Raw genomic sequence first — 119869 nt, forward strand, 5'->3', positions numbered from 1 at the left:
AGGAGTGTAGGAGCATTTTTAAACCCAAAAAAAAAAAAAAAAAAAAAAAAACGAGGATCCCAAACAAGAAAAGCCCCTTAAATAGTAATATATAAAATCAAAATTTTCTAAAGGCATAGTATTTTTTTTTTCATTAAGTAATCTATAATATAATAAATGATTTTAACCACTTGAATGATTTAAATTGCAATGAAAATTCACCAAATTTTTATACAAAAAAGAATCCAAGTTCAAATGTTCAAATTCTCTTATACTTCACTGGTATGAAATATAGTCTTATTAGCTTTAGTTTTGCATGAGATTTTTTGGGGGGCTTATTTGACATATTTACTTATGTACAATTTTTCAAAGACTCCTTTTTTTTTTTTCAGGGTACAAATTTTTTTTTTCTAACTTTATCAAATAAAATAAAATACAAAAAACATTTTACACCAAGCGGTCTTAATGCCAAACCTATTAACCTAACTAATGAGAAACTTTTCGCATGATAATATCCTCGAAATGACAAATTTGGTTACTCGATCAATTAAAGGCTCTAGGGATGAACGTGGATGACTTTTTTTTTTTTATTTAGTTTAATTTCCACTTGTTCATCAAAGAAGGAGTCACGCTAGGAAACCAATTTTCTAATTGATCAACCAATCAAATAAGATACTAAATGATATATATAAATTCATATCCCCATTAAACCTCTAACTTATCACATGTGACTCATCATGTGAGCTACCAAAGTAAGTAATAATTTAATTTAAGTCTCGACTACGAAACACCTATTTCAGACTCTCATTTCCCCAAATCGCAAGTGTTTGTAAAGTCGTGTCCTTGTGCAAGCTAAAGAGACTATAAGAAAGATTTGGTTGACATAAATGATTGTTCATATATTGATTTGTTCCGTTTTCCTTGAGTTTCATGCCACGCATAGAGAAATTAAATTTGCATTTCGCTACATCGATTTGTGGTCTCTAATTTTTTTTCATTTTTTAAAGCTTCATCTCATTTTAAAAATAATTTGTCATCAAGTTTTGTAGAACTCCTAACCTACTCACTATGTCAAATACCATGTAATGCATAATTAAATGACAAGTGGATATATTCCAAGAGCTTTGTATTTAAAGGGTTTTATTTTTATTTTTATTTTTAATGTGTTTAAAAGTGACGTTCAGGGTTAAAATCTCACAATCCTTCAACTATTGAATTATTTAAAAAAAAAAAAAAATCATATTCAATAGAACGGTTGTAACTTGTAACACTAACTTTGTTGTTGTTGTTGTTTTTTTTTTTTTTTTTTTTTAATTTATTTTTTCAAAGTTGTTTGGGTTTCAAACTACCAAATTGGTCCTATTATTAGTTGATATAATTCTGAAATGATTTGGATTATCCAAATCGTTTCAGACCCAACTACTTTGGGTAAGTCCTAACCCAACACATTTAGTTTAAATGAGTAAAGGTCTATTGGGTAATATAATTAAATGAGTCTAATGGGTAAACCAATTGAGTAACCAATGAGTTACCCACTTACATTTAAAACAAAATACAAAAACTAAACAAAATCAAAACCCTAACAGTTAGAAACTAGGAACTCATAGCTGCCTGACCTCCTCTCTCCCTAGCTCTCTCTTTTTTTCTTTTTCTTGTTGATTTTCTTAGGTTTTCTCTCATTTTCCCACCTCCAAATGAGTTACCCTCTCTCCTTGATCCACCAGTCACTTGGAAACTCATTAAATTATTATATAATTTTTTTATAGGATTAAATTATTATCTTTGAAGATTGAATATGTTCATTACAACATGAATTCCCACAGAACCATGCATGATGCATGTGCTTTACGCCGAAGGTTTAGGTCTCAAACAGTCACCATATGTACGTGTCTTATCGCTCATGTGCGTTGCATGCACACCGAAATTTGAGTTTTGAAGTACTCCAAATTTTAAGACATGTTCCTACACGCATGGAAGTACCTCTACCGCATGCTTATCTCTTGGTTGCCTTATAATAACCCGTCCCTTTCGTCGTATTTTATTTACCATATTGGGAAAACCATTTTTGAAAAATATTCTTTACGTGTCTAATTCTTAATACCATGGTCCATGGTAATCCCAAAAAGTGTCATCGTCTTATAGGCTGGGATTAACTACACCAGTCTTCTTCCTATACCATATATTGTTTTGGGGACAGTTAGATAAGGTTGTCTGAAAAAAAATATATATATATATCTCAATTTTTTTCCAAAACTTTCACCATCTAAAAGATTGAGTATAGTGGCATTTTCAATTTTCTTCCCCATTATAAGACAAGTAAAAACAGTAGGAGTTCAAACCAGCCAAAACATATTTGGATATTCTGGTCTTGGATTGAAACCTCCCCCCCCCCCCCCCCCCCCCCCAACTTGCTAATTTTTATCGACCAAAACTATTTAAAAGTTATTTTGCTATTACTTTTAAAGTGGGCTTAGGATTAATAAGCATCATCCACTTTTACCATTCTTTACAAATTACTTTTATTTTTTTAGCAAGGTTTTTTATGCAATTTGAATCATAGGAATTTCTATGCAACCCACTATATGGAGGTTAAAACAACATCTGCATGTATTATTTAAGTAAATTATATGACTCATCAAAAATATCATGTGCCTATAAGTACACGTGGATGATTTTTTTTAATTGCCACGTAGTGAGTTGCATAAAAATTCTTACAACTTAAGTTGCATAAAAACCTTTTTCTATTTTTTTTAAGAAAAAAATTTCATCTCTAATCCACTACATGGTAGTCATATATGACTCTTTAAATGAGTCATGTAATTTTTTTAAAATAAGACACATGGATATTGTATGGGCATCCGGTATAGGCCCAACCCTTTAGCCTCTGTATGCCCAAGAACTATGGGTTTAGCTAGTCAGTTAGTTGTTGAATACAGCTGTCAGGTTGTTAAGTTGGTTACAACTTTTCCCGCCCAATTTTGTGTATATAAAAGGGGCTAAACTATAATATTGTATATACATTCTCATTCAATATAGATTTCATTCATTCAATCTCTCTCTCACTCTAAACTACAATTTCACTCCACCATTGTTGAAGCTGTGTTCTAACATGGTATTAGAGCAGTGCTAATTCAGAGAATCTTCAATTTGGCATTCTCTAAGATTCTTAGTTCAATTACTCTGTTTTTCTTGCTTAGTGCTTTCTCGTGAATCAAGTAGAAATTCTCGATTGTATTTCTCTTGTTTATGCACTGAGTTTTCAATTCTAAATCTTGATTTCTTTCTGCATACAATAGCAATTGAATTCTTGATTTAGGGTTTTCATTCAGTTTCTAGTTTGAAGATTGCGTAATTGTTTCATCAATTGCCAAGATCTTTAATTGGTTCTTGTTTCTCTGTTTGATCAACAAGTTCCTAAGTTGATTCTTTGTAATCAAGTAGTTTCGTTTATGAAAGCGATTCTTGATTGTTTTCTCATTGATTTGTGGTTGGGTTTGTGTATCTTGTTCTCAATTGTCTCTGTTCTTGATTGAATCTTGGTTGCAATTGCATCTGTACTTGTTTGATTACAATAAGAGATGGCAAAGAGTCCTTTTAGTGCCTCTGTTCCAACCCTTCAACCATTGGAGAATACTTCTAGTCCTTATTATCTGTCAAGTAGTGATAACCCTAGGATGTCACTTGTGGTTCAACACCTTACTGAAGAAAGTTACAGTAATAGGAGTAGAGCAATTCTTATTTCTTTGGATGCTAAAACCAAGATAGGCTTTATTAATGGTTCCATCCCAAAACCACAATTTGTTGATCATTCATGCTATACAACTTGGTGCAAATGCAATAGTACAGTTTTGACTTGATTGTTCATTTCAATCTCTAAAGATTTACAACCTAGTGTTGTATATTTCAAGACAACTAGAGAAGTCTAGCTAGATTTGCAATATAGGTATTCTCAGGGTAATGGTCCTCGGATTTTTGAGTTGAGACAGGAGGTTTGTTCTCTTACTCAAGATGCATTGTCCATTAATGCCTATTACACCAAGTTTATGGGGATGTGGGATGAGCTTTCCAACTATAGGACCTATTCTTGTGGTCATCATGTAGAAGATTGCACCATGTCCTTCTTGATGGGTCTTAATGATACCTATGCAGCTGTGAGGGGTCAGATCTTACTCATAAATCCAATTCCCACATTAAGCAAAGTCTTTTCTCTTTTGCTTCAAGATGAGAAGCAAAGAAAGTTGGGAAGAAGTTTATTGTTGAATCTTCAGCTTTGGCAGTTAAGAATGGTGGATCTTCTACTAAAGGTTTCACCAAAGGCAAGTTTGGTAGACCCCAATGCACCCATTGTGGACTTTTGGGACATGTAGTTGACAAATGTTATAAGCTACATGGCTAACCACCTGGATACAAGTTCAAGAATAAAGGTCAACAAGGTGGAAATCTTCCCTATGCCAATAATGCTGTTGTTACTGATACTTGTTCAGAGGAAGCAGTTAGTCTCACTAGAGTAGAATACCAGCAACTTCTTGGTTTGCTCAATTCCCAAAGTCATTTTGGCACTCAAGCACCACATGATTCTGCTACTGATGCTCATCAAGTTGCTATTATCATCACTCAACCTTCTATGGATTTTCAAGGGCATGAGATGTCAGGTATCAGTTCTTCAACTAATTTTCAAAAACTACCCTTTCATTATTTATAGAATATTCTGTTTTCTCTTCACAAATTGATACTTCACAACTTAGTTCCACTGATTGGATTCTTGACGGTGGAGTTATTGATTATATGGTGCATTCAATCCATTATTTTACTTCCATTACTTCAGTTGTCCAAATTTCTGTTAGGCTTCCTAATGGAGATATGGCTAAGGTTACTCATATAGGCAGTGTCAAATTGACTTCCACTTTGATATTGGAGAACGTTCTTTGTATCAATTCTTTTTCTTTCAACCTTGTGTCTATTAGCAAACCAACCCAATCTCCATCTTGTTGTTGCATTTTTCTTTCACATTACTGTTTTATTTAGGACTTACTACCTTGGAAGATGATTGGGTTGGGTAAGAAGCAAGGAGGTCTCTATACACTGCAGTTTGCATCTATAAGTTTGCCTAGATCTATCTCGGATGTTCTCTCCAAGCTTTCTTCCCTTAGTTTTGTGAATTCTGTTGATTCTTGTAATCCTAATTCTGTTATGAATAATATTAGTCTTTGGCATAGTAGGTTAGGACATCCTTCTATTCAAAGAATGTCTCTATTACAGTCTATTACCCCCGGTATTGTTTCATGCAATAATAATAAGACTTTTGATTGTACTGTCTATCCTTTTGCTAAACAAAAGAGATTGCCTTTTGATTGTTCTACTCATATCTCAACTTCTAGATTTGATTTAATCCATGTTGACATTTGGGGACCTTACTCCACTCCTTCCTTAAATGGTTCAAGATATTTTCTATCAATTGTGGATGACTTTAGTATATGTACCTGGGTTTTCTTGATGTCTCATAAATCTGATGCTTCTAGTTTACTTCAGTCCTTTTACAATTGTGAGATACCGCGCCCTCGGCCCGTTTTTAGGATGTTGGGCCAAACCCACGTGAATGGGTGGAGTCGTGTTATTACCTCTCAAAATGGAGATTCGACTAGTTATATTTTCCTCTTTAGATTAAGGGTTTTATAATGGAGTCGCTACTTATTTAATAATTGGGATAAATAAGAAAACCAAAATTGAAAAATTCCTCATTTTATTAATTTTCAATTGAATTTACATTGATCATAGGAAAGTTACATGACTTTGTTCTTAGATACAATCTAAGATAAAATACATAACTTTGTTTCCTAGTTCCAATCTAAAAATTGAAAATTACAAGGATAAACATTGGTTTATCAACCCTTGATCTAAGTTCGGAGACTATGTTACAAGGTGGGAAGGGATTAGGCACCCACCTTACCCAGTGAAACCAGTCTTCTAGATTATAGTGGCCAACATTCATATCATATCATCCAATATATCAATCAATTTGCATGTTGAATTTAATATGCGTGTGATAAACCCTAATTCAATTTATTAAGCATTTCATTTGGATTGAAAAATAAATTCTAGTGAATGTGTATGGATGGTGATATCCTAAATTCAAGGATTTGAAAGAATTATTAAACAAACATGTTTTTCAAATTTTTGATGTGGATTTAAGATTAAAATTAGTGTTATGCATGAACATGTGATGAACAATCAAGAACATGTGATGAACATATAAGAACAATTAAGAACATTCAAACATATTCAAGGGAATTTAAATGATTACTATCATTCTTTAATTTTAAACTCTCATCATGGTAACACAAAAACAATTAGGGAAAGGGATTATACCTTCATGCAAGATCCATATGGTGGAGAAGAAGACTCTTGAGGGATGTCCTAAGGGTGGAGGAAAAGAAGAGTTAGGAGAGGAAAAGTAGAGTTAGGAGATGAAAAGTGAGTCTTACTCAGTACCTTGAGTCTCCAGAAGATCAAGATATGACAAGACTACTCAATTTCCTAGAACTCAAGAAAGGGGAAGAGAGGGGGTTTTTGTGTCTTTTGGAATGAAGGAGAGGGGGAGTTTATATAGTAGTGGTTGAAGAAATATGAATGGAAGACCATTTAATGAGGGTTGACAAAGAATCATAAACCTAGACCTCATTTTAGCCTTTGGGGAAATCTGATACATTAAATGTAGAGATTGGTGGGAGTGAAAAGCAAGCAAAATTCGGTTTTCCTGTAGCTACTGTAACAGTTTGTAGAGCCAACTTAAAAAAAATCATATCTTACTCAATTATGATTGGAATTGTCTTATTCTTGTGCTCAAATTGAAGCCCTAGATGTTTAGTTTCTGGGAAAATTAACCTCATTCACAGATTCAAAATATTCTGAGAGATATCAACGAAATGGTGAGCAGAGGTCGTTTGTTAGAAAACAATTTAAGCACAATTAGCATTAATAGGTCCCAAATTAGTTTCCAATTAATATTAATAGGCTCCAATCACTCCCATTTTAGACCTAATTAGTTCCAAATTTACACTAATTAAGAGATAATTGCACAAATTACTCATTGAATAATTACTATTTAACTATCTAGTTAATTAGGCATGTACGACCCTATCATAAAATGTAGTCCTAACCAATCAAATTATGACACACCATTGATCTCAAATTTATTATACTTATAACCAATTGAAATTAATTTTTCATAATCACATATAGTCGGACTCAATTTGTGATATTGCATCTCAGCCGTTAAAACTTTATTTGATGATAACTTTCAATTTGGTGGTGGTTTGATTAGGGCTTATGACCAGTCAATTTAATCATCACAACATCAAGATTATTTTGGTGAAATGAGATTAAGGATCTAATGACCATAATCAAGATGCATATTTCCAAGGCAAAATTACAATTTTACCCTCCAGATGAGGTTAAATGCGGGTTGCAAAATGAAGTGTCAACAACAATATGGTTGTTACTCAATTTCATACTAGCATCAAGGTAATTAGGACTGACAATGGGCCAGAATTTGCTTTACCTACCTTTTATGCATCTAAAGGCATTCTTCACCAGTTATCTTGTGTTGAAACTCCTCAACAAAACTTCATTGTTGAAAGGAAACATCAACATCTTTTAAGTGTGGCCAGGGCTATAAGATCCAAGCTAATCTACCTCTTAAGTTTTGGGGGGATTGTATCTTACTGCAACTTATCTAATCAACAGAATCCCTAGTCATTTGTTAAAGGATCTTACACCTTATGAAAAATTATTTGGTCATTCTCTTGTCTATTCACACTAGTGTCTGGTTTCCTATGCTATGCTTCTACATTGACTAGGAACAGAACTAAATTTGATCCTAGAGCTAAGGCTTGTATTTTCCTTGGTTACCCACATGATACTAAAGGGTATAAACTGTTTGATTTGAGCTCTAAGACCTGTTTTCTGTCTAAGGATGTTGTTTTCAAGGAAAACATTTTTCCTTTCAAGTCTTGGGTTTTCAAGTCTGTTACCTCCACTCCTGTTACTCATTCCATGTTTCCACCTTAGTCATGTGTTCCTCTCGAGTGCACAAGCCACCAACTTATCTTAGAGACTATCATTGCCATCTTGTTATTGCACCAGTGTTTACCTCAGCTTTACTCTCTCCATCAAATGATTCCTCTGCATCTAGTCCAGGTATTTTATATCCTCTTTCCTCTAGTCTTTCCTATGCCAAACTTTTTAATCAACATAGAGCTTTTTCCATTGCTCTTACTATTCAAAAAGAACCTGATACCTATGCTTAAGCTCTTTTAGATCCTAGATGTAAAGATGCTATGCAGGTTGAAATTAATGCATTGCAAGCAAATCACACTTGGGTTATGACACCTCTTCCTCATGGCAAAGTCCCAATTGGCTGCAAGTGGGTTTTCAAAGTCAAACTGAAGTCAAATAAGTCTGTTGAGAGATATAAGGCCAGATTAGTGGCTAAAGGATACACCCAAATTGAGGGTATTGATTTCTATGAAACTCTCTCACCTATTGTGAAGTTCACTACTATTAGAACCCTTCTTGCATTGGCTGCTGTTCAAGGCTGGCATCTCACTCAGTTGGATGTGAATAATGCATTCCTACATGGGGACTTGCATGAGGAGGTCTACATGGTTCCACCTCCTGGTTTTGTCAGCAAGAGGGAGGTGTGCAAGCTTACAAAGTCCTTATATGGACTTAAGCCGGCTAGTAGGCAATGGTTTGCCAAACTTTCATCCACTATCATTGAGCATGGGTTTATTCAGTCCAAATCAGACTACTCTGTGTTCATTAGAGTCATGAAAGGTTCTATCATCATTCTTTTAGTCTATGTTGATAACATTTTGATTACTAGTAATAATGTGGATGCTATGAATGAGTTCAAACTATTCCTAGATAACAAGTTTAAGTTGAAGGACCTTGGCACTTTAAAATACTTCTTAGGATTGGAAGTAGCTAGAACCATTGAAGGCTTGTCTTTGTGTCAAAGAAAGTTCATCTAAGAGTTGCTCTCAGATACTAGTATGCTAGCCTGCAAACCCTCAAATGTTCCCATGGACCAATCTGTCAAATTGAGTGGTGCAAATGGTGATGATGTTCCAGATGCTGCTATGTTGGTAGGGAAACTCTTATTTTTGACATTGATAAGGCCTAATATTAGCTATGTTGTCCACAAGCTAAGTCAATTTGTGAAAGCACTTAAGATGCCTCATCTTCAAGCAATCTATAAGGTTCTCAAATACCTAAAGAAAACACTTGGCCAAGGGTTATTCTTGTCTACACATTCTGAGTTACAACTGAAGAGCTATTGTGCTGCAGATTGGGCTGCATGTGTGGATACTAGAAGATCTATTTATGGATTCTGTGTGTTCTTAGGAGAATCCCTACTTTCTTGGAAGTGCAAGAAGCAGCAGGTGGTTTCAAGGTCTTTTGCAAAATTTGAATATAGGGCTATGGCTACTGTGACCAGTGAGATAATATGGTCAATTGCTCTACTTAAAACTTTTGGTTACACACAGAAACATCCAATTTCCTTATATTGTGATAGTAAAGTTGCATTGTACATTGCTGCCAACCCTATGTTTCATGAAAGGACCAAACATATCAAAAGTGATTGTCACTTTATAAGGGAAAAGATAGAAGATAGAATAATCAAGACTTTTCATGTTCCCACAAGGCATCAATTAGCAGATTTATTCACAAAGGCTCTCAGCCAAAAACAATTTCTATACCTCTTGTCCAAGATGAACTTGATTAACATCTATAGTTCATCTTGAGGGAGAGTGTTAGAGTCTGTATAGAGTTTGTATATGTGGCTATGCTACAAGTCGTTTATGTACATATTAGGATAAATTACAAGTAATTTAGCTAGTTAGTTAGTTGTTGAATACAACTGTTAGATTGTTAGAATTAGTTACAACTTTTCCCGCCCAACTCTGTGTATATAAAAGGGGCTGAACTATATTATTATATATACATTCTCATTCAATACATATTTCATTCCTTCAACCTCTCACACTCTAAACTACAATTTCACTCCACCATTGTTGAAGCGTGTTCTAACATAGAGCGGAATTGTCGGTGGGCGAGATCCAAAAGATGTCTTTAAGAGCCGGCCGGAGCTCCTTACTGCAGAACTGGTAGTATTCCAAGGTATCGCCATTGTTTTTCTTCACCTCCACCACTAGAAACGACGGCGTCATGGCAAAAATCTCCGCCTCAATAGCCAGTTTCCCTTTACGTCCACACTCGTTTCCTTGAAGTCTCACCCTCGACTCGCTCTTCTTCACACTGAAATTCCCACTCTTCGCTGCCATCTCCTCCAGCGTCGATATCACACTGCTTGTCGGGCTCGTCGTCGCGAACCTCAGCTCCTCCTTCTCCTCCACTTTCTTCTCTTCGAACAGCGGCGACAAATCTAACCCTTCGGACAACAATATTATGTGGAACGCATTCAGAGTCTCGGAATCTTTGAATGGTGACTTCTCGTACTCCTGAAACTTTTGCTCCTCTTTAGTTAGGATTGACTTGGGTAATGACTTTTTGAACCAAAAAGAATCCCTGATTTTCGCGATTGTGATTCTTGTCATCGGATTCGGATCGAGAAGCTTCGTGACTAGCCTTCGAGCTTCTAAAGAAAACCATGGTGGACACTTGAAGTCACCTCTGTAAATCTTATTATACATGGCCACAAGATTATTGTCCTGAAATGGCAAAAACCCAGCTAGAAGAACAAACAGGATAACTCCACAGGACCAAAGATCAGCTGTAGCACCATCGTAGCCTTTCTTTCCAATCACCTCCGGCGCCACATAAGCCGGTGTGCCACACGTTGTGTGTAGCAACCCATCTTGCTTCAAATGATCAGTGAAAGCGCTGAGACCAAAATCAGTGACTTTCAAATTACCTTCTTCGTCTAAGAGCAAGTTCTCAGGCTTGAGGTCTCGGTGGTAGACACCGCGGCTGTGACAGAAATCGATGGCGGAGATGAGTTGTTGGAAATAGACTCTCGCCACGTCTTCTCTAAGCCGACCCTTAGCGATTTTCGAGAAAAGCTCGCCTCCACGGACGAGTTCCATGGCGAAGTAGATCTTGGATTTGCCCGCCAAAACTTCGTGGAGCTCGACTATGTTTGGATGCCGTACCATCTTCATCACCGAGATTTCTCTCTTGATCTGCTCCATCATACCCACTTGGATCACTTTCTCTTTGCTCACAACCTTCAACGCCACGCTCTTCCCGGACTGTAAGTTTCTGGCACGGTACACCTTGGCGAAAGTACCATGACCCAGAAGCCGACCCAGCTCGTATTTCCCATGTAGCAACGTTGAATTACCATCTTTACACTTGTTGTCACCCATTTCTCTCTTAAAATTTCACCCTCTGCTACAAAATTAAGATTTTGATAAGGAAAAAACCAAACAACTTTAGTAAAAAACTAATACACCAACAACTTTGGTCACCCGTCTTCGACGTATTTGCTCTTGGCTCGCGAACTGAGCTCAGGCCTTGTCAGCGAAGCTCCAACCATATCTCTGCATTTCAATACTCTAAAAATCTTTAGATATTTAAGAAGACTAGAACACTAATAAGCTTCAAAGATTTTATCAGCGTAGTGTCAGGGCTTTTTTATCTCACTCGCTACCTTTGCTTACCCATATATAGTGGTTATTCTATAACAAAATTACCTTTCTACCCTTCAGGATTGGGTTCCCAAGAAGGGTCTGATCTCATCAAACGGTTACGGTTACAGGGCCTCATAATATCTGTTATGCAACGTGTCATAATCGAAATAAAGTACAGGACTACCGACGTGAGACCAAGCCACGCGTCGTCGCCAGCTATGGTCCACATTCATTCTTAGAGCATTCAGACCGTTGTGTGGTAAAGAGGTAAGCCAGCTTTGAAAGGCGGGACCATTTTCATTTGAGGAAAAAAAAAGTCATTATCCCAAAAATACATATTAAACTCATACAATAAGCGTAGATATTTTCAAATTATAAAAAAAAAGTTTAAAAATGGATAAAATTTAGCAATAAAATTAGTTGTAATTTAAGGCAACAAACTCACTCAATAAAATAAATATTATAACATATTTTGAAAATCTAACCGTTGAATTACATGTTCTTTATACTCTTAATACATATTTTAAATTTTGTGTCAATTAGATATTATTTACTATATAATCTATAAGTTTATATTTTGTGCATTATTTTAAATTACAAAAATTTGCAATTTAAAAAATTTATTGACGATATAGCTATTGATCTTTAATTTTCTTGAAATTTTGCAAGCATGGAGGATATAAAAAGAAAATGTAATTCAATGGTGAATTTGTCAAAATTTACCTCCAATAAAAAGATATTAAGTAAGTTTGTAGCCTAAGGCTGCAACTAATGTTGTAGCTAAACTTTGTCCTCTCGGAAACCCTTTACCAAATAAATTGCAATCAAAGTAAATTCAATATTATTTAATTCCTTAAAAGGTATTTATGTCCAAAATGTATGTGTAGAAAATTTAAATGTCATTTACAAGCATTTGGTTGCTTTTAGTTGTATTTTTTGAATGACTTCCATCTTTGTTGGAGTTTGCTGTTGATTATTCCAAATAACAAAATTTGTAAAAATCAAGGACCAACATTTACCAATTACCACCCAAAAAGTACAATATATCTAATATCTTTATCCTTTTAACCTTAAAAGAAAGCATAGAATTTCTCGTGTTCAGGGTATATATCCCCTTTTAGTTAAAGAGAGAATGATTAAAAACCTAAAATATGAATTACAGTATGAGCTTTTAGATACGCTTAACTAATGTAGGTTTTACGTTATAGAGTATAGAAATAAAACACATGCAAAGTCAGACTGTTGCACTTATGATAAGAACGTGGATATGATCAGCACAGACGCACAGACAATGGGTCTTGTAATTCAAGTCATCCAAAGTAGATTCCATCAAAAATAAATAAATAAATAAATAATAAAAAAGTAATTTTTTCCTTGTTACCAATTAAGTAATTTTTTTTTTTTTAGAATACTAAATATTTTTAACACACGAGTAGAAGAGAGAAGGTTTTAAAGAAACAAAAGTTCATCAAGTAGATAAGAAAAGATAGGGAAAATGCCAAAAATAAATGTTAATGCAGCAATGGAATTCTAACTAGGAGTTGATTTTTTATCGCAGTGTTTAAAAAGATTGAATAACTTATCGAAAATAGAGATTGTATTGAATTAAAAAATAATACATTGCTTCATAGTGCCACTAATTTGTTCAACAATATTAATTAACATAATTGATAATTATCATTAAGACAGCGGCAGTATAAAGCTACATCTGCTAAGATAAATTAATAACAATAATTACTACTTAAGTGGATGGCCAAAAAAGGGACCAACCAATAGGTCTAGACCTCCTCACACTGTTGTTTTTGTCTTAGATGAATGTGGTACAATGACTTCTATATAATATATAATTTTTTTGGGGTAGAAACGGAGGTATTATTTAATTATAAACAAAGTTCATACATCAACAGCAATACTCGGCCTTTGGGCACACAATTTATTACTCCCTAAGCCAATCATATCCCTTACTTAACTTGAATATACAAAATTAGGGCAGGTTTGATATATAGTCAAAACTTGCTGTTGGTGTTTCCCCTGTTTTGCGAGAGCATCAACGCACTCGTTTGTTTCACAGTATGTGTAGTGCACTTGAACCTCCCATGCCTGCGCCAGAAAGCTCTTGCAATCACATAATAAAGGAAACATATGAGGAGGGAAATTAGAGTTCTCATTAGTTAACTAGGCTAAGACTATCATAGAATCAATTTCAAGGTGGATAAATTCAAATCCCAAGTCCCAAGCCAACTTAAGCCCTTGACGAACTGCACCTAGTTCTGCCACGTTATTGAATGTAATGCCCATATTCAAAGAAAAACCCGATATATAGCTCCCAGAGCTATCTCTCAAAAGGCTTCCTGCCCCTACCATCCCTGGATTGCCTATAGAACTACCGTCCGTGTTGAGCTTTATAAATGGTTCTGCTGGAATAGTCCATTTAACAGTTTGAGACACCTTACGTTGGACTGGTTTATCAGGACCTACTAAGTAAAAAAATTCAATTGTTGCTTGGACCGTTTTATAAATAAGTCTATTCTGGGAACTCAATTGATTGTGAAATATACGCTCATTTCGAACTAACCATAGAGGCCAACATAGGAATGAGAAGTATATTTTCCAAGGTAGTTGTAGGTTCAAGATAACAGCATCCCCAGTCGCATTGGTCTGCAACCATGATTGTAAAGGTAGTTGAAAAAATGTTAGTGGCAGGACACCCAGTGAATGACACCAGACCTCCTTGGCCGGCCCACAGGCAATCTCTTAAAATGTGGACTGTTGTTTCAAGATTATCGCATCGAGGACAGCGGTCACTTATGTGTGGTCTAGAAAAAGCTAAATACTGCCTTGTAGGAACCCGATTGCTCATGACTTTCCAAATGAAGAATTGAATTTTTTTTGGGGCAGTATATAATATTTTTAGTTGGGCAGCATTAATTCAACATTAATTTGATTTTTTTTTCACTCCATTATATAAAATATTATAAAATTTATTTAAATCATATCTTGGTTGTTGATGCCTGGGCCGCGAACGGTTGCAAAATCACCGCCAAGCCTTCATTCGACCACCTGCCGTGGCGACGCTCCCGTGCACGCGAGGCCCATTAGAGGCCCCTCTCGATAATTGATGTGGTCTGCTTGTAGCTTCAAGTGCTCTCTCTCTCAGGGGAGGAAGGTAGGTCTACCTTTGGAGGTGTGGTAGGAATCTTGGCCGAATTTTAGGTGATTACCAAAGGTAAGTAAAGTCGCTACCAATCATTGGGTTTTTCTAAGGTGTGATTGGTCACTTGTTTCTAGTTGATTTTCTTACCAATCCTAGGCTAAGAAAAAGGGCATTTTTTTTCCTAATCTAATATGGATGGCAAAAAATCTTGATTCTTGAGTCCAAAATTTTGGTTACATGTGGGGATGGTGTTAGGCACCCACTACGCCTATCCAATGACAGTCCTTTGTTTTGATAAAACCTTAATTTTCAGAGATTGGCAGTAAAACACGTGATTTTGGCATTGGCTTTCGGGACTTTGCATGCATGAGGGGCTTTAAGGTTTGGCTTTTGAATGGGTGTGGTCCTAATCTATGCTTTCCTAAGGAATTCGGGCAAAGTACCAGATTTTCACGGTGAAAATCCGGTGACAAGTCACCTTACTTTCGCGGCGGAAATTAGGCATTGCTTTGTCATAGGTGACATGGACTGTGAAAATCACACCGAAAGGGGCGAGCAGTTATATACATACATACATCATGCATAATGCAAGCACATGGAACAGGAAAGTAAATGCCTATATCCTTAGAGCATGGCCTAAAATATAGGTGCAAGAAAGTAAATAGGGGTCACCATACTCTAGAGATGAGGACGAATGGTACATGGCATGATATACCTAATATAACCCATCTAAAAGAGAAATGAGGGAGGAAGGAAAGGGGTTTAAAAGAGTACATAACCAAATGGGAGAGACTAGACCCCTAAATCTACTGAACATAGTTGCTTGGGTTATATCCACATACTCGCATCCTCGCCCTTTTTGCTTGCGTCTAGGAGACCGTGCCCTAGCTCTATGCGTCCTCACTCCATGTGTGTACATGCAAAGGTAAAGACAAGAAACCAGCAGATAAATAATGGAAGGAAAGGATGAAAAGAGCATATGAAAGAAGCATAAAGCAGATAAGCATGATAGACATAGCAAGCAAAGAAACAAGAAAGCAAGCAAACAAGCGAGAAAGCAAACAAGCAAGACAGCAAACAAAAGGTGGTGTATATGAGGGACAAATGTAAGTTTGGATCGAATGTCCATAACTTTATTGTGTTGAAGTATGGACGGCACACTAGTAAGCAAGACTCATGCATGAACATGTAAGCAAGCGTGTAAAAATGCATAGAAAGCTAACGGGTGGCTCAAACAAACATGGTAAGCATAGCATCGCACAAGGCAAGGGTATGTACGAAGCAACCCGGCATTCGTAGATGCTTCCCAAATGGTCACACCCAAACAAGGCCTCATGGGTGTCGAATGTAACCAAACATGATCAAGCTCGCAGAGGGCGTCAAGCATGGCAAAGCCTAGAACAAGAGAGGCTAGCACAAGCATAAAGCATAGAAGCAAGCAAGTATAGACACGCAAATAGGATGATCCAAACCGTTTGATGTGGGCCTTGGTGTATAGACGATGACAAAGACCATAGGGTCTAGGTCGGGTTCGAACCAATAGGCCAAAACACAAGAAAATGCGATAAAAGGAACAAAAGGGCTACAATAGCACATGGCATGACAAACAAGGTCTAGGCCTAAGCACATAAACATAACGTGAAGCATGCAAGCACATAGATGATGGCATAAAGCATGTAGAGAACGTATCAATCTAAGCATGTAAATACACCAATCTACGCATATAAGCATGGAAATGCGCATGTAAGCATGTGGATATACATCTAAGCATGTAGATATAAACATAAAGGCATGGGAGAACGCAAACCCAAGCATACAAGCATGTGACTGACATGGACATAAGCATAGGAGCATAGAACATGCATACAAACATGTAGATCTAAGCAAGGTATAGTCGGAGACATAATATCAAGCATGTGAGCATGTAGACCCAAACATCAACACATGGGAAAGAAAAGATCTAAGCATCTAATGCATGGCATAAAGCATAAAACATGTAGAAGAGGCAACTAACACATGAAAAAACATGGAAGCATATGGAAATAAGCTAAAAACCATGCTAAAAGCAAGATAAAGCAAGAATCATGCTAGATAAAGCAATAAATTATGTTATTAAGGCATAAAGAGCAAGATAAAGGTTAGAAAAAGATTTAGAAAGTTAGGGGTGTGGATATTAGCTAAAAAGCTACACCCACACCCCTAAACCCCAAATCTAAGGTATAGAACCAAGGAAAAGAAGATTGAGTATATGGACAATACCTTGTATTTTTGGTGAAGAGAAGAATTAAGAGGCTTTGATTTGTTTTGTGAGTGTTTTTTTTTTGTGTAAAAATGTGTTTGGAAGAGAGGGAAAATGTGTAGAAAACGTCCAGGCAGAGAGCAAGACCCAGGAAAGTCTCATTTTTTTTGGTCTAGAGGTGCTTAGGGTCTTTTATAGCCCCAGCACACTTTACGAGGCAGCAACCCTACAAGGGCCGCCGCCTTCAAATGGTAACATATTGGATTGATCTTGACACACTTAGAAATATCTTGATTTCCTATTTCTAAAAAGGTATGGAACTTGAAAATCCAATGGTTAGATCAAAAGTTATGGCTCCCGAAAGTTAGTGGTGCATTAATCGGTGTGTTAGCCCGATTTTCATGATATCTCGGCTGTTCTAACTCCGATTTTAACCCATGAATAGTCGTTGGACTGAGAATTTGATAATCTTCGTGATGGCATTGGTTTCAACCTGTTCTGATGGCCGAATTAAAATTAGGGTTTTTAGGGCCCGTCGAGAGTCAACACTAGGTCAAACTTGATCAAACTTTGTCAAAGTTGCCAAAAATCTCCGAAAAGCTCGGGTTTGATGTAAAACTATGAAAGATGCTGTTTTGAGGGGATTTTGACTTTGTTTGACTTTCGGTTAACCTAGGGTTGACTAGGGGCATTTTGGTCATTTTAGCTAAAAAAAGCACTTTTGGTGCTCCGGTGTCCAAACGGGTTGCGCTACATCATTCTGGATGTTCTCGCGGCCCCATGGAGAGAAAATAATATTTTTGGATTTTTCGGAGTCCAACACATAAATTGAAGGTGGACAAAATACGATATCAACATTGGTATAACTTATACACTATAAAGGTGCGGGAGAATACAAAACTAATGTGAAAATCATTTCCCTTTCTAGTTTCTAGCTCTCCATAATATCGTTGTGGTATTACTACTTACTACACCAATATTTTTACATGCATAAATTAATAGTATTTTTCTGTTATTAATTCAATTAGGAATATTCCTAATTGAAACTGAAATTTCTGAAACTCTCACAATTTTCCACGTTAGCACAATATTTAAAAAATTAAAATTAAAATAAAAAACTCTATTTCACTCAAAACAAAATCGGATAAAAGCCAAGCATTCTAGGTTTTCTCTAACGCAACCCACTACAACCTTCCCTCTCTTAAACGTTTTTTTTTTTTTTTTTTTTACAATATTTTAAAAATTGAAATTAAAATTAAAAACTCTATTTACTCAAAAACAAAACCGGATAAAAGCCAAGCATTCTAGGTTTTCTCTAACGCAACCCATTACAACCTTCCCTCTTAAACGTTTTTTTTTTTTTTTTTTCTCCTCTCTCTTCCTTTTCTCTACTCATCTCAGCCAAACCCTACAATTCAACTCATACAAATCTAATTCTCACTGCCTGGATAAGTAGTGCTCAACAAGAAAGAGCCAAATTTTAACCTTTGAAGACAGAAAAATATTGAAGAGGTAAGTGTAAGGAAACTTATTTGGTTTTTAGTTTATTAATTAATAATTAATTGTGTTGGTTTTTAGACCCCTTAAAAATACAATTGGATTAACCTAGGTAATTAGCCAAGTTGTTATTTAGTCCAAATTAATAAATCTAAGTTATCACAATCAAAACAATCATATCATGCAAAGTAGTGGAAAGATAAATAACACAAAGATATGATCACCCAGGAAACCAAACCAGTAAAAATCTGGGGAGGATTTGACCTAGCTATCCTCAAGGTAAACTTGAATCCGCTATCTTGAAAGAATCGAAGTTCATACAATAAGACTTACAAGCCCCCACGCTCGACTTCTTATTGCTACCCACCAGTAGAACTTACTGACACGACCACGTGCAAGTTCCGAATCCACGAACTCCTTCTTTCTTGGATTCACCACCAGATACAAGCACACCGCTTATGTTTCTTTAAACTCCAATGGCAGCAACTGAGTTGATCATCAAGGTGTAGATAAAATCTCTTTCTTGAAAACCCTAAGTTTGTGTAAATGAAAGCTCCTCTAGATCTTATAAGAGATTTATACAAACAGCAATATGAGCAACACTAAAACGTGGCTAGGGTTTGCCTTTTATACTTAGGACAAATTAGAAAACCCTAAATGTTTTAAACAACTAGGGTTGAGTTGGAAATTTGCAGAAAAACGCATTCTGCCCGAGATTCGATCGATCGAGCCTAAACTTCGATCGATCGAGCCAAGCCAAAATGCATAGTAACTTCTACATTAGCTCGATTCTAACTTTACATAAAAGATACAACTTTGAGCAAGACTAAACACATTGTTTTGATCATGATTTGCCAACAATACACATTAGAGTTCTAAATACATAAAAACCTAAGTCTTTAGAACCTAACAAACTCCCCCTTTGGCAATCCGTCACAAAACTCAACTAGAAACTCAAAGTTTACAAAGAAAAACCCTTTACACAAATAATGCTCATAAAACAAACTCGATCCTAACTACTATCCATCAGTTGCAAGTGTAGACAGCAGCTTAATTGAATCAACCTGTATATTTCCTGAAACACTAAACAAAATGCATAACCGCATGTGTGGAAAAATACAAGTAAACAAAATAAATTCTTGATTTCAAACAACACACAATAAAGACATATATCAACGAAAAACTCATAAATATAAATCAATAAACAGTTGAAAACAAGAATCATATAAAGCAACAAAAGTAACTCCCCCTAACATGAATATCCTAACAAAAATATGGCAAGAGCTAAAAAGATAAAATACAATATGAAACACCTAGATACAATCTAAACTCCACAAGCTCCAACCAACAAAAATACTCTCCCCCTGAAGACAAAACTCTAAAAGCTCAAATACTACTCAAATATGTACTCTCCCTTTTTGTGACGGAATGCCAAAGGGCAAACAAAATCCATCATCAAAAGGGAGGTGGCGGTGAAGATTGTCTAAACTGTGCCAACTCCGTACGTAAAGCACGAATCTCATCAAGCACGTCCACCAAAATCTGTCCATGAGCCGCCTGAATGGTCAAGACATGATCCAACGTACGTCGAATGTCTGAATCATCTGAAGTAGTCAGTGGAGGAAAATCAGCATCAGCAGCAGTAGCACCAGACGTCTCAATAGCATCAGCACTTGTAGAAGAGGGAGGAGGGGGAACAACATCAGATGACACACCTCTAGGACGCGAAGGAACAACTCTCAAGTGAGCAGCCCTCTGCCTAAGAAAGTGGCACCTATAGGAGCAACAACATGAACAGGCTCACCAGAAGGAAAACCATCTAGATCGAGAAATAGCAAAATCCTATGAATGAAAATAGGATGGATAAGCGCATGCCCTACAGCAGAACTCCTATGAACCTCGATTAAAGAATGAAGGAACAAATGAGGGAAACTGATAGACGCACCAGAAACAAACGCATACAAAAACACACATCGCTCTAGAGGGATGGTGTGGAGATGAGAAATAGGCCACAACGAATGACACGCTATCCTAAAGAAAAGATAGGCAGTCTCAGTAAACTCAGCGGACATGATCCGAGGATCAGAATCCCACTGGATAGAAGACCCAGTGATGTATGACATGACAGCATCTAAGGGAGGAGACTCATCATAGGGATAGTCAGGTTCCCGAACAACCGGAACCCCAAGAGTTTCAGCCACTACCCGAGGGGTAATGGTGAACTCAAGACCTCGTATCCAACTCCTAACAAGGGTGTTGGAATCATAGACGTGGCAAGAAAGATTCGAGAAGAACTCTCTAATCAGGGCTGTTGAGGGTGGATGATCTATCCCTAAGAGAGACAATCAACCTCTAGACTCAAAATTAGCCCTAATGGCAGGATCAATCTCATCTAAAATCATAGCACGCTCAGCCCAAATCTTAGCACGCTCAGCCCAAATCTTACGCTTATAGTTCAAAGTCTCAAAGGCCTCTCTACTTTTATCATTCCTAAACACCTCACTCCTAGAAGGAGACTCAAAGGAAGTGGAAGGGGTCCTATGGGCTCTAGTTTTCCTAGGCATGGTGCTAGGATAAGGACCAAGACACAAAGTAAAGGAACAAAATAAAAAAAAATAAAACACTAAGGGCAGACTGCAAGTTAGCACAAAAAAAATATAGAACAAAAATCTATATGATGCATGAATAAATTAAATGACATGATACATGTCCTAATGCAGTGCAATTAAGTTCAAATAAGTTCAAATTCACAAAATTGGCTTGAACATAGAGTTTCTAACACAAAAACCCCAAAATTTTGAAAAACCACTTGATCAATTTGAAAGATATTGACTAATTGATCATCATACAAGATAGATTTCAAAAAATAATGACCAATTACATCAAATCAACAAGCCAATTTCATCAATTTAGCCAAATTTGAACAAAATCCCCAATTTGGGTTAATTACAAGCCCTAGAATTTTCAATTCCTCAAAAACCACAAAATTGATCAAATTAAACCACAAGGATCATGATTATAACATCCTAGAACAAAAACCCAATAATCAATTTCACAAAATACGGTTTGAATCATCAAAAACCCCAAAATATGCTAAGTCCAAAAATAACCCTTCAATGCATGAAAAAATGCATGTAAAACAGAAAATAAATGAAAAAGAGAGGGTACAATGGACATACCAGCTCAGGGAGAGAGATTCCTTGCAAGAAAAATGGAGGAAAACAACAAAAAATCTCAGTGGAGCCTTGCCTAGTCGGAGAGAGAGAAAAAAGTTTTGAAAAAGTGATTTGAACAAGTCAAATCTGAGTTTTTAAAAAACCTGATTCACGAGTTTCGATTGATTGAAAAATAGTTTCGGTCGATCGAAACAGACAGAGGCTCGTTAAAACATTTTTTAAAAATTTCGATTGATCGAAAAATAGAATGGATCAATCGAAACTGGCAGAGGCTCATTAAATTTGAGGAAAAACACAGTTTTTGAAAAAACATTTAAGAACAACTCAAAGTATTGAAATTGAGGAACAAAATGCATGAGTATGTGATGATATGATTTTCAAAAATAAGAATTTAAGCCCAAAATTCCCAAAATTAAAATTTCTTGCATTCTCCATAAATTTTCAAGCAACAAATCAATTTTGTACAAAATTCAAAGTATTTGCAAAACTTGGTTGGTCAGACCATAAACATACACAATAACATGTATAATGTTTAGCAAAGAGTAACTTGTGTAGTATGTGCAACTAGCAAAAACTTGAGATACATGTGAGGTGATATGTGAATAGCAATCAATCATAAAGTCTACAAAATTCATCACATAGAATTTAAAAGAGACTATCATCTAAAGAGTTACATCATATAACTCTCACATCTCCTAGATCATAAGCTTGCAATCATATAAGTTTCTTGAATTATGTCTCATAATATACATACCAATTTTAATTTATTCAAAAACTTATTAAAAAGTCAGGATAATGTACACACCAATTTTAATTATGTGATTTGGCATCAAGCCTAATAGTACACACCAATTTTAAGCATTAAGCAATTAAACCGAAGCTATACTTTATGTTCTTTTTGTGCATGTGCTACACTTTCTCGAGCACAAAATCTTACGATATGCACTAAGGTGTTTCTGATTGGCTAGTGAACAGTGGTGAGATGGTTATTTATGTCTTTCTCTAAAAGTTCAAGTCCATCAGTCAAAGACAAGTGACTTCAAGATTAAGACAAAGTGATCAAAAACCATAAACATCTTTCTCACACAACATGCACTACAAAGTTTCAACTAGTAAAGTGCAATAAATAAGCTTATCAAAGTTAAACAAGATACAAAATACATGTTATGTGAATATAAATTGACCAACCTTGTTTTCAAAAACCAAGAAAATAGTACAAAACACACTTTGCTTCCTTTTTCTTCCCTTTCCCCCCCCCCCTTTTTTTATTATTAAAAAAAAACACCTAGAATGAAATGCATGAATGTTATGCAATGCAAATCCTAGAAAAAAAAAAAAAAAAAAAAAAAAAAAACAAACAAAACCAAGGAACAATGGTCACAAAGGGTAGAGCAATGAAGCACAAGGACCATGTCAAAAAGACTCAATTAGTTCGAGTCTTTTGCATCCAAAACCTTTTAGATGCACCATGAGCATTGGAGTTCTTATTCACATGGGAATAATTACCAACTCCAAGATTGGAATAAAGGTTTAAAGCCTTTACCAATTCACCAATGAGTACCATAGGATCGCTTGAGGCACAAGTATTTTTGGTTTGTTTGCTCTCTTTACAGCTTGTAACTTGTAACAGTTTGGACGTATGTGTCCATACTTTCCACAAAAGTGACAAACCCATGCAGGTTTATCCTTAGATAGGATAGGCTTCTTAGGTTTAAACTCTTTCAGATCAACCCTAATCTTCCTAGATGATGAAACTTCTATGGGTTTAACAACCTCACTCACAGGGGGTTTGATAGTTTCACTCACAATCTCACTCACAGAAGGTTCAGAAGAAGATGAAGGGACAAAGTTTGTGGAATGGAGAGCAGACACAGAGATGCTTTCAACATAACCTAATCCAGATTTGTCAGAAGAAGACTTTTGAACACTCAACATTTGATCAAATTTAGAACTAGCAGATCTAGCAACAGATAAATCAAGTTCCAAAGATTTAACTTTATCAAGCAAAAGCATATTTTCAGTTTTCACATTGTTCAAAAGTTCATTAGCATTAAACAGTTTTACAAGCAAATTCTTCTTATCAAGCTCAAGAGATTCAATTTTCTTCAGGCCAAGTTCAACATTCATAGCATCCTTCTGCAGCAACTTTGCAAAGTTTATTATAGGCCTCTTGAAGATCTGCATCCTCAGAGAGTTCCCTATCAGAAGAGTTCTCTTCAACAGATATGCTCTCATTGACTACAGCAGTAGTAGTGAAAGTAATGAAGTTTTCATTATCGTCACAATCAGACTCATTATCAGAAACTTCACCATCACTAAGGGTTACAGCCATCGATTTACCCTTAGACTTCAAATAGGTAGGACATTCAGATTTCATGTGACCATACCCTTGATATCCAAAACACTAAGGACCCATAGAATTATTAGAAGATTGACCTACTTTTTCTCTAGGTTTATCATTATTGTTAACCTTAGTGGGATCATGCTTCCTAAAGTTTCTAGGTTCAGCAGTGTTCGTGCCTCTTGCCTTTCTGTTACTATTCTTGAGAAAGTTTCTAAAGTTCTTGGTAAGGTAAGCAATCTCTGTAGCAGAGAGCTTATCATCAAATCCACCAACCTCAACATCATCAACTGACTTAAGAGCCATTGATTTGGATTTTATAGTTTTGGGTAGGTCCAACTCATAAAATTGAAGAGATCGTACAAGTTCATCAATAGAGATGGAGTCCACATCCTTGCTTTCAGTAATGACAGTCACCTTGGATCTAAAGTCTTCAGTTAAAGATCTAAGAATCTTCCTAACTATTTTAGGTTGATTATAGATTTCACCCAACTTAAAAGCAGAATTAACAATATCATTCAATTTAGTATAAAATTCATCAAAAGATTCATCATCAGACATCCTAATGCTTTCAAATTTTGAAGTCAATTGCTGCAATTTTTTGATTTTGACAATCTTTGTGCCTTCATGCACAGTTTGGAGGATATTCCAAGCAGTATAAGCAACCTCAACATTAGAGATTCTCTTAAATTCCTCCATAGAAACAGCGTTAAAGATAGCATTCATAGCCTTGCTATTGAACGCAGCTGCTTCTTTTTGAGAAGTTTCCCATTCACTAACAGGAGTAGTGGGCTTCTCCCATCCGTATGCAACGGAGTTCCAGATTCTCTCATCAATCGATTTCAGGAATGTTTTCATCCTTACTTTCCAATAAGCATAATTAAGTGAAGAGGAATAACTAGAGAGTGTCCGTGTTCCATGACAACAGGGGTCAAGGATCAGCTCAGTGATCAAAAGATCAACAACAAGAGAGCAACTCGCTCTGATACCACTTGTTGGTTTTTAGACCCCTTTAAAACACAATTAGATTAACCTAGGTAATTAGCTAAGTTGTTACTTAGTCCAAATTAATAAATCTAGGTTATCACAATCAAAACAATCATATCATGCAAAGCAGCGGAAAGATAAATAACACAAAGATATGATCACCTAGGAAACCAAACCGGTAAAAACCTGGGGAGGATTTGATCTAGTTATCCTCAAAGTAAACTTGAATCCGCTATCTTGAAAGAATCGAAATTCATACAATAAGACTTACAAGCCCCCACGCTCGACTTCTTATTGCTACCCACCAGTGGAACTTACTGACACGACCAGGTGCAAGTTCCGAATCCATGGACTCCTTCTTTCTTGGATTCACCACCAGATACAAGTACACCCGCTTGTGTTTCTTTAAGCTCCAATGGCAGCAACCAAGTTGATTATTAAGGTGTAGATAAAATCTTTTTCTTGAAAACCCTAAGTTTGTGTAAAAGGAAAGATCCTCTAGATCTCACAAGAGATTTACACAAACAGCAATATGAGCAACACTAAAATGTGGTTAGGGTTTGCCTTTTATACTTAGGACAAATTAGAAAACCCTAAACGTTTTAAAAAATTAGGGCTGAGTTGGAAATCTGTAGAAAAACGCATTCTGCCCAAGATTCGATCAATCGAGCCTAAACTTCGATCGATTGAGCCAGGCCGAAATGCATAGTAACTTCTGCATTAACTCGATTCCAACTTTACATAAAAAATACAACTTTGAGCAAGACTAAACACTACTAAACACATTATTTTGATCATGGTTTGTCAACAATACACATTAGAGTTCTAAATACATAAAAACCTAAGTCTTTAGAATCTAACAAATTGGTTTTTAAGTATTGTCCCTCCTCAAACCCTAGACGTAAGACTTCCCTTCTCTTCCTTGCTCTTCTCTAATGCAACCCACTACAACCTTCCCTCTCTCAAACATTTTTTTTTTTTTTTTTTTTTTTTGCTCCTCTCTCTTCCTTTTCTCTACTCATCTTAGGCATACCCTACAATTCAACTCATACAAATCTGATTCTCAAACCCTAGATGTAAGACTTCTCTTCTCTTCCTTGCTCCATGATAGTCCCTACATTCCAACCAACACTCCCAAATCAATGCTTCTTGATTGCCCATCAGACTTGACAGGAGGCCTAGGACAAGTATCATGGTGCTAAAGGTGGTGTTTTTACAAATCTAAATCTACAACTAATAAACCCTAATCTTGGTATGTCCCTTTTTTCATCTAAGTTTTTCTAATACTTCTGTTTTTGCTTAATGGTTTTTCTTTGGTATTTTTTTTTTTTTGTTATTATTATTATTATTTTATATTTGTACCCGATACAATTTTACAATCTCATATCAGATGACTTCCCAAGTCCTAGACTAACATCGAAATCCCACGACAGATAAAACACTTAGATAATGTTGATGTTCGTCTTCTCTATGTGAGGTTACAATCTGGCCGTGATATAGGAACAAGGGTAATCATAAAACTATTGAAGTTAGGGCAAATAGGTAGTATATCTCCAATCTTCTTTTACAAAATAGGATAATAATAGAGCATGAGATACATTGAAGAATTGAGAACAAATAGTATAAATTGATTGAACACATCTCCATACGAAAAGAACACTTGATGGCTTTCATTAATTTATTTTAGGTTTCAGAAAACATACGTTTTGGTAGTCCCACAATGTTAAACATCATTTTTTTTTATTAATTTATTTATTAAATCGATTACTACTCTTCACACTAAAGAGTTTTAAATCAACTATTACTCAACGACATAGAGTTTCAAACTAACTACTACTTAGTAACATGGAAAGTTTTAAACCAACTATTACTCAACAACATAGAGAATTTTAAACCAAACTAAAGAAGTTTGACTATTTTGGTTGTCCCACAATTTTACTCATTATTTTTTTATTAATTTATTAATTAATTATGTCAAAATGAGAGTTTTAAATTGACCACTACTCAGCAAACTGAAGAGTTTTAAATCAACTACTACTCAATAACGTGCAGAGTTTTAAACCAAACTAACCTACTACCATATATACAATACTACACTAAAACCTTCTATGCGGTTTACTCTCTCTACCATATCTATCCTTTTGTTTTTACAAGACGCTAGAGTTTTTACAGATGGAGTAAATGCTAAAAAGAAGCTAAGAGGTAATGGATGTCACTAAAATATCTTGATTTTTTTATTCTCATGTACATCTTTGTTTTTTTGGATGAATACTTTGTGTTATAAAATGTTATTTTTATATTACTTTATTTGCGTTTTTTTCCCTAAAAGCCTCGGTGAAACTTAGAAATTTCTTTTTGTCAATATTGTTGTTTTATTTTGTTGTTCCATATTTTATAAAACTTCAAATATGATAGAAATATAAATAGTGCACCTTTGTTTCATCTTTATATATATATATATATATATATACACACACACACATACAATTTGGTTTTTTTTTTTTTCCAAAATATGTGTATCTTTATTTCATATAATAAATATTGATTTTTATTCATTTTTAACTAATATATGTATAAACTATACTTTCATAAGATTTTATCCCGTGCACTGCACGGGTTAGCGACTAGTTAATTCAATTATTATTATTATTATTATTATTATTATTTTGGCCTTGTTAACAATTGGCCAAGCATACAACTTAAGTCCCGGAAGGTTATTCATTCACCACATTATCAATTCCTAGAGTTTTCCAAGTGATTCATAGGTAAGAAGTAAAATAATCTAATTAAATGCTAAGATATTATGGTTACGGTTAGATGGAAGACATCAATTCAAATTGCCCTTCTATCCATTTTTCATTTTGTATTAAAAAAAAAATCAAACTCTAAGATACAACTTCTTTATATCAAAATAATAATAATAATAATTTTAAATATTCAATTATAAGTGATAAAAAAAATTACATTTGCCAATAATAAATTTTTAGGAAGGATGTTAGTACTAAAAAGAATATTTATTATTATTCCCTCAAAAAAATTTATTATTAGTAATATCGAAGACCCAATATTTCTCATAATTTTATTTATAATTATTGACATGATAGAATAATATCAATTCCATCCCACTTCATTAACAAATCATGTCCATAATTCCTAAAATTAATCATAATAATATAAATAAAAAATCTCCATAATTATGAAAAAAAATTATATAATCTCTATATAATTTTTTTTTTAAACTATAGAAAATATTTTTTTAGAGAAATAGAATATGTTGTTTCCCTGTCGACGTGCTACATGGACACTGAAATTCATGTTTAACTTATTGTACTATTTGTATACATGCATATATAGACTTACTCATTACTCAACCATCTTTGTCGCATGTGATTAGAAAAGAAGCATAGAATAAAAAGTAGCTGAGATATTTTGTTTTTGCTAGCTTCTTTGCTTGGTCAGACAGCTCTCAGCAAAGAAATTGCTTCGAGCTGCAAAAAAAAGGGCGGTTGGAGTTGATCCAATTGAAAGCAAGTCAGCTGAAGATTGTTGAAGAAGCGGAAAGTGGGTGGAACATGGTGTCACCCATATTGCTTGTTTTGACAAAACAAGCCGACGTCGTTTTGAAATCCATTTACCATGCTATCAATTTATAGACCTAGAGTATTTTATGGGTAGAAAATAAAATAATATGATTAAAGTCTAAGACATCAGTTTTGTACATTAAACAAAAGTTAATTAGTTTTAGATATTCAATTTTCAAAACAAGCCGACCTCGTTTTAAGATCTATCTACCACACTATCAATTCATAGAACTAGAGTATTTCATGGGTAGGAAGTTAAATAATATGATCAAAGACTGAGACATCAGTTCTTTAAAAAAAAGTTAATTAATTTTAGATATTCAGTTTTTTTTAAAGATATTTTCAACTTATTGATTGTTCTTTATTATCAAACTAAGACATCAATTAATTTTTTGGTGTAGGTAGAAATCAAATCTCAAATCTTTTATTTAACGACAAAACATTTTACCAATTAAACTAATTAGAACCTATAATATATATTCAATTATAAGTGGTAAAAAAAAAAAAAAAACATTTTTAGTCAAATGGTTGTACTAAAAAGTCTATTTATTATTAGTAATAATGAAGACCCAATATTTCTCATATTTCCAATAAAAATAAAATATTTATCATATTTTTGTTTATAACTATTGTCATGATATTCCTCTCAAAAAAAAAATTTGTCATGATAGATTAAACATCGATTTCGTCCCACTAAATATTATCTTTATGACAATATGGGTTTGCTTAACAACTGTTTTTAAGATATTTATTAATAATTTATTTTATTTAAAATTTGATACCGTACCACTTTTATAAAAGGTATAAAAATTGTTAAATTTTTTTTTTTTTTAATAAATTTTCTTAAAATGATTTGCTAACACTGATATTATTGTAACACTGATATTCATTTATACCACCTTATTTTGTATAACCCACCGCTTATGGTGGAAGACCTCCTAGCTAGCTATAAAGCTAGTCATTTTTGTAACAGACTTGTGGTGCCTTAGTTCTATAATACTTGTGTGGTTAACCAAAAAAGAAGAAGAAGATATTATTGTAACTTATTCAATATTTTCACCCTTTTTTTATTACATGAGAAAAAATAGGGTTTCTAGTGTGAACTCATTAACCCCATATCACATGATGGCAATGGTTCCTCAAACTACTCACTAAATGAAACAATTCGAAAAGTTCTACCATCAAGCCACACACCGACACGATACTTTAACAGTTTTCCTGGCAATTAGCTCCATGTACACTGAAATACATGTTTTAACTTATTGTATACATGCATAGACTTACTCAATCATCTTTGTCGCATGTGAAAAAAAAAAAAAAAAAAAAAGTAGATGAGATGTTCACCAAAAAAAGTAGATGAGATTTTTTTTTTTTTTTTTGGTTGGGAGAAATAGAAACTGTTTTTTTTTTTTTTTTTTTTGATGAGAGAAATAGAAACTGTTGTTTCCCTCGCAATGTGCTACATGGGCGCTCAAATTCATGTGATTAAAAAAAAAAAAAAGTAGATGAGATATTTTTTTATCTTCTTTGCTTGGTCAGACTCAGAGAGCTCAGCTAACAAATTGCTTGGAACTGCAAAAAATGGGCGGCTGGTAGTTGGAGACTTAAAGCAGTCAGCTCAGTTGCTGACTGTTGAAGAAGCGTCAAGTGGAGGGGGACATGATGTCACTCAAATTGCTTGTTTTAACAAGCCGACCTCGTTTTCGCCCTTGTCCATACAAATTTTCCACCCATTGTTTTACTAGTTTATTTATTCTATATATGTAGCCCTCATTCATAAAATCGAAGTTTATACGATAGACTTAATTAAAATATTATATATATTTTAATAGATATGTTACTTTGAGAATTGTTTAGGTTAAATCTTCCTTAAATTTTTTACTTTGAAATCCTAGTTTCAAAAGTTTTTCCGGATTATCATTCTTGGAGTTCATATGATTTGTGCTTGTTTAATATTTAATTGATTCAGATCTATTGCATAATTAATCTAATTAATTATTTGGCTAAAACTTGATTAAATCTAAGACAAATGGGGTCTAAAACCCTAACACTATACATCCAAGGGGACCATTTCAGAGGAATAAACATTAAACAAACTAACAGAAGCAATTGCACGCACTTTCAGTTGCCCCCTCCCATCCACCATTATTGCTTCCTACAAAATAGATAATATTTAGAAAATGATAAAATTACTACTTACTTCACCGTAAAAGACTTGTAAACCGATGTGATTAGTGTTAGATTGGTAATAATTTCTATTACTTTTTGTTGAAAGTTAATTAAAGTAAAGTTAAAACATTAAAAAAAAAGTGAGAATTTAAATTATATAATATATATACATAAACAAATAAGCTAAAAACAAAAATTTGAAAAGGCTAATAGCAAATTAGCTTTCGAATGTGATTGGTATTAAGGCGTATTTGGCATCTGGTTTTTGCTGAAACTTATTTATTGTTTGTGGAATTGTGGGCCTTACGCAAATCCACAAAAATTCAAGCTTATTTTACTACGCATTCTTTTTTAATACCGTCTATTACTGAAAACTAAAAATATTATAGTAAAATAATTTTTAAATTGGTCATACTAACGAGTGCATTTATGACACTTATTAATAATCTATTTTAAGAAAGTTTTGATATCACTTTTATTAAAAATGAAAAAAGTTGTCAAAATATTAATTACTTTTTTTTTCATTTCCCATAAAAACTTTCTTTAAATGGATTATTAACCAGTATCCTAAGGACACTCGTTAGCATTTTCTAATATATAAATAATGCTATAAGATCCATTTTTAATAAAAAATTTATTTATAAAAAAAAAAATTGTGATCCTGTAAATAGCCTACAGAACCCACTAAAAGACACATACGCGCAACACAAGTTTGAAAACACTATCTAAACACTACCTTAGCGTTTCACTTAATCCGCTGCAAAGTTTTAGTCAAAAAGTCCCCTTTAATTTATTGTTTATGGGTCCCCTTCTATGAATGTTACTCAAAATATCAAATCTTTTTAACTTACTACAGGTCCCACTTTACTTTTTGGCTAAGGAACTTACAGCAACGAAAAAAAAAATCAATTAACATATTTTATTTAGTTTTTATCTACAATACCTTTAATAAAAATATTTCAATAAAAAGTTAGTTAAGTTATTCTCAAAACAATACTTAAACATCAATAGTATAATGAATAATATTTTTAATTATCTTTAACGGTGTATGAAAAGAGGACACATGAGTATGTAAGAATTGGTATACTCATCAGATGTACATATTCTACCATCAATACTGGGGGGGGGTTACAGTAGGTGCTCCATGTGTCTTGTTTATCAATCAAATCCAGATTTTGCGCATGACTGATGACTATAGTAATGTCTTGCCATAATGTCGCAAACACATTTTTTTGTCTATCCAATTTGATGACATATTCATCACTAATACGTGTTTTTGGTTGCTTCTTTGATTTGGCCAATGGCTTGAAATATTTCTTGTTTGGTGAATGAGACATTTCTTTGGCCACTGACTTGCAATATTTTTTTGTTCATTGAATGATTCATTTCTTTATCAGCGATTTTGCTCCACTATACCAGATTGTTATTGGATTTACACTATAGAAATTAAAATAATGAAGCCCTTTTATTACTCATCTAATTAATCTCAAGCTCAATTGGTACATCTGTACCTAAAGTAGTTTAAAAGTGTCTCAAAGTCTAGATTTATAAGATTTGTCATCATTTGATAATTAACTGTACATAAGCCTTCAATAATACGATTAAAATTTCTATCCAACAGTCAACCTAGAAATTCATAAACCCCTTGGTTGACTTTCATATTCTCTGCCTATTTTGATGGAAAATGTTGTGTAATGATAGTATTTTTTAGTGTTTGATAGTAATAGAAAAAATGAGTTAAAGGAAAATTATATTTGGTTAACATAAAAAGTATGACTAATTTTTAAAGATTATTTTCCACTATTTTTTTTTTTTTTTTTTTTTTTTTTTTTGGGAAAACATCTATCTCTCATAGAAAACTAACAGTTCGTTTGATAGGAGGGGTGGAAAAGTTGATGGATAAAAAATAGGAAAATGATAGAAAAATTGGAGGATAGAAGAAATTTAGTTTTCTCTTATTTGTATTTGGTTAGGAGAATGGAAAAGTTAAAAGATGAAAAACTCATTTGTTTAGTTGAAAAGAAAAATGAGAGAATGAAAAATAAAATTGGTATAAATTTACAATTATATCCCTATTAATAAATTTACAATTATATCCCAATTATATAAGAAAGTTTTATGAAAAATACTTTTTGAAAATTTTAATAATTTATTTTCTAGAAAATATATAATTGCCAAAACAAAGAAGTTTGATTGAGAGTGGAAAATTTTCTCCTTCTTACTTTCCTGGAAATTATTACTGCTTTTCCTTCTAAATGAATGCTTTTGATATTATATATATTTTTATTTTTTATATTATATTTCTGTGGTTAAGGACTACTCAATACTCATAGACTCATGGTACCTCGAGTTGGTTAAATTATGAGGACGTGGGCCAATAAAACAAGAGTGTCATTATGTGATTTTGATCATTAAATTGACATTATTATAGGAAAACTTGGAATGGTTCTGAAAATGATTTGGTCAATATTGTCCAAGTGACTGGTGGATCAAAGGAAAAAACTATCTTATAATATATACCTCATCTTCTTGTTGGGCATAAGCTATCACAATAGCCACTGAAATTCAACACTATCAACTAAATAATGACCGGTATCAAAAAATAGAATCATTAAAAGAAAAAAAAAGTAACAAAAAGTGGAAAGTTCAAGATGATAAATACGTCCACTTACCAGCTACCGGCTTAATCGATGTTGAAGATGCAGACCCTGAATTAATTAACAAGCCCTAGGCCTTATTGAATAGAGTAATATATTATGATCTCCATAAGACTCTAATAAACATTATTGAATAGAGTAATTATGATCTCCAGAAGACTCTAAACATTACTTAATTTCTAGAATTACATATGCCACATACTTGACAATTGGGTTTTGACATGTAAGGGTTGCTTGTACGCATTCTGCTGCAAGACATTCTGATCTTAGTTTTCAACAACCATGATACGAGGCTTTGGTATCAGAATTTATTCATGGTTATAAAATTGAATTGTTTAAGGTTTCAGTAATTGAGTGGCACATTGGGAAATAATATTGGGCGAGTTGGTACCTCCCCAAGTCATAAGTATTTGGAGGAGCAAGAAGAGTGGGTTCGAGCTATCAAAGTCGCAGCATATACATTATATAAGTATTTCTAACCATTTTTTTAAAAAAAAAGTAACGTAAATTATAAAATTTCAAAGATTGATAAAGTTTGATGTTCACATTCTGAATTAGTGCAGAGTTCAACTTGTATATCCAAAAGTTGATCGCAAAGGTCAAAGGTGGAGGAGGGGTGATATCAGTGCTAGCTATGTGGTTTAAAACAAATTTGAAAAAGGGGTAGAAATTAAAATGTCAATTTTTTCCACTCACTCACTTTTCTCCCCTAATTTGAGGAGCAATTTTTGTGGGTTTCGATGGAAAACAACAAGCAGTCACTTTCTTTCCTCTCCATGCGAACCGAACAGAAGAAAATTCTATCTATTCACACGCATTTTTTCATCATTATTTTTCAGCCAAATCAAATAAACCCTTATGCTAGTTGTTCTGAGAGAAAATATGATAGATAGTGTCTTGTTAAAGTTGATTCGACAACACATAAACCAAAAGATATGCAATTTTCAATTTTAAATTGAATTAATGAAGTCTCTATAGTTATTTGTATGGTGAAGAGTATTGCATAAATCAGTAAAAATAAAATAAAATAAATATTTTCTAGTAAAATTAAGGGTTGATTTTTTATTTTTTTTCATTTTCATTTAGTTATCTATAATATAATATATGTTTTAACCATTTGAATAATTTAAATTGCAATAAAAATCCACGAATTTTTATACAAAAGAGAATCTAGGTTCAAATTCTCTTATCCATCATTACTATGAAATATAGTCTTATTAGCTTAAGTTTGGTTTTGCATAATTTTTTTTTTTTTTGGGGGGGGGGGGGGGGGGGGGTGGGGTTTATTTGACATATTTACTTATGTACAATTTTTCAAAGGCTCTTTTTTTTTTCTTTTTCTTTTTTAAGGTATGAATTTACTTTTTTCTAACTTATTTATCAAATAAAATAAACTACAGAAAATATTTTACACCAAACAGTCCAAACCAACATGGCAAATTACAAAATTATGGGGCTGGCTGTATTAACACTATCCATATATGTCCTATTAAGCAGAAACCCTTTAGTCTTATCCTGCCTTCATCTACTATGCCAAACCTGTTAACGTAACTGATGAGAAACTTTTCGCAAAGATTTGTATGATCATATCCTTGAAATGACAAATTTAGCCATTCAACTAAAGACTTTAGGGATGAATGTGGATGACTTTTTTCTTATTTAGTTTAATCTCCACTTGCTCATCGAAGGAGTCATGTTAGGAAACCATTAGGTAACATTTCGTACATCTCATTTAGGCTTACAACTGCGAGACACCTATTTCGTACATCTCATTTCCCAATTCCCAAGTGTATGTAAAGTCGTGTCCAAGTGGTATAAGGTTAACATTTTAAAACATCTTGAGAATAGGTATCCCTTTTTCTAATGTTTTCATAGGAAAAGAATGTGGTGATTTGTACTCCTTTAAGAAAGATATTTGTGGTCTCTAATTTCTTCATTTTTTAAAGCTTCATCTCATTTTAAAAATAATTTTCAAGACTAAATCTTGCAAACAAGTTGGTTTGTTACGATTGTATCAAACTTCCAAATTGTTACTATATTAGTTCACTGATATAATACCGAAATGAGTTGGATAAGATAGTACTCATTAAATTATTATCTTTGAAGATTGAATTTGTTCATTAATTATTAAAGGTTTAGGTCTCATCAAACAGTCGATGCATGTGCGTGTCTAACAATCTTATAGTGTTGCATGCACACCGAAAATAGAGTTTTGAAGTACTCAAAAATTTAAGACATGTTCATACACGCATGGAAGTACCTCTACCACATGCTTATCTCTTGGTTGCCTTATAGTAACCAGTCCCTTTCGTTGTATTATATTGACCAAATTGGAAAAACCATTTTTGAAATTATTCTTTACGTGTCCAATTCTTAATACCATGGCCCATGGAAATCCCAAAAAGTGTCATCTTCTTATATTCTGGGATTAACTACCAGTCTTCTTCCTATATCATATATTGCTTTGGGTACACTAGATAAGGTTGTCTGAAAAAAAAAATCTCAAATTTTTCCAAAACTTTTCACTATCTAAAAGATTGATTGATTAGTGGCATTTTCGATTTTCTTCTCCATTATAAACCAAGTAAAAACAGTGGGAGTTCAAACCAGCCAAAACATATTCAGATATTCTGGTCTTGGATTGAAAACCGATTAACCAGTTTTATTAATTTGGGCAAATTAATTACATTTTAAATCTTGTTCTTTAGGAGTTCTTTCAAATTAAACTATATAGTTTACTAACCTGAACTATTTAAAAGTTATTTAATTATTACTTTTAAAGTGGGTTAGGATTAATAAGCATCATATATCCACTTTGTACCATTCTTTACAAATTACTTTTATTTTTTTAGCAAGGTTTTTATGCGATTTGAATTACAGGAATTTTTATGCAACTCACCATGTGACAGTAAAACAACATCCACATATATTATTTAAGTAAATCATGACTCATATGTCATGTAATTATAAGAACACATGAATGACTTTTTTTACTGCCACATAGTAGGTTGCATAAAAACCCTTTTCAATTATTATTTTTTGGAAAAATTTTTATCTCTAATCCACTACATGACAGTCATATATATATGACTTTTTAAATGAGTCATGTAATTTTTTTTAAATAAGACACATGAATATATCTAGACACATTAAACCTTGTCCTTTTTGGGTTAGAATCAAATTAGACCAAAGATGCTCAATCCATTACCCTTTCTCATCAGTTGCGATTCATCCACTATATTGTTAATGGTACAGCCCATGCAGTAGCCCACTAGACTTTAAGCAAATATATTTTGGGCTTTGAAAGGATCTTGGTCCAGTTGCAGAAGCAGCTTAGAAACTAGAAAGGCTTTCTTCCTCAAGCTTTTTATTTTTTATTATTTTGGTTACGGAGCAGAGTTGTGTCACTAATTTTATGATTTTATCCACATACTACATTTCATGAGGCAAGAAGAGATACGAAAACCCCAAAATCACCAATGACTTTGACACCCTATTAAAGACTGAATTTTATTTTATTAAAATATATGAAATATTGTACGAGAGACTATATTTTTATATAACCAGAGTATGTACAATGTATGCTATACAAATAAAATAGGATATAATAGTACGATAATGGGCCTAAGCCCGTTGGACTTATATTTTAATATTTGTAATCTCATCAACATTACATGCAGTTAAAAGGGGTTCCTCCAAATCAATTTTATAGCTTATTTTCTTTGAAGACTTAAGGTATGTTTGGTAATTGTTTTTTTTTTTTTTCTTATTTTTTGTTTTCAAAAATAATTTACTATTTTTGAAACTAAAAAACTTGTTTGGCAATCCAAAATAGACAGAAAACAAAATCTGTTCTCAAAACTTAATTTATGAAACAAAATAAAAGTATGCAAAATGCTATTTTCAGTTTCTAATTTAAAAAAAATAATGAAAACACGCATTTAATTTAATGAAATTATTTCATTTAATGAGTTAGCATTAAAGTTCAAATCCTAGTAACAACATTTTTTAGTAATTTTTTTTTTCCTTGAAAAAACTTTTTTTTTTAAATTTCAACTAACCAAACATGTTTTTTATTTCAAAAATACAAGAAAATTGTTTTTTCTTTATATTCCCAAAAATAAGTTTTTGAAAATAGAAAACAAAAACTGTTACCAAACATAACCTTAACTTTCGAAATGTTCACATTCCTCACCTCATTAGTTTGGATATTTGCGTTTTCATTGATTTAGCATGATCTTTGGCCTTACCCCATAGCACGGCATATAAACCAATAATCACAACAACAACACCTATTAATCTAAAAAAAAAAAGGAAAAAAGGGCCATAGTGGACCTTATTAGATATCAAAAGTTAACATATCAAACCCTTAACAATTTTCCTAAAAAACACATTGTATTGCCCAAGAAGATGAATGAAAAATCCAAGTTTTGTCATAATAAAAATTTTAATACAAAATGGTTTTGTTACAGTCCCATCTCAATCAAAGCAGATGGAAGATAAGGATTTTACAGTAAAATAAAAATTATTTTTAATTAAAATCACATTCCAAGTTTTGCAAAGTTGAGACTGCATGTGTTACCTTCCGGCCGGTATAGATCTCCTCATGAAGAACACAGCAGCCAATATGGTCACAATAACTGTACACAGAGGATTGAACATTGCAGGAAAGATTGGACCCCTTTGTGATACACACCATGCTTGAACGCAGAGTGTAAGCCCAGATCCTATACATCCCTACTCATAATATTTTCCAGTTTCAACTATTAATATATCATGTCAATGTTTAATTCAATTACCATATTAAATGAGCAATTAAAATGAACATTTTATTGAAACAAACTCCGTACTTAATTAAAGAAGTTCTTAGCTAGCAAAAAAAAAAACCTGCTTACTGTAAATAAATAACATGCAACTTCAAGAGTTGAATGTATATTCCATGCATTTGGGTCTTTCTCAATGAAAATTGCAAGTATAGCTGATTGTATTGTAGCCGGGAAGCACATCCAAGCTGATAAAGATAGGTGGTCAGGATAGCTTGCTGAAGCTGGAAGCGCTGGAACCTGGTTTAAAATATAGCTTTAGGTGATCCACTAGTTATCTGATCATTTCAAAGATAACTTTAGAGCTATAGATACCTGTAAAATCAGCCACAATGCCCAGCAACAACAACTTCCAAATATTAATAGACAACCCGGCAACCAATTTTCTGGTTGGATTAATTCAGCATTTAGCAGCTTTGGTCCCATAAGCAATGCCATGCACACAGCTCCAATGGCACACAAGATTGTCCCTAATATCTTGGCAATAGTTCTCATGCTTCCAAAATTCAACTTCTCTATACTAATCATCAAATACAGAATATAAACAAGTAAAAACTATGGAAATAAATAGGGTTAATTTTAGATGTTAATCCTAAATAATAACCTCATTTTAGTTCAAATGATACCTCTCCATGTACAAAGTTCCTAGAGGTAAAGGGAAGAGGGCTAGGTGTAAGGATTCGAGTTGCCATGTATTCAATAGATATTCTAATAACCATTCTCACAAATAAATAAATAAATAATAATAATTTACAAAGATTGCAATCAATACTCTAATTTAAGATTAATTTGTTAGCTTCATCCTGCGTCCAATTTAGTCTGAAAATAAAATAAATCGTAATGGATAAGTGGTGGTGAATTCCCTGAATTTCACTAATATATTAAAATTACTACTATAATTATGAATTAATTTGAACGTGTATCTAACCTATCTTATTCCAGTAATCCTTCTCAATTTGGACACTAATTTAAACATTGAAATATATATTCTATGTATTAGTCAAACAAGGATGTTAATTGCAAATTTTCAGATTTTATGGAAATTATAAATGGCCCTATAATTTAGAGTGAATAAGTATAAATACAACTAACCCCCAAAAAAAAAATTCTTCCTAGCTTCTAGTGGTTTACATTTATGATTGCAAGAGATTATTTCATATGCAAAATATACTCCCATCTGTTAAGCTATCCTAGTGATAAGAAAAATGATTAATTAATTAGTAAGGGTAAGAAATCAGAAGTTCAATTCAGCTAACTAAGATATAGATAGATATCAAAAATTGAAACCTAAACCACCAAGAATTAGCATTAGGGCCTTGGAAAATTTATTGGAAATGAATTTATTCTATTGGTTGCTTAATTTGATAATTGTCAAAAGTTTACTAGCATGGCATGTGAAAAGCTACTCCGATCCATATCATTTGTGTCTACGTATTAGAATCCAGCATTAAGAAACCGGTTTCTAACATATTTTTCACTCATTTTAATTTTGTCCATGCCCCAAAGCATGCAAATAATGGCAGTAATAAAAGAGTACTGAATTCATTTCCATGTGCTATGCAACCCTAGACTAAGTAAAGAACATGATTGAGTTTATAAATTCACCCAAGAATAGATGCAAGTACAAAGGTGATTGCGGGGACAAGATTGATCATTGCAGTTCCAATTGATGATGAAGCTGAGCATAGGCCCTCAAAAAAGAAGGTTCTGATTCAATGTTACACTGCAGTAGGGGAGGGAAAAAAAAGGAAAAAAAAAATCTTAGTAGGTCTCATCAGTCACCAATAAACAATTAAAGTAATTTAGCAAAAAAAGATTAAAAAAATTAAGGTTACAAATTCAGATAGAAATCTACCCTATAAGAGCGTTCAAAAATTATCAAAGAAAATCTCATCAAGTTCAAAGAACAGTTATTGGATTCTCTCCTGGCAACAAAAAACCATGTTATACGTTCCATTCATGGGTGCATGAGAAATGAGATGGTATCTTATATATGTATCAATTGCGTACGTACAACACCTCACTCATTAGGATAGGTTTCACGTCAATGAAATCTTCAACCATGCATGTGAGAGAAACATTGTATGCAATGATTACACAGAATAATAAATAATAAATGGTAAGAAAGAAAGAGAGGAGTTTAGATATATATAAAGGTAGCACCTTGAGAAATAAGCTATTGGTGACATAACCAAAATCGCTATGACTCGCCTGTATACTACATAAACTCTGGGATTCATTCCTTGTACCAGAGCCATTCTAGTGACGAGAGCAACACCTGCATTAGAAAATCGCAACCCCACCACAGCCATTGCAAGCTTGTACTCGTCGAAATCACCCATAGCTACACGGGGATGCCAAGGAGTAGAGAGTATTTTTTGCCTCGATCAGGAGTCTGACATACCAATGTATAAGCCACACATGAGAGAGAAAAAGTGTTTTATTTATAATTGACAATTGTATAGAATGAATAAAAGCTAAACTAATAAAAGGATGTGATTGTGACATACTTAATTTCCTAGGAAAAACGCGACTTTTGACAATTGCATGTTTATGTAAATTATGACAGGAATGATGTTGGGAAAAAAACATCATATAAAAGTAAATATTTTATTTAATTACAGAATAGAAACTACCCTCTTTACAATTATTATGAGAGTAATCTCAAAACTCATTGTTACCCCAAAGTAATATGATTTTAAGTATGAAAGGTGTGTCCAATTTGAAGCAGGAATTCAGTTTGCACGAGATGCTGGGTTTAATAATGAAATCGTTTTGGAAGGTGATTCCCAAGTGGTGGTTAATTCCTTGTTGGGCAATACACCTATCCCAACTTCCATTGCAGTACGTAGTTTGTTACAGAGGCAACTCTCTCTGGCAAACCTATTATAAATTAGTAAAACACTCGTCTCATTTAGAAGATTTTGTTATGTAGATTGCAGAGGAACTATGTTTTTTAGAACACGTGTTATCTCATTATGTATCTTTTATTTCAGCTAACGAATAAATTTGATGAGCTTCCTGTCAATTGTTAAAATTTTCAATTTACCTTTATCCTTAATTTTTCATATTGATAAAATCTAAATTTGCAACACCCTTAATACGATGGTCACTCTATAAATATAAATGCTTATAGGGTATGGGCGGAAAGGATCAAGATTTTTAAGTCCCTAAGAAGAAGTTTCACACACATATACATTTATTTTTTGCTATAGTAGAATTTCTATATTGTAAAAAAAATCTAAATCCATTCTTTAATATCCTACTAACTGGCTGTTGCGACTATATATATATATATATATATATATATATTCATTTATTTATTTTGGAGTGAAGCTAGTTCTTTTCATTTAAATATGGTTATTAAGTACTAAAAAGTAGAGCTTGAGCCATTGACATTCACGTTTCCAAAAAATAAAAAATAGATCTTTAACTCTACTACGAACTTGAATGGTTTAAGTATACCACAAGTTTTTTATTTTTTTTTTATTTTTTTTTTATTTTTTTTTTTTTTTAACTTTACCAGTTGATTACTAATACAACGTATGGGAAACTTTTAATACGTTATAAGTTTTTTTTTTATATATTTTTTCAGTATAAATATGAAATTTGATAATTATAATTGTGGGGTTAGGGGCCCAAGTCACATACTGGGCCTTGAGTCTTGTCTGAGGAGGTAAGTAATCCAAAGACAAGCAAGCAGTACAAAATGGTTTGAGTTAGACTTTACGAACAGAGCATGGATGGGGAAAGGTGGTCCGAGGAGGAGTGTCTCCTCGAACCGGCTAAGAATAGGTCAAACACAGATCCTAATGATTAAGACGACCTTCCAAGAAGCCTCAGTGACAAAGACGTACCCCAAAAACGTGCAAGAGAAAAGGAAACCCCATGAAAATATCTAAGGCAAAGCTACTACCACCGTATTGAATGCACTACAGCTACTTTTCTAGCTACATTTATTTGGAGAAGACCCCTGAATAGTGCTGCATTGGCAACCGCAACTCACAAAAAGCCAAAGTGGGTGTCTGATGGGACAGGTACTCAAGTAAGGGCTCAAATGATCAACAAGTGTGAGATCAAGATGGCCCAAAAGAGGCTATATAATGTGAGAGACCCTCCTTCTAAAAATAGGGAAAAAAAAGAAGAAAAATGGAAGAAACACTGTAGCAATCTAAAATCAGACTTGTAGCAAAGTTTTGAGAATAATATTTAAGAATCAGTCTCCTCGGACTTGGCCAGAGACTTTTTTCTTTAGTGAACGTCTATTGTCTTTCTTTTTATGTCATCAAAATCTATTGGCCGGTTACTTAATTCACTAACGCCCAATTTTCCAATCTATTCTCTACAAATTTGTTACTTTAGGCTTAAGTCCATACATTTGTTGGGCTAAAAGTTCGGACCAGGTCCTTATAATAATGGTTACTTATAAGTATTTTTTATGATTGTGTTTATATATAAAACTATATATTTTACCATTAAAAGAAAATATGATGTGCCAAGATTTTAATAAAATGTTCAAATATATAATGAAATTTAAATTCAATTAAAAATATATATTAGAATAATTATGTATAAAATTGTGAGGTTTTAAAAGTTTATGTTGCAAAATATTTTAATGTTAACAAAAAGTCAAATGTAAGGACGCAATTTAAGTCATAAACCCAACAATTAAAAGGATATAGGCCCAAAGAGCCCAATACAATGAATTTATAAAGAGAGTGAGCTGGAAAATTAGGCTCTAATGAGTTGGGTAACGATTATAGTAGATCCAAATTACAATAAAATAAAAATAGACTAGTCTTATCTAAAGAAAATTGTCATCGGCATAGTCCGAGAAGATCAGTTCTTGTATATAATTTTTGAAGTTGATTACAAGTACAGTTCTTATTACTACAGAATTTCTCTCTCAATTCTCTGATCCCTTTCTCTTAGGGTCTCCTTTCTATTTTATACTCTCTTCCTCCTTTCATCTCTGCCCTTCATATATAGATTAGATTGTTGGTATTGATCCTTGTCACATCAGAACCTTCTGAAGTCTTTGGAAAGTAGCTATAAAGCTGAAAACTACTGTTCAGGTATCACTTCCTCATTAATGCGGTCAGAGACTTAACTGCAAAGCATTCAATGCAGTGGTAGCAGCTTTCCTTTAGATATTTTATAGCCTGCCTCTGTCCTATTTCTTCCTGATACTTATCCTCAACTATGGAATTGTCCAGAACGTTGCTCTTAATGACAGACTGCACCTTCTGACCTCGGCTTTACTCAGCCGAGGAAGCATTCCTCCTCGGATCGCCCTCTTAGACAATCATGATCAGACCTCACCTCCTCACTCACTAACACGAATTCTTATGACAGTATTTACCTGTCTTCGGACTACTTAATGTCCTCGGATTGGGCCCCCAGCTCAATATATACATAGATATATACCACTAGGCTTATCACCCCTATATCAAATATTTTTTATTTTATATATATATTATAGATTCTTGGTGAAACTCCAGCAAAAATTATGTTTTTTTACTTTTGAAAAAAAAAATGTTTAAATCAAAATACAGTGGAGTTTTGCTGTTTTGAAGTATGTATTCTTTTATGTAGGAGACGAGGGTCAAATGTGATGTCTACCTATTACTTTTCTAACTAGTTGGCATAATGATTTTTTTTTTTCCCCTTACGGGTAAAATTAAAGGATGGTCAGTCTTGACAAGACCAAATAAATTAAGGTTTATTAGGACATTCACATCAGTTCTATTGGCCTTTATTTAGGTTGATCACATAGATCAATCGGACAATACAATAATCCTAAAAATGGTGACCACTGAGCCTCCTCATATCAGTATTTATTATGCGCCAAAACAAATCATTACATCTAATACTATTAACAACATCCCATTTGTCGTCCCATAAGTCAACAGGTTGGAAACTCTTATCCTTGTACACGTCGATCTCCCCAGCCAAACTGAGAGGACAACCAGCTAGCAAAACTGGCCCTTCACACTTCTATAAAATCAGCTCCATCCCATTGACTAAGGTATGAAATCCTTGGCACTATTACTTTGTCATTTTCATTTCTCTTCTTCTTCCACTAGGTCACTTACTTAACAATCATAGCCTTCTTAGCCAACCCCTGGGTTGGTTATGGTCGAACTGAGTTTTCTCTTTCTTAGCAAGGCGTGACAAATTTGCCAAGATCCATCTCTAGTTGGTCCTCCTTAAAGCCCTTATTGCAGTTTCGTCTCCTCCCTAAAATTTTACCCACTTACACTTTAAAACTAGGTTTTTTTTTTTACCATAGAAGGGTAGTAAGTCTAACCTTGCAAACAACATTATGATGGTTTGTTACGATTGTATGGGTTTCAAACTACCAAATCGATCCTATATAAGATCACTAATGTAATATTGAGATGAATTGTATAAGATACCTATTAAATTATTACGTTTGAAGATTGAATTTGGTCATGACCACCCTCTTGAGTTCCCACAGTAGCATGCACATGTGCTGCATGCGCACCAAAATAGAGTTTTCAAAGTACTCAAAAAATTAAGACAAGCTGATGCAGTGCAGTCCTATACGCATCGATCCAAGTGTTTTTCATATACAGACCTCTACCCACCTTGCTTGTCTCTTTGGTGGGTTATACCGTTATAGTAACCAGTCCCTTTCGTAGTATTATATTGACCTAATTGGAAAACCCTTTTTTGAAAAATATTCTTTACGTCTCTACTCTTGATACCCCAGTCTTCTTCTTCTTCTTCTTCTTCCAAACCATATTGTTCTGGGGACTGTTAGATAAGGTTGTCTGAACAAATTTTCATCATAATTTTCTCAAAACTTGTAACTATCTGACAGATAACAGATTGATTAGTGGCATTTTCTAAATTGACATAATATATATCACTTTCCTCTCCATTGCAAAATCCATGTTAAAACAGTAGGAGTTCAAACCAGCCAAAGAAAAGAAGGATGTGTTTCTTAAGTACAACCTACTCTTGAGAATTCTTTGTTTTCTCAATAGAGTCCAAATATTCTGGTCTTGGATTGGTAACCAGTTATAGTAATTTGCGCAAATTACATTGTAAATCTTATACTTTAAGGGTGACTTCATATTGAACTATATAATTTTATTAGTTTTAATTTTAAAACTCTGCATTTTAAAATCATATCAATGTGAACCCTAACAAAAAAAACCCTGAAACTAAATCAAACCTGAAAATTGTGGGGTTGAATTTGAAATTAGCAAACTATAAGGTTTAATTTATAACAATCTTCTCAAGAAAAAATAATTTATAACAATCTTAAATTTCGATATTTAATTTAAAACTTAGAAAACTCTAAGATCCAAGTTTAAAACCATCCTCAAAATATAAGACTTAAAATATAACTTGTCCTTTTAATTTTAAATAGAATATATTTAGAATTGGACAAAATTTAGCTACAAAATTTATTGTAGCCTAAAGTTACAACCTTACTCAATAAAATAAATATTACTACATATTTTGAAAATCTAACCATTAAATTATATGTTCTTTGTGTTCTTAATACACATATCAAATTTTGTATCAATTAGATATTATTTATTATATGATTTATAAGTTTATATTTTATGCATAATTTTAAATTACAAAAACTGCAACTTAAATAATTTATTGATAACATAGCTATTGATCTTTAATTTTTCAGAAATTTTGTAAACATGAAAATGTAATCTAATAGTGGATTTGTCAAATTAAATTCACCTCCAATAAAATAAAATAAAATATATATATATATATATATATATATTGAATAAAGTTGTAGTTTAATGATACAACCAATTTTGTAGTTAAATTTTGTCCTTTAAAATTACCAGTGATATCTTATTTATGGATTTTTAAATAATTTATTACGGAATTTATTTGGGCTTTGAAAGGAACCAGGTGCAGTTGCACCTAGAAACTTTGTTTTGGGCTTTAAACTTTGTCCTTTAAAATTACCAGTAATATCTTATTTACAGAATTTTAAATAATTTATTACGAAATTTATTTTGGGCTTTGAAAGGAACCAGGTGCAGTTGCAGAAGCAGCCTAGAAAGGCTTTTTTTCCCCCAAGCTTTTTTTCTTATTTTGTTACCGAGCAGAGTTGGGTTGTGTCACTAATTTTATCCCATACTACATTTCAAGAGGCAAGAACTTATCTACGAAAACCCACAAGATCACACTAACCTACAATAGATTAAAAAGTAGGGCTTAAAAATTAAGGCCAAGTTATCATTATATTGTTGTACATTTGTCATATTTTCAGCTTCATGGATATTGTAATTGTATCAAGATCTTTCAACTATTAATTGTATCAATTTTATCCCTTAATTTTCAAATTTTAGTCAATCTATCCTTAAAAGTCGACTTGCTAAAGGATAAACTAACCTTGTTTTGAAAGGTGAGACGAATTTGACATAATTAACATTTTTTGTTTTGAGATAAGACATAATTAACAGTTGAGGAATAAAATTGACAATTAATAATTTGAGGAATGAAATTGACACAATCAAATGTAAAGGGATGAAATTAAAATTAGTCACATTGTTGGAAGAACCAAAGTGTGGTTTGTCCAAAATTAGTTAAAGAAAAACAAATATTACTTCTTAATACAATTGGCATCCAATTGTAAACAAGAACGTAGCTGCTCAACAGTAATATAAAGCCCAGTTACTTCGAATCTCTCTAAAACAGCGCCTAGATAGTTTATATACAACAAGAATAGATCAGGATCCAGCATTCACTGTTCCAATTAGTCCACCACTAGTTAATTTTTTTGAACCTATTAAGTGATTTAAAATCATCAAACCTGCATCCAGCTTTTCTATGAAGCAAAATACTATTCAAAGTTTTATAACAAAATGGTTAGCCCTTAGCCTTTCTGGGCACTGAGTAAGTAAGATAGTCAAGGAAATGGCCTAAAATACTGAAGAGTAGCCCAAGTTCCCAAACTGCTGTATCATTACCGAGCGTTAGCTGTTAGCATTGCTACAAACAGGAGTTATTGGCTCTTCATTGGGTTTGACAGAAAAGTTCTCTTCAGGTTTCTTTTGCCACATATAATTTGCTGCCTCTATCCACCGTGGAAGGACCAAAAACTTATTATGTTTCACTGCCCACCGAGACTTCTCTGTTCCAACATCATTTGAGACCACATGCGTCACAGATGAATCAAGCTCTGTCGCACAAGTAGCTCCCAGCTGTTCCGCCATCTTCCATAGATGGTGATTTTCAGCTTGATATTTGGTGGGAAACACACGGCTGAAGACAATTTTACACCCCTTCAGAATTTCCTTCTTAACGGTTTTCAGCACCTGCAGAAAACAACATACAAAATATCTTTTATTAATACAAATCTTCGTAAAGAAAAACCAACGGGTCCATAAAACTTCTTTTCGAAGTTTCCCAGGATGAATTAAAAGGAAAACAGGCAACAATTAACCACAAGGAATGAGGGAATCAACAAACATATATTACTGAAGTCAAAAAAAAAAAAAACTGATTCATGATTACAAAGAGAAATACATGGTGTCCATTCAAGGCTTATAACAATCATCAGACTGCCTTATGTAATGTTTAACGGAGAGTGGATCTTCACTACTAATCTGAAACAAAAGCAGGATGCATACTTTAGACTAAGTTGCATTCAATAGGCCAGAACCCATGCCAAATTGTGGAAGAGAGAGAGATGGTAGTGGTAATTAAGAGTTTACAAACATCTAGAACACTAATGAGCCATATTTAATACCTTAACACAAAAAAAACATTTATTATGCAGTTTTTCTAGTTCCATTGGGTCAAAGTTATAATCATTCTTGTGACGGGAATGTTAGGTCTACACTCATGTAGAGGTTCTTGCCACCAAGGACCAGGTGTGGACAACAAAAGATCGGACAATCGAAACCATGCTTAGAATAATAAACTGGTCATGTTTCAGTTGTCAAGAAAAAAATTACCTGCCTCACATCTCTATCAACTAGATTGTCCTTAAGTTCCTGCAAGAAGGCTCCACTACATAAGAATTTATCACACAACAAATTTAACAACTAATATCAATAAAGAGAAACAAAGAGGGACATACATCAAAGAACATTTTATGGATTTGCTTGAGAACTTCAAGAACAGTTGCAAGTGCTCCATCAGTGTCACTTTCATCACTCTTCAATTCAGAAAGAGATTTACAATTGAAGCCAAATTGACGACAACTTGAAGCGAAGAAAAGGTATCTTTCCATTAATATCAAATTCTCCTTGTGCTTTGTCCATGCCTACAATAATGCAAAACATTTCCATCAAGCTTATGGTAACAGGATGATTGCTGCCTCAAAAACCTATAAGATAAATTGCAAGTTCAAAGGCCATGGAAATGAATCTGAACAAACAACAGGTATAATTATGCACCTTTATCTTAAGCAGGAACAAGTACACATTATCAACAAAAAGAAATATACACATAAAAGAATGAACCACATGCAAGCTGGTAGTAAGTTATACTTTCAAATTTCCCTTCAACAGCTTCAGACAGATTTATATGGTTATACAAGGTGCTTCCATATACACCAGGAGAAACTGCTTGAAACAGCTCCATTTATTTTTATGATTTCTAATTGGAGGCAAGTTTTAACTGTTACTAAGATATAGTTTCAAATTTCTCTTCAACAGCTTATTTATCAAAAAAAAAAAAAAATTTCTCTTCAACAGCTTCTTTTATTTTTATGATTTCTAATTGGAGGCAAGGTTTAACTGTTATTGAATAAAATAAAATTTGGCTTTAAAAAGAAGTAACAAAAAGAAAGAATAGTGTGTATTTTTCGTTGGGGATTTCCTGGAAAAAATCTTCGTTTTATAAGGCAGGAATTGGCAAATCCAAAATAGAAAAATTTGTGTGATTTTCAAAAAATGCCAGACAGCTTGCTGAATTCATGCACAGGATATATTAGATCACTTGACAAGGACTTCACAACTTTTGGGAAGTTCTTGATTCCAAATCCAACATGTTTCATCTGATTACAAAACCTGCAACATCAACATAACTCTGTACTATTTTTTTTTTTTTTTTTTTATATACATCAATAGTTGGGGGTGGGGATCTTTGAACCCTAGATGTCTTTGTTGGAAACACAAGGAGTTGTCCTATACTAATTGGTATTATCTTGAAGACATGAGCATCAGTCAGATCAGCTGAGTAGAAAACCACATTCCTGTACTCTGCTGTTTTATGACAGACAACATGAGCAAACAAAGATGCAAACTACAATGGCACCTTTTCTTTCAAATTCAAACTTTGAGTTCTAGCTCATTCCTTTTTAACTTCGTAGTCTATATGTTTTTTGATAATTCAATAATTGGGGGTGGAGGGATATAAACCCTAGATGTTTCAATTGGAAACGTTAGGAAGTACCAACCAATTGAGTTACAAGGCCTTGGCAGTGTTTGAAATTACCACTTCAAACATGTTCACCAAAAGTAAATGATAGCACGATAGGCAAACCATGACTGCATAGAGCATTCTTTTCACAACCCAAGTAAGCGATAGCCGCATCTACATTGTACCTCAAAATACCTAGTCAAGTTATTATAGCTCAAATAGACCCAACACACACTCCATGTGAGACTCAACACTCACACAATCTAATCCATTAAGGGTACCACAATGTCCCCACTTAAATAACTACCACCCTCATCAAGGCCCAAATGGGGATACAATGATGTTATGAGGTTGACTGCAAATCTGTGTTATACCCCAAAAATGACTAGTAAAATTATAATTGGGCTTCTTGTAATTGCTTACATAGCCAAATTGACCTAGAACATTCCCGATGTGGGACTCAATACTCATACAATTTAATATCTAATCCATTTGGGGTACCATAGTTCCAATGCAGGCCAAAACCTGGACACATAAATTCAATGATACATATCATCTAAAGCTAAGCTCCTGCATCTTGATCTACTCTTAATTTCTCACCAGTTCATGACTAACTGTATCCATTACCCTTTTACACCTAGTAACCCAAGTAAAATGAATTTGATTTTAAAGAGACTGCACCCATACAGTGACAAACATCATACAGGTGACTTACTTGCCTTTCACTGCAAATAGACGTATTATGGTGCAACACCTCATAGCAAAAATTCCACTAAACAATTGTGACCACAAAATCTCTCTGATTCAATTTGAGTGCTCCACTGTGCCAAAATTCTGCATATTGAGGTTGGCTTTCTGAACTTCAGCATTCTCTCCAACCATTGCTCTCAGGACCTCTACAACTAAAACATACTACCTCATTGATGTAAAAGGACCACTATTCAACCCCTTAAAATCCTCTAACAGCTGATTTCTATAATGATGTAGCATTGACTATAAACAACAACAACAAATCTAGCTCTGGTAGTATAAGTAATGAGGTGCCATGATACACTTTATTGAAATTTCTTAGTAAAGTAAGCAATTCTTTAATAGGAAAAAGAGTCTTTGTCACCATTATGTAAGGTGCAAGTCTTCCAAATTTAAGCTTTTATGTCTACAAAGACAAAATTTATGAAAACTACAAAAGAACCTTAGTGTATGTTTGGTTGGGGTGCTTTTGGAGGAAGGAAAAGGAGGAGGAGAAATTAGGAGAGATTTTTGGTGGGAGGGGTGTTTGGTTGGGAGGGGATTTTGGTGAGGACCGGCTGTTTTCTGGGCCCACCAAAATCCAATCCCCCAAATTGAGGAGATGAGAGGGGGTTTGATGGGAATTTACCCATCTACCCCCTGTTCCTCCCCCACTGTTGATAGGTTGCTTCTTCTTCTTCTTTTTCTCTTTTAAGTTAAATGTTGGGTTTTTACTTTTTTTTACCCCAACTGTGTTTTTTTTTTTTTTCCTTATAATTTAAAAAAAAAAAAATTATGTAATACGGGCATGAGAGTAAATTTATCCAAACAATATTTTTTATCTTTTCATTTTTCTTCTCAACCGAACAAAAGAGTTTTTCATCCCTCCAATTTTTCACCCCCAACCAAACACACATGAGGGAAAACTAAATCTCTTCTATCCCTCACTTTTTCACCGCCAACCAAACTTTGGGACGAAAAAGTGGGGGCATAGAAAAGATTTAGCTTCTCCTCATGGGAGTGGAATAGTGGAGGGATGAAAAAATCTTTTGTTTTGTTGAGAAGATAAATGAGAGAATAAAAAATGTAGATTGTATAAATATACTCTCATGACCCTATTATATTTATAAAATAAAAAAATAAAAAATAAAACACATTATGTTTTTATTAAAAAACTGTGTATGGATGGGCACTTCATTAAAAAAGAAAAAACGGATGAACAAAAAAAAAAAGAATGAGAAGTATCAGAATAAAAAGACAAAAACAAACCAAAAAAAGGAAGTTAGTCATAAATAAATAAATAATAATAAATAAATAAAAAAGAGCATTTATCATAATATATATATAGAAGGAACATTGTGGTGAGGACATTTTCGTCCAAATCAGTTGTTCCCCTTTTCTCTCCAATTTCTCCCCGATACAAGGAGATTATGTTTTGTTGCGCCTAGGGAGAAAACTCTTAGTCCCACCAAAATAACCTCCTTTTTCTCCTATATACCAAACAACCCCAAATACCATTTTCTCCCCACTTTTCTCTCCACCCATTTTCCATCCCTCCAATAATCATCCCATCCAACCACAGTGTTAGATAATGGAACTACTACATGCTCCAAATAATGTTGAAATTGCCCTTTTCTGTAATCTGACTCTCTTCCCTACAAATAAGAGGACTCATAATGTTGAAAGGACTTCCTCTTTTTGTGGGTGAAACAGTAAGATGAAAATATTATTGTATTACAAATACTATCAGATTAAAGTGAAAATAAATTGGTTAAGCAAAGATATTCAGCTGATCACAAATGTACCTACATGTTCTGTATCATCAAGAATCAGAACAGCACTTTCTTGCCCAAGCACAATATCAAGACCCTTTTGATGTTTCTGGGTGCCATCATCACGTGAAATCACTCTAGAACTGAAGTACTCTCTTTGAGGATCAAGCAGCTTAGCCATTTCCAATGCATAGGCCCGATCACCCATTGTGTAAATGTACATCTCAAACATTTCACTTACTTCTTTTAAAAATGTGCGAGCAAAGGGCCTTAGCTTCGTCATCATATGCATATAGGTCAACATGAAAAGGTTGCCTTTTGAGACATCTGTCCATTTCATAATTTTTGAACACCATAAGGCCACAAGCACAGCATCACTCAAATGCCCAGAATGTCAAAGAAAAGACAGTGCAACAAAAACCAAAAGAATTAGATAAAACTACCTCCGTCCCAAATTATTGGTCTTGTTTAGAAAATCCAACTTTTTAAGGGAACATCATTTAATTAAAAATGTAAAACTTTCCAAGATTACCCTCGTTAATTTAAAATCTAGAGAAAGAATGGATTGACTTTTTAAATAAAGTAAAGGGTAAGTTAGAATTTTATTTATAGACTTTTCAAAGATAAGTACATTTTGAGACATCCCAAAATGGAATAGAGGACCAATAATTTGGGACAAAGGGAGTAATTATTTTCAAAAAGAATAAATACACATCTTCTGCAGCAGAGCAGGTAAAGTGAAAGCAAAAGCCAACTTGATAATCAATCAAATTGATAACAGCCTCTATTTAGTTTGCAAGGCCTATAGGGAACAGGGATTCAAACAGTTAGGAAGGCATTATTCTTAAATAAATATTCTTTTTAAGTGATGGGTGCTAAATGTTCTATGTTACTACCACATATGACATATCCATGCAAAATTAATACCATGATACAAAATTTTCCCCCTAAATACCAAAACTCTCATGGCGATATGATAAATAAAGACTGTATTTAAGCTTGCCTTTTTTTTTATAGGTACGTATTTAAGCTTTCCTTAAGCATTACATATAAATCCTGCCATGCTTTCTTTAAAAAAAGGGAGGTGAGAGCAAAAAGAAGTGCAAAAAGGTGAATAACAAAAGGCAGTGCTTAAATTCAAGTCCACAAGGGCCATGACATTCTGCAGGAAAATCTTCCCTCAGCAAATTCCTCAAAACTTCCAGGTGATTCATGGCTATGGTGATTTTACGACATAAAACTGCATAAGCAATAAACTAAATCCTTTTCATTTCTTTGAAATTTTTACATACCCTCGGTTAGAAATTCTAACTTCCCATTGACAAATTGAAAGCACTCAAATATAGCACAAAAAACTTCATCAACAGATTCAGAACCAATTGGTAATCATTCATGTTGAAGCTCTACAACATGATGATGTTACAAGATACCTAAAAACTATGATATATGAAATGTTAAGTACACTACCAAAGTAAAATCAAATATAAAGGTAACAGAAATACCTTGCTGAGAATCTGTTTGGCTCTTTAAATATTCTTCTTCTGATGTCATATCTCTAAGCTCAGTAGAATTAAGCAGCGTATGATCTAAATCAAGAACCAAGTAAAGCTTCTTATGGCGCAATAAATTCTTCATGTCTGTGTTTCTCAATCTGGCAATTTCATCATTCTGAAGCCTTAGTCCCTGCAAATAATGTTCAAGCTTAAACAAATTACCATTTGAAACCAATAAAGAGCATTACTATTCTTGGATAGGAATGGATTTATAAGTTCAAAGTTTGTTGACATCTCTCCAGTTCTAATTTTAAAATTTATTTCATATTAGGGGATCATTTCTTCATGAAAGGCAAGTCTCAGCTCATTGGAAGTGGATGATGCCTTGACAAATTGAGAATTTTAGAAGTATCATAAATATTAACTTCCATTATGCAGCAAAGATAACCAAAATTCATTCTTCCACCAAATAGTGATCTCAAAGAATGTATACCTTGTGAATGTATCCAAATGTCACACCAGATTCCGCCTGCAACCTTTGCCCACATAGTATACACATTTCTCCAAAAGAACCAGGATGTGTACACTCATCCTTCTTTTTGGATGCCTCTGCAAAAAGATAACATGTTACATATAATTCAATTCAGCTGCAATAATGGACATCCAATTTTTCGTTTTTTCAAAAAGAGTATCTAAATTATAAGGAAACTAACACACACAAAGAGAGAGAGAGAGAGATAAGAGTAAGTTCTGTGCAGTGTTGCAACTGGAGTCTTGTTCTTCCACCAATTTTATATACAAAGTACCAGCCAACTTTATTTCAGTGCAGCCAAGATTATAGGGAGAAAGATAAATAAGATTCTCTCCCTATACACAAGACACCAATTGGGGGCAATTGCCCCTGGCATCAGGATCGATAAAAAATTTTCATGCACTGCACTTCCAAACACACACACATAGGCATATTCAAATACATACACACACATGTATGTGTGTATAGTATGTAGATATGTAAATGCTTATTTTGGAAAAAATGGCCAAACACCCTCTAAACTTTAAGGTATTGATCATTATACCCCTTGAACTTTTATTTTAGTCAATTTACTTATTAAACTTCACACATATGCCAAACAGATTCTTCTGTCACTCTACCGTTAAATAAACTAACAGTCCACTCACGTACACGCAAAAGAAAAAAATCACCAAAGCAACCAATTGAGAGGGAGAGAGAAACTAGGTTCAGTTTTTAGAAAGAGAGAGGATATCTTAGCTCACTAACTGTACTGCCTAAACAAGGGCAACCCTGTGGCACCCCTGATAGCAAAATAACAAATCCAACTCTAGAATCTGATCAGAGAATGAGAACAAAGAAGAAGCTTGGTCGTACCACTCTCTCTCTCATCCTCTCTTTGCTGACTTAGGCAAGCACTGATTTTTCACTTATTTTTGTTGAATTCCTTATTGGTTTAGGCTTTATTCCCCGTTATCTAATATGGGCCTTCATTGTTTTTTGATCTAAGCTTGTGGGGTTTGTGGGCACTATCAAACATACAAAGAAGAAGAGATCTGTCGGGTTTCTTTCTCTCAAAAAACTAAACCCCAACTTTCTCTCCCTCTCAATCGGCTGCCCAGGTTTTTTTTCCTTTCACAGTGAATGGACTGTTAGTTTTAATGGCAAAGTGACAAAAGTATCTATTTGGCATTTGGCACATCTTTGAAGTTTATGGAGTAAATTGACTAAAATAAAAGTTCAAGGGGTGTAATTGCCACTACCTTAGAGTTCAAGAGGTGTCAAGGCATTTTTACCTGATTATTTGTATTGGTAAGCGACACAATGCATACAATGAATTTTAAACCAACAATCTCACCCTCCACCCATTCTTATGGAAGAAGGAAGTAATGTTTGAGTTAGAACTCATTGGCCATGTTTTGAAGAAAATATTTGAATAACAAAATAAAAATAAATAAAAAAATAAAATAAAATAAAAAACTTCATCATTAGAGTATTTGTTGCCAGTAGGATGACATCAAGCCTTTTTTTCTAAAATTAAAGCTCGTTAGAATTTAGGAATAGCAATTCTAATTAGGCTTTAGAACAGATATAAGAACAAAATTTGATTGAGATTTCAATGTGTGGGCTCCACAAAAGGAGTGCTTTCAAAATTTTCAAATAACAACAAAAAATTATTATTTTGGTCCAACAAAAATTACTAAACAAGTAGGGGATCAGGTAGTGATTCCATTCTAAAAAGGGTTCTGTGCTGTTATTTGGGAATTAAAATCCATGTTTTGCAGAAACTTAGTTGGAGAGAGCAGAATAATTGGGGAATAAGTGTAATCTGTTGTACTGGATTTGTTTGGCTCAACAAAAGCTTACTGATTTATCCAAAAAAAAAAAAAGTTATTACTAAATGAACTGTAAGCACCACAATGAGAGGGATACTCTAACTCAGAAATATTTACCTAATGTTTGTTCGAAGGATGATTGTGAAGTTGACGCTTGAAGTTCCTCTATGTTTTCTAACTCCTCCGCCACTTTGCGCCTTTTTACCCTGCAGGTTAACGCATAGGTTGGAGTTCAAAAATAAGTTATAACTGAACAATGAGACTCACAAACAAAAAAAAAAAAAAAAAAAATCAGAAAATGAGAGAATGTGAAATGGGTATCAAACAATTACGATTTAGTTACCAACTACCTCAGCAAAGAGAAAGGATAGTTAAACTAACGAAGAACAGAACAACATTAAATACATACAATTCAATTAGCTACCAAAGATTACAACTTTTTCAAGAAAAGGTAAAAAGTAAAACTCGGGTACAATTCCTAAGGTGTTGTTTTGCATTGGTCAATAAATCACATAGTTGAATCTAATTGTTAATTCAAGCACACAGTTAAATTTAAAATTTGGGGAACCTAAATAAAAGCAATTAAAGGAAATGAATTTAAGTTTTACAAGTTACAACTAGAAGAAACCCTTAATTTTTGAATCGAAAAGCTTAAACCTTAACTAACCTTTGGCTTTGGGTATCAAGGTCATTGGGAAGTTGGGCTTCCGGGTCATTGTGATTGTTCTTGTCGTTGTCTTCGTCGTCGTCGTCGTCCGGTGAGGATTGGGAAGAATCGCCGGAATCGAGAGCATCATCAAGAAACGCGGCGAAGTCGTCGCTGCTGGAGGAGTTCACCGGAGAATCGCTCACAAGGCTCATCTGCACAATTCGTACTAGTTAAAAACCCCGTAAACAAAAGTAGTACTAGCAGAGCTACGCTACTGTAAGCCCCAACATGTACTGTACTGGTATGAATGAATTTTCTTACCGTGGAAATCAGTAGCAGCAGCCTAAGACAAGGATCGAGAACCAATCTCCTCTATTTGGTTGGGTTCAGTTATTATTTGAACTGAAGCTGTTAATAGTGGGATTGATTTATTGGGAATTCCAGGTTTCCAGACCCACCCGGGTTGCCCGAACCGAATCTTTGGGCTAAAGGCCCAATCCGGGCTTTTTTTTTTTTTTTTTTTTTATCCTTTTAACTTTGACCAAAATTAAATTCACTACTCTAATTTCACTTTTGTTCAATTAAGTTATCTAATTTTCAATTTCTCAACAAAAACGTCCCCAATTGGCATATACATTCATTTGGTAATTCTACTGTTTTAGTCTTTAAAAAGTTTTGCTAATGGTTTAAGGCATAATGCATAACAGGTGAAGCCTACGATAATGTTCATGAGGTTTACATAAGATATAATTGTTTATATATATATAGGAACATTCTTTGTCTTTTATTATAGTGTATAAAAAAATTTGTAAAAATATTGTAAACGTGACATTTAAAAAAAAAAAAAAAAAAAAACTTTAATTCCGAGTGCCTCTATCCCCTTCCTAATTTTTAGAGAGAATTCATAAATGTTTGAATATTTTCTTACCGTGGAAATCCCTAGCAGCCAAAACCAAGCCTAAGACAAGGATTGAGAACCAATCTCGTCTATTTGGTTTAGCTTTCTTTTAAACTATCACATTAATAAAGTTGTTAATAGTGGGATTTATTAGGATTTCTAAACACAGGCCCAGGTTGCCCGGACCGAATCATGGGCTAAAGCCCCAATCCAGGTCTTTTATTTTCTATTCTTTAAGTTTGACCAAAATTTAATTAGTACTCTAATTTCAATTTCATTCAATTAAGTTATATAATTTTCAAGTTTATTCAATCCAAGCTTGTTTCATTTTGCCAAATACATGCTTTAAACTTTAAAGGAAAGACTAATGGAGGACTAAATTTAATAAAATTTAAATTTAAATGAGTGAATTGGATGAAAGGAAAGTTAGAAAACTAAATCAAATTTTAGATAAATTTAAAGTTTGTAATGTATGATTTAGCCTTATATTAATCATTTAAGCTCATTGAATCAAGTAGGCACTTGATTTTTTATGCAATTTTTTAAAAACTATTTGTTACGCAAAATTAGAATCGGATATGAAATTGAAAACTACAATTTCTATTACAATATCTCAAATAATAATAAAATTATAATTTCAATCTTTAAAAGGCACAAGATCAAAATTCAAGTGTTTATTTTGGTTTTTTTTTTTTTTTTTTTTTTTTTTTTTTTTTGGGAAGGAAATTACCACTTATTTTGGCGTAGTTAAAATTCAAGTCTTTATTTTCAACTAATAAAAATTAGAAAGTTAGAATAAAGTTGGGCCCAAGTAATGGGCTAACTACAATCATGCAATGACGTTCACTACTCATGCGATGGGTTAGCCCAAAACGAATTTGTGTTGTGTTTTTGTTTATCATTTTCTTTTTTCTTTTTTTATATTTTCTCATAAGTCAATAGGTATTTGATCATCATATAAGCCCATACCCAAAGGCCAAAGCCCAATGGACAAAAAAAAAGGTCTTGTGTTATTTTTATGTTTAGAGTTTAAACTTGTCACAAACTTATAGAATTATCTATTATTATTGCTCGAAATGAAAAAAAATCTAATTCAATAAAGAGCACTCAAAATTAAATCCTATCACACTACTTACAACATAATGGGATATGATTTCTTACCTGAATGCAGGTCTCCTCTCATGAGTATTAAGGTAATTCTTCATCATTTTGTCACTCTAATAAACAAAATCTTTGATTATCTCCATGTTCACCTCCTAAATCGTTGACTCATGAGCCTTCCTCACGACTTTTCATGGAGGGATTCTGCTTTGCCTATACTCAATGTTGGAATGCTACTTGATGGAAAAATGTACCTCAATGAACTAGGTGTTTGATGTGGAGTCTTTTGGTTAAATATTGTAAAAAATAAAGTTTATTTGTGATATGGGTACTGTTCAAACTTATTTAGTAAAATGAAGAGAGAAGTAAATTTCAGCAACACTATTGCCAAAATTCTAAGAAAAAGTAGGAGAGAAGAGAGAAATGATGTGACGGATGTGGGAGAGAGAAAAATGAATTTCAGTAATGATATTGCCAAAGATAAATAAATAAATAAGTAAAATTGAATTGTGGCAATTGAATTGCTGAAATTGGAGGATTAAAAAAAAAAGAAAAAAAGAAAACTGAACTGTGGCAAGAGTAATGCTACAGCCACACATTATTTTGCCATATTTTTTACAAACTATTGTTATGACCAATTTCTTACTGGTTCTCATTAGGGCTCACCAATAATATCACTTTTTTATTTACCAATAATTATTCATCACATCAACAGTTTATGATAGTTTTTGTAAAAAAGTTTGTATCTCTAACATTTTGTCAAAAGGGGAATATTTAAATAAATAAAAATAAAATAAAATAACTCAATTGTGGCAATTGAATTGCAGAAATTGGAGGAGTAAGAAAAAAAGGATTGTGGTAAGATTAATGCTACAGCCACACTTTTGGATGACTAAAAGTGTGTATCTATGTAATTTTACTCCAAAAGTGTGGTTGTAGCATTAATCTTACCACAATCAAGGTGTTTTTTTTTTACTCCTTCAATTTCGGCAATTCAATTGCCACAATTGAGTTTTTATTTTTTATTTTTTTAAATCATCCACTTTTGGCAAAATGCAAGAATACAAATTTTTTTACAAAAACTTTTATAAACTGTTGATATGATGAGTAATTATTTATAAATAAAAAAGCGATATTATTAGTGGGCCCTAATGAGAACCAGTAAGAAATTGGTCATAACAACAGTTTGTAAAAAATATGGTAAAATAGTGTGGTCGTAGCATTACTCTTGCCACAGTTCAATTTTCTTTTCTTTTTTAATCCTCCAATTTCGGCAATTTAATAGCCACAATTCTTTTCTTCTTCTTTTTTTGGCAATAGCATTGCCAAAATTCATTTTTCTCTCTCTCATATCCATCACATCATTTCTCTCTCCTCTCTCTACTTTTTCTCAGAATTTCAGCAATGGTGTTGCCGCAATTCGCTTCTTTCCTCGTTTCCTCAAATAAGTTTTCCTCGTTTCCTCAAATAAGTTTGAACAGTACTCATATCACAAATAAACTTCATTTTTTACTATTCAGCCAAAAGATTCATTTGATGTGGGTTGTAGAACATAATGATTTTGGTGAATTTTATGGATAAAGATTGGTTTTTTAGGTTGAAATGAAGGGCTTTTCTCTTAAGAATTTCATGGTCTTTAGATTGATTTAAGTGATGTGAGACAGTAATTTGGCAGTGTTTCAATAGGAATGGTAGCTGGATAGGAAGCCAGAGTGGAAAAGTTTTAGTAGGAATAAATGATGCCCTTTGTTTTTTATGGTTCTATTTATAGACAAATATTATGACTAGGAGCTTAGAGGACTTTGTTTTAAAATGCTAAGATGTAATGGTAAATTCTAAGAGGTCTTTGTTTTGCTAGAAATATCTACATCATAAGTTGCTTTCATTTTCTCCTTTTTTTTTTTTCTTTTTTTTTTCCACTAACTCAATCTGTTCTAGCGCATAGGTTACTTTCTTTTGTAATTATCGGTTTTTTTTTTTTTTCTTGAAATATATTTGGGAGCTATCTTAAAAAAGACGGATACTTCATTTAAGATGCCTTCTTTTGTAATTATCATTTTTTTCCCCTTGGAATATGTATGGGCTAGCATACTAGCAGCACATGTTTCTGAAAACCACTTCTTTTATTTGCTAATTTTTACATTGTAACTTGGATAAAATTTCCTAGAAACTCAATCACAAGTAGAGGAATAGTAAAAATATAACAACAATATATGTTTCCCTTTTTTTTTTATCATTTTTTTTCTTCTCTTTTTCTGTAAACCGGTTAATTATTTGGCCAAAATGTGACCCTTATGTACTTCTCTATCCAATTGATCATGGTCCTTGTCATTTTTCTTCACTTCCTGCTTCATCTTCCACCCATTCATCTGTAATTGAAGATTGCTGATAGCAACGGAAAGCCACATACAACATGAACACTGCAACACAGTTGTTCAACAAAATGTAGCAACCAATGTCAGAACTTTGCTAATAGCCATGAAAATCCTAAATTACTGACAATTATGAAGGTGTTCTCACCTTCCCAAATGCGTGCAACAGCTGATGAGAGGTTCAAAATGAGAAAAACAGTGGCAGCGGCCACAGCTTTCTTGTGAGAGCAGGAGTCCCAGATGTCATGGAAACGCCCTAGCCAAAATCTTGCTGCAATTCAATATTAGGAACTTTGTTAATTTCTCTATGTGGGAAACCAATTCTTGAAAGTCAATTAATTTAACATGAACAGGAATTGAGTCCATTTACAATAAAAGTTCATTTGTGATAAAAGTACAAGAAATGATTAGAAATAACAATTTTCCTCATTATATTTATGCTCCTAATTAAATGGCAAAAAGACTAAAGAGATTATGCCCACGAATAGGTTTCTCAATGCAAAACACAAAGTATCCACTTTCCTTACTAACTAGTTGTTATAGCAAAAGAGTAAAACTAATTTTCAGAACACAAAATGAACTGACTAATTTTACAAAACAAACACATCACCTTATATATTCAAATTCCACCAAGGATACATGAAAACTATATTTTTTGCACAATCCATTAAACAAAGATTCGATAAAAAAAATAAAATAAACATCAAGGAACATACATCAAGGAACGGGGAGTTTTGAAAAACAATGGAAACATAGTAAAATTGAAATAATGACGCAACAAATATAATAAATTTCACAATTGATTAAGGTAGTCGATTGTGATTAATGTAACATTATTTTCATTAGGATCATCATTAAAATTATTTTTATTGCATATCAATCCTAACCAGTCACGAAATTTATGTGTAAATTGACTTATTCCCAAGGTTTTAGTCTTATGAGTTTTGGGTCATGGGGTCCTAATTTCCTACATCATAGTCAAGCGCACACAAAGTTGTTTGCTCACCCATGTGACGTTATGTATATTGTTTACATTCCACACTTGTGGAGAAAAATAGGGTATTGACCAGATTATAATCACAATAAAAGGTAGAAAATATAGCTTGATGAGTTATGGATCAGACTTTTGGAACAGAATTTGATAAAAGGGCTAATAAATTGAGGAATTTACCAATTGCAGTTAACTGTGCAGAGTACAATGAGCAGAGTTTTGGTACTGTGAAAACTCCCAAAAAACCTGAGGCAAGGAACAGAGCAGTGCGTCAGTAAAAACTAAAAAGTGCAAACACAATTATATGCCGACACTCCTTTTTTTTTTTTTTTTTTTTACCGACACTGCAATTTATTTTCAGCACAATCTATGTAAAAATAAACTAAAATCTCCCCAACTAAAAACAAAAATTGTAGATATCAAAATTTCTTATATCTTTTTAAAAATGGGTTTTACTAGTACATTAGTAAAACCATTTTAGAAAATTTTTTATGAAGAATGAAAAATTTCTCAATTTTTTATAATTTTTTTAATTTTTCATAAAATTTTTGTTAAAATAAATAATTAATATATGTCTTAATGAAATACATTAACCTTACTCTTAAAGAATTTACTATTCTACCGGTAATACTCATAAGTCATAAGTCATGTCTAGTCACTTTAACAGCTTTCTCAAAAAGAAAAAAAAAGTCACTTTAACCAATTATGAAACCACAAAAAAGAAAAAGAAGAAACCTACCCAATTTAACCACAGTCCAAATGGTTATGCAGCTGCCACACCTTGCCAAAACAAAGAGCAGTACTGCCAGCTGCCATTATCATAAGCAATTCCACAATTTGTCATCTTCTTCATATTCACACAAAGAAAGAAGAAGAATTTTTTTTTTTTTTTTTTTTTTTATAGCTTCATTAATGACCAAAGAAAAAAAAAGAATATTACCTTCATTGTAGTAGAAGGATCTCCAGAAAAAAGGGCTCTGAGTTTTAACAGCAACTCATTGACGTACGGAAGAAACAATCTTAGTAACCACATTGCTTCTTCTTCCCCTAGCACATAGTTTGAATCATTTATATCCATAGCTCCCCTAAATTCCATTCATTCAGAAAAATAAAAAGAGAGTCAGAAATAGACCAAACTGGTAACATCTTTGTCAGTTAATTGAGAAATGTTTTGAGGGAATACCTGAAGATGAGGGATCTATAGATGAAAATGGCAGCAAGATAAACAAGACCCAGATAGGAAATCACTGATACAAAGCTGAAGATACAATAAATAGACAGGTTTTAGTTCTGGGCTCTGCTCTGAACCAGAGGATTTTATAGCAAACACAGAGGATACATATAATTCAGACTAAAAATCAATTTTCTTTGTTGTGTATTTTCTAACCTGAGATTAACATCTTTTGTATAGGAAGATGAGAGTATCATAAATGATCCAATTAGCACTACAAGTGCTGATCTTGGGACTTCTTTCCACATTACCAAATCCACTGAAAAGTTTTAACATAGACAAATTAAATGCCAAAATTGAAAGATTTTTACTAGAGAATATTTACCATTGTACTTAATTCTAAAAATCAAACTTACCAAAACTTTGTAATTTGCTATGGGATTCATATGAACCTAGATCATAAAAGTACAAAACCCGTCAAAAATAAACAAAATTCAGTGTGAACAATTAAATGCAGATAAATTAAAGACACTTACTTGAGGTGGGTTTTGAGACATTTTGGTTTCTTGGAGTTGGTTTTGAGAGATTCTGGTATCTTGGAGTAGGTTTTGAGTAATTCTGGTTCCTTGAAATAGGTTTTGATAGACTTTGGTACGTAGTACAATGTTTCTCAAGTGGAGGAGTCTGTTTCACACTGACCGTAGGTTGTCTATTAACTTGATGAAGCTTTTTCTCTTCATTGACATTGACAATCTTCTTGGGTTCTGGAAGAGGCTGTTTCACACTGATTATAGGTTGTCTATTAACTTGATGAAGCTTTTTCTCTTCATTGACACTGACAATCTTCTTAGGTTCTTCTGGAACATTAATTTTCTTAACATCAATTTCAATTTCCTCAACCAATTCTTCTTCATCAGCATCATCAACATCATCATATTCATCTTCTCCATCAACAACATCAAGACCATCAACCTCCTTCTCTTCATTGTTCACCACCTCCACTTTTGGAATTGGAGCATAATTCACCACACTCCTATCTGTTATAACCTTTTCTTCACAAACACCAAACTCCTTGCAAGTTTCATCAGATCCAGCTTCAGCTTTAGCCTCAGCCTCAGCCTCTAGAGTTTCATCAACTGGGCTTTTCTCAGTTTCTGCAACAGACCCTTCATCAATTCCCTTCCCTGACTCCTCCACAACTTCACTCACCTCCGACTTTACCTTCCTCAACTCACTTGAGCTTGAACTAGTCTCAATTCCATTACCACTAACCAATTCTGATTTCACCTTCCTCAAAGGCCCAGACTTTTTCTCAGTTCCCTCACCAGATTCACCAGCTTTAACCCCCTTGACTAGTGAATGCTCAGATCTTGGCTTCCTCGTCGGAATTGGGCTCTTCTCACCAAGCTCCTTGCTTGACTCAGATCTCAATTTCCTAACACTCTGAACTGGGCTCTTCTTCATTCCCTCAGCAGAAACACTGAGTTCCTCAGATTTTCTTTTACTAACCTGAATTGGGCTTTTATCAAACCCCTCAAAGCTGCTCTCTGATTTCCAAGTCTTCCTCTTTCCACTACTTGCTACAACACCACCATTTGGACTTCTTTTTGGCTTTGTAATTGTCCCATTACTAGCAGTAGGAGTAGAGGCCCCACTTTCTTCATCAGGAGCGCTTTCTTCTCCATTGAACACCTTAATCCCACCTTTCACTTCATCTACCTTCATTCTGCTTTCCCACACAGACCCGGGCACCACACTTCTTCTTCTACCCACTTCCATTTCTTTGATTGCTTGCTTTGTACTCTCGCTTTCAATGATTACTGGAGCTGTGGGGCGGTGCTGTTTGGAAATCTAGAATATGCAAATACGTAGTATTATGGTATTACTTTTCTAAGTTCTGAGATGGAAGCCACTTTTACAAGGTAAATATTGTAGGGACCGTGACTGACTGTAAACTACACTGAAAAGTGAAACTTCAACACTTTAATTAATTAATTTATTAGCGTCTGTACATACATGTCTCATGATAACGTCATGTGATTCCCCTCAGGATTAAAAACTATGAGTTACATTTCCAGTCACATAAAATGAAAACTATTATGGTCCGTTTGGATTGAGGGGGAGGGAGGAGGAGTAGAGTAGAGTAGAGTAAATTTAGCACAAAATTAACTTATTTTTAGCCAACACTACTCTACTCCCCTCCACTCCCCCTCCTTCCCCCCTCCATCCAAACAGGCTATTAAGCTTTTAACATTTTCCTATGACTTATTTTATTGGGAAAAATATATTACACATACAGCAAAAAGACAATAAAAATGTGACTTTTTGATCACATAAAAAAAAAATGCCCTATTTTATTTGAACCAAATTTTAGGAAGCTTAAGATCATGTGGGGTTCCTGATTATTCACAACTTTCACTTCCATATTTTCCAAATACCAATTTTATTGGGTGAGAAAATGTTATTCATAGAATCACATGGGGGAGAAACAGTTATAAATTAAATCTGACCAAGAGCAGAGGTGTTTGAAGAAGTCCAAACTTGAAATAATTTTTATACGGTTTTCATTTTTTAAGGAAATTGAAGTAGAAATATAAGACATAGGATAAAATTGTGTAATTAAAAATTGTTTTTAGGAGAAAAGACAACTAATATCATGTGTATATATGCCTAAAAATATTAAATACAAGCAAAATTAGTATTAAAAAATGTTAACTAAAAAGAGAGATCATAAAGTATGACTTTATGTAGATAAAATATAAGACGAGAAAGATGCATCCGATTTTGATTAGTTTATCGAGAATTTTATTAGGAATTTCAAAATTTTAGAACTAAGTTTTTGTTGTTATTATTGTTATTGCTATTGAAACACATTCTCAGGTAATTATGTTACCAATGATCTCTTGATCTAATTTTTTGATTTCTCAAACTAGATTTTACAATAGAAAACATTTATTAATTTCGCTTTCTCCTAAGTAAAAGGCCAAAAGAGATAGAATCAAATAATTACATTTTCAATAACTCTTGAACTAGATAAACAGAGGCTAAAATAACCAGTTGTTAATAATAAGTAATATATATATTATATATATAATTAGTGGGACTGTATAAAAATTGGTAAAATTTTGTCAATTGAATGTATAGCACTTCTCTTTTCTATTTTCTTGACTCTGAAAAGGTAAAATATATTTTCAGAAATCAGAAAAAAATAATTTATTACATCAAAATATTTATTAAGTCGTGGTAGGCACGTATACTGTTGTAGATGTGGAAGAATAGTACTGACACTCACACTCACACTCACACTCACACCCACACACGGCCACATTGAGTCGCTAACACAGAACGTCTTGTGTGTCGTGCAAATCACGTGCCTTCAACGGTAAAAAATGTAATGTGGGGTCTGATATATTTAATAGGAGAATTATTAACATATATCCTTAGGCAGACATTAATCAACTATTTAAAAAAAAAAAGTTTATAAAAAAAAAATTAACAATTTTGACACTATTTTCAATTTTTTATAATTTTTTTTTAAAATAAATAATTAACGTGCAACTTAAACGCACATATTAACCACATTAACCAGACCCTTTTAATATTTCCCCACACTCACACAAAATGGCTTATGTGATTCTGTTCCCTTTCGATCCCAATAGACACTGATAAGAGTATGTAAATCCCAAGAAAGAAACTGACATCAATTCAATACATCACTCCACAAATTAGATTCTCTCAACTCTGTGTCTACTTATTACCACATTTCTTTTCTATCAAAGTCCACTGTGATGATGGACTCCACTTACCCAGTTACCCCCACCCCAGAAAAGGGAGTAGTTTCTTTTCTTTTCTTTTTTTCTTTTTTTGGTAAAAGAAAAGGGAATAGTTTCATTTCAACGAAGTGTTGCCAATGTAACCAAAAAAACCTAGTGTTTATAATATTTTGGGATTTACAAATTGCTTTGATTGTTTCAACTTAATGTTTTCTAGAGAATGATTTATTTTTTAAAAATTATTTCATTTTTTTATTTTTATATTTTGTAGCAACCTTAAATAGATTTAAAAACAATATCCTAACTTCATTTTATTTTATTTTATTGTGAGATAGAATTATTTTTCAAAAAAAAAATTTAGTGAAAAATTATCTTTATAAAATAAATTATACTTTTTATGTTGACTAAAGATAATTTTTATTTAACTTATTTTTTATAATGCCACTAAACACTAAAAAAAGCAAAAATTATTTTCACACAAAATTTTCCATTGAATCATACGGGGTGTGAATATGAAAGGGTTCTCAAAATATATTTCATTACTAATTAACCCTCCTATTTTAACTAAAATTTTTCTTTAATAGACACATTTAAATTTGCATTACATCAAACATTTGGTTTTAGTTAAACGACCAAAATAATCATCATTACTAATTCGGCCTTGATTTTTTCCCCCAAATTCATCTTCTAGTGTACCCCAATTTCTTTTCAAACCATTTCTTCTATAATGAAAGGGAAATTTTTTTTTTTGGAAACATAATGTAATGGAATTAAACAATTGAAGAACATCTAAAAATATTTACACTCACTTACATATGAACAACAAAAACAAAGCTCAAATGAAAACAGATCAAGAAATACTCCAATTTGGACAAAAACTTTCCTAACGTTTGAGTAGGTCATTTCAAAGGTCTGCTAGAGCAAATACTCTCTCCCTTTTTGAAGCAATTTTTTATTTTAAAAAAATCATTATTTTAAGTAAGTTTGGGTATATAGCTAATAAAAAAAACATAGAACATGAATTAGTTTGACAATGAAAAAATGCATTCATCAACTTAAAGATTATGATGAGTATATAACAACTTTAAATCAGCAAAGCAAAACTTCTCAAAAGTTTGAGATTTAGTCCTCTCATGGTGAAAAATGACAAAAGACAAATGCTTGTTTATTTAAAAGGAAAACAAGTAGGTAAACCACCATTTACTTTAGTAAACATACAGATTCTGTTATTTTTGTTGTCTTTTAACTTCAAGACAATCTGTACCCAATAACACCAATTCTACTTCTTCTTCTTTTTCCCCCAAGTACAATTCAATTTCTTTATCAAAAGAAAACGTAATCCTAATACAATACTTAAAATTAGCAGGACGAGTGTGTCGGTGGCCTTAAAACTTTGTTTGTCATTATTTCTGTTATGATTTGGGCCACATGGTGGAGCAAAAAAGCGGTGGGGTTTGTAATTGTTGTCTATCTTGTGGGATTCTAATTCTATCAGTAAGTCATACGCCAAACATTCCCCATTTGCCTTTTTGACATTTTGACAAAGTAAAGGTTTTCACTTCAGCCTTCTCAAACACTCCCAGAAAAAGTACACCAAGGTTTCAGCAATAGGACCAGTTAGCCTAACTTATATATATTATATTATTAGGTTACTTCATTAGTGGTGCGAAGTATATATTAAAGTGATCATCAAAAAAAAAGTATTTATTAAAGTTGATAAATCAGTTCAGTTTCACATTAACTGCATCACCTATTTTCTGTTGGTTTAATTAAATGTATATAGGTTGGGCACTGACATGTTAATTTATAGGCATAAGAATCATATTTATTTTTAGAATATGATGACAATTAATAAAAGTGAAGTACAAATACAATATCTCACTAACATGCATCACTGCTTGTTATTGTAGTTTTGGACCCACTATTCTTTCATTTTTCGAATTGACTATATGAAGGTGATTTAGACCATTTTATGAATGAAAATGAACACATTATTTTTAATAAAAAGTTGATCATCTTGGAAGCCCAAAGCAATGGTTGCATGGACGGAGCTAAATGTTGACTCTTTTTTGGGGGGGTGGGGGACAACTTTTTTTTTTTTTTTTTTTTAATTTTAGTATATTGACAAGTACAAACTTTACCAATTTTGTTTAATAAAATTCCATTTTTCCCCCTTAACAATGTCATCAATTCTTTTAAGAGTAATGTTATAACTATAAACTTTTTTACAAATTATTGAGGTAACAAATTCTTATTACTTCAAACACTTGCATCACTTTTTACTTACTAATAACAACTCACCACATTTGCAATTTGAAAATTTTTAATAGTTTTAGCATTTTTCACCTTTTAAAGGCCATAAAAAATTAATAGATTAAATCTAAAACAAAATATATACAATCCCAAAAAATTTAGTCCAATAACAAAAATTACCAATAATAAAGCTAAAAAAAAATTAAGCCCAATCTGACAATCAACCTATTTTACCCAAAACAAACAACATGACCCTGCAAAAAGTTTTAAATAAAAATACATAGTGGTTAAACAATATAATCAAAAGCCGGAGCCACAGCACACAGGAGCAACAGAACCGCCCCCCTAACTCCAAGTCCTAGCTTTGTCCTTGAATGCTTGGAAAGCTTGTTATTATTTTAGGAGTTAGGAGTTCTTTGTATTATCACTCTACAGCCTACTCCATATAGGTGCTTCTATATATGACAAATTGTAATTTTTATTTATTCCTTCTATTTTCTTTTAATTTTGGCTCCAGTTCACATATAACAGCATCACCCATTGTTTGTTGGTTTAATTAAATGTATATTTAGGTTGGGCACTGACAAATTTATAAACATAACAATCAAATTTATTTTTAGAACAGAACAATAGAGGTTAAATACAATATCTCACTTACATGTATGAGTATGACTGCTTATTATGGTACTTTTGGATCCACACTATCATTCATTTTTCGAACCCTTTTATGGGTGAAAATGAACACATTGTTTTTAGCAAGAAGTTGATCATCTTAGAAGCCCAACGCAAGGGTTAGGAGTTCTACTCAATTTGCCACACTTTAAATGAATTATACATATTACCTTATGTTCAATAATGAGAGTAATTTCATTTTTTATTCAATTTAATTCACAGCTTGAAACTTTAGAGGAGATTTGACCAAAATTTAGGAGTTCTTTGTATATAAACTATATCTCACTCTACAGCCTACTCCATAGGTGATTCTATTACAAGTGGTATATGTCAAATAGTAAATTTATTTATTCCTTTTCTTTTCTTTTAATATTAGCTCCTCTCTATCTCTCTCCACACATATAGCCTATAGGTTATTAGGTTTATACTTTATAATGTTTTTTTTCTTTCAATTTTATGTTTTATGAGTACAAGTGTACAACTACCTTTTAGGTGCTGTCGTTTGCATGTGTGACTAAAAAATGTATGGATGCCTTGGATATAGTGCTCTCAAAGATTCTTCAATACAAAAGTCATGGGAATAAGAACCTAAAACCAAAAGTGATCATCCTTAATGCTCTAATCATTCAACCCTACCAAACTCATCTTTGCTTACTCTAAAATCAGACACCCCAAAAGTAAAAAGAGTAAGAAAAAAAAAACTGCCCTACATAATCCCTTAAAACACAATTCTCTCTCTCTCTCTCTCTCTCTCTCTCTCTCTCTCTCTCTCTCTCTCTCTCTCTCTCTCTCTCTCTCTCGTTTTTCAGAGGAAAAGGGATTCCAATGTTTAACCCCACTAGCTGCCATTTCTTTTACTATAAGCTTTTGCAATGAACAATGCCTATGTTGCATGTACTAGATAGAGAGTATAGAGACTGTGCAGAAAGAGAACCAATTATGAGTGTATTACGTAAGGAACAATAAACCAAAAGAAAAAGGACGTGGAATGACTACTTGACAAAATTATGTATGAAGCTTATTATGGGGCGTTTATAATAATAGCATAGGCCTTCATATATTTTCACGACGTGGCTGTACTGGGGAGTGGGGACGTTAGATTAGATATATGTTTGACACAAGGATTTTTTTTTTTTTTAGGTATAACTTTCTAAAATTTTGAGGCCTCTTTTGTTCTTTTACCACGTGTTGTGTCTGGATGGACTCAAAACTTTGGACCTCAGGTTTAGAAAGTGAGTCGAGACCACTACTCGCTTTTGCACTCGTGAGTAGTAAAACTAAAAGCTAGTAGCGTGCTTGAAGGGCTCACACAATGAGTACTATTGTTTACAATTGATGATTAAAACAGGTACAAAATGAACTTGAAAAGGAAAGTAAATTAAACTAATGAATCGAATGGTTAGGAATTTTAGAGGGATGTGGTGAAGGAGAGAGAGAGATAGAGAGATAAGATTATACTTGTTCTACAACGCACAAAGGAAATCTTCTCTTAAATATGTTGTTTTATAAGAAGGAACTGATTTTAAGCAAGATAGCATAAATGAAACGAGCTAGTCAAGGGTAGGTAAATATTTATTTATGTATTTTCTTAGTCATGGCTTTATAGAGGTTTAAACTAAAGGAACATCTATAGTTTGTCTTTAGCTAGGTAGTAGAGATGGCTTTTGGTTGCTACATCTTTGAGGTGATGGCAATCTTGAGCTGTGGAATTAATGTGACATTGCAACAATTTGGTTTGAGATCAACTTTAAGTGATTGGGCTAGTTAAACCAGTCTAAGATGGTTGATTCCTTATGAAATTGCTAAATCAAATGAATTTTACGCTAATTAGAATGAATGATGGCAAACAAGTTTTTTTAGTAATGCCATCACAATTTTTACCATAACTTGTTTACATGGTAAGTAATGAGTGGTAAAATTGTAAACCCATCATTTTTATTTTACCACTTACAACTTGCCTCATGAGCAAGTTGTGATCTTAGTATTTTTAAATTTATTTTAATAGGTAAAAGTAATTAGGCCGTTACATGTTACATGAGACAAATATAGTGGATTATCAAAGCATATTTACCTAGGTTTATGGCTTGCATGCGAACTTGCTCATATGTTTATGGTTTTGCAAGTACTACAAGCTCACTTTGCAAAACCTCTCTATTAATTAACTTATGGATAAGCTAAAAAAATAGAGCTTTTTTTACTCTCCAAGCCATATTTCTTCAAGATTTTCCTTAATTTTAAAGGGGTTTGAGCCACATGCAATGTGAAAAAATAAATGAATTTAATAATATTTGAGCTTGAAAAAATGGGCTTTAATAATTTCACTTTTTTCTAAATATAAGTATACTTTAATGAACTTTAACTAACTAAACAAGCAAATACCAAATAGGCTTTTCGCAAAAAATTACAAGTAATTAAGGCACAGTAAACTAGTGTCCCGTTGCACTTTCATTTCTACTGTTCTACAACAGCTCTACTAGCATCTGAAAACGAAAATCATCATCAAAATTTTATTAAAAAAATTATCAGCAATCACCAATAATTATAAGCTTTTTATATTATTACTAATAACTAAACCATGACTCCGTGATCACATATTCGAGGCCAAAATACTAGACATGAAAGTAACAAATAATTGTTTTTATATGGGTAGATGAACATTGGTGACCAGAACTGGTCAGATTCGATATCTTAATTGATATTTTTCATTTGATTATGGGGATTTTGAAGAAAAGAGTTCGGTCCAGTACCAGAAGGACCTGAGTTATATGAAAAATAAAACATGGGGATTGCGTTAGATGTTGGCAAGTCATAGTACGAGTTTTATGGTTGGAATGCGGGTCCAATTTCTATATTCATGTATAAACAGAAAGAATATTGTCCTATCAAAAAAAGAAAGAATATTGTGACCAAACTATTTTTTCTAACGACTGTCCTAAAATATATGTTAAGAAATAATAAGTTCTCAACAAATAATTATAACATATACGGAGTAATAAATAATTTATATATGTATATATACACACACAAACACTTGGCAATAATTCATTGGTTTAAATGCATAATTTATTGTGATTATCTATACTTTTTTTGATGTGAGTGTATAATTTAACTTAAAAATTAAATAAAAAATATGACGACATTATTTAATGGAGCATGTGCTTTCTAGGTACTCCCACACACACTTTTTTGTCTAAAGAAATTATGCTACACTCGCTCAAATACATTATACGCATTTCTATACAATTTTTAATGGAGCATGTGCTTTCTAGGTACTCCCACACACACTTTTTTGTCTAAAGAAATTATGCTACACTTACTCAAACACATTATACGCATTTCTATACAATTTTTTCACCTACATATATTTCTATACATATTTTCTAACAATAAAACACGTTTTCGAACATGTGTACCAAACACCTTTTTAATGCGTAATAAATATGATGATTAGTACATATAAATGTGACGTTGCTCCAATTATTATTTCACTTAACAAGTTACGAAAATAGTATCATTTCTTTCTATTGAAATAGTATTTTTTTAGTTTCGTTTTTCATGGGGATGAAAGTAATTAATTTTTACAAAGTTGAGGGCCCATACCGGGTCATTTCGGCCATACCGGAGGAAATATCGGATTTCGGCCAGTAATTGCATATCGGACTGATTTTGGCTTCTGCTACTTCATCTTCATCTTCATCTTCTTCTCCTCTCTGTCCGTCTAACTCTCTCTCTCTCGGTTTTTCAAACCTCTAAATGATATTTAGCACGCCCAAGAAATAGACTTTACAGCTAGCATGTTTTAAACACCCTTCAAACGGATATTTAAACTGATAGTTGTTAGTGTTACTTTACAGCTAGCATGTTTTGACTTTTGTTTCCAAATGAGTTGAAATTTTAAAAGCCCCACGTGATGGCAGATTGGTTCTTATTTTTAATAAAATATAATATTAATTTGATTGTTATTATTTTTTTAATAAATGTATCTATTACTTTTTATTGGGCTTGGATTTAGAATTACATGTTAAGGGTATATCCAATAGTTTAGATAAAAGTAAAATAATCTTTATAAGAGAGAATAAGGTCAAAAAAATGGTTTTTAGTAGATTTTCTAAATTATGATTTTTTTTTTTTTTTTTGCTCATGAACAGTAGTAGCTCATCAAGTTTGATAGGCTAATGTACAATAGCAAAAGAATAAAACTAAATAAAAAATTAGCAAAGAAAGGAGTGGGGATGGGGTATGAGGATATGTGTGTTAAAAAATAAATAAATAATGAATGAAGAAATAATATTTAAATGAGATAAAGAAAAGAATAGAGAATTTATTGGAAGATGTATTGGAAAAAGTAAGTAGGTAAAGGGTAAATGTCACTTTTCACTGTCCAAACAGTACAAAAATATAGAGAAGCTGCTGGAGATACTCTAAGAATTGAGTCATTGACAATATGGTTATATAACTTATATTTATGAGATTTAATCAATAAAACTTGAATTTATGAATATATTTTTATTTATAACGGTAATTCTGAAACGGTACATTGATTTTGACATGTACTGAAATATTTCGCTTCGAAAATCAAACTGAAACAGCTTTCGATATGAAATTGACTCCCTTGGTTTGTTGGAGAATTGGAAATTGAATTGCAATTTACATTTGGAATATATGCTATATGGTGGGTGACACATTTGGAAATTGGAATGATTTAAACCAAAGCAAAGAATAAATTCCACAAATAACCCAATTTGGGTGTGAATTTATTTTGCAAAATCCTGTTAGGTGGGATAGATAAGGATAAAATTAGGGAAACCTTTGAAAGGGAATTAACAAGAGAAATCCTCCAAATCCAATTGGCCCAAACCAACCAAGAAGACTCATTACTACTATGGATTCCCAATTATTCACGTAAGTTTTCTACAAACTCGATCATCCTATCAATTAATACAAAATGCTAGAAGCTTAGAGAACAACCCACTAGATAGCAAGGAGTGGGAAAAAAAAACACTATGGAAATTGAAAATTCAAGAAAGAATTAAGCTATTATTGTCGAAGTTAGTCTGGCAAGTAATCCCAACTAGATCAATAATAAGGAAATGCTTAGATCCATATAGAGGAAAAGGAGTGCATTTTATGTGAGACCGAGGAAGAAACACTTGAACACATGTACACATTCATAAATTGCCCAATAGCAAAAATTATTTGGACAAATTGCCCTGGCCAATTAGATTCTTTGATATGCAATTCGAGTGCATAGCTGACTAGGTTAGATTGATAATACAATTAAGAAGAAGTAAAGCTGAAGCTCCCACAAGTTGAAGCAAAGAAATTCATTGTGATATATGGTCAGTATCATCATTATCATCAATAAGAAAACCCTTACTAGTGGGTGACTAGAAAACATATCATGAAGCAATCTAAAAGGGAAGTTGTTGATCCTTTACTCTTAATTAGACAAATTAATAAAACTTTATATTGATCATCTAACTTCTTCGAAAATGTAGGTATGGAGGCTACAAGGAACTATGTATAAGACCCCCTAATCCCATATTTTTGAAAGTTTAACTTTGATGATGCAACCAGCAACAATGAGAAAGCTTGTATATATAGCAGCAGTTGCCAGAGACCATAAAGTAGAAGTCATTTTTGTATGGACTCACTGAACTTATAGAAGATCAAGATCTCGAGTTAGCGGAATCCATATCTAACAGCTTATCTAGCAGTGGAGAAGCAGTATGCTTGGGATATAAATTTGTAATATGTGAAGGAGATGCACTGAATGTAATCTTACCACTCCAAAATTCCTTGTCTTTCCTCATTCGGCTACCCTACAATGAAAAATGCATTGCTGCTAAAACTAAATTAATTTTGAACTCCTTTTTTGATTGGACTATTAATCATAAATATAGAGAAGGTAACATTAATCATAATGTCGCCAAATGGGCTTTCTTTGTGTAATCTTGAGAATAATATCCCCATTCGGGCCATCCCCCCATTGGTGTCTGAAAGATTTATCTCATGTGTAATCTTTTTGTTTTGTTTTGTTTTTTTTTTTAAATGAAAAGTATTATTCATTAAATTAATTAATTAATTAAAAAAACTAAACTAAACATTCAATTAATTTTAAAAACTAAACTAAACATAATAATAATAATAATAATAATAATAATAATAATAATAATATTATTATTATTATTATTATTATTATTATTATATGGTTGATATAATAATAACTTGTTTAGCATCAAATGCATGTTCATATCAAAGCATTCAAAGAATTGATTTCTTTATGCTCGTGCAGAATTTTCCTTTAGTTGGAAATTCGTTTGTTGTTGCAAGTCTTTTGGTTTTGGAGAATTTTTTTTTCTTTTTATCCTAAATTCTATTAGTTAATTCACCAACGTTTGGTAAAGAGAATCATTTTAAAATTTAAAATATTCTATTACTGATAATAATTGAAGGGAGATGGGTGTTATTTTCTTCAAACCTTAAGGGAGAAAAGTGTGTTTTTTTTTTTTTTTTCCCTTTTAAATTTGAGGTGGAGTGTCATTTCCCCAAATCTCAAAGGAATTGGAGCTTAATTGACCTATTTTCTTATTTATATTTTGACCCAAAAAAAAATTCTATAAGATTTTCTAACTCATGGTGCAAAGAAGACTCATGCATCTTTGGCTAACACATTATTAAATTTTCCCTCTAAAAAAAAAAAACACATTATTAAATTATTGATGCTAGAAAGCCTGAAATGACATTTATTGTAAATAAGTTTAATTTTGGTATTTGATTTATTGATGACACATTAAAAGATGTCTAAAGCATGAAATTACAATGAACGCCTATTACGGATTTTGCCCTGGAGATGGTGGTGGTTCTTGAAAAGTTCTTAGCCTAGGAGCAGGTGGTGATGGTAGTGGATGCTCCACTAGTGGCAATGGCTTCTCCTCTAGTTTTGCAAAGTTAAAAGGTTCGCCTTTCCTATGTTTTATAGTGACGGCTCCATACAATTCTTCCTCATTTCTTGCACAACTTACACCTGAGTGTTGTATCGAAGTAATTAGCAAAATGTATTCATATCTTTTTTTCTTTTTTCTTTTTTTTAAAAAAGGGTTTAAGTGGTACTTGGTATTAGCCCAAATTAATCTCAGACATATTTTTTGTAAAAACCGAATTTTGATCATGTAAGTATAACTTTTTACCAAAAACTGAACATAGGTTATCAAATAAATTAAAATAATAATATTTTTTTAAAAAAATATCTTAAAACCCAAAACTTACCTTCATATCAAGTAACACTAAATCTACACTAATAAGTTCATTCTTTGACTTGATATTAAAAACATCCTATAACTCTTAGTTACTTTGATATTTCAATCATCTTTTTTAGTATTGATTTCATTCAAGAGGTCGAAACAAAGCATCAAATCAATACCAACATCAAACACTCTAAAATGTCTATGTAAATTAATAACATGCATCAAATTAGTATCAACACTTCATACCTTATAGCTTACTTATCAAAAAAGACAAAAAAATATCTGACACCCTAACTTATACCACTCGAGTATTGTCTTTAATTTAAAATTGCATAAATATCAAAATTGTCTAAAATTAATTGACCTGAAAATGGTTGATGGATATGTAACTAATATAAAAGGAGTTTGCATAAAGTATATGTAACTAATATATCTTGTTTTTACTATGTATGTGTGACAATATTCAATCTTTAAGTATGTGCGAATTATGATTAAAATTTCACTAATGTATGTGCTTTAAGCCTCAAGCAATCACCACAACATATTTACATAAAAAATCCTTAAAATACAAATTAAAAACTATCCAAATTAATAAGCATTAAAAAATACCTAAATTTGAAAGAGAAATCACTACACACATGTGAAAAAGCCCAAAATTCAATAATTAAAAAAAATCCAAAAAACATTTGGAAGCAGAGTTCACCAAAGAAAGATTCACATGGGAATTGAACTGGTGGATGTAGAAGATTAAATTTAAGACATAGTATTGGGTCGTCAAATATATAGTGTATGATCATGATATACTACACGTGTTCAATAGTAGAATCGAATTAGATTAAAATTGAAGGACAATATATCAAAATTGTAAACGGTTAAGAGTTGAGGAAAAAGATAAAGGCAATTAAAGTAGAAAAATGAACTAAATTCAAGTGATTTTAAGATACATATTTGGTAATGGAGTTATTGACAAATTTATATTGCTCAATTTACTTATATCCTCCTTTTTTTTTTAAAGACTTTTTAAGTATTTAGTGAGATTAATATTGACAAAACAAAAAATAGACACCAAAGAGTGTTATCCTAGTTATATATGCATGTAATTCTAACACTTGTTCTCATTTATGGGCACAACATCTGAACGCGTTCATTTATCACAAATGGAATTGATGTAACAAAATGAATTTAATTATAGTATTTTTTTTAGGGAAAAGATTTAGTTAGTTTCAAACCGGTTTTGAGCTATCTTCATCCAATCCACTAATGACAATTGAAGAGACCATCTATTTGTAGTTTTAGTCATAACATTATTAATGAGTCATATGACTTGTTTGAATAATACACATGGATAGTCTTATAAATCGTCACGTAGCATGTTGTAAGAGATTCTTATCCTAATAATAATTTTTTTTAATCCACCATTATCATTCTTCATAGACATAATGCCATTTCCTAAAACCCTAATAAAGGAGGTTTATTTTGCTAATTAGTCAAATCTATATTATCAAATATCCACTAATAGATGGAAGGCTCATGATAAGAAGTAACATGCAAGCCTATGAAAAACTATCAAATATCCACTAATAGATGGAAGGCTCATGATAACAAGGAACATGCAAGCCTATGAAAAACCGATGATCTAAAATATTGAAGCTTAGGCACTTGCGGTCTATCCGCAATAGCCAATAATGGCCCCAGAATTAAAGTAAACCCCATTGAAGTTCATGATGTATTACAACTACAAGATAAAAAAAGTAGCATTATGTCTGATCAAAGAAAAAAAGTAGCATTATGAGAGCTTGCTACTTTTTATCTTATCTAGAGAGTAGTGCTCTATCATTTTGATTGTCTCAATGTCCTTGCACCATATAATCCAATTTTAGCACCTGATAAATTCTTATCTTGAACAATTAGTAATAAGAATTCTTTGACTTGTTATTACTTAGTTGCTTTTATGTTTTTATACTTTATCATTTATAATGACTCTTCGTATGACTCTTCGTCATTAATCATTATATTTCAACTCAATTCCCAAAATTATAATTAACAATTTTATAAAGATTTTTTATTTTGATAATTCAAGTGAAGAGGGGAATTTGAACTCTAATTCTCCTCATAAAAATATTTATAAAAAAAAAAAAAAAAAAAAAATCAGACTACGTCACTGAGCTATGATTAACCACCATGCTGAAACTGCAATATTTTCCTCTCATTCGTTCATACAAAGTTGCTATCATCAGGAGCTAATGGATTCAGACCAAAACAATGTTTTATGAGCATTCCATCTTAAAATTTCACAACATATGAATACTCCAACCTTTCAACACACCCCACACCCCTCCAAAAAAATAAATCAATCAAAATATTGCAGCATTTCTTGCCCCTCAGCCCTATTCAAGTCGTGGCTCGGTCTGTGTTATCAACACATACATAAATAATTTAGATAGTTACAACAATGGAGGAAAATCTGGACATTTATGTTGAAAAATCTCTCTTGCCAACACATTACATGTAACATTAGGAAGGTAATCCACCGATTCTATTCATGCGAAAAATGGGACATAATGGTGTAGCCCAAACAAGCTACTGCTTGTGCCACAAACATCAGATGCAAAAAAAAATCTCAAGTAAAGCTCCAAAGGCTTGCCAAAAAAATATATTAAAAGAAAAGGAGGCAAACCTCCCAGGAGAGACAACAAATGCCTTCGACTAGATCATTGCTGCCTAAATACATTAGCTACGACTTGATATAACAAAAATTATGTACATCAATACAATCGACGTAAAACATACAGGAGGATAGGGTGTGGAAATCTAAATACAGTGCTCAGAAGTCAGAACAAAATTTGAAGGGAGAAAAACTTTCCCAGTCCCAAAAACAATTGATTACAACTACGATGTAAAACATATTATACAGGTTGCCCAGCAAAGACAGGATCATACAAACTCCATCTCTGTCAGCCCCTATAAGAATAATATTATCATAGCTATGAATAATGAAAAGTAAAGAGTCGTTACGCAAATATGAATTAATTCAAACAAAAGTAGGCCAGTGACCAAACATAGGAGACAGCTTACCTCTCGGTGAACAAATTCAACATCGCAGTCTGCAGCATATTGCATCGACCTCATATATATCTTGGATACATATTCTTATCCCCATCTGAACTATTATATGCTCAACATTGTTTTTCCTTATTGAACTGGAGCATTTATTGATTCTACACAAGAAGGGCAGTATTTCATTTACGTACTTATCATTTAACATTCCCAGTGTGTATTGGAGTTTGTAAATGCCGTTTGGACTCCTTATGTGAAGCGTCCATCTTTAATTTCTCACTTTCTGCTGCTTTCTTTGTTTCAAGCTCAAGCTGCCTGCAGTTTTCTACATGGGCTTGGTTGAACATTCTCACAAAGTTGCGCAGAGTTGAAATAACTGCAGATGTGTTTCAGAAATGTAATAAGGTAGCAGAAACAACACTGAAAAGAGCTGTGCATGTGAAGCCGTCCAACTAGACTTCAAGATTAGAAAACTATAAAGTACAAAACCTAATAAATACCAACACATATTATCTTTAAAAGAAAAGGCATACACCTGGTCATTACAGTGACAATGTGTAGATTTAGATTGGGGACACAACATGATATATCATCATAATGAATGTGATTAGTAAAGGAATCAGATGCAGCTTCCAATCTGATGACAAACTTAGAAATAGACAGATAACTAACAAAACCAAGATTTTATTGAATTCGACTACTAAGTAAATCTCTTAAAACTTAGATTGCAGAAATTACTAAAACATGCTACAAGATTTCAGAACAAAACATCAGATATGGTAATGGTTTTTGAGCTCATAATTCAGGTGAACCATCAGTTGATTCAAATTTCATCACAAAACTCATAAGCAGCAAATTCTGAGTATATACCAATACCATATATGAAATCATAAATAAATCACAAGCCAAGATTTCCATTTGACCCTAGGGTAATTGTTAGAAGTATGTGGTTAGATGATTAATTTTACCATATCCCAATAGCTTAAGCTTTTGGGACAATCGGTAATTTAATATGATATCAGAGCGGGAGGTCATAAATTCGATCTTTGTTGCCGCCACTTAACCTCCCATTTAAAACCCTGCATGTTGGACCTCACCTATCAAAAGGGAGTTTGAGCCCACGAGTGAGGGAGAGTGTTAGAAGTATGCGGTTAAATAATTAAATTTATCATATCCCAATAGCTTAAGTTTTGGGGACAATCACTAATTAACAGTATTCAAATTTGTAATTGCATTACACAATGATCATAAGTTATAATACCTTGTTCAAAGGGGCAGCGAGATGGATCTTCTCCAAAATAAATGATCATTGCATCCACATTTCTACCCTGAAAGACATTCCAGACGATAAAGAACATGTATTCATTTTTATGGTTGTAAAAGCATAAACACTCCAACTACTCTTCAAAGCAAGACCTACCACGCCAGAATACAATGAAGCCAAAGACCTCACTTCAGCTTCAGCGGAAAGAAGGAACTCCTTTAAAATCTGAAATATAAAATGAAACTATAAATCAAAGCCAGAACAATAGACAAGGAGCCATAAATTCTATGCCAATAACAAATTAAACACAAAGATACATAAAGCCTAATAAATAAAAACTAAAAGCATGCGGAATCTTTAGCTATAAGAATCACAATTATCATTTCAATGGTAATATTCAAAACTAAAATACTTTACAGTGGTCTTTGATTGTTTTGATATTGAAACAGTATTATCCAGATAAAATTTGGCGGACTTCATATAATCTCACAGTAACTCAATGAAATACAAGATTCACTATCATCCCAAACCCAAACATTTCGTTCTCCTTATGTTTGGCTTATGAACAAGAAACTCTTTAAAGTTTGTCAGATTTTGTTGACTAAAAGGGTGTATTGATGGCATCTACAATTTTCCCTCTTCTTTGCTTTTTTATAACAGTATCCGGACATCCAAGCCCCACAAAGACCCTAGAATGCAAAATTCACCATCTTAGGTCTAATTCTATCAATCTTTAAGAACCCTAATACCAATCTGCTCATCCCAGCACATGCTAGCCCTAACAAATCATCTCTTTCAGCTGAAAAAATAAGCACAATATAAAGTTAAAAGAGGGTGAACAACGACAAGAAGATAACCAACAAGGGGAAGATAACTATCATCCAATAGCACTCCCAGGATTCATTTCAATAAAAATAAAGAAAAATAAATCAAGCACATATAAAGAGAACGCAAGAATTTGCCTGGTTTAGCAAATTGCCTGCATTCAAGGGCAGTTATGAGGAGAAAGTTCCACTAAAAATACTGGGAGATTACAATAGTAGCAGAAAGGCTCTCTCAAAAATCCCAAAGCCCAAAGATACCCAAAACTCTCTTTCACATGCAATGCCTAGAGAAAATATCCTTTGCACTACTCTTAGTTCCACAGAATGGCTCTAGAATCTGCCACAGCAGAGAACTCTCTCAAGTGAAATGCCAAGAGTTGTGTATCTATATAACTTTATCGAAGCTTGCACTGTGTCTCAATACAGGACCTGAAACTGAATATATATGGGCACATAAGCATGTTGGCTAGGCTAATGCCATTATTTCCTTTTCAAAGTACGACACGGCATATTGAGTGCTGCACAAAACAAGACCAGTATTTAAAGTTATATGATCACATGTGGTACCATTAAGGTGGAATCCATGAATGTTTATTCTTAAATTCAAGCAATACACATCAACAATTAAGTTGGATCTCTCTATGTGTGCGTGAAAGAAAATGAGGGAAAATGTTGAGATGGATAACTAGCAAGTTGAAATATTAAAGAATTCTTGAGAATTTAAAGATAGAACTAGCAACAATGAAGGACTACGTGAAATCTGTCTTTCCCTTTCTATATTACAAGATGAGCAGGTGTTAGCTGAAAGAGTTTATTCATTCACAATAACTACAAGAGAACTGCACCAATGAGAAGTGACGAATGGACAGACTTGGATAGATCCTGCTAGTAATGACAAAAAAAGACTAATAGCTTAAATACCTTACGGAAATTTTCGGATACAGGACCATCAATTTCAGAGGTGGACAGTTCCTGTACAACTTTCTCCAATCCTTTGCTTATAGCTTGCATTTCCTCTGCCAAAATTCTCATTTGTATCTGGATGGAAATCACACATTTCAGTCAAGAAGTGAAAACTCTAATAAAAAATTTCTAAAAATGGTTCTCACCATAACAAATAAGAATACCTTTGATGCAGCCTCTAAGCTAGCAAGGTCCTTGGAAAAATCTAGAACTTCAGGCAATTTATCAGCAAGCACCTGCAGCTTATCAAGCATAACATAATCATCACCAAGTACTATGCAGGTAAACTTCTTCATGGGCAAGTACTTCAAAAGCTACCCAAAACTTGACATTAAATCATAATTGATCAACATAATAGTTTTATTTATTATAAAAACCACATATTAATGCACAAAGTTTTGTAATTAATGACAACAAAACATGCTTCTTATATGTAGATGCATACAAATAATCAGAAAAATCAAAACTTGCGGGCTCACTAGCACAATGAACGACACATTTGACTGAACAAGGAGCCTGTGCATCTGAGGTTTCTCATCATTTTAACAAATTTTTTTATTACTAAAAAAAGGTAAGCAGTATGCTAAAAACATCACAAACTGAACTATATAAGCTGAAAAAACTTAACAGCTCTGTACAATATATGAATCAGCCAGAAAACTTAAATCCAATTTAATGAAAGCCTTCTAAGGATCTACATGACACATCTAGCAAATTAATATGTAGGAATGATAAGTTATTACTAGTGTTAAAAGCATAAAAAGTGAATTTAATCACTTCACCATTATTCTACTAAAGAACAAAAATTAAAAATGAAATCAAATAAACTATTGCAATAAAAGATATATGATAAACGTTTCCTTTTGCTGGGGATAGCAGGAGCTATTTTTTTCCTTTTCTGGTAAACGTTTCCTTTTGGAGATAGAAATTTTTTTTTAAAAAAAATGGTTAAATGATTAAATTCACTATATCCTAATAGCTTAAACATTTAGGACAAAGGCTATTAATCATGGTATCAAAACAGCTGGTCCTAAGTCCGAACCTTGTCTCCCCTCTATCTCCCATTTACAAAGTTGAAACCATATGTTGGACCCCACATGAGGAGGAGTGTTAAAATAATAGTTAAATGATTAAATTTACCAATTCCTAATAACTATAACTTTTGGGACAAGTGGTAATTTATTAACACTAATACCAAACCATTAAATCCTTTAATCAATTAGCTCTGCCATGAGTCCAATATAAAATGCATGTCCACTCTCTAATCATGAGCACAAGTGTATAAAACAATTGTAAATTAAAACTAACAAAGATGTAGTTTGCACATGCATGCACAAGGAACATAATTGAGTTATGAAAATTTCCATTTACACATGATAACCTCACCATATGTTCCAAGAGAAGTTTCAAATCCAATGTGGCCAGTCAAGTTTATCATTACAAAGCCCAGAGAAATAAGTACCAACTTGTACCTTACAAAGATAATGCATGAGAGTAGTCTTCTTGTTCTGTGCACGTGTATCTGTAAGTTTAAGAAGGCTATCCAACCTAAACCCAATGGCAGATCCTAGGAAAAAAAAAGCAGAGAATAAAATCAAGGAGTATCAATGAGCAGGATAACAATGTGATGCTGTTATATGTCTGATCCCACAGCATGAGAGAGCAAAAGGTAACATGGCAAGAAAATATAGAAAAATATGTGACAGGAATCCCCAGTATTTTAATAGGGACCAAGGTGCTGGTGCTCATAGCTTTATGAATTTAAGTATCACAATGTAGGATAACTTTATGTTCAAGGGAGCATCTCAACTGCCAAGGGATCTTAGATTTAAGAGCAGGGATTGAACTAAGTTAAGACCAAGTGGGGCAATGGCCCCCTGGTTCTAACAAATCCCTATAATTGTTTGTATAATATATATGCCCCCATTCAAGATAAAACTGTTTTATAATAAATATTTATATAAATATCTAAAATTTGGTCCCAAAAACATAGCTGAACAAAAATGAGACAGTCTGTTGGTGCATGACATATGGCCCTCCTTCCAAAAAGAATTTTTAACATAAAACACCTTTTTTAAATAAAATTTTTTTACAAATCTATGTTTTTTGTGTTTCACGTAGCTAAAATCCCTTAGTAAATAAAAAAAAGTTCCTTAAAAAGATAAATCAAGGGCAAACCAAGAAATAAGAAGCTAATTGCTTTCAATCAATTTTATTGTTTTATTTATATATTAAGTTAGTTCCTTGATTTTGAATATGCATATGCGCACTCCTTTTTTTAATCAATATATTTCATAATAGTTTTTTCCCCCATCAAAATAGTAAACCCAAAGCACAAATAATTTTTTTTCATCAATTTATGTCTTGAATTTTACCAAATGGTTGGAAAAGACCTTGAAGATCCAATACCAATAGCCTACCAACTTATTCACATAGTGGTTATAATTGTGCTTACTTTTCCAATGTTTCTACCACTACTATGAAATGAGAATTTTCAATCATCAGACTCTTTGATTTTGTACATTACAAGAAAAATTACTGAAAATTTTAGTTCATATTAAGATTTTCAGGATTTAAAGAAACGTCAAGTTCCATTTTGAAAGATGATTGATCAAATAAATTAAAAATAAAAAAGTACAAAGAATAAATATTTTGTATTTTTTTATATGTATATATTTTGTTAAACACTAAATAAATGCTAGTTTTATTTTCATGTATTAATTTAGTTTTAAATCTTAGTATACTTTTTATTCCTGAATTCTAAAAAAATTTAGTTCATGCTCCCCCAACCCCCACCCCCCCCCCCCCCCCCCCCAAAAAATAAAAGTTAGATGTCTAGTTCCATCCCTATTTAGTGTGTGTTTGACAAAAATTATTTTTGCTAGTTTATTTTACTATTCAGCTTATTTTTGCTACTATTCATGGACCCCACTGCACTTTTTGATACTATTCATGGGTCTCATTGTATTATTTTAGCTAACTTTTACTTTTATCTACAGTACTTTCAGCAAAAAAATTTCAGTTTCAGCAAAATAAGCAGATCCCAAACAGACCCTTAATAGGTCAGAATCTGAGCCACATGTATTTAGTTGTATCTCTTTATGTCATCATTAGAAGTATATACTTCAAGTACTTGTATCTCTTTATGCCACATGTATGTTCATAATTAGATTCATTGTTTCCATACTTCTCCACAGAGGTCTACTAAACAAGATTGGCTAAGTGATCAAATTAACAAACATACTTCAAGAGGGATAGTTGTTACTTTTATTCCTTCTTTCATGGCTCTTTTTCAAAGTTTTCAAATGCAACTTGCATGTTAAAACATCCCAAAGAGCTAAAAAAAATTTCAAAACTATAAATTTATGTTCCTTGATTTGCCTGTATTTGTCCCTAGATTGCAGCAAAACTTTGTAAAAAAATCCAATTCTATAATGTTATTTTGGATTCCATGTGCTCCAATTATGCTCTTTTTATCTCCCTCTTAAAAGATTACAGGTTTACATGATGAATAACATGAGTTGTTTTCAAGCCAATTAGTAAAACAGATCTTCACACTCTCTAGTATCCAACTCAATAAAGAGGCGAGCATATATCTCACTCACGGTCTCACACAGTAATTTCTCAGCATTCTTGATTTCTTTCTAGCCTACTGCAATACTCCAATATTTCCTTATTAACAACCACTGCCATTTTTTTCCTTCTCAATAACAACCTCTTGGAAATTGGAAACAGTAACTCAAACCATTTACCAAATATCAGTGACAACCATCAAAATTTTGGCACTCCAAGACCAACTTTTTGTACGAGTATTTTCTTTGTTCATATGCTTTAGAATTATCCAATTTATTAAACGCATAGATGCCTTCTAACAATGATGATAGGGTATTTTGCTGCCTAATTTGTTTTTTTAATAATAATAGTGCATTCAGGATAGATGCCAGACAATTTAATATCAACTTACCCCTAGCAGTTCCCTGGTTCAAAGCATTTCCTAATGAAAGAACTGTCTGCATAATTCTCTTCAGTTTGACAGAACCCTTGATCTGATGAGAACATCAGGTATAAGAAAATGAGAAGTCAATATTGATAGGAATATCAGAATCACTTCCAAAAAAGAAGTATAAGCATATGAAAAAATAACTTGCCTCTTCTGCAGCAGAGTAGACAGCACTAAGGCTGCTTCTGAGGTCAGAAACCTAAATGGAATTATAAATAGGCCACATTAACATAGGCAAATCACCGCATATTGAGCAAGTGAGAGACGAGCTTTTCCTCACCTGGGAATGGAACTGAATCTTGAATGAAAAAACTCTGAGCTTACTTTCTACACGTGGTACTTGCATTAACTCTAAGAAGAACTGTCATGAACATGCACAAAGCACATTAATCCAAAAAAGATGCCACAAAATTCTTCAGGGAGGATATGTTCCCAAATTGAGCACTTATAGCAGCTTAAATCAAGGGTTCAATATTTCATCATTAAACATCATAGAACAAGTTGAATTTATTGAATATACATAAAATGGAACCCCCTATGTCAATGAAATGCGAAAAAAATGCTAATACGTTTGAGACAGCACATCCATACATCTACTGAACACAAGGGTTGACTTGGATGCACCAACCAATAGCAGGTAATTTTCTATCAAAGCTATGAGTAACAATGCTAGTTGTGAACACGAAAATAGCTTTCAAATGAAATCCATCAGACCAACTCTTTTACACTCAAATGCTGGTCCTGAGAGATGTCAAAACAAACACAAGCATTTTAAAGTTTAAACTTCTTGAGAAAAGTATACACACAGAGAGACACACTTGCACTTTGGACATCTTGAGACAAGTACACAGATACAGCAAGCATTTGAATTTTGAACTTCTTCAGACAAGTACACACGCAGACACCAAAAATTAAACCTAGGTATATTTTTCTTCCTTCACCATACAATGCATGCCCTATCCAGCAAAACGAAGTCTTTGAAATGATACCCACAGAAGTACATTCAGTTAATGAGTGCAATTACCATAAGGCTTCACCTATCATTTATAATATGTTCATATCAAGCAGTACACTTGTTAAGTGAAAACGGGGTTGTGGGAGAGCATTACAAGCGTCGTACTGCTAGGCGAAGTGGTGGAGTAATGATCATACGTCTGTAATGCATTGTATGTCCCATATTAGGTCCCATTCTTCTACCCTTTCCCAGGAATTTAGTTGTTCAATTACCATTCTATACTGTAAATACTTGTAAAATAACAGTTCAATTGTTACATTCGCAGTTAAGTATCACTAATTAAGCTAATAAAAAACATACCACAAGTTAGTATTCATAAGTAACAATGGAAAATTAAAACTAGAGCAAAGAAATACTACAGTTGCACAATGATAATAAAGAATTCACAAGAAATTATGCAAATGAGTTACATCAGAGAACTACAATAAGATTAATCAGTTTAAAGGATCCTTAAATGTCCATTGTGTTTGGAATTCTTACTACCTAACATAGCACAACTTCATCATAATGAAGCAGTAATAAAGGCAAAATTAAAAAAATACCAGTATGCATCTCATCAAATGTGAGAAATCTAGACATCAAAATATCAAATAAAAGGTTAGCACACAAACAGCACTAATGAAATCTTACACACCTGTTCACATTTCCCTAACTTTTCCTTTTCTCCCGTGTAGCCCTGAACAGAGAAATGTAATAAATGCAATTATATATTTGCAGAAGATATAAAATGAATAGAACATGATATACCAATTTTAGTATAATAGTTAATTTAATAATAGTTTTCCAAACCTTAAGTAGTTCCATCTCCTCTTTTGTTGGACAGAACTTTATGAGATTCTCGACCTGATCCACATCTAAAGCTGAATCTTCCAGGGCAAGCACTGAACTCTGTCAATGTTCCACATGAAGCCATAATTGACGAGGACAACTTGTCAGAAACAACCCCCTAATGTATAATGGAACTAAGACCACCTATCTAGCAAAAATGAATGAGAACCATGCTTGGACAGCGGATACTTATAGCAACGAAAAAAGCCAAGAGGATAGGATGACTCCTAGAATGAAGTAGAGCCTCAAGAAAAGAAAGAGGAGATTGCCTAAGCAAGAGAGAGAGAGGGCATGTGTTTTCTTTTCATTTTGAATGAGAAGACGAGGGAGATCATAATCACCAAAATTTAGTGACATGACCTGTTCAAGACCAGTTAAAGACATGGCCCACGCTCTACATACCTTAATAGATATGTTGACATAAGACAACCATAAGAATGTAATTACACTTGTCCCGCTACAATGTGATTCGTTGAATTCTAAGAGGAAATAACTTTTCTACTGATAGTTTGACATACCAAAGAAGAAGCTGTAAGTCAACCATTTTAAGCTTACATCAGGGGTGGGTACTTGGCACATATCATTATGCAGTGAAGTATAAGCTGGCAGTAAGACAAAGTTCCCAGGTTTTATAATGCACCTGTGATCTCACTCTCCATTTTTTGTTTATGAGGAAAGGAAGCGAGACCAATGACATCACTTCTTTGCTTAACTACAGATTCTTTTGAATAAAAGTGTTCTAGTACAGTTCAACCCAAACTTAACATTTGAAATGTGTTCAAAACAATATTAGGAGTATAGATGGTGTTCTCGGCTGGCTTGCCATGAAGAACAGGTTATCTACAAGAGCAAGGATGATGATTTGGGGTTCACAGGGGATTGTGCATGCTGTTCCACCAGAACGGTTACAGAGAGTAGGAGTCACCTGTTCTTTGAATGCTCTTTTACAAAAATAATTTGGAAGAACATTATGGGGCTTTGATTGGTGAATGATATTCTTCCCAAATTGGATGATATATTAAGCTGCAGCACCGGATTTTTTATGAGGGAAAAGATATAGAGCTTCCCTTTGGAAGGTGGCATGGTGAGCAACAGTTTATCATTTGTGAATGCAAAGGAATTGTAGAATCCAAGGAGGAGAAGTCAAGACAGAAGAGCGAATTGTTAAAAGCATTACAAGAGACATCAAAGCCAAGATGGAAGCTAAGAGTAATTTAGACAATTCCATTCTCAATAAAGTACTGTGCATCAACTGGGGAATACTTGGGTCTGCTCTGGAAATTAATTGAGGTTGGGGGGGAAGAAGTGTTTACAAAAGATATTTGGAGGATGGTTTCAGTAGCTTTGAAACAGGCTTGGTATCATTAGTGCTAAATTGATGAGTTGTCTCAAAAGAATTTTGGCTTGTACTACTGGGAGTATCTGTTTTCATATTTTTTCTGTTTTAGAACATGTATTGTACCCTGTGTTTTCTTGCTTGTATCAATTATTTTGAGCTATAAAAATCATCAGCATTATCCCAAAAAAAAAAAAAAAAAAAAAAGTTTTCTTGAAATTGATGGTAAAGGGAATAAATTTTTTTTTATTAGTAAAAAAATGTAAAGGGAATACCAAAAAGGTATAAGACCAAAAACAGCACCAGTAAGGATTAAAATTGAAGGATAGGTCAAAGAGAAGGGTGTAAGATTAGAACAAGACTAATAGGACTGAAAAATTAATTTTGCCCTAGATATAGTGGGATGACAGAACAGAGTTCCTGCAGCTGAGCTCCTATAGTTTAGATAAGGATTTGCAGAGTTGAGCTCTGAACTGCTTGAAGTCTATGTGAAGCAAACTTTTATTTCAATGACCCATAGAACTGGTAGAAGTACACAATTGAAATAGCATTAAGCTTACCATTAAGTCATGCAATGGCACTTTCACCTTTGAAAGCATGATTTCACAGTTATATGCCCGCCTGTGGTCAATCTGCAAGACGTGATAACATTAAACAAATAATAAATATTAATCTGATATTCATGAGAACATAACTTGGCCAAACAAGATAAATGCGACAAGAAAGGGATGCGTATAACCTCACTTCCAAAGCTGTACCTAATACTTGATAGACCTAAGCATTCTACAATTCCATAATACAAAAGAATAGAAAAAGCCAACATAAAGTACAAACATCTTTCCCTTTCTTTTAAGGAAGAGAGGCGGGAGGGGCGGTTGGGATTTTGAAGGGCATTAGTTATTTTTTTCCCCCCAGTAAATAAAATACATTAGTTCAATCTATAGATTTAGACTTCTAGCACAGATAAGTTGATAATAAGTGATCAGTATATCCCAAAAAGCTTCAATTTTGCTTTTGGACAACAACTCTTGAGATTTATATGGACCATACAGAGGAAAATCGCACTAGAAATGTATACAATGAGACCTTCTCAATCACTCAGCATGAATGAAGAATATGCAATTGACAAAGAGAGCTAGATGCTCAGTTCTTTGCCATAAATTAACATTTTGGTGCCCATTTTTTGATTTAAAAATTGGTAATCCAAAAATCCCCAAAAATTTACTTAATCTGATAACTTTGGTAACAAATTTTTTCCAATTCACACTTATAAAACTATGGATGCATGGATGGATTTAATTGAACAGTTCTGTCTAAGATATTTCATGTAGTAAAAGTGTAGCTAGTTAACATTTAATTGTCCATACCCATCCTTATGAGTAAAAAAAGACATTGTTGCTAAAACAGTAACGGTAATCCTTCTTTCTGAGTTGGTTGCCTGAATGTTGCTATAGATAGTGACAGAAATCCAATTAACATTTTTTGAACTTTTGATCACTTGCATGGCCAGAACTGACACTGGCCGTCACTGACTGGAGCTGCATGAATTCAAAAGTAATTTGGATCCATCAAACTTTTAACATCAGCCATTAGGAATATTTGTATTTTAAAATATTCCTCATGATCAGCAAATTGGACAACTGTTAAGCAACTTCTTTAAGGACCCTACTTGACAAATTGAAAATAACAGAAAATGTATAAAAAATGATTTTAGAACATAAAGACAGTTTAAAATTATAGTGATGTTCAAGAAACTGTCCACTAGGTATATCAGCTTGCAATAGTCATTAGTTTTGGTAAACAGGGCAGTTGAAGAAACATACTGTTGTGCATAACTTATGCAAAAATATTTATGGGGTGCTCTCAAGAAACCAGGAAAAAAAAAAAAAAAAAAAAACACTTCAGTGTTTTGTTTATTGGAAGGCATGAACACATGGCGTTCTCCTTGTTAATATGCCATGCAATCACAAGTCACAACACTGCTTTCTTTACTCTTCCAACACATAACCCTAATTTGGACCTCTTTATGTTTTTCTTCTCATGTCATCATCTTAACAACCTGAAGGCCTAACATTAGTAGCTGCCAGAAGGTTTTACAGCATGTATCTCAAATTCCTGCAAGCTTTTGCTCATTTAATCTTTGCATAGATTAATCCTTAGGACCTTCTGTCACCTATTAGAACCACAAAAAATTTCCCCAACCCAGACCTTAATGTAATTCTACTCCAGTTTTTCCTTTTAGTTTAAGTGTCAGGAAAATTTGTATTTTTCTGGTTTCTAGGGATGGGCTATATTAAGAGTCCATTGGGTCCTATTTTAGTTTTGTTTGAGTTTAGTTATTTAGTTTGGGCGGAGTAGAAAGGAGTCCAACTCTTATTAGGGTTTCAAGAAGTTCAAGTTCCACTAGGAACAGGTATTAGTCATCTATTTATATGAATTTAACGCTTTCTATTCAAGAGAGAAGAACAATAAAAGTTTATTCTTTTTTTTTTTCGTTCTTAAAATCCCAGTAACTTAAAACCTTTCGTACACACATTGATTCTTCACCTTCTAAACCCTGAACCACTCATCTATCAAATAGCCCCAAATACCCTATAAAGGACCAAAACATGGACTTTGGCTTTTCCCCCTTATTTCATCCCCAAATATTACTATTCCTTTTCACCATCAGAAAACCCATATTTATTCCTTACTATTTTACAACATTTTTTTCACCAAACCCTAACCCTAATTCCTCATAATCCAAGCTGTTTAACACTGCCAGACCTGACCCAGGAAATCTACATCTGATTTGACTTTTTCCTAGGTCAAAAATTTTTAAACCATAAAACAAGATAACTGTTTGTTTCTTCGAATGGACACAAAATTGGGGATGAGACTCCTCTTACAAAATATTAATGGACTTAAATCTGATGATGAAATATAAACAATTTCAAGTTAATAAAAAAAAACAAATCAATGATGATTGGTACAACTTGAGAACCAAAAACGTTGATTACCAGTTGCACTTTATCTGATTTTGGCCCCGCTGAGCCACTCTTAGACTTCCTGCCATGATCTGAAGTTGGAACTGCTGCTGAGAAAAGATTCTCTAGCTCTGACATGTCAATCTCTGGAGCCCTACATTATAAGAGAACAAACGAAACAGCCTATAAGATATTTGAAGAAAAATCAAAGCATGATTCATAGTTTAACATGGAACTTCTCTTTTAGAGAAAAAGTACATACTTGGCAGCATCACCAGATTTTTGTGCCTCAGCCCATAGACTTCCTGACATTGCTCTTGTTAATTTCATCCAATGCAATGGCCTCAGTTTTTTGGCTTGATTACTCTTTGAACTTATTGTACGTGAAATAATTCGACCCTTTCCACCATTGGGAGAACTATTCCCAATACTACCTAGAGAAAGCGAACCTGGCACTCCTTTAACAGAGGGAGCTGGAGGAGGGGGCACAGATGGAACAGGTGAGGATTTCACTGATGCAGGGTCAGAGTGCTTGGATGAATATATGGGGGCAGGAGGAGGTGGTGGCACTGAAGATGGAATTCTAGGACCAGCAGCCTGCCCTGAATGAGGGGGGGGAGGAGGTGGAGGTGGAGGATGTCCAGCTCTAACAGCTATATTCTCCTTCAAATGAGGTGTTGGAGGAGGAGGTGGTGGAGGAGTTGGAGGCAGAGGATGTCCAGCTCTAACAGCTATATTCTCCTTCAAAGGAGGTGTTGGAGGAGGAGGTGGTGGAGGAGTTGGAGGTGGAGGATGTCCAGCTCTAACAGCTATATTCTCCTTCAAAGGAGGCGTTGGTGGAGGAGGTGGTGGTGGAGTTGGAGGCGGCCTAGTTATTGAAGTAACTATAGGAGCTAAAGGAGGATTAAGTAATGGATTATTGTTGGAGATTGAAGGACCTGAAGTTTGCCCAGTATGAGGAGGGGGTGGTGGTGGAGGTGGAGGTGGCCTAACACTAACTGGTGGGCTAACCATTGATGAATGATCTTTATAATAAATATCATTGGTAAGTGAAGAATGCGTAGGTTCTGAAAGTTGATGAGGTGGCAATGGAGGAGGTGGGGAAGGAGAAGGAAGAGTTTTCGTAGAACAATCAGTCAAGAGAGGTGGTGGTGGGGGAGCAGGTGGAGGTGTTTTGGGTGCAATTGAAACACTTTTGGTATCAACAGATTCAGGGGCATGTGAAACTGCCAATGGGGGCTCTGGAACAGTTGGAGGAACAGGTGCAGGTTGAGTGACTTTGGCACCTTCAGATAAGGCATAGTCATGTAACTGACATTCAATACCAAAAGTTGGGGTTACAGGTGTACCTTGCACAGATTTACAGGAGACTGTGGTTGACTTAGAAGATTGAGGCATCCCTTGGAACATGATGTCAGATTGAGAGGGCAATTGAAGTGCAATCTGAATGTCATGGGGCTCAGCCACCTTAAGGGACTGAATATCCAGGGATGACGATAAGGAGCTATTATCCCTATTTTCAAAAACCGTGGGCTTCTTTTTCTGCCAGAGCTTTCTAGGACTTAGCTCCTGCTGGAGCACATTTAGCGCTGCATCGGCCTTAGGATCTAACCAGTCCACATAATTGAAGATCTCTCGAACTTTTGCAAATGCCTCCATGGGAAGGCCCTCCTCCTCAAAGCACGAGACATCACCCAGAACAATGGAAGCAGCAGCATCCATCTCTGAGAAAAGAATCTTCATCCAAAGAATGACCGGTGTATAAATTTCATATTAGGGAAAATCACCAGAAAAAAAAAAGCTAAGTCTACACAAATGTGTCATGTGCAATACCTCTGCTCTGAAGTCCTTAGGAAATTGATCCTTAGCATTCCACAATATGTCAATTTCATCCCGGTTTACGATCAATATATTAGACCTAATAAAAGCTGTGTTAAATGTGACACGGAACATCATCTCTTCACGTTCCATGTCATCATTCAAACAAACACACTCAACCACAACATCACCTTGAATATGGCAATTGATGTCTATTTTAACCAATTCGCATTCTGCCTGCAACACAATACGGGTTCCAAACAGTCATAATAATATTAAGATTAGACCAAGTTTTTGTAAAAAAATTAATAATAATCAAAATTAAAAGAGCTTTCCCCACAGATACAAGCATAGAATGAAAGGTCTCAACCAAGTTTCCAGTAATCTTTAGCAGACTCAACGTCACAAACAAATCAAGCTCCCAAAACACTGACCCGTACATCCCCTTACCCCTTTTTTTTGAGAACAAACACACACACACACAAGGGAGAGGGAAAGGGGTACATTTCCTTACCCCTTGTTTTATCCTTACTGGTCTTCAGTAAATTACATACAAATTCAGTTCAAATTATCCCATCCAAAGCCATTTTGGATTTCAGGTCAAGTCCAGAAAGTCATATCAAAGTTTTACTAGGCCACTCATTGCTAAAGTCCCAAATTGAAGAGATACCCAGAACCCAGATTGACCAGCTTAATAGTTGGGATAATGTATATTATTCTCTCTCGAACAGTTGATACAAAAGGATGGAACTATAATTTTTTAAGAAGTTCCAAGGGATTAACGATCAGGTTGACACCAACACAATAAACACATAGAATTATTCACTAAGATGTGTCCTTGCTGAACTCGTGTTTTTAATTAAGAGACCATTCAAAATTTTGAAACCTCTCATCCTCTGTACCAACCAAATGTTTCCTCCTGCAAAATTGAAACAGGTCCAAAGGCCTATTTGATTAATAATAGGCCAAATAAGAGACAATTAAAATGTTTAACAGTGTGAACACATAAGGAAGAAACTCAGTTTACTTTGAGAGGAACTCAGAGGTAGTTTTGTCAACATCGGATGCATCCATTCCAATCCAAGTGATTGACTTCCACAAATGACCACAATCCTACAACTTAAACCTCAAATGACAACCATAGTACCAAGTCTGTCCATGTGTTTGATGGAAAGTCTATTGAATAAGACAAAATACAACTATAAGTAACTCTGAAAAGTCTATTTAATAAAAATTCTAGCGCTTTACGGAAACAAGAGTGACAATCTGGTTTTTGAAATCTTGGGTAAGCAAGTTCTCTGGAAATTGTCATATGGAGGTCTTTAAAAGCAACCTCAATGAGCCACCACCTTTGGTTGTTTGGTTTCCATAGTAGTTCTTGCCTTCCAAAAAAGTAAAAAAGGCTGTCAAAGCAGAGGCTTCATATTCTATCTGTTTTTAACTTTTTAAGATTATTTTATTTTGATTATTATGAGTTAGAGATATATTAGCCCATTAGCATAGGCCTAAGCCTAATTCTACTTTGTATACAAGCTAATTCTCCTACTTGTACTAGAAGTCTATTAGTGTAGGGTTTAGTCTACTATATATACACATGTTATAGTTTATTGTAAAACAAGTTTTGTACTATACTCTTATATAATAAAGATGTAACCCTTAAAGGTCTCCTCTATGAACGTAAGCCGTAAGGCTGAACCACGTAACCTTTTTGTTCTTGTGTTCCTATTTTATGCTTCTCTCTTTCACATATATTCAAGCATATTCAACATGGAATATATCATAACTAATATTTAACATCATGCTTACAAGTTTCTTAATCCTTGCACACTTTGCCTTTAAATAAACAGAATTCATGCATGGCTCCCAAGAAAGGGAAGCCATGAAAATATCACCTCATCAAAGAGTCAAAAGTAAAACAATCAAAGAAAATCAATAAAATTAATATGGGTAAACCTCAAAAAAGAGATTTTTTTTTTTAAATAACTAGTTTCACCTGCTTGTAAGCCCGGACACTTTTGCTTCCTTTTGGAGCGTATAAAGCTTTGGGGGTTTTATCAGCAACAAGAAAAGGATCCTGTCCATATACACGAAATATTGGACGACAACCCCCCTGTCCACCAAAATTAGGAATTAATCTGAGCATGACGCAATCCAAGGTGAGTGCTCTATCCAATGGTGGCCATTCGAAGGCAACATTCCTCCTCGAGACATACTGTAAATACCTCAGCTGAGAAGGTATTGGATTCAGTGGGGACATCAATTGCAAAAGCTCACGGGGAGCCTGCTTGTAGACCATGTCTAAGGTCTTCTGCTCTCCGCTGTGCAACTTCCTATAGATCAAGAGCGCAGCCAGCATGAAAGCCAAAACCGGCCAACCACCACGTTCACAGTGCATCAACAGCACATTCCCAGATGCAAGCCAACTTTCACTTGATTTTAGAAAATGATGGATAACCTCTATCGTCAGCACCGGGCAACCCTCAAAGTGCCGAGGATAGTCCATTATGGTCATATCATACTCAGACAAAATGTCAGTAATCTCACTATTTGCATGCCCTTCACGAAAATGAAATACCAAAAATTGAGAATCGGGCAAGTGATCTCGAAGTTGACCAGCTATCCCACCAATATATTCCTTATAACTATCTTCACTCCAAGCATCAGTAGTGAAGCAGCAGTCAAATACTATATGCATACATACATCGCAAATCCATCAGTCACTAATCTATAAATTTTCTACCAAAACTTAATTAAACAAAAGAATCTTATAGTTAGCACTTGCAATATTTTAAATGCAGAAGCCAAAACCTATGCTTTGTAAACTCATTTTATTCATTGCACTAATAAAAAATTGGGTTCTATTTTTCTGCCACTATAATGCAATGGGACAAAACCAAAATTGAACTCCCATTTGAGACTTCTAGTTCTAGTAAATATTTTTAATACCCACCAAAAAAAAAAAAAAATTGCTTTAGTGATTCAATTCCTTGCCATATACATTGCTGAATTTCCTTCAACTTAGATGTAGAGGCAAACCCAGAAAAAAAAAAAAAAATAGTTAAAAAGCTACAAATTGTATAGGTTTTTTTTTGGGGGGGTTCATTTTGAATTTTCTGAACTATAGGAAGCTAAAGAATTAGGCTGAGTTGAATGGAATTCGTTGCTTCCTCAAAGCATAAATAGTAAAAATAATGAAACAGTCGCAATTCATATAATACAATTTCCTTCTTTGTCCCCCACACTTTCTCAGCAACCAAACAGAGCCAAAATTTGGAAATTCAAAAACCAATACTGCCTATTCAAAATAATATAATAAAATTCCACACTCCAATTACTTCCAACTTGGAAAACCATTTCCTTATACCTCACACAAAAACTAAATTAAAAAACTTTGAATTTTCAAATTCATAAATCCCCGCCAAACAGAAACAACGAATTATTCAAATAAATAAAGAACAAGAACAAGAACGCACCGTAAACTCGCTCGCAGATCTCAAGTAGCCCATCAGGTGGTTTCCGGAAAAACAATTTACGTAGCAAAGCCATCTCTCTCTCTCTCTCTCTCTCTGTGTGTGCTACCAAACACAAACGCTCTCCTCCAATTCCTTAACCCTTTGACATATATTGCATGTGAATGTGAATGTGAATGTGAATTTTACAATAAATCAAATGCGACCCTATAACAAATGAAAACAAAGGAATTTGGTAAAACGAAATTAATTACGTATTATGGTGGAATGTTGTGGTCAGGTAAAAGTTGTTGTTGATGGTGGTGTTTGGTGAATGAGACTTGGCTTCAATAATTGGTGCTTTCTCTTCTATCTTTTTCATTTTTTGTTTTTTGGGTTTTTGTTTTTTTATTATGTGATGTGAAGGTATTAATTAGAAAATGGTAATGAGAATTGAGAAACGATGAAGATTGGTTGGATTGGATTTTTGGCACCGACTAGCGGGGAAGTGGCACGTCGATGACGTGGATACCACGTCTCTATACAATTATTACAAAGTTGATATATCCTGGATTTGGGGGGTATATTCGTCACTTCCTTTCTTGATTCTATCTCTTTTTTTAGATTCATACATTTATTAATTCTAAATGATTTGAGGGTATGAATCAAGGCTTATTGAATTTAGTAATTATTACCTTCAAATCTATAAAAATCATTATATGTAATCATGTCTTATCTTATTTTTTCTTTTTCTTCCATTTAAAGCATAGTTTGCCCTAATTAAGATATTAAGATTACAAAACAATTCTCTTTCATTCATGATATTGAGATGAGTATGATTAAAATATTAATGTGGGGGGTTTAAGTGATAACTCAATAATAATGATATTCTTTATTCTTTATCCACCCTCCCCTCTCCTGTTGTTAAAACTATTAAATTTTTTTTTAAGTGATGGAACAAATCTATTTACAAGTCAAATAATTAAATAAAAAATTAATTGAGTTAATAGGACACATGTCATTTTCCCATTGATTTTTGGAGTCAAACTTTATCTAAACTAGCTTGTAACCCTATACATATACATGGATACACTTAAAGATATATGATAAGATGTATAGTATAATTCATATATATATATATTTATATACTATTGATAGTCATTTTTATATTTTGTTAATGCTTTAAAAAGTCTTGTAAGAATATTATTAGGTAAAAAAAATGTAAATTATCCATTTTTAAAATTTTTTTTCTATTTATTAATTCTAGACTTTTTGGTTTTTGTATGCAATAACTCGCTTGGATAGATATTTATGATGCACTCCCACATTTAACTCCAAAATTAATAAATAAAACTCTCTTTAAAAATAAATAATTTAGGACACATAGCAAGAAATTAGACTTCAATTATAGAATTTAATTGAATTTTTTCTAAGTTTTGCCTATTAATATATATTTATATTATATATATAAGAGGATTCCCCTCTTTCAATTGGATTTTTATGTGGTTCAAAAATACCATTATTAATGAAAGGTAACTTCTCTTAAAAATATGATCATAAATTTCAAATAACAAATTTCACTTTGGATTCAAAAAGAGAATTCCTAAAATTTGGAATTTTTTTCCCTTCACATTTAAAAGAAAAATTACAATTACTGTTTATCTATAAATTTTATTATTTTTATATTTTTAAATTATAATAGATGCAAATTATTAACCTTTATTCAAAAAAATAGAAGTGCCTATGAGCACACGCTTGAGCGCATGCTCAAAAGCTAGTATATAGATAAGAAATATGCTAGATTGAGTAGAACTTCAAAACATTACCTGTTTAAATACTTAATAATAAATATATATTATTTTACAAATTTTCCTTTGGAATGTTCATAAATATATTTGGAAGGCATTATATAGATAAATATCTCTTTAGAAAGAGAAGAATTCGCTCATACTCAAAAAGTAATTGCTAAAAATATCAAAACTAGTTATTTAGGTGAAGTACAATTTTATCAACAATTTTCTTTTTCTTTTTCTTTTTTTTCTCTGTTATGTTGCTGTCCAAACAAAAATTAATAATAAAGATTGAAAAAACTTTAAGTGCCAAATTTAATAATAAATATTGACAAAACTTTAGTTGACAAAATTTTTAAAACCTACTCTAAAATAATGATCAACTAATTGTCTTGAGAATCTGCAGGTCATGTACCACAAAAAAAAAAAAAAAGGGAAGAAGAAGTAGCTTTTGGGATCCCTTTAAAGAAGTAGACAAAAGCTTGTATGGCAGCAATGGGAAAAGATGATAAAGGAGACTTTGATTAGAGCACCACGATCCCTTAACATGAGTAGCAAAAGCACACCTTTACTAGCAGCCGAAAGGGGTTAAAAGTTTCTTATTTGTGACTTGTGAGGATGATACCTTAATGTGATTCTATCGATCTATAAGGTTCCCTCTTCTCCTCATTGGGTTATAGAAAATACTGCTGTTAGAACTTTATTGATTGGTCTGTAAATCATACCTTTAGCCTTTAGGGAAGCAAAATTTGTTGCCCATAATTTTGCCAGATGGCCCTTTTGTGTAAAAGTGAGGGAAGTATCCCAAACTCTTCTATCTCAAGTTTTTATCTTGGGCTTTAGATGAAGATGGCCCTTATTCTCCACCATTGTAATTTCCTTTTGTTTTCTTAATGACATTTATTAAGAAAAATATCATCTTAAATTCATTTATATGATGATAGTTATTAAACTTGGACTGACCTGATCGGTTGGACCAAACATCTGGTCACCTGGCACTTAGACCGATCTAAGTGCTTGAATAGACTATTTTTACATATGATTAGGTCAAACTCAGTCAAAGCCAACACATTTGTGGTGTTCTGGTTAACCTATATGGGTTTATATAACTCAGTTAGGTTTGTGAAATTTGTAATAGATCTACTTTATTGACTTTTTGATGAAGGAAAAAATCTACAATTTAATTTTGATATTTTTATATAAAAAACATTATTTTAGGTTTAGGCAATTTATTTCCTTGTTTTTAGGTCAAATTTGGATCCTATTATGGTTAGGTATTAATTAGGAGTTATTTTTTGTCAAATTTTATAGAGCCTTTAAATAGGCCACTAAGTCTGTAAAACGTTTTTCAGTATTATTGATATTAATAAAAATTCAAAAGTTTGTCTATTGTTTCTCAGGTGGATTCCAAAACCCTTTCTCCTTGTAGATTTGAGGTTATTTTCAGAAGCATACGTGTTTTATTTCTTGTTTTCTAAAAATAGATGTGTTCTACTTCTTAATATTTTCACATTCCGCATCACTTTTTTTACTGTTTAATGTGTTATAATATGATAATTTAAAGGGAAGAAATAATAAAGAGTAAAAAAAAAATCACTTCTCTATCCGTCTATCTACCCCCATGACTCCTATCCCATCAAAAAACTACCCTATGATTGTGAAACCTTGATTTTGTATTATAATTGCTAGCTTAATTTAGTCATATCCCTATTTATTTTTAATTTATAGATTTATATTATGATTTCTCAAACTTATATATATATATATATATATATATATTGTAGGGGTTTGGGCTTAGGTGACCAAGAACGGCCCATGTGACCAAGGCCCAACATTGTAGGGATAGAATTAGTCCACTGATAGATGTGTAAGGGTCTAAGGATTAGCATTTGAGGGAACCCTATTGTGTCTAGGCCAGGTTAAGCCCAATGCTAGCTAATAAGCCAAGGCCTAAGGAGAAGCTGATGAGAGGACGATCAAATTCAGGTCAGTAACTGAGCACTATTAGTGCCTTTGGGAAACTCGCTACCGAATACTATTTAACGTCTGGAACAAGTTTGAAGAGAATCCTCAAAAGGCATGATGATTCCTTAGGATTTTGGCTAAAGTGGAAATGCATGTGAATTGGTGAAATGATAATGATGATTGCCTAGCTAATGAGAGACTATAAAAGGGATGAGAAGGCAAACAAGTGGGTGGTTGGAAAAACATTGGGGAAAAACACAAAGGGAAAACATTGGAAAAAGGGGGTAGACACAAGGAAATGAGGGAATACACAAAAAGGTGAAGGGAGTGTGAGTAAATAAAGAGTGAGAAGAACGGCAAAAAGGGTGAGGCGTGTAGATTAAAAAAGGTTTTTTCTGGAGAAGGATGTAGCTTGGACAATCTAGTTGAAGCTTGGAGCTCTACCTGTAGGATAGCAAGAAAACCCATAAATAAATAAATTGGGGCCCTAATTCTTTGCTTGGTACTACAACACAAGCAGGCTTGGGACCCCCCCCCCCCCCCCCCCCAACACACACATACACACACACACATATATATATTAATTTTTTTATTTGACCTTATGATTCAATTGGAAATCTACTAGTTGAATTGATACACTCAACTTGTAAATGGGGTCAATATGCAAGGTTTAATAACTATTATTTTACATTAATATTCATAATTGATGCCAAATTCTCTCTTAAAAAAAAAAACAATTGATGACAAAAAATTCCATTTTTCATTTACATAATTTTTTTTCTTTTTTCTTTTGAGATAATATAGACAGAAGACAGAGAGATGGGAGAAAGTGAGAAGACAATACTTGCCCTTACAAAATGCCTTCATTTACATAATTATATCAACTATTTTACATTAATATTCATAATTAACGCAAAAATGTTCTCTCACCCCCCCCCCCAAAAAAAGGAAAATGTTCGCATTTAAAAAAATAGAATATATTGTGCACCTTTGGTGGTTACTCTACAAATATAAGTGCTTATGGGGGGTGTGGGGGGCAAGGGCCGGGGTTCAAATATCTAAGAGGGAGCTTCACACATATACATTTATATTAGACTAGGGTATAAATTCGGCCAAAATGGCCAAATGGCCATAAAATCCTAACTATATAGTTAGTAGTTTCGGTTTCCAAACTATATCATTTAGTAGCATCTCGAGTCTTAAAGACTCGATTTTGGCTTATAAATCGAGTCTCAAAGACTCGATTTCTATGGTCCGATCTGGCATATTTTTTCACGTGGCGATGACATGGAAATCGAGTCTTAAAGACTCGATTTCTAACTTTTTAACGCTTATAACTAAAGGAACCTAGCCCAGCCAGAACAGAACATCAGAGAAGGAAAAAAAAAAAACCAGAAATAGAAAGAGAGAAGATCAAGATTGGAGTCGGTGAGCCAGGCAGACCACCATCGTGCGCGACCCAGGCAGACCACCTCCGCGAGACCCAGGCCGCGCACCGTGTGCGAACCAGCGCGCGAAGCAGGCTGCGCACCGTGCGCGAACCAACGCGCGATGCAGGCCGTGCACCGTGCGCGACCCAGGTCGTGACGGCGCACGACGCAAGCCGCGCACCGTGCGCGACCCAGGTCGCGACAGTGCGCGACGGGGCGCGACCCAGGCCGCGCGAGACCCAGGTCGCGCGCGGCCCAAGCCTGCTTCAGCTCCTATCTGATCTGATTCTTCTTTCTTCCTATAATCTAAGTCTTCTTTCTCCCTCTGATCTCCTTCTGGATTTCTTAAATTTTTTTTTTTGGGTATTTAGGCTTGTACGAGAGACTGTGAGACTTAGAATTTTTTCAAATTTTTTTGGTTTGTAAATCGAGTCTTAGAGACTCGATTTTCAGGTGAGCAAGAAATGCCAGATAAGAACATAGAAATCGAGTCTTTGAGACTCGATTTATAAACCAAAATCGAGTCTCTTAGACTCAAAATGCTAGTAAATGATATAGTTTAGAAACTGAAACTACTAATTATATAGTTAGGATTTTAAGGCCATTTGGCCATTTTCACCTATAAATTCTATCTTGTAAAATACATATATAAAAGCCCCATGACTGCGTATTTGCATAACATACACTGATACACAGAGGATTCTGGCCTTTTGCCCTTTCTAGGAAAAATATTTGGCATAATGCCCCTGTTTCGAAACTATATAGGGGCGTGCCCCTGTTTGAATACTCGATCTCCGTAACGGCGAGTTACTTAAGTAACTCGATTACGAAGAAACCGAGTTGTAGGCAGCTGCTTGCCACGCTGGTGTTCCAGCTTGGCTTTTGGGCAATAAAATATTCCAGCGTTACTGTTTGGAACTCGTCAATGGGGAAAACGAGTACTTAAAACCCGAATAACCGATAATCGAGTTATTCGTTTTACTCAGTTCTCATATAACCGAGTTTTATGCTATTCTGACGCCATTTCACATCAGTTGTTCACACGTGAAGCTGAACCCGATTAATAGGAAATCGAGTTATTAATAGTACTCGGTTCTTTTATAATCGAGTTCTTTTGCTATATGCAATTCTCCTCATCATTTTCAGATATTCTCCTCATTCTAAGAATTTTCGATCAGAAGTTGGTGTTATCTCTCCATCATCTCAGGTTTACCTAACTCATTCTCTTCTTTGAAATACATTGAGAATTTTATTATTGTGTTGGTAAACATAGTTGTAGATATTATAAAAATTTATCAATCATAATGTATGTTTTTTGTTAGAGTATAATTTTCATTTAATAATTTGTATTACTTATGCTTTGGTATTTTCTTGAATGAGTGTTATGTGTATTTTCTTGAATGGTATTTTAGAGGTATATTAGTTGTTTGGTGTTGTTTGATGTTACAAGAAACGTACAATAAGCTATAGAAATGGTGATAAATGTTATGTGTGTACATTGGGTTATATTGCGTGTTATGTGTGTAATGCTTATGGTAAAATTTGAGTGTTAGTATTTAATTTTTAGCATGTAATAGTACACAAATTGATGAATGTCTTTGTCATGTACTGGAGGCGGAGCCAGGGGGGGGGTTGGGAGGAGAGGGGGCAAGTGCCCCCCTTGACTTGTCCAAAAATATTCCATATGTACTACTATTAGGGAATATTTAGAATGCTTTACCCTCCTTGATGCAGAAAATAAACACAAATCAGGAAAAAAGCTTCCTAGCCCTGCTGAAATAGAGGGAAAATGACAAGCTTACCTAAGTCAATGACACCGTGTAAGGAAAAAAAATAGGAAACAAGGAAAAAGTTTCGTGACAGAAGCAAAAATAATTAGAAGAATTTCCGTTAGGCACAATAACACACACCAAGAGCTTTAACTTGTTAGTTGTTAGCTTTTAATTATCATGCACTTAAACCTAGCATAATAATAATGCATTGTAGTGTCTTTCTTATGTCAATCGATAGTCCTATATTGTACACAATTTTTTTTTTTTTTGTTTTTTGGTCCTCAATTTGTTGACATTTCAGTTTTAAATTGTGGGTTTATGCTATGAACTAAAATTTTAATTAGTTTGTAAAATAAAAAGAAAGTCGAACTTTTCTTATAGTTTCAAAAACAATCAAGAAAAGATAGTGAGATGTGTATACAACTTTGCAAGTAAATTGCTATATTTTAAATATTTTTAAAATTTATTTATTTCCACAATTTATTTTATAGTATTAACTTAAATGTGTAAATATAGTTTACATAGTTTTTGTATGACACTTATAGTTGTTTTTATAATTTTTTTGAATATATATATATATATATATATATATAATTTTTTTTTTGTTAATATTGACTTCTAAGCTTGCCCCCCCTGAATTGAAATCCTACCTCCGCCACTGTCATGTACCATCTTATGCAGCATTACATTATTTACCAACAATTGATGCACACTGTTAACTTGATCAGTTGATGTTATTGTATTCAGTGTCAATGTCTGGTTCTGGCAACCCACAACTCTATAGGCCTCACGATGTGTTCACTGGTATGGGTCGTTGCTGGATATTGGAAGATGAGTTTAGCTATCCAATCAATCCAAATCTGCGAAATAGTGCTTATGTTCACAATACCATGAGATAGGAGTGAGATTGGTTATTTCGTGAACAACAAATGTTTTATGATGAGTTGACTGGTTTTAAGTTGCCAGTGCCTCGGCGACTCGCATCGCAGATGCCTAGAGACACGATACCAACAATTGATGCACACTGTTAACTTGATCAGTTGATGTTATTGTATTCAGTGTCAATGTCTGGTTCTGGCAACCCACAACTCTATAGGCCTCACGATGTGTTCACTGTTATGGGTCGTTGCTGGGTATTGGAAGATGAGTTTAGCTATCCAATCAATCCAAATCTGCGAAATAGTGCTTATGTTCACAATACCATGAGATAGGAGTGGGATTGGTTATTTCGTGAACAACAAATGTTTTATGATGAGTTGACTGGTTTTAAGTTGCCAGTGCCTCGGCGACTCGCATCGCAGATGCCTAGAGACACGATTGACGAACTTCGTAAAGCATTGAACCGCATAAGAGAAGAAAATAATCGAATGAAGATACGTCTTAATCGATATCGGACCCAAGTCGAGATTCGAGAGTCAGTGGAGGGAAGGTGGTACGAGCACGCACAATTCATGCAATCACTTCTTGCTGATCCCATTTATCAGTCAGACGTGGAGATGTCAAATGAAGACTAATCGTGTCGTGGTGTAATTAGACTTTGTTATTTAACTATTTTTGTTAACTATGTTTTAAATGTATATGGGTCACTGTTGTTGCATTTGTACTATGTAAACCTTATTATTGATTGTGAGGACCATGCACATTATTCGTAATCTAGTTTATTCCCACAGAACGCATAAAAGTCAAATATTCCCACACATGATTGATGTTTTTCAATAAGCACCTAGAACATAACAATAAGCACCTACAACATAACAATAAGCACCTACAACATAACACAGAAAACTTAAAGTAACTTACACGATGTCACCAATATGCATGCATTGCATATTGAATACTAATGCTACTAAACATTATTGACTTAACCTAGACATAACACACATACCACATAGGCATTCACTTTGACAGGTAGTCCTCGTAGTTGAGGACATTGTTACGTTTCGTCGGAGTGAGTTGCCGGTTCGTGGCGGCGGCCAGCTCTTCCGCTAGCTGTAGCATGTGATACCTGGACCTACGCAATATCATCAGATTATTCTCTTTTTTTTTTTTTTTTGTCACTGCACGCTCATATTGATGCATATTTTGTCGTGATAGTGTGAGTGAGACACGATCAACAAGAGGCGCTCCGATTCACACGAGATCATCGTGCAGAGCGTTGGACTCGTTCACACGAAAGTCCCACTCCCGCCGCAGTCCGGCATAGTATTCCCTCTCGTCGGAATCTCTCTCCCTCCTATAGTTATCTAGAAAACGAGGTAGCATCCAATTGCGCATTAACATTGGAAAATGTGACTTATGATCGGTATCTGTAGATGTTTTGCAAGGGTAGATGTAAATGGGAGTGGACTTTATATAGGAGTTTTGCAAGGGTAGATGTAAATGGGACTAGGATTTTATATAGGAGTTTTGCAAGGGTAAATATTCACGTGGATGTGATTATATGTAAGGGTAAGTATTCACGTGAATAAAGATGATATGTCTCGACATTGTATTGTTTAGTGAGGTGTTGAGGAGCACATACTAACTGCGAACATGACTTGGCTATACAGTGGCACCTGTTGGTGCACGTGGTTCGCTGAGGCAACTGTATGATATGACTATAGCTTATGCTACAGTAGAAGGCAGGTGATGTGTACTGCAAAGGAGGTTGTGTGTTTATTCACGTGAAGATTATTCAGCATTCCTATGCTTCATCTGACATGACTTGACGAGACAGTGCTGAGTTGCATTAAATGTTTCATAAACTTTTCAAGGATGCTCTGCATCATTGAAAACGATGCATTGCAAAAATCTGCATATTTGTGTATTGACGAGCGTGTAGGTGATATGACTGGATAGGGCTCACGTGAAGACTATTCAGCATTCCTGTACCTCGTCTGACATGACTTGACGAGACAGTGCCGAGCTTTGTTAAATGTATCATAAACTTTTCAGGAATGCTCTGCATCCTTGAAAACGGTGCATTGCGAAAGGATGCATATCTATGTGCGCATGTGCGTGTAAGTGATATGACTGGATAGGGTTCAACAATGTGACGCACTGTTGAGCAGCACATGCAGCACTGCAAAGTGTATAAGTAGAAATGGTGGACAGCTCACCCCCAAAATTAATGCATAAACTTTGAAGGGATGCTCTGTATTTTCACGTGAGTGTGGATGGGTACTTGTGGTCAGGGTTCAACAGTGCTGAGCTATCCATGGTAGCTACACTCATTGTTCCCTATGGTGGTATTTGGCAAGTGGGATTGAAGAAAGTTGATAACAACATTTGGTTTTGTAATGGTTGGCAGGATTTCGTTGAATACCATTCTATCTGTTATGTTTATTTTCTAGTTTTCAGATGTGAAGGAAAATCAAGTTTCCATGTTCTTATATTTGATAAGACTACCACTGAGATTCAATATCCACCCAATAACAATTGTAAATTGGAAGATCATCAGCTATAAATAATAGACTTATATGAAGATGATAAAAACATATCCCTTAGCTAATTTGCCCATAAAACATGAAGCCAGACAAAAGTTTGTTACGAAAGTAACAAAAAACTTTCTTCTACATAAAGAGGAAGACAGAATGAGTGGTTGGCCTGGTTTGGATGAGTCTGTATGTAATGTATTTATATAAAGTATGACAGTTGTAGAACTAAGATACACGGATTCGGGTATATGATACAGCAACTGATGGTGTCATATATATGAATTATTTGTATTATTGAATCATATGTGTGGTTAGTATGTGTGGTTTGGATGAGTCTGTATGTATTGGATCTATTAAATTTTCCTACAAGTAATGTGCAATAAATCTAAGTTGGGTGATGAGTGTTATGTGGGTAACATTTCAATTTACACAGAGAAAATATTGGAAACATCAACATATCTAAGCAGAGGATATTTTCCAACCAAAGCACAAAAATCATATGTAGCAACAAAGAACAACAGGGAAAGAATAAATTACGATTTCATATACACTTAGCTAATCCATTGAAAACATTGCAACATACTGACATAACAATGTAATATAGTACCAGTTTCACGGAATGCATGTTGGAAGGGAGTATTATCTTGAACAAATGTGTGTTTTTACACCTCGCCGGTGATGGTCTCAGTTGGGCCCTACTCTACTTCGGCGAGTCCTTACTTTAGGAACCATATGGTTTTTCTGTGAAATAGTGGTTGGTGTGTGTGGTTTGGAAGAGTCTGTATTGTAGAATGTATGAAATTTTCAGTTTAAATTTTCATATGTAGCAACAAAGAACAGCAGGTAAAAAATGATAAACTGATTTCATTTAAACTTAGCGAAAACTAATGAATAGTTTCTCTTTAGTAATGCAAAAGTTGAACGTACATAATCATCATTTGTTAGACGTTAAGAACAACATTTTGTATTGCACAGAATGTGTAGACATTAACAACAACGTCTAATGTTCATAGGTAGAAATTTCTGGAAGTCATCATTGCTTGAATCTGAGAAGTCTGAAATATCTCTTTCATCATTTAACGCAGTAATTTCATTAATAGACTTCATGGCTCGCTCTTGCGCCTTCCACTTTAGATGCTTCCTAGCTTTTTGGATTGCGTGAAAACGGTCTAGTCGCCTTTGCATTTGATTGTTCTCTTGTTCAAGACGCGCAAGTATGTTGGCAGGTTCATCTCTAGGTAACTCGGTTGAGCGTGCCTTAGGAACTCGTAACCCGTGCCATCGACAATACACCTCAAACTCACACCTCTTCTCGTATAGGGTTGACCATGGTGGTTCTGCTACAGTGAACTCTATTGCGGTTGTATCTGTACTTAGTTTTGTGGGTTTGCCGACCATGATGTGTCCGACGCTTCCAAGACTCTCGTACGTGTATATTGGCATATTAATGAAATCTCTCTTCTTTCCGACCCATTTCCCTCCATAGTGGTATGTGTATGTCTGTAGTTGTTGATCTGCTGGAACTTCTGATGATCCATATGTTGAAGTAGATCCGAACTTTTTTCGCATTTTACGCTTTGACATTGAGACGCTGCGACTCATAGCTTACTCAATCTACGAATTTAGTGGGAGTAGAAAGAAAGTCATTATTGTGGTGCATTTATAACCTCATTTCATTGTTCAAGCATTACAATCAAAATTTAGTAGAGCTTGTCATGTCAATACAGGCTAGAAAAACACTGTATGAAGAGGGTCATAACTGTTACCAATGTCATGTGTCTAGATTCTTGTGGGGACGACACCAATTTAAATATGAAATTGGTGTCTAATTTTCCTCCATCTGTCTAAATTTAACTGGGATCAATTGTAATTACGCTACTATTACTGATAGAAGTTAGGTGAAAGTTAGCTGTGCTCCTTTTTTATTTATTTTTTTTCCCCCACACCCGTGTATTTTCAGGTTCACCTCTCCTTCTACAATAATCAAAACCCAAGATTGTTCCTCTCCTACTCAACTAACGGTGCATGGTCGCAGTTATCACACTGATTACGCCACCTTAACATACAGCTCCCCTATTTTTCAATGAATGCTATTTATGTATCTTATATAGGAAGAGGTTCTCCATCTATTCCGATTTTACTTTTCTTTACAACTTTAATGGTCCTGGTTTATGCTCTGCAAAACCAATTCCAACAATTCCTAAGGTTTGATTACTCATTTCTTTAATATGCCTAAACTTTCGTTCCTTTTTGTCAAAAAATTTTGTTGTCTAATTATATAATTTGATTGTTTTTCTATGATTGATGTTGTATGTTTATTTTCCGTTTCATAACAAGTTGTAAGGAAACTGATAATTTTAATGGTCCTGGTTTATGCTTCCTAAGGTTTGATTACTTATTCCTTTCATCTGCCTATGCTTTCGTTCGCTGTTGTGAAAAAATTATATTGTTTAATTGTATAATTTATTTGTCTTCCTAGCATTGATGTTGCATGTTTATTTCCTATTTCATAGGAAGTTGCAAGGAAACTTAGAATTTAACTGCTCCTGGTTTATGCTATGCAGAACGAATTCCAACCATTTCTAAGGTTTGATTACTCCTTTCGTTCATCTGCCTATGCTTTCCTTCCTCTTGGTGAAGAATGTTTATTCTGTAATTATATAATTATTTTCTTTCCTATGATTTATGTTGCATGTATATTTTCTGTTTCATAACAACTTGCGAGGAAACTATAGTAGTGTTTGAATTGAAATTGAGAGTTCTAATAATGCATTAATATTTCCATGATGTATTTTAAAAAACTTGTTTAGAAAATGAATTTCAAAACAGATTTGGTTCAACATCTTCTTCTTCCCCTAATTGCGTAATAGTATATTTACAATTTTATGTGTGTACATGCCCGGTAACTTATATGATAAAGGGTCTTTACACAGCTTATTGTCTCAACAAAGGTCGTCATCAATGTTTTTACACTTTATGGAAAACTCTGTTGCCAATTAACTGAGGCTTTTTAACTACTTATTTCCTTACCAAAGGCTACCTCTTTGTTATTGGTCAATTATTCCTATGCCTTATGTGACAAGTAGTTAGTTGTGATTTTCCATAGTACCTGCTTATTTTGTTAACAAAGGTCAATTTTTTCCCCTGTTTATGTTGTGATTGCAGTGTGGTTAGTATTTAACCCTAATAATGTATAACAAATTTCTTATTCTATTGAAAAAGGTTAGCTACTTTTTTACTGATACTATTGTTATTATTATTCGTAAATTATATGACTTCTTGTTAATATGATTTTTGTTAGAGCTTTTAACATATTCGTTTTTTATGGTATTGACAAACTACCAGAACTTTGTATTTTCCCAGTTATTTAATTTTCAAGTAACTAACAAATATGGTGAGTGGTTAGCGGTAATGTTGTGTTACTGGTTCGATAATTATGGAACAAGTATATTATTTGAGATAGTTATGGACGAAGCACGAGCTAGAAGGTCAAAAAGGCTTTTGATTTAAAAAAAGAAAAAAAGAAAAAGAGGTATCCGAACTCAAGTAGAGATGTGTTGTAGAAGTGAAGTGGACCCTGGCAACCTATTTGATGGAGGCATTGTGTTCATCATTGGCCAATTTGGTGTTTGGTTTTAAGGGAATTAGGCTGCTTGAAGTGGTAATTTACGCTACTTTTTCCCTAAAGTAATTTACACTACTCTTATTTAGAGGGTATTATGTAAACAAGTTTTCCATGTAATTTACGGTATTTTTTTTTTAAATGTAATTTATGCCACTTTATTTTAGAGGGTATTATTATATTATATATTTGAGAATCAATATTATTTTACCCAATTTAACCCTCACCTAAAGTGGTTGTTATCTAAGAAATTGTTGTAAACATATTTCTTTTGTAACATAAATTATATTTATCATTTGTATAATTCTATGTGAAATTCAATTTACATTTCCTCTTTTATAGACTATTACTTTACTGCTCCATTAACAATGTTACGTGCATTTTCTCAGTTTTAAGGGTAATTGATATCTTTGAAATCTAATCTCTTTTTAAGTTTTGTTATGGGGGTGTAGTAAGTGGCTAACCATTATTGATTCCTTCACCAGTGAAATAAGTATATTTCGAATTTCAACTCTTTTTCACTTTTGTTATGGATGTGTAGTAAGTGGGATTTTTTAAAACGTGTAGTTTTCCTTATTTTCATAAACTTTTAAATAAGGATAGGGTCACACGAATTCCCCACTGTAATCTTAAAATTTTCCCTAAATATAAGGATATGGATGGAGAAGTGGAAACACAAAACAAATCAGTGATCGGAAACAGGAAACGTAGGTATTAATTATGAAAAAAAATCTATATAACGTTCATCGAAAAAGTATAAACGTGTATGAGTACGGCATAGGAAATTTAATCAAATACAACTATAAACTAGGCTTTTAGCACGCGCGTGCTCAGAGTCTCTTCAATTTTTTGGGTAAGGGTTAATTTACAGCATTTATTGTAATATTGGATTATTATATTTTCCAATCATAAAAATAAATAAAAAAATAAAAAAGAATGAAACAAATAAAAAAAACGTATGGGTGTGATGAGTATTATGTGCGGTGAATCACAATGCCGTACTTTTTTTTTGTTTGGAAAATGTAGTAATCCCAAATTATGATCAATGCTTTAAATTAATCCTTATCCATAAAATTAGAACAACCTCTGTGCACGTACGTGCTCAGAGGCTAGTATGTGTTTAATCTACTTTTATGATCTCTTTTTATTTTTTTGGTGTAGCCATTGCATAACTAATCGATAATGCATATAACGAGGTAGGTTCCTTTCTGTTATCATTTCAATGATTGTAGTTTTTCTTCAAATATGCATATCAACATTCCAGTTGAAGGAAAAAAAGAAAGAAAGCAAATGATCATTCAATATAAAAGTCATCACACATTGTGAATATGGTCATATTATCATAAAATTAAAACCATGTTTGTGGACCTTGAAGAGTACATATAATAATATACAAATACTTGAGAATCACATAAAAAAACTTTCATACAATCTATGGAAGCTACAAATTAACCCTAAAGCTCCTACGCTACAATCCCTACTTCCCCTGTCTGTTATGTATTGCCAAAGGCAATCATCAAGAGTCAAACGGTGGTGGAGGTGGAAAAGCACTGCTGTACTCTGAAAAATCTGCTCTCAATGCAGTAACCTCAGCAATAAGGCCATCTAAAAGCTGTCCATGAGCTGCTTGAGTCGTCATAATGGTCTCCATCATAGCACGAAGAGATAGGGGAGGAGGAACGGTGGGGTCTGCAGCTGTGCTGTGAGCATGTACCCCATCGTCACTAATGTCAGCAACGGTACCTGTAGGATCAACAGGACTCTGCTCAGCATGATCGTCTCCAGTGGTGGACTGTACTCGTGGCCTTTTTGATGACCCAACACTCGGTCCAACACTCCTCTTTTGTGCAGTCCGCTGTTTGAGAAAGGTGGCTCCTATAGGGGCTGTGATGTGGATCAACTCTAGGGAAGGAAAATTCTCTACCCCTACATAGCATAGAACCCTATAGATGAAAACTGGGAAGAATAGACCATGCTTCTTACTCTTACTCCTATGTGCCTGAACAAGCGTTTCATAGAAAAGGGAAGCAAAACAAATGGACGCATCAGTGACGAGGGCATACAAAAAGAAACACCTCTCTCTAGGAATAGTATGGACATGGGAGATGGGGAAGATGTTGTGACAAGCTATCCTAAATAAGATATAATTAAGCTCGGTTAAGTCACTTGAGTTAATTCTTGGCTCAAATCCCAATGTCATTGATCTTCCGCAAAGAAGAGTCATAACATCAGAGATTTCAGGACGGTTCGAGTATGAGTATGGATAAGTAGGTGTTCTAACACGAGGTACATCAAGAGCATTGGATATATCATTCTTTTTGATAAGCTTGGATATATCATTCTTAGTTATGACAAAGTATCGACCTCAAATCCAAGTAGCCAAATCATTATCAGAACGAATTTCGAGATTGGCATAGAACTCTCTAATCAGTGCAACTGGAGGGGGTTGTAAACCTTTACATAGAGACAACCAGTTCCTACACTGTAGATTCCTATGGACAGCAAGTGGTAATTCATCTAGATTGATTTCTCGTTCCGGCCAAATTTTCCAATACTGAATTACATTTTCAAACCTTTGCGCCTTCGTTACCGTTTCAAACGTTGTTTCATCAAACACAATTGCAGGCTTAGATGAGGAGGCAAACACTCTTTTGGCAGGCTTAGATGAGGAGGCAAACACTCTTTTGGCTTTGGTTTTAATGGTTTTAGACTTCTTAGGAGCCATAACTAGGATGTACAAGTGGGAATGAAAGCACAACAGAAAACCAATATTTAGAACTGCGTTAGAGACACATAAACACAATGTACATATGCATGACAAAAAGACTGCATGATATTGATGCACAATAAGCGTCAATGAATGAATGCATTGAAATGAAAAATTTTCTGTATGTACATGAACATTGACCCATACAGTCAAGTTATTTGAGAACCATGCAAACCCACAGTGTACATGGTGCAACGGGTGTAAAACCAGTCACTACCATCCATCAATGTCTTACCATGTGGTCAATTTCAGGCAATTATACCAAATTCAACAAAACCCCAAATTCCACGAAGAACAAGATTGGCGAATGAACCAACATGCATACCAAGATGTGAAAATTTTGAATATAAACGATAGAGAACATCTCGCCAACATGCATACACAGCAACCCATGAACCAGTTCAGATCAAATGAAGCAATACATCAAAATCCCGAAATTCCCAATATGAAGACATGAACTCTAATTTTTCATTTCTCACAAATCATGCGTTCTTTGCAATTAAAGGGTAGAAAACGTGGGTACAACATCCATACAAAAAAACCCATTACTTATTTCATGTCAAAACACCAACACCCATGAAAATCCCCAAATTTCATATTAACACATGAACCCTAAATTGAATGGGCTTGTAGCAATCAGCTATGTTTATGTAATTAAAGGCTACAAATCGTATGAACAACATGCATATGTAAAAACCCATGACCCATTTCAGACCACAACACCCAAAATCATGAAAATCCCCACACTTGCATAGTTCGAAATTTCAGCTTTCACAGGGAGATTAATGCAGGATTTGAAATTAATTTCAATGGGAAGCAAGGGTAAAAGAGTCATACTACAGTTGAGGATCGATGTTTGGAACCCGGGAAGTCGCTTACGAGCTTGAGGAATCGAGAGCAATCGACTGCTGCTACCGTGGGAGTCCAGTGCATCCACACAACATCAGCTATGCTTTTTTTTTTCTTTTTATGAAACAACAGTTAACATTGAACTGTGTAAATGAGGAACCAAATAACTCGATAATGTAAAAATCGAGTACCCTATTACTCGCTTAACGCAAAACCGAGTTACATAATTTGGACCGATCGTCCACCAATCAAGTAAGAATCGATTCTTACAGACAACTTTGGCTGGAGTTGTGATGGATCGCAGATCTACTCGCTTTCAAGGACAGCGAGTAATACAACGTACTCGATAACTAAATTATCGAGTTACTTAAAGTAACTCGCTTTCTTGGAGAACGAGTACTTGCTGGTTATATTTTTCAGACACCAGTTAGTACTCGATAATAGTATAATCGAGTTTTATATTATGACCAATCGAAACCAATCGGACAACAGTCGGTTTTTTCAGACAATCATGGCTGGACTCATGACTTCCTCGATTGGTCGCGCAGCGATCGAATAACAATCGATTCTTACAGTCACACATTGCAACACACTCCTATGCATTTCGATGGGTCGCAGCTAGTTCGACTGATCAGTAATTCTCCAGTAATACTCGATATTTCTGAAGTCGAGTTACAGATTTAACTCGCTTAATATAAGATCGAGTAACGTCTTTTTCCAGTGTGTGTTCAGAGACGACAACATGGTACTCGAATTTTCTATTACCGAGTTATTAATGTTACTCGGTTTTAACAAAATCGAGTTTTGTAGAACAACCTTCCACTACATATTACAACTCGGCTTGCATGTTTTTTCCTGTTGCAGCTCAGTCAGTTTTTTACACCAGGTATGTTCTGTTTATTACAATGTTCATGAAGCAACAAGTGCATGGCATGCAACACACTCCTATATTGTTGCTTTTGAGATTGCCACTGCTATATAAATATGAATGCAACAAAGTTGGAGAAGTTGGAAATCATACTAAAACAGCTTAGTGAAACCCCATTGCAATAACTTCGTTTTTAACTGAATTGTTTGCTTGACCGGCTTAGTAAAACCCCCATCAGTACATAGCATTAAAGGCACTAACAAAGTGCATGACTACATAAGTACAAACTTTAATATCAACTTCTAAGCAAAAAATGACCAATATCATTTGTCTTCTCATCATGGGCCTGTTCAACTGGTGACGTTCGGTTGCTTCCAATTAAAGAGGTAGGGATCATCCTGGTTGCGCAACGTATGTTCGTTAGCACCCATCCACCTTGGCTGCCGTACCTACTGTAAATAGTTAAAAAATGTTATGTACACTGGACTTATATAAGTTATTAACACGCAACATAGGCAGAGCAGGAAAAATTTACAAGACTTACGACGAATAGTGTAACAAAAACAACTGAACAACCTCATTTGCCTATACATGCATGAACACCAGTGTTTGTTTTATGACTAGTCCAAATACTTACTATGGCAATAGAGAACAAAGACACTACTACTGAGTTCTTAATAGTGCCAATTTATATATGACAAAAGTTGTAGGAGATATATGACCTTTACCTATGATGCAGCTCCACCGCTAGTTGACTCCGCATTTCAGGTAGGACATGTTCTACGGTTGTGCCCCTCTTGGCGACACAACCCACATCTTGACTTGGGTCCATTCTCGATCCATAGGGAGGTCGGCAACTCCCTATCATTCTCGTCCATCTCATTGCGGATTCGTGTGGACTTTGGTCGACTTTTGTTCCGGATCAGGTGCGGATTGGGCATCACTACTCTAGTTTCTTCCGGATCCGGCCATGCTAATCTGTCTTTCAACGGTTGGAATATCGGTTCATAGCTATGGAACCTATGACTCACGCTATAGCAAGGATCAATAAACTGCTGCGCATCGTGCTTATACTTAGCACAAATTGCTATTACGTGTGAACACGGCATCTTGTATGCTTCCCATTTTCCACATGTGCATGTCATACCCCGAAGATCAACCCTGTGCATGTGTTGTCCGCCCCCATTACTTAGAGGATTACCCGGTGTGTCAACCTGATATAACCGTGCTTGTGTGCACATCCGTGTCACCATATGGTCCTTTGCCTTCGCTTGGTTTTTTTTGAACTTGTCCATGGCATACTTGCACCATTCTTGACCCGCTTCCAATTGCTCTAGAGCGAGATTACGACGAGCGTCAAAGTAGGAGTTCACTTTGAAGAAGGTGTACCTCACCATTGCCGTGATTGGCAAGCTGCGTGCACCTTTCAGTACTCCATTAAAACACTCCGATAGGTTGGTTGTCATTGCTCCGTATCGACGCCCTCCGTCGTGTGCAAGTGTCCACTTTTCTTTGTTTTCATTTTCCAAGTACCTGTGTGCAGCCGGTTTGACATTGTGAATTAAATCCAGTGTGGCCTGAAACTTTCTAACTTGATTCGCGCTTGTGGCCCTCCATACCATGTTCTTCAACTCCAGAATTTTCCATTTTGTGTTCACATTGCTAACTACATGGCGGAGGCAATACCGGTGATGGGCCTGGGGAGGCTGCAACCAAGTCATCCTTGTGTCATCAAAGCAAGCTTTTATACCCGAATGTCGGTCAGAGATGATGCAAAGATTTGTCCGGTTCGTAACATATCGTTTCAGGCATGCCAAGAACCATCCCCATGTCTCCTTGCTCTCACTCTCAACAACGGCAAACGCGAGTGGATAAACCTCGTTGTTAGCATCCGTTGCCATTGCTATCAACAACTTCCCCTTGTACTTGCCATAGAGGTGCGTTGCATCGATGCTTATCACCGGCCTACAATACTTGAACCCTTCTATACACGGACCAAAAGCCCAAAAGGCACAGTTAAATGTGCAAGTTCCCGGCACACTACGGTGGTCGCACTTCAACTGTGTCACTGTGGTTGGATCTGCCTCTTGTTGAAGCTACAAAAGGCAGATTGAACCTATGGCATTAGTAAGCATCTCATGACCATGGACCCTTTTAGGACAAGAGGCCAGTCCCTAAGCTAATAAAGGAAATTTTGATTTGAAACAGGCCTATAGCTTCATTAACATATCAAAGTTACCATCAACCCAAAAAAAAAAAAAATCAAAGTTACCAGAACTTCCATTACCTTCATAACCATTTACTTGGCAATGTATGCAACTACCAATCCACATAAAATGTTTATGCTACACATCAAAAGTGATACCAAATAATTCATGAGGTCTTTAACCTTTAGACTAAACAACAATGACATACGGCAGAAAAATATTCTACCACCCAATCTAGAGACTGAGATAAAGGAATTCCAAGAATAACAATCATCGATGGAAAAGCTAAGAGGATTTAAATTAATTTCTAAGCTCTTACTAACCCACCGTGATGCATATTGGTTAGCCAAGTCCTACAATTAGTGCCAAGGAGCTCTTGACTCATGTACATCTCATATATCAATTTATGTATATTCTATGATGAATGATTTGTGAAAACCAAAAAACCAATACTTCATTTCTAAACACAATTATCAAAAATACATTAGATTGAAATTTGAAGGAGGAATATTAAACCCAAACCATCTGAGAAGTGAAAACCCAAGGTTATCTATGATATC

General features: G+C 33.9%; 4 protein-coding genes and 1 pseudogene across 8 annotated transcripts; all 5 read right to left on the bottom strand.

Annotated features, from left to right (window-relative positions):
• Positions 1 to 9951: 9951 nt before the first annotated feature.
• LOC126715610 (CBL-interacting serine/threonine-protein kinase 6-like) lies at positions 9952 to 11646 on the bottom strand. Its single transcript, XM_050416307.1, has 2 exons — positions 11472 to 11646; positions 9952 to 11391 (listed from the first exon to the last, which is right to left on the bottom strand). The coding sequence occupies exon 2, from the start codon at positions 11367 to 11369 to the stop codon at positions 10068 to 10070; it is 1302 nt and encodes a 433-aa protein (XP_050272264.1). The 5' UTR covers positions 11370 to 11391; positions 11472 to 11646; the 3' UTR covers positions 9952 to 10067.
• Positions 11647 to 13808: 2162 nt separating this feature from the next.
• LOC126704909 (WAT1-related protein At4g30420-like) lies at positions 13809 to 40599 on the bottom strand (annotated as a pseudogene).
• Positions 40600 to 46769: 6170 nt separating this feature from the next.
• LOC126715612 (RNA polymerase II C-terminal domain phosphatase-like 4) lies at positions 46770 to 57076 on the bottom strand. Of its 2 annotated transcripts, none has more exons than XM_050416309.1 (9): positions 56947 to 57076; positions 56650 to 56837; positions 56094 to 56182; positions 54124 to 54239; positions 53640 to 53820; positions 52175 to 52464; positions 48351 to 48536; positions 48226 to 48264; positions 46770 to 47583 (listed from the first exon to the last, which is right to left on the bottom strand). In XM_050416309.1, exons 2-9 carry the CDS (start codon positions 56835 to 56837, stop codon positions 47242 to 47244), a joined length of 1431 nt encoding a protein of 476 aa, XP_050272266.1. In that variant the 5' UTR covers positions 56947 to 57076; the 3' UTR covers positions 46770 to 47241. The 2 variants fall into 2 exon arrangements, with proteins under 2 accessions (XP_050272266.1, XP_050272265.1); XM_050416308.1 differs by having other exon boundaries at positions 56644 to 56837.
• Positions 57077 to 60726: 3650 nt separating this feature from the next.
• Positions 60727 to 73525, bottom strand: LOC126715614 (reticulon-like protein B21). The gene is made up of 10 exons (XM_050416310.1): positions 73457 to 73525; positions 63695 to 65009; positions 63575 to 63610; positions 63375 to 63477; positions 63171 to 63245; positions 62928 to 63072; positions 62727 to 62796; positions 62168 to 62233; positions 61145 to 61267; positions 60727 to 61044 (listed from the first exon to the last, which is right to left on the bottom strand). The coding sequence occupies exons 1-10, from the start codon at positions 73508 to 73510 to the stop codon at positions 60953 to 60955; spliced, it is 2079 nt and encodes a 692-aa protein (XP_050272267.1). The 5' UTR covers positions 73511 to 73525; the 3' UTR covers positions 60727 to 60952.
• Positions 73526 to 79723: 6198 nt separating this feature from the next.
• On the bottom strand, positions 79724 to 99030 carry LOC126715615 (formin-like protein 13). Of its 4 annotated transcripts, XM_050416311.1 has the most exons (18): positions 98648 to 99027; positions 97168 to 97859; positions 95190 to 95411; positions 93619 to 95093; positions 93390 to 93510; positions 90951 to 91022; positions 89016 to 89114; positions 88861 to 88902; positions 87492 to 87572; positions 87360 to 87410; positions 87176 to 87257; positions 84684 to 84778; positions 83376 to 83447; positions 83170 to 83286; positions 81581 to 81649; positions 81422 to 81488; positions 80179 to 80536; positions 79724 to 80064 (listed from the first exon to the last, which is right to left on the bottom strand). In XM_050416311.1, the coding sequence occupies exons 1-17, from the start codon at positions 98718 to 98720 to the stop codon at positions 80358 to 80360; spliced, it is 3609 nt and encodes a 1202-aa protein (XP_050272268.1). In that variant the 5' UTR covers positions 98721 to 99027; the 3' UTR covers positions 79724 to 80064; positions 80179 to 80357. The 4 variants fall into 4 exon arrangements, with proteins under 4 accessions (XP_050272268.1, XP_050272272.1, XP_050272269.1 ...); XM_050416315.1 differs by lacking the exon at positions 97168 to 97859 and having other exon boundaries at positions 98648 to 99026; XM_050416312.1 differs by lacking the exons at positions 79724 to 80064; positions 80179 to 80536 and adding an exon at positions 80557 to 81257 and having other exon boundaries at positions 98648 to 99029.
• Positions 99031 to 119869: the final 20839 nt, after the last annotated feature.

This window comes from Quercus robur, chromosome 2 (assembly GCF_932294415.1).
Source record: "Quercus robur chromosome 2, dhQueRobu3.1, whole genome shotgun sequence".
NCBI lineage: Eukaryota > Viridiplantae > Streptophyta > Magnoliopsida > Fagales > Fagaceae > Quercus > Quercus robur.

Bases quoted from the DNA above. Each gene is read 5' to 3' on its own strand.
- LOC126715615 (XM_050416311.1), bottom strand. From the start codon at position 98,720: ATGGCTTTGCTACGTAAATTGTTTTTCCGGAAACCACCTGATGGGCTA. The intron at 95,412-97,167 runs GTGAAACTAGTT...ATTGTGTTGCAG, and splicing joins GTGTCCGGGCTTACAAGCAG to GCAGAATGCGAATTGGTTAA. The intron at 87,258-87,359 runs GCAAGTTATTTT...TGTTCTCATCAG, and splicing joins TCTACTCTGCTGCAGAAGAG to ATCAAGGGTTCTGTCAAACT.
- LOC126715612 (XM_050416308.1), bottom strand. From the start codon at position 56,837: ATGAGCCTTGTGAGCGATTCTCCGGTGAACTCCTCCAGCAGCGACGAC. The intron at 56,183-56,643 runs GTTAGTTAAGGT...GTTAACCTGCAG, and splicing joins CTTGATACCCAAAGCCAAAG to GGTAAAAAGGCGCAAAGTGG. The intron at 54,240-56,093 runs GTAAATATTTCT...ATCTTTTTGCAG, and splicing joins ATCCTTCGAACAAACATTAG to AGGCATCCAAAAAGAAGGAT.
- LOC126715614 (XM_050416310.1), bottom strand. From the start codon at position 73,510: ATGCAATTACTGGCCGAAATCCGATATTTCCTCCGGTATGGCCGAAAT. The intron at 63,478-63,574 runs GTAAGTTTGATT...AAAACTTTTCAG, and splicing joins TAGCAAATTACAAAGTTTTG to TGGATTTGGTAATGTGGAAA. The intron at 62,797-62,927 runs GTAATATTCTTT...TGATAATGGCAG, and splicing joins ATCCTTCTACTACAATGAAG to CTGGCAGTACTGCTCTTTGT.
- LOC126715610 (XM_050416307.1), bottom strand. From the start codon at position 11,369: ATGGGTGACAACAAGTGTAAAGATGGTAATTCAACGTTGCTACATGGG.